At 41.1% G+C, this 144,179-nt stretch overlaps 2 protein-coding genes, 1 long non-coding RNA gene and 2 pseudogenes across 32 annotated transcripts; 2 read left to right on the top strand and 3 right to left on the bottom strand.

Moving 5' to 3' along the window:
- The first annotated feature begins 10,410 nt into the window (after positions 1-10,410).
- Positions 10,411-97,105, top strand: Rbbp8 (RB binding protein 8, endonuclease). Of its 29 annotated transcripts, none has more exons than XM_087592602.1 (19): positions 10,411-10,686; positions 35,375-35,578; positions 45,178-45,220; positions 48,613-48,708; positions 59,568-59,680; positions 62,992-63,058; positions 67,668-67,843; positions 70,904-71,008; positions 73,118-73,215; positions 75,051-75,163; positions 76,179-77,064; positions 77,143-77,269; positions 78,689-78,777; positions 80,712-80,823; positions 85,099-85,239; positions 88,353-88,422; positions 92,507-92,603; positions 95,025-95,166; positions 96,839-97,105. In XM_087592602.1, the coding sequence occupies exons 2-19, from the start codon at positions 35,470-35,472 to the stop codon at positions 96,934-96,936; spliced, it is 2,682 nt and encodes an 893-aa protein (XP_087448728.1). In that variant the 5' UTR covers positions 10,411-10,686; positions 35,375-35,469; the 3' UTR covers positions 96,937-97,105.
- LOC147999649 (uncharacterized) lies at positions 23,681-27,884 on the bottom strand. The gene is made up of 2 exons (XM_087593654.1): positions 26,073-27,884; positions 23,681-25,917 (listed from the first exon to the last, which is right to left on the bottom strand). The coding sequence occupies exons 1-2, from the start codon at positions 26,190-26,192 to the stop codon at positions 25,066-25,068; spliced, it is 972 nt and encodes a 323-aa protein (XP_087449780.1). The 5' UTR covers positions 26,193-27,884; the 3' UTR covers positions 23,681-25,065.
- On the bottom strand, positions 30,226-38,406 carry LOC147999650 (uncharacterized). The gene is made up of 2 exons (XR_015642763.1): positions 38,341-38,406; positions 30,226-32,432 (listed from the first exon to the last, which is right to left on the bottom strand). It is a non-coding gene; the product is annotated as an uncharacterized LOC147999650 (long non-coding RNA).
- LOC147999651 (U6 snRNA-associated Sm-like protein LSm3 pseudogene) lies at positions 55,679-56,137 on the top strand (annotated as a pseudogene).
- A 28,182-nt stretch (positions 97,106-125,287) lies between the features above and the next one.
- LOC147999652 (glyceraldehyde-3-phosphate dehydrogenase pseudogene) lies at positions 125,288-139,996 on the bottom strand (annotated as a pseudogene). Its single transcript, XR_015643102.1, has 2 exons — positions 139,887-139,996; positions 125,288-128,980 (listed from the first exon to the last, which is right to left on the bottom strand). The product of XR_015643102.1 is annotated as a glyceraldehyde-3-phosphate dehydrogenase pseudogene (transcript).
- Between the last annotated feature and the right edge of the window lie 4,183 nt (positions 139,997-144,179).

Genomic DNA, 144,179 nt, shown 5'->3' on the forward strand with positions numbered 1-144,179 from the left:
AACAGTAAAAGATTCTGAAGCTGCAATGAGTGAGAATGAATCCACAGTCACATGTGTAGTGGAGCTCAGGTGTCTCTAGCAGGTGCTTGGCCGTGTAGTCACTGCAGCCTTGTCACTGAACACACAACATACACCTTAACTAATGAGTGCTTCCTGCTCCACCCTGGGGTCATGTTAGAGACGACTCTATGTTATGAACTCTTGTACTTTTTACTGTACATACAAAGTTTTCTTCTTACAGCAATTTATTTCAATTAAAGAACACAAAGACTGGGCTGGAGAGATGGCTCAGTGATTAAGAGCACTGACTGCTCTTCCAGAGGTCCTGAGTTCAAATCCCAGCAACCACATGGTGGCTCACAACCATCTGTAATGGGATCCGATGCCCTCTTCTGGTGTGTCTGAACAGCTACAGTGTATTTACATATAATAAAGAACACAAAGACTTTTCATATTTTCCTACATCATTTCTTAGTATATAGCTACCAAATTATAGCTTTGGATTATACTGTATTAGGATGTTTGATTTTAAAAATCTCAGTTTGAATAGCAATAAAATACTCCTAATGACATATTGTTATACCATACACAGACACTGCACCTTCAACGCTCATCAGAGAAACCTCTTGCAGTAGACAGGAATTAACACAGACCCACCCTGGACAACATGCAGACAGTGAGAGACTTTGGAACACTCAGCCTCAAATAGGATGTCTTCTCCAACCCCCTCCCCACACTCTGCCTCAGGGATCTATGCAGAAGTGGAGGAGGAGGTAGAGGAGGAGGAAGAGGAGGAGGAGGAGAAAAGACTGTAAGAGCCAGAGATGATTGGTGACTTCCCAAAACCAGTGTCTTCCGGACACGACAGAGCTGAGTGCACATATGAACTCAGAGACAATGGCCGCACACCAAGACCTGCACAGGTTCAAGCTAGATGAGACTCCAGCACTGGGGGGTCGGGGGGAGTGGACATGGGGTCCCACTCCTAACTAAGAAGCTATCTGCAATTGACACCCACTGACAAAGGGAAAAATCAGTTTTCTCCAATGGAGTCTCTCTGGGTGCATCAACCACATCCTAGGGCAGGTCTACGCCAAGGAAGAGTTAGCCAACAGAAAATGAACTCCAAGGTTTTTCTGTGGGCTTTTTGTTTCATTTTGGTTTGGCATGGTTTTGGTTGGTTGTTTTGTTGTTGCTGTTTGTTTTTGATTTTTTTCTTTTTTGAAAGAAAGAGAACCAAGTTGTGTAAAGAGAATCTAGGAGGAGTTGGGAAGAGGAAAATAAGAAATTTAAGAAAAATTCACAGGCTATAGAGATAGCCCAGCTATGAAAAGTTAGGCTTACAACCAAAATACCAAAAGTTACTGTTTGAGTTGCTGACCTAAGTTTCATTTTAAAAAAAGAGAGAGATAGAAAGAGAAACATTAAGTTAATTTGGTTTGAGATTAGAACAGAATTTCTGGTAATTTCTGAAATGGCCTAAACTAATTTCAGCCACTCTATACTACGTTCTGTGTATCTGTTGTTTTATTTACAATGTATTTTATGTGAAGCAGTGTTTGCAGCAACTATTATAAAATTAAAACATCAACCAACTATGAAAAACATTATTAATGGTCAATCAACTATACAAAATATTACTAATGTTCGACATCCTGCAGAATGAAATATTTAGCCAAGATTAACTCTCTATGTAAAAATAAACAGAGATAAACTTCCATTAAATTAGATTCTTCTTTAATAAAATTATACATATAATATATAATAAAATTGTACATATAGCAAAAATGATTTTAAAGTGAATTTGTTTTTTATGATTTATTGTAAGTAAATGTTTGGTTGGCATACCTACTCTATATTTCTAGGTACCCAAGCTGGTGTAAATATTTCTCAGTTAAAAGGGTGTTGTGAGTAGACAAAGCTTATGAAACCCAGCTTGGAGCTGAAGGCAGCTCAGTAAGGAAGAGCACTGGCTGTGCAAGCATAAAGAGAATGGTGCAGGTCCCAGCACCCATGCAAAAGGCCAGGCCCAGTGTGCATGTGTCTATAACCTGAGCACTGACCAGGGGAAAGGCAGGAAGGTGAGGTCATCACCTAGGCTTGCTGGCCGCCAGCCTAGCTCCAGGTTCACTGAGAGGTCCCTGTCTCAATGGGGTAAGACAGAAAATGACAAACAGGCAAGGGGCAAGGCACATGACATCCTCCCCTGGCCTACACACACACACACACACAGAGAGAGGGGGGGGTGGGGAGAGAGAGAGAGAGAGAGAGAGAGAGAGAGAGAGAGCGAGCTTTTTGGAAGGACCTGCTCTAAAACAGTCTTCCGTAACACTTTCACTGTTCTCACAGTGGTGCCCGCTCTCTTCCCTAGGATTCCACCTTCCTCTTATAATTATAGACCTTCGGCAGTCGGATTCACAGAATACCTACTCGCAGAGGTTTTCCTGGCATCTAGCATTGCTGTTTTGGAACAGTCACTTACAACATTTACAGCATTTCAAAATGTCAGTCATTGTTCCAGACACATTGGAAAAGTAAAGCAACTTTGTGACTTCACTAATCAGAATGAGAAGAGTACTTGAAGTTAGTCGTGATGGCTCATGGAATCTCAGCACTTGGGAGCTTGAGGCAGGACACGCGTGAGTTCAAGTCTGCATAGTATCAGGGCAGTCTGAGTTATTCAGTGGGGTTTTCACACACACACACACACACATACACACACACACACACACACACACACACACACACACTTTAATTTTTTGCCTGGGAGAGTGGAGCACAGTTATAACCCCCACACTTGGAAATCAGAGGCAAGAGGAACAGGGGCTTAGTCACCCTCCACTACAAAACAAAAAACTGAAGCCAGCCTGGGCTACATGAGACCTGTTTTAAGAAGAGAAGTAGAAGAGTGGGGGATCAGGGAAGAAGAAGGGAGGGAGGGAGGAGAGTAGGCAGAGCATGGAGTCTGAGCCTTCTGGGCTCTTCAACAGCAGTGCTTGGCCACACTGCACCTATCCAAGCACAGTGCCTACGTGAGATCCGGCACTATGATTTTAAGCATCGCCTCAGTTGGATGATGCTTGAGCAGAGAAGATAATCACTGTCTCAGTACAAAACACTGTTTACACATACATGTGTTATGAATAAGAACCTCACTTGATATTGCTAAAAAATGACATAAAATAAAATCTCTATCAAAACGCAGTCCTAAGTGCCCAGTGCCTCCTTGCAAACGTGTACTAGACCTGTTTAACTGAGACTTTGACATCATTCCCATCTCTCCTTAAAACTAGCTCTCCCACCATTACCCTGAAATTGGCGCAGTTCCTGGAACATACAAGATATTAATAATCGGTGTCAAACTGAATATCTGAAGTTAGAAGTTTCTAAATCAACCAGTCCCACAGCTCCCTGCACCCAAATCGGGGAGAGAGCTGAACTCCCAGAAGTGCAGAGAATCCTGAGGTCTCAGGGGAGACTGCCACTTCTGCTCACATTCCTGGCCCAAGAAGAACCTGCATAGTGGCCTCTGGATACAGGAATATAGGAGCTGTCAGCAGCAGGAACCTGGACCTGAACTGAACTGAACTGAACTGAACTGAACTGGTCCCACAGCTCCCTGTACCCAAATCTCGTCGGGGGAAAGAGCTGGACCCTCAGAAGTGCAGACAATCCTGAAAACTCAGAGAAGACAACCACTTTCTGCCCACATTCCTAACCCAAGAGGAATCTGCCTAGTACCATCTGTGCCCTCTGGGTACAGGGATGTAGGAGCAGTGAGGGGCGGGATCCTTCGGGATTCTGCCTGCGCCAAGAGCTGAAAGCCACTTGCCAGGAGCACCTACACACCTGAGAGCAGAAGTAAGAGCAACTCTTCTGGGCCAAGCAACCCACCTGGAGGCTTCAGGTCACACAAACCCAAGAGCAGCTCTCTGTTCCAAGATCCAGCTGAAAGAAAACAGGTCTACAGGAGTGCTGACACAGAGGCTTACAGGAGGATCAAGCCACAGAGACAACAAGACAAGCAGCACCAGAAACAACCTGATGGCAAGAGGCAAGTGCAAGAACCTAAGAAACCAAGACTACGTGGCATCATCAGAGCCCAGTTCTCCCACCAAAGCAAAAATTGGAATATCCAAACACACCAGAAATGCATGATTTGGATTTAAAATCACATCTCAAGATGATGATAGAAGACTTTAAGAAGGACACAAGTAATTCCCTTAAAGAAATACAGGACAACAAAGATAAACAAGTAGAAGCCCTTAAAGAGGAAACACAAAAATCCCTTAAAGAATTACAGGAAAACACAACCAAACAGGGGAAGGAATTGAACAAAACCACCCAGGATTTAAAAATGGAAATAGAAACAATAAAGAAAGCACAAAGGGAGACAACCCTGGAGATAGAAAAGCTAGGGAAGAGACCAGGAATCATAGATGCAAGTATCACTAACAGAATATAAGAGATAGAAGAGAGAATCTCAGGGGCAGAAGATACCATAGAAAACATCAACAAAGTCATCAAAGATAATGTAAAACAAAAAAGCTCCTAGCCCAACACATCCAGGAAATCCAGGACACAATGAGAAGATCAAACCTAAGGATAATAGGTATAGAAGAGAGTGAAGACTCCCAAATAAAACAGCCAGTAAATATATTCAACAAAATTATAGAAGAAAGCTTCCCTAACCAAAAGAAAGAGATGCCCATAAACATACAAAAAGCCTACAGAACTCCAAAGAGATTGGACCAGAAAAGAAATTCCTCTGGTCACATAATAGTCAAAATACCAAACACACAGAACAAAGTGAGAATATTAAAAGCAGTAAGGGACAAAGGTCAAGTAAAGACAGACTTATCAGAATTACACCAGACTTCCCACCAGAGACTATGAAAGCTAGAAGATCCTGGACGGATGGAATATAGACCCTAAGAGAACACAAAACTCTCAATTAACATAGATGAAGAAACTAAGATATTCCATGACAAAACCAAATATACACAGTATCTTTCTACAAATCCAGTCCTGCAAAGGATAAGAGGTAGAAAACTCCAACACAAGGAGGAAAACTACACTGTAGAAAAAGCAAGTAATAGGGTTGGAGATTTAGCTCAGTGGTAGAGCGCTTGCCTAGCAAGTGCAAGGCACTGGGTGTGGTCCCCAGCTCCAAAAAAAAGAAAAAAAAAAAAAGAAAGAAAGAAAAAGCAAGTAAGTAATCTCCTTGCAACAAAACCAAAAGAAGAGAAACACACAAACATACTACCACCTCTAACAACAAAAATAACAGGAAGCAACAATCACTATTCCTTAATATCTCTCAACATCAGTAGACTCAATTCTCTAATAAAAAGACATAGATTAACAGACTGGATACATAAAGAGGACCCAGGATTTTGGTGCATACAGGAAACACACCTCAGAGACAAAGACAGACACTACGTCAGAGTAAAAGGCTGGAAAACAACTTTCCAAGCAAATGGTCTGAAGAAACAATCTGGAGTAGCCATTCTAATACCCAATAAAATCGACTTTCAACCAAAAGTTATCAAAAAAGATAAGGAAGGACACTTCATATTCATCAAAGTTTCCTTTGATGAATCAAAGTTTCACTTTGAGTTCATCATCCACCAAGATGAATTCTCAATCCTAAATATCTATGCTCCAAATGCAAGGGCACCTACATACATAAAAGAAACCTTACTAAAGCTCAAAACACACATTGCAGCTCACACAATAATAGTAGGAGATTTCAACACTCCACTCTTATCAATGGACAAATCGTGGAAACAGAAATTAAACAGAGACATAGAAGTTATCAACCAAATGGACTTAACAGATATTTATAGAACATTTCATCCTAAAACAAAAGAATATATCTTTTTCTCAGCATCTCATGGTACCTTCTCCAAAACTGACCATATAATCAGTCATGAAACAGGCCTCAACAGATACAAGAAGATTGACATAATCCCATGCATCCTATCAGATCACCATGGACTAAAGTTGCTTTTCAATAACAACAGAAACATCAGAAAGCCCACATATACATGGAAGTTGAACAATGCTCTACTCAATGATAACTTGGTCAAGGAGGAAATAAAGAATTTAAAGTCTTTTTGGAATTTAAAGAAAATGAAAGCATAGCATACCCAAAATTATGGAACACGATGAAAGCCGTGCTAAGAGGAAAATTCATAGCTCTGAGTGCCTGCAAAAAGAAACAGGAGAGAGCATATATCAGCAGCTTGACAGTAAACCTAAATGCTCTAGAACAAAAAGAAGCAAATACACCCAGAAGGAGTAAAGGGCAGGAAATAATCAAACTCAGGGCTGAAATCAACCAAGTAGAAACAAAAAGGACTATACAAAGAAGCCACAAAACCAGGAGTTGGTTCTTTGAGAAAATCAACAAAATAGATAAACTCTTAGCCAGACTAACCAGAGGGCACAGAGAGTCTGTCCAAATTAACAAAATCAGATATGGAAAGGAAGACATAACAACAGAATCTGAGGAAATTCAAAAAATCATCAGACCCTACTACAAAAGCCCATATTTAAAAAAAAAAAAAAAACTGGAAAATCTGGGGAAATGGACAATTTTCTAGACAAATACCAGGTACCAAAGTTAAATCAGGATCAGATAAATGACTTAAACAACCCCATAACTCCTAAAGAAATAGAAGCAGTTATTAAACGTCTCCCACCAAAAAGAACCCAGAACCAGATGGGTTTAGTGCAGAATTCTATCGGACCTTCATAGAAAACTTCATACCAATACTGTCCAAACTATTCCACAAAATAGAAACAGAAGAAGCACTACCCAATTCTTTCTATGAACCCACAATTAAGCTTATACCTAAACCACACAAAGACCCAAAAAAGAATGAGAACTTCAGACCAATTTCCTTCATGAACATCAACACAAAAATACTCAATAAAATTCTTGCAAACCGAATCCAAGAACACATTCCAACGATCATCCATCATGATCAAGTAGGCTTCATCCCAGGGTTGCAGAGACGGTTCAATATACAGAAATCAATCAATGTAATCTGCTATATAAACAAACTCAAAGAAAAAAACCACATGATCATTTCATTAGATGCTGAGAAAGTATTTGACAAAATTCAAAACCCCTTCATGATAAAAGTCCTGGAAAGATCAGGAATTCAAGGCCCATACCTAAACATAGTAAAAGCCATATACAGCAAACCAGTAGCTAACATCAAACTAAATGGAGAGAAGCTTGAAGCAATCCCACTAAAATCAGGGACTAGACAAGGCTGCCCACTCTCTCCCTACTTATTCAATATAGTTCTTGAAGTTCTAGCCAGAGCAATCAGACAACAAAAGGAGGTGAAAGGGATACAAATTGGAAAGGAAGAAGTCAAAATATCACTAGTTGCAGATGATATGATAGTATACTTAAGTGTCCTCAAAAGTTCCACCAGAGAAATACTAAGCCTAATAAACAACTTCAGCAAAGTTGCTGGGTATAAAATTAACTCAAACAAATCAGTAGCCTTTCTCTACTCAAAGGATAAACAGGCTGAGAAAGAAATTAGGGAAATGACACCCTTCACAACAGTCCCAAATAATATAAAATACCTCAGTGTGACACTAACCAGCTAGTTCTGTATGACAAGAACTTCAAGTCTCTGAAGAAAGAAATTGAAGACCTCAGAAGATGGAAAGACCTCCCATGCTCATGGATTGGCAAGATTAATATAATAAAAATGGCCATTTTGGCAAAAGCTATCTACAGATTCAATGCAATTCCCATCAAAATTACAACTCAATTCTTCATAGAATTAGAAAGCAATTTGCAAATTCATTTGGAATAACAAAACAATGCAGGATAGTGAAAACTATACTCAACAATAAAAGAACTTCTGGGGGAATCACTATCCTTGACCTCAAGCTGTATTACAGAGCAATAGTGATAAAAACTGTATGATATTGGTACAGAGACAGGCAGGTAGATCAGTGGAACAGAACTGAAGATCCAGAAATGAACCCACATACCTATGGTCACTTGATCTTTGACAAAGGAGCTAAAACCATCCAATGTAAGAAAGACAGCATTTTCAACAAATGGTGCTGGTTAACTGGCAGTCAGCATGTAGAAGAATGCAAATTGATCCATTCTTATCACCCTGTACAAAGCTTAAGTCCAAGTGGATCAAGGACCTCCACATCAAACCAGATACACTCAAACTAATAGAAGAGAAAGTGAGTAAGAATCTCGAACACATGGGCACAGGGAACTTTTCCTGAACAGAACATCAATGGCTTACGCTCTAAGATCAAGAATCAATAAATGGGACCTCATAAAACTGCAAAGCTTCTGTAAGGCAAAGGACACTGTCATTAGGACAAAACACCAACCAACAGATTGTGAAAAGATCTTTACCAATCCTACATCTAATAGAGGGCTAATATCCAAAACATACCAAGAACTCAAGAAGTTATACTCCTGAGAGTCAAATAACCCTATTAAAAAGTGGGGTACAGAGTTAAACACAAAATTCTAAGCTGAGGACTATCAACTGGCTGAGAAACACCTAAAGAAATGTTCAACATGTTTAGTCATCATGGAAATATGAATCAAAACAACCCTGAGATTCCCCCTCACACCAGTCAGAATGGCTAAGAGAAAAAGCTCAGGCCACAGCAGATGCTGACGAGGATGTGGAGAAAGAGGAACACTCCTCCATTGTTGGTGAGATTGCAAACTGGTACAACCATTCTGGAAATCAGTCTGGAGGATCCTCAGAAAATTGCACATTCTACTACCTGAGGACCCAGCTAAACCTCTCTTGGGTATATACCCAAAAGATGCTCCAACATACAACAAAGACACATGCTCCACTATGTTCATAGCAGCCTTATTTATAGTAGCCAGAGGCTGGAAAGAACCCAGATGTCCCTCAACAGAGGAATGGATTCAAAAAATGTGGTACATCTACACAATGGAGTACTACTCAGCTATCAAAAACAATGACTTCATGAAATTCATAGGCAAATGGATTGAACTAGAAAATGTCATCCTGAGTGAGGTAACTCAATCACAGAAAAACACACATGGTATGTACTCACTGATAAGTGAATATTAGCCCAAAAGTTCGAATTACCCAAGATACAATCCACAGTCACATGAAGCTCAAGAAGGATGACCAAAGTGCAGATTCTTCACTCCTTCTTAAAAGGGGGAAACAGAAATATTCATAGGAGGGGATATGGAGACAATGTTTTGAGCAGAGACTGAAGGAACAGCCATTCAGAGACTGCCTACCCTGGGTATACAGCCCATGTATATACAGCCACCAAAACTAGATAAGATGGATGAAGCTAAGCAGTGCATGTCAAATACGGAGATGAATGATCTGAGAATGGGATTCCTGTTGGAGGAGTTAGAGAAAGGATTGAAAGAGCTGAAGGGGCTTGCAACCCTGTAAGAACAACAATACCAACCAACCAGAGCTCCCAGGGACTAAATCACTACACAAAGACCATACATGGACAGACCCAGGGCTCCAGCTGCACATGTAGCAGAGGATGGCCTTGTTGGGCACCAATGGGAGGAGAAGCCCTTGGTCCTGCCAAGGCTGGACCCCCAGTGTAGGGGAATGTCAGGGGTGGGGGGGCTTTGTAAAGGGTGGTTGGGGAGAGGAACACTTCTAGAATAAGGGGAAGGGGTTGGGGTAGGGGGTCTTATGTCTGGGAAACTGGATAAGGGAATAACATTTGAAATGTAAATTAAAAAATCCCCCCCCCCAAAAGAAATGTCTAAATCCTCTTTGGTGTGAGAGCAGGCTTTCTAATTCTAGCCTCTGGAATGCGGTGAAGATCAATTGAGAACAAGGAAGACAACACACCCAGGCAAATGTTTGGTCAACCTACACCTGTTTCTCTCCCTCTGGTGATGTTTCCTTCTGGCTCCTAGGGTAACTACCCTTGTAGGGAATAGTTATCTCATTCCTCAAACCTAAATTAGAAAACATACCTAGATGGATAAGTGGAAAAGGTCAGGCATCATGGATTCTTCTTCATAGTAGATAATCTGTGTAGAGGCCTTAATTGGCATGGAGCCCTAGAATACATTTTGAACAGATTACCCACCTCTGAGGATAACAGACCACCTGCTTACACATCTCTACTGGCAGAAGCGTTTAACAATGGACTCTTGCTGTGCCTGGCACGTAGCTACTCCTCCCACTAGAACTGAATTATTTTGCTGCAGGCTACAACATTCTGAGTAGTTTGTTGGGAGTTGATGGGAGGTGGGGATAACTCACAAGCTTAGCAGAGCTGAGCCGCTGCAGCATGTTGGGCTAGCCTTTGATGCAGACTGGTTGGACAGGTTCTGGATCTACAGAAGAACCAGTTTGACTGGCCTGTTATGCCAACATATTCTGGTTTGATTCCATGTTCCACAGAGCACAGGTAGAAAACCTGCCCGGCGAGTTCAATGAAAGGCATATTAGGTTATCCATCGCACAGGGTATAGCTTAGATGCAGCCGAGCTCTGCCAGCTCTCAGCAGTGTCTAGCAAACTCTGGTGTGCTCCAGAGAGGTGTCGGACTCTGATCTAACATCCAGGTTCATATCTTCAGGTTTAGTGGTGACCCTCTGACCAGGTGCCTCTGACCAGGGACAGACATTGTCTAAATGAATTGAAGGGTAAGTTCATATTTTTTTATATTTTTTAATTTTTAAATGCATCTTTGAAAGATTAAATTAAATGATGTTTAAGACGAGATATACTTTAACACAGCAGCATAAAATACCTGCATTATTATACTTCTCTGGAAGCCTGGTTGAATATTGTTTTATGAAGTTGTATCTATGTTCATTTGATTTATTGAGATAAACTACACATTTTGCCATACTTTTTTTATAAGTTAGTTATAAGTATTGTCATTTTCAAAGCCAAGTCAAATAACTCTGTTAAATATATCTCAGTTATTAATGAATCATCTTCAGCCATCTATTTCTTTGATAATATATACTATTATGTTTTACAGGCTGTTGCTACATGGTAACAATTTCATATGGTAAATCTAATTGTGAATAAAATAATTGTTTCTTTAAGGCAAAAGAGAAAAGGTATTGTCCTGCTTGAGGATCCTAAGTACTTGAGAGGAACAATTACCAGCAAGATTTGAGGAGTGTGAAAAACAAAGATTGTGGAATCTGGTAACTGATTAATGATTGGGTTCTAAAGCACTTGCTGAGCTGAACAGAAAGGAATGAAGACAGGTTGTGTCATGCCTGTTAGGTCTGAAAGCTTTTTATGTTACAGAATCCGTGATCTTCCTTTCACTTACATTCTAAGGTGGTTCTTTCACCTCCTTCATGAATCCAGTTCCCTTCTGTACAGTTTGCCATGTAGACCGTAAGCGGTCCTGTAGATTTACTTTAGTACACCATACAGTCATCCACAGACAGACAGAGTGCACTCATCCTCTGGGGAATTTATTGTAACAGCTGACATTTTAATGTATCAGGGAACTTTTAAAAATTAACAGATTCATATTGACTAACCCGTAGGTTATCTTGACAGGACTTTACCTGGGACTGAGTGGATCTTTTCACTGTTCTTAGTATCCCTAGTTTATGGATATGTCCAAACATAAAAGACTGCAATACTGTAGTATGTTAATAAAGCAGGGGCAGGAGATGCTCAAATGAGATTTCCATTTTTATAGAGAAAACCTTTAGATACTTCTTAGTCCTGCTTCTAGACAGTTCTGCATAACCTTTCTGGTAATTCCGTTAAACTGAAAAGCTAGGCCGCAATAGGAATGTGCTGATTCGGCAACTCAAGATCCATTTTATTCAACATACATACATTTTCCAAGTTGGAGGAGATATGCGTCAAAACTTTTATTTAGTGGAATTTTCTCTTTTCAGTTAGTGTTTAGGTACAATATGCATTCGGAGTGTATCATGCTGTTTCTGCTATTCTGATGCATATTGTAATTAAAACTGTAAACTGCACTGTTTAAAACTCAGGGATTTCTGTTCAGACAAACTTAAAACTCTGAACATTTTTTATGTTAATGGTTTTTGAAGAAAGTCATTAAGGAGCCAAATACATGTTTTACATGGCTAAAATTCCAAGCCTAATTCTACATTTTGGAATAAAATTCTGTAATTTTCATTTAATTGAACTTTTACCCCAACTAACCGATTTGGATAATTGAAGACAGGCAGAGTTGTTATGAGTAAAAAATGAACTAGAATATTAAGAATTTCCCAGTTCGTCGTATTAAAGACAGACAGCCCTAAAAGTAACCAGAAATGATGGAATTTAGACCTTATATATTACTAATAAAAGAGTCCTTCCAACTAAGGCCATGGACACAATCAGAAAAAAATCTCAAAGGCACATGTTCAGTAATAAAGCATCACCATCTTTACAAACAGCTATGTACAACTGGCTTGACTCCCATCTACGCATGCAATCTTGTACGTTTTTCTGAGGTGGAGCCAGGTTTGAGACAGCATCTCTCTAAAGCCTTGGCTCTCCTGGAACTTGCTGTACAGACCAAGCAGATTCTCTGTCCCTGCCTCCCAAGTGCAGAATTAAGGTGTGCCACCATGCATCAACTTCTTAAATGTTTAATACCTTTTCATTGGTGAAGAAATAGTGAAACGAAAATCTCGTGTGTCTCTTACCCCTCAGTCAGTGTCCTCCACAGGAAGTAGGGCCTGCTCTGCTGGTCGGTGTGTAATTCTTTATTTGGGAGGTCATCCCAGAATCAAGACTGAGAGGAGAAGAAGAAACAGGGAACAGCCAAAGCAGACCACACTTTTTTAAAAGATTATTTTAAAATATGTATGCCTGTGTGAATTTATCCCACCTATATTTAGGTGCCCATGGAGACGAGGAACTAAGACATAGGTGGTTGTGAACACGTGATATGAGGAAAGAGAACTGAACAAGTGCTCTTAATCATCTTTCCAGCCCCTAGATTGCACTTTTAAATCCATCTGCAACTTCAAACAAGTAGTACTCAAAGGCCAACATATTCTTAGGAGTCATGAAACAACCTCAGATTTTCCTGTCAGAGAACAGAGGCAAACAGCACATGTGTACCAGCTCTGACTTCCAGCTAAGGGGCCTCGCAGGCTGTTAATTCGTACAATTTCAAGTTGTGTAGAGTCTCCAGTAGTTTCAAAGAAGGCCACAGGCCAAAAGGTCAGGGAAGAGCTTTCAGGTTTCATCTGCCTGGATCTGATTGTCACTTAAACAAGAAAGCCCCCCAAAGTGTCTGATATACTACAGGAAAAACATTAGCAAAGTGGTTTTTCTTTAGTTAATCAATAGAGTTCTTTAAATGTAATATGAATTTTCTGAGCTAATAATACAGCAATTTCAAATGGAAAGTAAGGAATTTTAGCTTTATTTTTTGTTTCATGTATTCAATCCATTCACACAAAACCTGAGATGCACTGAAACCTGACTTTCTGTGAGAAAGGCATTTTCTAATAAAGGACAACTCATTTCCTGAATTTGACTGCAATTTTAAAGGGCCAAGCAGCAGAAGAATGATCAGTTAGTAATCACTCTATTCCCAAGATTGATCCGAAGACTTCATTAAAGTCATTGGTAAAATTCACATAAAAACGAATTGTCTACATTGGACTCTTAAGTAACACCTTTCATTCTGCTGAAGCAGAGGGTTTTGAAGAGTACAAGTTTGTTTGGGAATGTTTCCAAGAGGGTCTGGTTACCAGAAGTAATTAAGTGTAACCTATAACCTGATGCCAGAGCTTGAGCCTGAAGAGTACACATGCAGGTTCTAAGCAAGTAGACTAAAAATGGAAAAACTCACCAGTCGTAGTCATGTGTTCCAACTATATGGATGTCACATGGGTTTACATAATGAGTCGAACTTGGTCAGAGAACCTGAAAGAGATGCCTGGCATGGTAGTTCCCCCCGTAATCCTAGTTCAAGGGAGGTGAGGCAGGACTGAGGCAAGGCGGAGGCCAATCTAAGCTATAGCATGAGACATGGTCTCAGTAAAAATCAGAAAGAAAGCAAAGGAGAGACAGGTGCAGATGAAAGAGAAAGCTGGCAATCTGACAAGGTATATCTTTTCATGTAGCTTGAATTCTACTAGAACAATTATGCTTGAGATTAAAAAGAAACGCGAGTTGTTAAGGTGGCTGATGAACTGAATCAGTTTATTCTGCTTTATTACAAGAAAACCAACCCTAATGCACAGCAAATAAGAAGAGAGGATACGCGTGCTGAGCAGACCCCAATAATAACAGATACACTTTCATAGGGAGAACACAGTCAGGTATTTACGACTACACAGTAGCAAAGGTAAAAATGTACCAATGTCACCTTCCCCTGGTCATTTACCACTGTTATGAAATAATTCCAAACAAGCAATAACTTCTGACGTTTGAAACTGGGATAGATAACATTTTAAATGCTTGTATTAATTTCTTGAAAATTCTATATAATGTATATAGAATTCCATTCCCACCTCCTGCCCATCCATATTACTACTGCTACTGCTACTACTACACAGCCCATCCTGTCTAGTTTGTGCTTCCCAAATATTCGCAGAAGTGAGGCTATACCCTAGATTGTGGTCAACTGAGTGGGCTCATCCCTTTGAAGAAAACTGACGAGCCTCCCTCTTTCAGGAGCTATTAGTTGCCAGTAGCTCCACAGCTGGGAGTGGGGGGTACTTTGTGTTCACCCCCTTCTCTCTGCTTAGACTTCCGTCTGACTTGAGTGTGCTGTTAGAACTGCCGTGAAGTCATATGTGTGAAGGCCCTGTTGTGCCCAGAAAACTGTTTCATTGTAGCCATCCATCACCTTCGGCTCCCACGATCTTTCTACTCCCTCTTCTGGAATGGTCCTTGAGCCTTGGGAAGAGGGTATGACATGGACATCCCACTTAGGGCTGTGCACTCTGCAGTCTCTTATGTTTTTCTTATTTTTTTTTTGTCATTCTTAGAGCAATCTCTTTGGGTATAACAAACACTAACTTGTCTCCTTTCTGTTGGAAAAATAAGAGCAGTCTAGAAAACATGTAGGTAGAGATAGGGCCAGAGCTTGAAGCCTGGTCCTACTTCCAGCTCAGAACTCTTGCTAAGAATAATAGGCATAGGCCATCTTTGATGATGGGATATGATCAGGTTTGGTGGTGGTGGTGGTGGTGGTGGTGGTGGTGGTGGTGGTGGTTGGTTGGTTGGTTGGTTGGTTGGTTTTGGAGCACTTCCTGCTCTGCTCTTTTCTGAAATTCTGAGATAAGGCCCTTGGATCTATGGTTTTGTTGTTCTGATTTGTTGTTGTGGGTTTATTTTGTTTTGGTTTTAGTTTTTGTTGTTTGTCTTTTGAAACAAAGTTCTTCATACATAGCCGAAGCTAGCCTCGAACTTGCAGTCCTCTGCCTTCAACATCATGCATTCTGGGATTACAGATATGAGCCACTATGCCTAGCTCAATGTATTAAATCTTTGGCCTGGTTTTGGTTTTTGAACGAGGTTCTTTATTCGGTAGCCAGACTGGCCTGGAACTCAGGGCAGTCCTCCTGCCTCAGGTTCCTAAGTGCTAGATTATAGGTGTAAGCCACTATGCCTGCTTTGATGATTATACTTAATTTAGTACATGAGGATGTGGAGAGAGATGACTCAGTGGTTGGGGAAGAGCACTTGCTGCTCTCGCAGAGAAGCTGGGCTCAGTGCCCAGCATGGACATGGCGGCTCATAGCCCTTCTAGGTCCAGTACCTCCTCTGGTCTCTGCAGTACCAGGGACATGCGTGGGTCACGGACATACACTCAAGCAGAACACTCCTACACCCCAAAAGTAAATACATCTTCAAATTTAGTACTTGAGAGAATCCACAACAGAGGAATGGAAAAGCCAGTACAAATTATTTTTACTAATTCCATCAGAAGTTGATTTATAGCCATCTTCATCTTTCATGTGTGTGTGTGTGTGTGTGTGTGTGTGTGTGTGTGTGTGTGTGTAGTAAGATGAGTAAAAGTCTATGAATAATAAAATTTCTTAAAAAAGAAATTATTAATGTATAAATGTCTAAAAAATCGACCCCAGTATTGTAGTGTGTACCTGTAACCCCAGCGCTTGGGAGATGATGGCAAGAGGGTCAGGAGTTCAGGTCATTTTCAGCTGCACAGTATAAGTTTAAGGCCAGCCTGGGCTGCATGGGCCCTGGTCTGGATCTAGGGGAGTTAGGGAGAGAAGCCAGGGATGAATATTACATATATATGTATATATACATATATAATATTATATATCCATATTCATATATATGATTATTATATATACGAATTATGAAATTCTCATAGAATAAAATAGGTCTTTTTAGTTAATCGGTTTCAAGACAGGGTGTTCCTATGTAATCCAGGCTGAATTTGAACATGCCATCTTCCAGCCTCAGCTTCCTGGGATTATAGATAATGTGCTACCATGCCTGACCAAAAAGGGCTTATAAATTTGATGTAACGTAGTTAGTTTCACAATTAAGAGGTTCACACATACATAGGCATTTAGCCAATGCTGCACTTAAGAACCTGTTATAAACCACCTCCATTCATTATTATTGAAATTTACTTCACAATTTTTTAGAAATATGAAACGTACCGGGATAAAGTTTTCCCAGTTTATTCTGTTTAAACTTTTAAAATATATGATATTTTATTCTAATTTCATAATTTAGAAAGCTTTCTGAAGTAAGTTGATATATTGGGGCTATAAGTTAACTTCTATGTAATAATTTTTTGTTAAAATTGAGGCACCATTTTTTTCCAAAATATTTTTTAAATTAAAAAGTTGAGGTTGGTGGGTGAATGAATGCCTGTACTTCAGCACTCAAGAAGCTGAGACAGAACTGGAAGTCTGAGGTCAATCTAGAACAAAAATAAACTAGAAAACAGAAAGTGAACAGGATGATTAAATGGATTTTAAAAAAGAAGCAGCTGAAAGCTTTCGTACGGATTCGATCATTAACAACTACACAGCCCCTGAGAAGACTACGGCTGCCAACAAACCCACAAAACTCACAGGGAGCTGAGGCAGGAGTCTTGGGTCTCCCTAGGAGTTATTTAGTCTTCAAACTCTGTAATTGCTTGGTTTGATTTTCTGAGAGCAGGACTTGCTTTGTAGCCCTAACTGGCCTGTTCCTTGTTACCTGCCCAGTTTTTCCTCAGATGTGTTCAGTCCACCAGTCAACCTGCTGAATGTAGGATACATCTCCTTTATTGAACCTTAAAGCAAGTCACCGAAATAAAACAGGTACAAGTTCATCTGTATGTCCTAAACAGTTCACAAAGAAAGTCACTGAGGGTGTGCTAGCTTAAAGCAGGATTTTACTCCAAAATTTCGTAGTCTTGATTACAACTAAGAAAAACTGAAAAAGTACTAACTAAAACTCAGTCTGCTAACTAGCCTGTGATAATGCCAATAAGGCATTGTCTTGATTGCTAATTGATATGCCCTGCCCAGTATGTGCACTTCCACTGCTGGATCCTAACTTCTATAAAGAATGTGGCTGAGCAAGCCGGAGGAAGCAAACCAGAGGAAGCAAGCCAGAGGAAGCAAACCAGTAGCAGCTTCTTCAGTGGTTCCTGCCTCTGCTCCTGCTTGAGTTCTTCCCTTGGCTTCCTTCAATGATGGACTGTGTTTGTGTTGTATACACCAAATAGACTCTTTCCTCCCCAAGATGCATTTGGCCAGTTTTAACACAGTGAAAGAAGCAAACTAAAACAGAGATGAATGTTAAATGTGTTTGTTTTCATAAACCTATCAAGAAATATTTTAACAAACATATTCTAAATGCTGCTGACTTGCTTTTACAGTTAACCCTTCAGAATACGTTCTGTTTCTGTAACTATAGATAAGTATTAAGTATTATTCTCACTTTCTGACATGGTTACAACACACACACACACACACACACACAAACACACACACACACACAAACACACACACATGACAATAAAGTATATTGACTAGATAAAAGAATTGTCTTTCAAGATTGCTAAAATAAACAAACCTTTTCAGTTTTATAGTCTTGGTGATTGTGTTTATGCTTTTTTGGCATCTCTTTGGCAGTTAAGTTCTGAGGTTCTCCTAAGTACCAGTGTTAGAAATGAGACCTAAAAGATAACTACTTAAAATTCTTAGACTTCATAAACCTATAATGTAGTCATAGAGATGAAATATTGCCTAAATGACTACTACATTGTAAGTAGATGTCCAGGGAGAACTATCTGTCCCTGTCCAGGACACGTCATTTTGAAAATAGATTAATAACATTCTTAAACCACCACAACATCTACATCTAGAAATAAACTGTATAAGAACCTTCTTTATCAAGCATTTCTGTATGTTAGTTCCTGAACTGAGAAAACCATATTCCAGTAAAATTTGCCCATTATTGACATGAAATGAAGCTCAGTGAATGATTTTTAAAAACAAACGAGAAGACTGGTTGGATGATTCAGTTGGTAAAGGTGCCTACTGCCAACACTGATCACGAGTTCAATCCCCAGAGGACACACATGGCAGATGGAGAGAACTGACCCCTGCAAGTTAGCTCTGATTCCCACATTTATCCTGTGTCTCCAGATTCAGTAAACAAATAAAAGCAAAAACCACATCATAATGTACTTTCCATCCAAGCATGAGGATCTAAGTTCAAATCCTAGGCACCTGAAAAACTCCAGTGAGTGGAGACAAGTGGATACCTGGGGTTTAGCACCCAGTCAGTCTATCTTAATCAGTTAAGTTCCAGTAAAAAGTTCCAGCGAGAGACCGTGTCTCAAGAGATAAGATGGAGGGACTGGAAAGATGGCTCAGCGGTTAAGAGCACTGACTGTTCTTCTCAGAGGTTCTGAGTTCAATTCCCAGCAACTACATGGTGGCTCACAACCATCTGTAATGGAATCCAATGCCTCTTCTGTCGTGTCTGAAGGCAGCTACAGTGTACTCTTATACATAAAATAAATAAATCTAAAGGAAGGAAGGAAGGAAGGAAGGAAGGAAGGAAGGAAGATAGATCGAGGCCAGGCTTGATGACACATTTTAGTTCCAGTACATTTGAGATAGAGGCAGGTAGAACTCTGTAAGTCCAAAACCAGTGTGATCTACACAGCAAATGTGAGATCCTGTCTCAACAAACAAACAAACTAGCTAACTAGCTAACTAAAAGGAAGCACAGCTGAGGAAGACATATGATACTGACCTGGCCTCCACATGCATATGCACACATATGCATGCATGCCTGTATGTGCACATGCAAGTATCCACACTAACAGGTACACACATTACCTGTTATGTAACAAAAATACACACCAAAATCAAACACGTTAAATTGTATTAAAATAAAAACACATGCCATTAGATCCAGTAGCTCATGCATATGATCCTAGCCATTTGGAAAGCTGAGGTAGGAAGATTGTCTCAACAAGACAGAGTAAGGCCCTGTCTTAAAACATTTAAATAGTTTCTAAAGGAAAACTAAGAAGGACACTTACTCCAGTATAGCTATAGCTTCACATTTAGCCAAACTTAACAAAGCTTCTAGCCAGGTATGATGGTACACGTTTGTAATCCAGGCTGAAGGGGGTGGGAGGGATTAAGGCTAACCTGGACTACATAGGGAGTCAAAGTCTATAAATAAATAATAAAACTTGCTGATCTGGGCTGAAAATTGGCCAGACTAAATGAGGCTATTCTCATTGAAAGTAATGTGTAATAGTTTGTGTTTATGTATACATAGTGCTGGTATGAGGGATCAAACACAGGGCCTTGTGCATGCTAAGTAAATACCAATGAGCTGTATTCCTTAGCTATGGGTAATCCTTTCTGAGAAAGGATTTGTTATTATGTAGCTGAGGCTAGCTGGAACTTTCCACATAGCCAGTCTAATCTGCAACTTTTAGCAATCGTGCCTCAGTCTTCTAAGTACTGGGATTCCAGATTTAACAGTGTAAGCTACCATACCCTCATCACCTTTAATGCCTGCTATAAGTACTTACGTGAACACCAAAGGCACTGTCAACAGAATTACATCTAAGGCACTATCAACATAAAAACATTGATGCTGACATGACCCATGGATGCTAAATATAGCTTTTGAAGTTATTATAAAATCACTAAAACTGACTGGAACTTAAACACTTTTCTTTCTTGCTTTCTTCTTCTTCTTCTTCCTCCTCCTCCTCCTCCTCCTCCTCCTCCTCCTCCCCCCCCCCTCTCCTTTTATCAAAACAGGATCTCACTATGTAACTTTGTTTTTTCTGGAACTCAGGATGTAGACCAGGTTGGCCCTGAACTCACAGAGATGCACCTGCCTCAGCCTTAATCCTGGGATTAATGTTGTGTGCCACTATGCCTGGCTAAACTTCATTTGGAGCAGAATCATTAATAGATGTATTGCCCACCTACAAATACCATTTACCAATAACTATAAACAATTCGTTAAAATTTATCAAGTGCTCATTTAACTTGGCCCAATATTTTTAGTTAATATGCTTCTGTCTTCAAGTCCTATTGCCTTTTGTCTCTCCAATAACTTCTGGACTGATTTTCACATAATATTGACTGCAAGTATGCCAGCTCCCTCTAATTTTCTAGCATTGTGTGTTTATGTTGGAGGTAGTGTTTCGTTTTGTTGTAAATTCCCATAATGGATTTAATCACTGGCTTAACTGTTGAGCCAGGAGATACAGGTTCTCACTAAATGGTATGGAAGAGGACAGTATGAAGGGGAGGAGATTAAAGAAAAATGGGGAATTCCAAACGCAAATAGAGGACAATGAGATTCAGATACTCATTGCCTTACTTCTGGTTCCGTCTTGGGTCTGTATATGAATCAGTTCCTTAAGCACTAATTTGTTCATTATATACAGTAGGCCTATATCCAAAACAGTAATCACTAAACACATGCCTTTGAGCACATGAAATGTGGCTGGGCTGAACTGAGATGAGCCATTTAGGTAATGTCTTAGTCACGGTTTCTATTCCTGCACAAACATCATGACAAGAAGCAAGTTGGGGAGGAAAGGGTTTATTCAGCTTACACTTCCACATTGCTGTTCATCACTAAAGAACTGGAACTCGAGCAGGTCAGGAAGCAGGAGCTGATGCAGAGGCCATGGAGGGATGTTACTTACTGGCTTGCTTCCCCTGGCTTGCTCAGCTTGCTCTCTTATAGAGCCCAAGGGACGGCACCACCCACAGTGGGCTGGGCCCACCCCACTTGATCACTAGTTGAGAAAATGCCTTACAGCTCGATATCATGAAGGCATTTCCACAACTGAGACTCCTTTCTCTGTAATAATTCCAGCTTGTGTCAAGGTGACACACAAAACCAGCCAGTACAGGTAAGAAACACATTAGTCTCAAAAACTTAGTACGAAAGCAGGGTGTCACTTAGTATGAAAGTAGTGTCACTGGCCTATAATCCCAGAATATGGAAGATGGAGGCAGGAGATTTCTAAGAGTTTGAGGCTAGCCTGAGTTAATACGAGATGCTGCCTCAGAAAGTGTGTGTGTGTGTGTGTGTGTGTGTGTGTGTGTGTGTGTGTGTGTGTGTGTGTGTGTAGACATGTGAGCACAAGCACTGGCATGGAGTGAAAAATTAGCTTCAGGAGTTGGCCCTTGCCTTCCTGTCGTGTTTTGCTGCTGTGCTCACCCGGCTAGCAGGTTCTTGAGTTTGTCTCTGCCTCTCATTCTCTTAAGTTCTGGAGTTACAGATGCGTGCTACCACATCCAGATGTTTGCGTGGGTTCTGGGAATCAAATCTAGGTCATCTAGCTTGCAGGACAATTCTTTTTACCCATGAACCATATCCTTGCCTTCTCATAACTTTTTAACTGATTACAAGTTAAGGTAATCATTTTAGACACATGGGGTTAAATAAAATATGTTGCTAATCCTATCTTTTTGTTTGTTTTTGTGTTTTGTTTTGTTTCTAGACAGGGTCTAGCTATGTAGCTCTGGCTAGTCTGGAACTTGCTATAGATCAGGCTACCATCAAACTCAGACATCCACTTGCCTCTACGTACTAAATGCTGAAATTACAAGCATGACTGACCATGCCCAACCACATTTTTGTAATTTTTTTCAATGTGGCTATTAGAAAAATTCATTTTATATCTGTGGTGTTATGAGATGGCGCAATGCTAAGATAAGACTCTCTGGCAAGAACTACGGTAATGGTGACTTGAAGCAAGCATCCTCTGGTATTTAGAAGCTCACAACATTGTTGAAAAAGATAAAAGCTTTATGAAAGTAATTAGAATATAGTAGCATTAGAGTACTGCTGGAGATCAGTGTTGAGACATGGGTGAATGAGGAGGGCCTCTGTGGAAGTCATGGGTGAATGAGGGCCTCTGTGGAAGTCATGGGTGAATGAGGAGGGCCTCTGTGGAAGTCATGGTGAATGAGGGCCTCTGTGGAAGTCATGGTGAATGAGGAGGGCCTCTGTGGAAGTCATGGGTGAATGAGGGCCTCTGTGGAAGTCATGGGTGAATGAGGAGGGCCTCTGTGGAAGTCATGGGTGAATGAGGAGGGCCTCTATGGAAGTCATGGTGAATGAGGGCCTCTGTGGAAGTCATGGTGAATGAGGAGGGCCTCTGTGGAAGTCATGGTAAATGAGGAGGGCCTCTGTGGAAGTCATGGGTGAATGAGGAGGGCCTCTGTGGAAGTCATGGTGAATGAGGAAGGCCTCTGTGGAAGTCATGGGTGAATGAGGAGGGCCTCTGTGGAAGTCATGGTGAATGAGGAGGGCCTCTGTGGAAGTCATGGTGAATGAGGAGGGCCTCTGTGGAAGTCATGGTGAATGAGGAGGGCCTCTGTGGAAGTCATGGTGAATGAGGAGGGCCTCTGTGGAAGTCATGGTGAATGAGGAGGGCCTCTGTGGAAGTCATGGTGAATGAGGAGGGCCTCTGTGGAAGTCATGGTGAATGAGGAGGGCCTCTGTGGAAGTCATGGTGAATGAGGAGGGCCTCTGTGGAAGACAAGGTGAAGAGAAGTGTCAGGTCAGTGGAGTGGAAGCAGCAACACCTAAACTGAGTCTTAATGAAGAAGTAGAAATGGAGGAAACAACTGGGTAAACCAAGTCAAAAGGAAGAAGAGTTCTGTGCTGCCCCTAAAGGAGGTGAAGGTCGAGTGGACGAAAGTCTCTGTGACACTGGGTAAAGGGTCTCATTCTAACCTCCATGCAGCAGAGCAGTCAATGCAGGTTTTAAAACAGTGGTAAAATCAGAAATAATGGTTTTGGAACTTAGGCAAGTATACAGACTCCACTACAGTGGACAGAACAGCAGAGGTAAGAAATGGTCTAAAGTAGGGCCAAAAAAAAAGTATGAGTGAAAGAAAGCAGTAAGCCAATCCTATTTAGGAGAAAACATCGATAGACTTGGGTGTCGGTGACTTGTCCTGACCATGTGGGAAAGTGTTTGGAACTTTTTGGATCTAGGGTGGCAGGAAGAGCCTGGCCTGTTTTGAGGAGGCAAACGCAATCTGAGGCTTTTAAACAACTGTCCCTCCCTGGAAGGAGGGACTAAAGGATATCTGAGGCCAAAGCACTAGTGGAGCCTGGGCTACTGGTCACCTCCATCAAAGTGGATGCAAAGAAGGTCTGAGGAGCAGACCTGGTGGAGCTCACACCTGTCATCCCTGCACTGGGAGATGAGGCAAGAGGCCAGCCTGGACTTTAGTGATTCCAGAACAGCCTGTGTGATAGTGTAAGGTGCTGTGCCCTTAAGAAAGAAAAAAAGGCAGGGAGGGAGGAAGGAAGAAGGGAGGGAGAGAGGGAAAAAAAACTGTCTTACTTAATCTGGACAAGCTTTTAGCTGAAAATGAAAATACTGAACAGAAAAGCTTGAATAATACACTGAGGGTTTGGAAGACAGCAAAGGAAATTGAAGGAGCCAAACAAAGGCGATTTGAAAGATTAACCAGTGCCTCCCATGAGGTTTAAAGCCCTGTAATTTTATTTCATTACTCTAATCTGACATGTGATTTCCCTTCACACTACTGTTATCTAGCTGTGGGAAGTAGGCATACACTGTAGAATCAAGAATTTCATTTTTAAAATGGTGAGAGTTACATGATTTAGAAAGCTACATGAGTCCTAAATTCTAAAAATCCTGTAGTTGTACTGCAGGGTAAGATACAAGAAATTTAAATTGGTTAAATATACACCGCCAAGACAGAATTTACCATTTTAACTATTTTATCACAGAGCTTTTAAACTGAGATCCAAATGGAGCAACTAATGTGTTGAAGGTATTCTGAGACATTGCATTCACAGTCCTGAGACAGCTCTATATGTGGGTGCTAGGAACCCTAACTTTTGACAGAACCAGCCTTATTCTACCACCACAGTACAATATACAAATACAGATGCTCCTGATCTTAAAATAGGACCATGAATTAAAAATATTTTAAGTCACAATTTAACAAAACTGGGAATGTAGTTCAGTGACAGAACACTTGTGCAACATGAATAAGGTTACTCATTCATGCACATTCTCTCTCTCTCTCTCTCTCTCACACACACACACACACACACACACACACACACACACACACACACACACTCACCAAAATAAAAATCAACAAGAAAAAGTTAACATCTGAGCTTGGCCACACAGTACTTCATGTGACTCTGTCTCCTCTAAGACCAAGCAACTGTCTGGGGGCAGCAGCTCTAAGGGGATGTCCAGAATTACAGCAGTATCCTGTTATCACTAGCCTAGGAAAAGGTCAAAGGTCAAAATTCTGAAGTTTGGTTTCCACTGAGCACATATCACTTTCACACCAGAGTGAGGGGAAAAATACATAAATATACAAAATTTCTAAACTACAAGTTATGAGGCAGCAGTATTATAAAGAGTTCGAAGTAACTTTGAACTACTTTGCTAAGTATGCTTTCTCAGAAAATACTTGGAACTTCCTAATTTATTCCCATGGTAGTTTTTCAAATTCCTTCTTGAGGCCAATATCTAGGATTAGGTTCTCCATTTCCACAATTTAAATGAACATTATAAAATCTCAGAAAAACAATGGTGGTATACCCTGGTATTTGTGATGGGATACCCTGGTATGTATATGTGGTGGAATACCCTGGTATGTATATGTGGTGGGATACCCTGGTATGTATATGTGGTGGTATGCCCTGGTATGTATATGTGGTGGTATGCCCTGGTATGTATATGTGGTGGGATACCCTGGTATGTATATGTGGTGGGATGCCCTGGTATGTATATGTGGTGGGATACCCTGGTATGTATATGTGGTGGGATACCCTGGTATGTATATGTGGTGGTATGCCCTGGTATGTATATGTGGTGGTATACCCTGGTATGTATATGTGGTGGTATGCCCTGGTATGTATATGTGGTGGGATACCCTGGTATGTATATGTGGTGGGATACCCTGGTATGTATATGTGGTGGTATGCCCTGGTATGTATATGTGGTGGTATACCCTGGTATGTATATGTGGTGGTATGCCCTGGTATGTATATGTGGTGGTACGCCCTGGTATGTATATGTGGTGGGATACCCTGGTATGTATATGTGGTGGTATGCCCTGGTATGTATATATGGTGGTATGCCCTGGTATGTATATGTGGTGGTATGCCCTGGTATGTATATGTGGTGGTATGCCCTGGTATGTATATGTGGTGGTATACCCTGGTATGTATATGTGGTGGTATACCCTGGTATGTATATGTGGTGGTACACCCTGGTATGTATATGTGGTGGTATACCCTGGTATGTATATGTGGTGGGATACCCTGGTATGTATATGTGGTGGTATACCCTGGTATGTATATGTGGTGGTATACCCTGGTATGTATATGTGGTGGTACACCCTGGTATGTATATGTGGTGGTATACCCTGGTATGTATATGTGGTGGGATACCCTGGTATGTATATGTGGTGGTATACCCTGGTATGTATATGTGGTGGTATACCCTGGTATGTATATGTGGTGGGATACCCTGGTATGTATATGTGGTGGTATACGCTGGTATGTATATGTGGTGGTACACCCTGGTATTTGTGATGGTATATCCTTGAGAGGTAGAAAGCCAGATGACCAAAAGTTCACGGTCATCTTCCAGTATACAATGAATTACAGGCCGGTCTGACCAACAGAGCCTGGACTGCATAGTAAACCTGCTTCAAAAAATAAATGGAAACAAAAAAAGAAAAACAGAGAGACAGAAACAGCACCTTGGGCATCATCTCTTGGATTTCCAACCTTCAAAAAGACAAGAGCTAAGTAGACCTCCTTTTTCCTGTCTAAAGTAAAATGTGGTCCTTTATATCACTGCTCCTGAGCATGTGGCAGACCTTTTGGAGCTGGTTAAGAGGGAAAGGCGGGAGAGTCTAGAGCAGCAGGCTCCTGGAAGATCAGACTGCTGCATAGCCTACAGTCTGGGTGAGGACCCAGAGAACCGGAAGGCCATGCTGATGAGGTTTCTGATAGAAAGGAGAGCTGTCTTGGGAACTGGAGTAAAGGCCATCCTTGTTTCCTTGTGGCCGAGAGTTTGGCTTCCTTGTGTCCTTGTCCAGAGGCATGTTGGAAGACTGAACTTCCAAGGGATCTACCAGTGGACCTAGCAGAGGAGATCTCGAAACAGCAAGGCATCTGGGCTGCAGCATGGCTGCTCTTAATGGCTTACAGTCAAATGAGAGAGAAAGGGATCGTTTTAAGACAAAGCTTACTAAAAAGAAAAGCAGAGTGGCCCAGTGTAGCCAGAGGAGGAGCAGCCGGGATGTAAAGCTGAGAAACAGAGGGTGCTGGTGGTAACTCTTGGCAATAAGGAGGATTCCTTGAAGGGACCCCCGAAGAGAGCCCCAAACTAGACTGGGAACTCTAGTTTGCTGGCAAAGGGATCCTTGACTTCAGCCATGACTCCGAGAGGCCCAGCTGCAGCCTCTACAAGCAGCAGGCCTTGGCAGTATTCGTGCAGTGCAGGGGACTGTAGAGGCCTGAAGAGCAGAGCTATGGAGTCCTGGTGGCTCACCACGGCTGAAGAGGAAACCCAGGAAGACCAGGACGAAAACTGCCTTCAGTTTGGAGTCTCTGTGGAAAGAGTCTGAGGTGATGATGTCTCATGGCTTTGTGATGTCTCAAGCCACAGTGGAAACCCAAGAAGAACCCAGCCCCATGAAGACTGAAGCATGGGCGGAGTCCAGGAAGGCCTCACAGGAGAGAAGGTAACTTTGAGGGCTGGGATTAGATGTTCGCTCCATTGGCTTGGTTTGGCTTCCTTCTTGGGCTCATTAAACATCAGACCATCCCTTTGCCCGTCCACCCTGTATCTTAGAAGGGTGTACCTTGTTTTGTTACTCCAGGCTCACCGCTACACGAGGTTGTCAACTATATCAGATGAGCCTTGTGAACCTACACTGGAATAAATTAAGACTTTGGGATTATTTAATGGGATTTTTGTTTGTGAAAAGGACATGAGTTTTAGGAGCCAGTAAGAGCTAGGAGTTGAATGCTGCAATTTGTTCCCTGAACTCAATGTAGGCATTTCTTCCTCTAAATTTTCACTAATGATAGTAAGAGGGTAGAAACTTTTCAAATGTATGCAAAAGTTTCCACATACAAGAAAAATGGGAGTTGATCAAGGGATGTCCAATTTATCCATCAACCAGAGTCCTGCTTAGGTTAGTTTGGGGAGATTAAAAGTGAATAAGAAGCCAGTGTGGTGGGGCACATCTTTAATCCCAACACTTGGGAGACAGAGGCAGGTGGATCTCTCTGAGTTCAAAGCCAGCCTGGCCTACATAGTTGAGTACACCAGAACACCAAGGGCCATAGAGTGAGACCCTGTTTCAAAAAACCAAAGAGACTGAAAACAAACAAACAAAAACCCAAAAACCAACCAAACAAAGAAAAACAAAACAGCAAACCAAACCAAACAACAACAAAAGTTTAAAAAAGAAAAAAGGAGCTAGACAGATGGGTTAGCATAAAGAATAAAGAATACTTACTGCTCTTACAGAGGACCTAGGTTTGGTTCTCAGCACATATATCAGGGGGCTAACAACCACCTGGAACTCCAGCTCTAGAGGATCCGATGCCCTCTTCGGACCTCCAAGGACACCTGGTGTACACACAGTGCTCATAACATGCACGCGAGCACTCATATAGACACAGTTTTAAAAAGTGAACAAACAAGTCGTGGTTATGGAAAAAACTTAACATGCCTAAAGGTGAGAAAAACTAATTAATTAAAGCTGTATATAAAAAACTAAATTAATTAAAGCTGTATATAAAAAAAGGTGTGATAGGCAGTACATGGTGCTGGAAAAGGAACTAAGTATCTACTGTGATAAAATAAAAAGTGACTATTGAAGAGAAATGGGATTTGGTGAGAAATCCAGGACCAGAGGGACAGCAAGGTCTAGGAGCACCTACAACAGAAGGCTGGCTAGTGCAGACAGAAAATGCAAAGGGGCCTTGACACAGTGACAGGAAGCCCTGAAGGCATTTAAGCAGCAAAATGCCATTATCAGATTTAAATTCACAGCTGCTGTGCAAAAGTCCTCTGGAAGTAAGCATATCTTAAAAGGGAATTTCAATTTACCTTTAAAAATAAAAAAAGCTATGTTTTTAAATTTAACTACTCTGTTGGCCTGCCTATCTCTGCCTCTTGAATTCTGGGATTAAAGGCGTGTGCCACCACACTCAAATTAAACACAAGTTTAATTTTAAAGTATTTACTTTTGTTTTTGGAGACTATACCTTTAATTCCATTATTCAATTTTTTAAAATTAGTTTTGTGTCACAATATTTGAGTCAGGAATACTAATAATAGCTAGTTTGTACTGAGCACATATATATTTGAACACTATTGTAACTGGCTTTCACATACTCATTTAATCCTTTCGCCCAGGAAAGTTTGCACCACTATCTTCATTTTACAGGCAGGGAAAGTATGACAGAAATCAGTCAGTCAGTCAGGTAGTGAGAGCAGGATTCAAATTCAGTTCTGTCTCCAAATTCTCTTACTAATTAGACCATGTATGTTTCTTTACAAAACAAAACAAAACACTTAGCAGCACACTCAAATAGTAAATCTATGCACCAATTGAGAAAAGATGCTCAAGTTTTCCTTCAGAGACTAGGAAGGTCTAGATAGGTGACTGTGTGTGTGGAATGGAGAGTAAACCAGTAGTAGTTTAGGTCAGAGATTGATAGCGTATGACTGTAATCCCACTGCTTTACAGGCAGTGTACAAACTGAGGCCATGACTGCTCCATGGTATGGTCAAGGGGAAGGTTTTTATTGTAGGTATGAGAGAAAACAACTACAGGCACCTTAATAGTCCAGAGCAAAGAGAAGGTAGACTGAACACAGTCAGCAGACTGGACATGGCCGGAGCTATTTGGGACAAAGGGGAGAATAGCAGGGGTTAGACAACAGAGAAAACAAGTGAGAGAAGCAGGAGCAGAGGGGGTGGGGGAAGAAGGTAAGGGAGTGGGTGAGGGAGGGAGGGAGGTTAGGAGGGATGCTAACATGGACTTTGGAATGGGTACTAGGTTACTTAAGACAGTGAAGGAACTGGGGGCCTGCATGACCTTTGATATATAATATGCACCTCACTCAGGTAGCCATATGTCCCTTCTGCCAGAGGCAAGGGAAATGACTCCTTGAGGCAGAGTGGAACCAGCTTCACAAGTTCCTGAGGAATGCTGGTTTTCTCTAACTGCCAGAAATCCTCCTATCCAGGTAGAGCTCACTTCTGGCTATTTGGACTGCCTTTTCCAGTTTATTGGTATTTCATTTGGACCTGACAGATAGGAATGTCAGGAGTTCAAGGCCAACCTCAGCTACATAAAGCCAGTCTAGGTTGCATGTGTCCTGTTTTAGCAACAAACAAAAATAAGAGATCATGGTAGATTATGGGTCAATAAATGAAGATAAAGGGATGGATTTAGGAGATGAGTTATAGGCATGACTGTCAGGATTTGGTGATAGGTTTGATAGGATATTTAAGGGAGAAGCTGCCAAGGATTCTGATTTATATAAGTAGATTACATACAGAGATGTGCTTTATTTTCATTTTGCTTAAGGCAGGGTCTGGCTATTTTGTCTAGGCTTATAGCAATTGTCCTAACTCAGGTTCCTGGACACCCAAGGTCTGGGATCGTAGGTGTGTACCACAATAACCATAGCTTCAGAAATAGCTTTTGAAAAAGATTTATTTTGTATTTATGTGTATGTGTCCTGTGTGAATTTATGTACATGCAGGTACACTCAGAATTCTGAATCCTGGAACTAAGAGTAGCCAGTTGTGAATTGCCTAACATGGGTGCTGAGAACAGAACCCAGGTCCTCCCTAAGAGCATTAAATATTCTCTTAACAACTAAGCCATCATCTCTCCAGGCTCTCAAATACCTCAAATAGCTTTTCTTTAGAAAACCAGTCTTCTTTAGTATTTGATTAAATGACAAACTGATCTTAGGTTCCACCCATCTCTACCCAAACTTGCTATTTCTACTAGAAACTATACAAGTCCTGTTTGCTAGAGGAAAAATATAACCTAATTTTCATTGTCTTATAAAATAGAAAAGGAGCTGGAGAGAGATGGTTCAGTAATTAAGAACACTGCCTGCTTCGCGACCATCTATCACTCCAAGTCTAGAGGACCCAATGCCTTCTTCTGGCCTTTGAACCTTAAAATAATCCACAGAGAATTCTGATTTTTTTTTTAAAAAAATTACATAAGGGCCAAGAATGTAGCTCAGTTGATAGAGTGTTTACCTAGCTAGCATGCATAAAGTCTTGGGTTAGATGCCCAGCACTGTCAAAAAATAAACTGGCCTGGTGTGGTGGCTGCCACTCGTCTATGATTATTATGGTACAATACCAGCACTCAGAAGATGGAAACAGGAGAGTCAGGAGTTCAAGACCATGCACAGTGAATTTGAAGCCCACCTGGGTTACTCAATAGCCTGTTAACAAATAATTCTAGACACTTCAATTTTTTTTCTCAGCACTTGCCAGAAACTCATCATTTAACTTTAGCAGCATCCTTCTGAGTTGTGGCATTCCCACCCAGGCCTCTCAGGTGCCCATTCCTACACTGTAGGCAATGGCTATAAAGCTGAAAACTAAGGATGAGCCTATCCATCCCCACATCCTTCCATCTCATCCCTAAGTTGGTACAGCTCAGGCCCGCCACGAAACGTGCGGGAGTCACAGAACACTCCAGGCTAACTTCGCCCAACCCAGGGGCTCGTGGTCAAGTTCCCAACAGATGGCTTATTTTCCAGACAATTCCACAAACGCTCCTCTCGGAAGCACTTCCCACCCACCAACCAGCTCAGCGGCCGCCCCGCGGCTGGGGGCAAAGGGGCGTGACGCCGCGGGAACTCCCGCGTGACGTCACGGGATGCCGGAGGCCTCCGGGGCCGGGCGGGGCCGGCCGCCCTCCGGCCAGCCTTCGGGAGGTTCTGGCCGTCCTCTCCGTGGGTTCGGCCGCCTGGAGAGGTAGGGCACTCGGCGAGAAGTGGGCAGTAACGAACGGCGGGGCCTTCCCGGCCCGGAGGACGGATCCCGAAGACTCTGAAGGGAGGCTCGGAAGCTGTGAGTAAAAGGACTCTCCTTCCTACCCTGCGTGCAGGGTCCAAGCAGCTACTTCCGGTTGGACGCCGCGCTTTCGCAGTGGCTCAGGCGGCCGAGACGCGTGAAGCACCGGCCGACGTAGTCTGGGCTCGGGCCGGTCCGAAGGACGCGGGCCGGGCTCACGTTCCAAGCAGTCTACCGGGCTCCCGCGCACTTCGAGACGCGCCCCTCAGCGCTGAGCCCGCCCCGCGCATGCGCCAAGTGCGCAGCGCGCTCTTTTCGCGTAGCGTTTGAAGTGTCTTCCGTCTGACCCGGGAAGCGCTGGGAACTCGAGGGGCGTCTGAGGCTGATGGAGACCCGGTGGGAGTGAGGGCCGCGGCGAGTGTGCATTTTGCTTGTGAGAGGGACGCTGAATGTCCTGTGCGTTTCCCTTGTGTGGTGTGACAGTCTAGTTTTACCGAGCGTCTTCGCGTGGAGGTTGTCGATGCTGTGGATACACGGAAAAGGATCGTCACTAGCCTTTGTGTCCACAGAGACCCGGGAGACAAGATGAGTGTTGTGAGAGAGAAGGGCTCAGTGCGCAGCGAATAACGGTTCAGAGCAAAAAGATTGGCTGCAAAGTGCTGAGCGAGCGTACTAGATGGAAAGGATGCTGTGAGCCGAAATTTGCAAACATGGTATTGATAGTTTTTACTGTAGCCGTTTTCAAAAGCACTTGAACAGTCGTGGTGGCTCCGGTAGACGAAAGCGGATTTTTCAGAGTTCCAGCCCAGCTTGGTCTACATAGAGAGTTCCAGGTCAGCCAGGGCTAAGTAGTGAGATCTGTTTCAAAACAACAAAAGCTCTGGATTATTTTAACTACTTTGTCATTGATGCATTTTTCTAAAGGATACTTCGAATGCACTGCTAGTTTTAACTCAGCTTTAAGTTTTCCATTAAAGTAATTAAACCTTTAAACTTTTCTTCCTTTTTTTTTTTTAAATTTTGGGGGTGGGGGGATAGGGGTCAGTAGGGTGATGGGTTTTGTTTCTGAAGACAAGATTGCTCTGTGTAGCCCTAGCTGGCCCTGAACTCGCTTCGTAGACCAGGCTGAGCTCGAACTCAGAGAGTGCGCTACCACTGCCTGGCATACTTTTTTTTTCTTGCTACTCGGAAGTATAGTTTAGGGTTCAAATCCTAGCCCCGAAGTAGCCACGCCCTAGCTGTATTACCTTGAGCAGGTCATTTAATCTGTTATAATGGCATGCCCAACTCTACACTGAAATTAGTAATTGTACCTCTTTCTAGAGTTCTGATATGGCTAATAAAAGTCTATTCCATATGCTGTTGTACATAAAGGCAGTCTCTTGTTGGCCGTAGTGTATCTTTTACACACAGGCTTGTGAAGCAAAACTGTATTAGTTCTCATCTTACTTTTAGGGAGAGACAGCAGTATTGATCCCCTCATATACCCATTCATCACTCAGCTTCAATAATTGTCTAAGTGAGCTGTTCTTGTTTCGTCTTTCCACCCACATCAGTTTTCAAACCAATCCCAGAGAACGGTAGTTTATCTCACAATATTCCTGTAATAGACAAAGCCTTTTTAATGGAAAAAGAAAAATGGGGTTGGAGATATATCCTAGCATGCCTGGATTCTTTTCAGGGTGCATAAGAAATTTTTTTTTAAGTTTAAATAGTCTCATCACTATTGCATCCAAGAGGACTAACAATAACTTGGCGTACCCAAGAAAGTTAATAAGATTATTTTAAAGCTACTTATGCTCGATTTTTGCTGATTCTTTTAGGAGCACCTAACTGCAATTTTTGTAACACTTAGTAAATGTATGTATCATTTCTGTAGTGCTTTACCAAGATCCAAGTAGTTGCATACATTCTTTTCCTTAAAAAGTTAACTTTTAGGCTAGTATACAAAGTAATGGGTTTCAGTTTAGACTTATTTTTATTTTGTGTGTATGAGTGATTTGCCTGCATGTATGTCTTTGCCTGCATATATCTATATCTATATCTATATCTATATCTATATATCATGTATACCTTAGTGCCTATAGAGGTTAGAGAAGAGTGTGTCAGGTCAGTTTCTAGAACTAGAGTTATAGAAGATTGTGGATTCTAAAACTTGAAGTTCAGTCCTTTGAAAAAGCAGCCAATGCTCTTAAACACTAAGCCATTTCTCCAGCCCCAGAAGTTGTTTTGTGTTTTTACAGAGTCTGTGCATCCCAGACTGGCCTCAGACTCTCTGTGTAGCTGGAGAATAGAGCTCCTGATCCTCCTGCCTCTACCTAAGGACTAGGGTTATAGGCATTCACCACTGTGCTCAGTTTGTGGGTGCTGGGGATGGAACCCAGAGCCTTATGAGTGCTAGGTACATGCTTTACCAACTGAGCCAAATCTCCAGGCTCTTTATAAACCCTGCCCTTCTCTCTTCCCTCCTTTCTCTTCTGCTTTCTCCCATCATTTTTCTGTGTAGCCTAGGTTGGCCTTTAGCTTGCAGCAGTCTCTCTCAGCCTCCGTAGTGCTGAGATTCAGGCATGCGTCACCATGCCCAACATTTTACTTTTGTAATGGCTAATTAATGGTTTCAGTTAAGAACACATTTTAAAATGTGTATTAAATCACTTGAGTTTCTTAATAGACTGTTGCTTCTTTTTAGGGGCCACATAATTTTTAAAGTTAATCATTAACTGTTACTATGAAAGAATCACAACATACCTCTACCCTAATAGCTTTGGACCTCTGAATAGACATATGTTCTTAGAGCTTTGCTGCATGTGTATCTTGGTGACTTGTTCTCAGAAATATACATGTGTTGATATGTCAACCATCTACCTGGTTTTAAAGCATGTATATGGGAATGATTGTAAAGTCAGTAATATTTTAGAATGTTTCTAGTTCTGGTTCAGTACAGTGTTGGATTTCACATCACTCCAAAACTTAAGGCAGTAATTTTTAAGTGCTAGGGATTGCACCCAAGGCCTTGGACTTGCTCAGCAAGCACTCCTTTCATGAGCTACATTCTCATGTACATCAGTACATGTATTTATTTACCATGTAAGTGAATATATGTGCCCTTCCCACTGGATCACACGTGGAAGTCAGAAGCCACCTTGTTAGAATCAGTTCGTACCCTTCTTCCCCTTCCAAGGATCAAACTCTAGTTGTCAGGCTTAGTGGGCACTTTTACTTGCAGGTCCTTCCATTCCTTTTTTTTTCCCCCTTTCTTTTTAAAGATAGGGTCTCCTTATATAGCTCAGGCTGACCTTGAACTTGAGATCTCCCACCTCTGGACTGCTGTGATTATACATGTGCCAGCATAGGCTGCCCAGTAAATCTTACGAGAGTAAATGAATTCTGATTGTGGATGACTGTAAACCTTTCAATATTATTAGAGCCCTTTTCACTTTAACATAATTTTGGTAATTTCTCCTTCTTCGGTGGGAAAATTGAGAACCTTCCTGAAAATTTACCTATATGAAGGTCAAATAACTGAAATCATAGTTTTCTCACTGTACACGGTCTCTCTGTGTAGCTCTCACTGGCTGTGAATTCACAGAGACCCACCTGCATCCACCTCCCAGTTCTGAGTAGAGGAGTGTACTGTGCCCTGCTCTGATTGTCATCTTTGCCAGCTTCTGTCAAACTCTCTGAATGATTGTAAACATATAGGAAAACCTGAGAATAGCTGCACTTGTGCTTTCATCCTCATCTCAGGCTTACATAAAGGTGCGTGCAAAAAAATGACATATTGCAATCCATCATTTCAGGTATTTCAACAATCCAAAGACAACGTCACACCTATGTAAGGACACAAAGGTCAGGCGAGCATCAACAAAAAGAAGTGTGGAGCCGGGTAAGCAAGATGAGCATTTCAGGAAGCAGCTGTGGAAGCCCTAATTCCACAGATATATCCAGTGACTTCAAGGAGCTCTGGACAAAACTAAAAGAATATCATGATAAGGAAGTACAAGGTACAGTCTTTGTTTAAATGCTTGAGACTATAATAGTAAAAACTAGGTTTGATTATTTTATATATTTTTACTTAGAAATATTGAGGGGCAAATGTCCCAACTTTAAAGGGCATTTACTGTTATAATGCTTTATGATTTGTTTTATTGATGAATTGTTACATTGTAACTACAAATACTACAGAATATATAGAGGGGGAGTATTGTTTTTTAAATTGGTATATGTGGGAGAGCCTGCATGAGTATTTATGTACAATGTGTGTTCAGGAGGCCATGGAGACCAAAAGAGGATTTCAGATTCCATGGAACCAGAGTTATTGGCAGTGAGCTGAACTTTGGTTCTCTGCAAGAGTATAAATGCTTTTAACTGCTGAATCATCTCTCCTGCCTCTAGAACATAATTCTCATATAACTTGTCAGTAGTTACTTGTGGAACTATGCTTTGTGGTGCTAAAAACAGAATTTATTGACTGCAGACAGATTTCAATTCTAACTTCATCTTCCTGCTGGCTTTGTAATCTTAGCTGTCATATAATCTTTTATCTTTTTCCTATGATTATTTGTAGGATTATTTAGAGCTATAAAAGTGCTATTTAAGGGGTTGAGGATTTAGCTCAGTGGTAGAGAGCTTGCCTAGCAAATGCAAGGCCCTGGGTTCGGTCCTCAGCTCCAGGGGGGGAAAAGTGCTATTTAAGCACTGCGACAAACCATTCAGGAGCTGTTTGCTATTAAACATTCATATACAAAAGTGAATGGCAGTTTGCTTCCAGAGTTTCTATAGGCTGCCAGAGATAGTCATGTACAGTGAAATAAGAGCTGTAAATGATTTATATGAAGTATAGTGAATGCATGGAAGATTAAGTAGTTGTATTTAGAATGCGTATATAAATATTTGTGTTAAAAGATACCTTAGAGACTGGGGATATAGCTCTGCGAACAGAATGGTTGTCTGGCTTGTATGAAGCCTTGGATTTAATTCCCCCAGTACCATATAAACCAGACACTTTGTACTCACCTGTAACCTCAGCTCTTGAAGAGGAGGCAGGAGGATCAGAAGATCAAGGTTTTTCTCAGATCTTTAATGTGTGATAGATTTTGCTCATATATGTTTCCTACTGCAAGTCTGGTTGGTTTTTGTGGTGATGCTGAGGAAGGAAGCCCAGGCCTCACATATATTGACTCCCCACTTTATGAATATGTCTTGATTGCCTATTGCAACCATGTGCTTTATATTATGGTGCCCCACAACTTTAACATTATACCATAATGCCATTACAGTGTGGTCTACCTGAATCAGTTCTAACATTATGGGGGTGTATTGAATCTTTTCCATGGTAAAGTTAGTTTCTTGCAAAACCTTATGATAATAGCCTGAGTAGATTCTGACTGTGACTTCAAAGTACCTTTGCACATCTTAGTGTACATAGAGATACTGAATCACAAGATATATTTTGAGCGTTTGCTGTGACAGAATTCTGATACAGCGTATTATGCGTAGGAAGACTCAGGAAGAACCAGTGTGTGTTTTGATGTTCTTTTGGACCAGGCTTTCTAGTTGGGTGCATCTAGGCAGTACAGGCAGTAGGAGTGTGAGGAAGGCAGAACTTCCTGAGAAAAGAGACTTAGGGAAAAATAGAGATCAAACTTGATTAATTTTTTTCTCCAAAGAGTTATAGACAATTGGATGTATTTCCAAGTGGAAACATGATCTGTTAGGTAAGATGTAAGCAGATAGGTTCAGGTGAGCAGTGTGCGTGCTGAGACAGTTCTCACCAGCAGTGTTCAAAACAGGGTTTCTCTGTGTAGCCCTGGCTGTTCTGAAACTCATTCTGTAGACCAGATTAGCCTTGAACTCAGAGCGTCTCCTCCCTCTGTCCTGAGTGCTGAGATTAAAGGCATGGGGCCAACATGCCTAGCTAGGATTAGCTCTTGAGTGCCAATCCTGTTGGTTGTGGGTGGACTGGCCATAATGAGAAAGAGGCATGAGATACAGCAGCCAAGTCTGTAAGTTATAGAATTAACTACAGGTGCTAAAAAGCTATTCTCTCTATGTGATTTCAATAGAGATGGTAACTGTACACGTTGTTTAACTTTATACTGCTTCAGACACCTCATGATGCGAAGGTATCTATAGTGATTGCACTGTATAACTGAGTGGACTGTTTGGAAGGGTGTCTGCACACAGTAAGCTGTATGTTAGTTATCCCTGTCATTCTGAAGCAGCAACTATATTTTATAAATGCCTGCGGCAGACACCTGATAGTGGGATACTGGAAAAAACTTTCAACCTAAGTCTCATGTACTGATTAATTTTATTTATAAAACTTATTTACTTGTGTAAGAGTGTCTGTTACTGTAGTAAAATTAAAATAAGGCTGCACTAGATCTGGCACTGTAGTGCCCCATGACATCTGTTGGATGTTTTCATCTCAGTCAGCAAAGCCTCTCACCTGCTTAGCTCCATCCCATATCACACTGCCGATGGCTACTCTCTGAGCCTGACAACAGTCTCTCTACCCGCCTGCTTCCCAAGGCAAGTTTCCACCATGCCGTACATACACATCTCAATTCCGCGGCAGCCTAGTGTCTCCAGCTACCACACACTCTCTCGAATTCAATTAAATCACCACATGAAAGAACACACAACACAATAACCTCTGATCCATTTGCTAAGATAAAATTGCCCACTTAGATAAAACATAGTTTGCTCATCTAGATGCCCCAAATCCTGTACACATCCATCCCTTAAGAGTATTCATAGCAACCTGTAAATGTGCAGAGAGGAATCTTAACGTCTGCCTCCATGTTCTCTCTGCTGCTCTTCTCTCCTCTCTTGCTCCTGTCTCCTCCCCTCTCTAAAACTTTTCTCCCACCCATTCTTCCTTCTCGTCCAATGACAGGCCTCATTCTATTCTATACCTGCCTTCACCTGTATAATGACATCATCCTACAGTCTGTGCCATGGTGCTTGTGTGGAGGTAGAAGGCAACTCCATGAACGAGTTCTCTTTTTCACTCTATGGGTCCAGGGGTCCAAACTTAGGTTGTCAGGCTGCAGGCCTGTGCTAGACAGGTGGCTCCTGTTGTCTTGTCTGTCTGCCTGCCTGCCTGCCTGCCTGCCTGCCTGCCTGCCTGCCTGCCTTCCTTCCTTCCTTCCTTTCTTTCTTTAACTGATTTTTTGAGACAGGGTTTCTCTGAGTAGCCTTGGCTGTCCTGGAAATAGCTCTATAGACCAGGCTGTCCTTGAACTCAGAAATCCACCTGCCTCTGTCTCCCGCATATTAGGATTAAAGGCAAGGGTCACCACCACCACTAGGCTTCTATTCTCTTTTTAAAGATGGGATCTAGGCCTGTCCCAAATTCCTATGTAACTCAGGCTGATCATGATCATGAAATATTTTCGCTTTCTGTAATTTTTTTCAGAAAGATTTTATAACTTTTAGTGAACGGGTCCTTTGTCTCTAAAGCATTTTATTTCCATGTTGTATCAGATAGATGGAGCAGGTATTACTTGGTTCAGGCTGGTTTTTGACCTTGCCATGTAGTTGAGGGTAGACTTGACTGCCTAAATCTCCTGAGGTGCTGGCATTACAGGTATGTACAGCCATGCCCTCTAGGCATCAGCCTTCTTCCTTTCCCTGTCTGAATGCTTATGTATAAAGCACCTAGATTAGGTGAGGTCAGAGGACAGCTCTGGAGATTGCTCTCCCCTTCCCTCATGAGAACGTGAGGAACAGACTGGCTGTACCTGTACTTGCTGAGCCATCTCGCTCCATCTAATCTTTGCTCTTTCTAATTTAAATGTTTTATTGTAATGGTGGAAAGTTGACTGACATACCCATTTATAGTATGTTATATATTTAAAGGGAAATATATTTAGACAGGCTTCCTTTTTATGTTCTTCTTATTAAGTAGGATCTTCAGGAGACCTCTATCTTATGATGAAGTAACATTAAGAAAATATATATTTCTTGAGAGCAAAACAATATGTTTGTTATAAAATCTGACAAATACTACATAGTAGATAGCTCACCCTTGTTTTATAGTAAGTAACTCTTTTATATTATGCAATTCTTGTTACTGTTCTTTAATAGGCTTCATGGTCTCAGGAATGCTGGTGTGCTATAAAAAGCATTAAGAAGGTAGGGTATAAGAAGCAGGCTTTTGTTTCCTGCTTATAGATTTTTGAAGGTCTTAAATAATTGTGGTCTTTGTTTATTTGTTTAAGACAGAGTTTCACTATGTAGCCCAGCTGTTCTAAAAATTGATATGTTCTAAAAATTGATTTGCAGGCCTTGGACTCAAGATCTTCATGCCTCAGCCTCATAGTCCTGGGATTACTGGCATATACTGCCATATTTAAACACTATTTGTAGAAACCGATGTTATTTAAAAGTTTGGTTTGGGTCACTGAATATTTCCCAGACAAAAGAGGGCTTTTGTATTATTAGTCCTTTGTCAGTGAGTTTCACATAGTTCCCTATAAAACTAGATCCTCTGACTATGTAATCACATCAAAGACCTGCCTGGAGGGTGATTTTTAAAAAGGTGATGGGGGATCGACCTAGAAAAACCAATACAAGAGACTGTTTGCAAGACATCAAACATAGACTTGTCTGGACAGTGCAGGTTTTGAAGTCTATATAGGAATCAAATTTGACTCATTACTTTGTAAACCTTTGTGTGAGTAAAAAACAAAGGAGAATGTTAGGAAGAGTAAGTAGCACTTGAGGTGCATGATTTTATGTAGACAGCCAAGGAAGTCTACACATAAGAAATTACACACATCTGTAGATCCTACTCTATACAGATAGCATTTGGGGTTTCTTGTTGGCTTCATTTGACCAAAACATAATAAAACAACACCGGTGATCTATAGAACCCTGTGCACACTCATCATGATAGAATAAGCTACATGCATTTCTTCTAAAACTAAGAATAAATGGTTTCCCATCCTAAATTAAAAGTCAGCAATTTTCCAGCTGGGGATAATTGTAGAGAAACTTGTCACTAAGTTTTTAATCTTTTTAGCATAGTCAATTCCGTTCATCATTGTTCATCCTAGTGTCTAAGTTGTCATTGAATAGACAGCTTTCATGCTTTGATTTTAGAATATCAAGTTTTAATAGAAGTTTCAGAATTCTTTAAAATTCAAGTTCCAAGAGTATATTTGGGTAGGATTTTTATTTTTTAAAATCTCAGTATTGGATTTATTATTAAAAGCACAAGTAATGAAGTAGAATTTAGAATATTTTTATACTGTTTTATCATGTTTACTGTCCACACTAGGTTCTACTAACACACTCAGCTAATATAAAATTCTGTGTTTCATAAACCTAAACCATTTTCATAGGAAACTAGGCTTTTGGGGGCAGGGCATAATTGCAACTGCATTAAAGAGATGGACAGTGTGGAGGCTCTAACATGACAGGGTGTTTATACTTCAAGTGTAGGATTGCTTGCTTGCTTGTTTTGGTACAGCTGTTTATTGTCCTACACATTCTCCCATGTTTCATCAGCATTACAGAGAAGCATTTACATAAGCATTATATATATATATATATATATATATATATACATGCATACCTACATATCGTACATACGACTTTAGTACTACAGAATCAACAGTTTTGACTCATAGTACTAGTGCCTATTAAGAACTCTCTAGGGCTGGAGAGATGGCTCAGTGGTTAAGAGCACCCGACTGCTCTTCCAGAGGTCCTGAGTTCAAATCCCAGCAACCACATGGTGACTCACAACCACTTGTAATGAGATCTGATGCCCTCTTCTGGTGTGTCTGAAGACAGCTACAATGTACTTATATATAATAAATAAATAAATCTTAAAAAAAAAACTCCCTAAGTAGTTATCATATATTATTTTATTATTTTATTTATAACTACTTAAACTCAGTGACATTCACAACAATTAATTTATATATTTTGAAATAATTAAATATTAGGCAAAGAGCAGATAAAGTATAGCTGATTTTATAAATATAGTTTTTAGTTTAGAATAGAAATAATTTATTGTATAGTTAGAGAGATAGGATTGTTTTTGGTAAAACCAAATTACTTGATCATTAGATGAAGCTCTGCTTCTGTGGGTTTTATCTAATAAGGAACTAAAACAAGAATTCATAGCATGGGTTATTGTTTATACATCATAAATTGAACTAACTCTTGCCTCCTTTATGAACTTTTAAACTTGTTTAGTGTAATGTAACAGCATGTAGTTGCCCGGATTTTCTCCAAAATTCATAGAATGAATAGGTGTGTGATTAATTAACATCCTCTAGTGCTTTTGAGTCTTTTGAGCACTGTTTCCTCAGTAGGTTCCTGGGTTGCCGGTGTTGTGATCCCAAACACTTTGTTGCACAGACTGCCTGTTCATACAGGAGCTCCATTGTTGTACAGCCTCATTCCTTCCGATGGGTGTGGAGCAGGATTAAAGCACACTTTATAGGGGTTCTAATTGTACATTCCTAATTGGCTTGATGAATAGCAAATGCTAAAATTTAAACACACGCATACACACATACAAGCCTGTTTCAGACTGACGTACGTGACAGAACAGATGCCTCACAGGTGTTGAATGCTTGTAAGATAAAAGAGTAGTCTTTCCACATTTCTCAAGAATCCTCTTTTGAAGTTCATATGGATTTTCCACTTCATTGTTTCTTTTCTAAAAAAATAAAGAATCTTTATTTCATGGCCAGAATCCATTTCATCATTGGCTACTTTTCACTTGCAGAAGCAGACCTGAGTTTTAGACGTTAGCCAAAATTAAAAACAAGAAAATCTGTCATCAATTAAAAATTCCCCACAATTGGGAAGAAGAGACAGAAATTGCTGACTGTAGTCTTCATTCTAATGGGGGTCATAGTTCTTGTTCTGCAGGAGGGCTGCTTTGCTGAGGGCTTCCAAGGTCTCTTGAGTTTGTCACCCTTACCCAACGACAAGGAAGCTCTCTTCAGCTCAGCAACTTGGCAGCTGGGAAGGCTTTTTTTAACCAAAGCATTTTTTAACCAGTTTACTCTTGCCAATTATAGCACAGTCTTTCCTTTTTATTATCTCACAAATATTTTAAAAGTAAATCACTTTTTCTTATTATTGCCTTTTATTTCAGGCTAATCATGGACTCACATGTAATTATAACAGAGAATGCAAAGGCATCTCATGTACTCTTTCCACAGGTTTTCCTACTGGCAGTGCATTGACTGTTTTTTTGTTTGTTTGTTTGTTTGCTTGTTTTTGAGCTAAGAGCTCACTCTGTACCCCAGCTTGGCCTTAAACTCATGGCAAACCTCTTGCCTAACCTCCTAAGGATGAGATTATGAGTGTGAACCACCATACCTGGCTATACTTTATCTTAGACACATATGTTATCACAACCAAGACATTTGTATTGTTATAATTTACTACTTTTATTCAGATCACGTCCATTCTGTATGCATACTTATGTGTGTGTGAAACTTAGACTTGTGTGTTTGGTTCTGTACAATTTGGTAATATATACATTGTGTCTACTTCTCAAGATTCCATGCCACTTATCTAGATCTGTAGCCTCCTTTCTCCCATTCTTCTCCAATCTCTTGCCATTAGTAATCTTTTCTTTATCTAATTTTATTTCAAGAATGTTAAGTAAATAGAGTCATACAAAAAGAACCCCTTTGAATTTGGCAAATTTTACTCAACACAGTCCCCTTTAAGATCTATCCAAATTTTGCTTGTTAATAGTTAATTGTTTAAGATTTTCTTGTTTGAAGCCAACCTGGCCTACATAGTTGTGTTTGAGGTCAATCTGAGCAACTTAAGCTACTTTGTCTTAAAATTTTTTAAGTATATGTTATTTTATGTATTTTATGATTGTTTTTGCATTAATGTACCTATGCCTGGTCCCCATAGAAGACAGAAGAGCATATCAGATCCCTTAAGACTGGAGTTACAGGCAATTATAAGCAGCCATGTGGGTGCTAGGAATTGAACCTGGTTCTCAGGAAGAGCAGCCAGTGCTCTTAAACACCAGCCATCTCTTCAGACCCATTTTTTTTAAAGATTTATTTTATGTGCATGAGTATTTTGCCTGCATGTATGCATATGTGTCATGTGCATGCCTGATGTCCATGAAGATCAAAAGAGAACATCAAATTCCTTGGAACTGGGGTTGTAGTGGTTGTGAGCCACCATGTCGATACTGGGACTCAAACCCTGTTCCTCTGAAGAACAGTCAGTATTCTTAACTGCCTTAACCATTTCTCCAATCTGGGAGATCCAACTTTTAAAAAAACAAAGGAAATGAAACTCTTAGAGAATGTTAACAATTTCTAGGCAATTTATTTTTAAATTAATTTTAATAGTTGTAGTTGAAAAAATTACAGAATGTTATAATATGAACTTAATTAGGAATCAAAGTCCTTTTATTCTCCTTATATTAATCAGATTTGCAGAGGATGAAAAGAAAAGCTATATTCAACTAGAAAACTTCAACTAATTTGACACTATTTTTTTTAAGATAGCTCAATTATGTATCCCAGGATGATCTCAAATTTGCGAGCATCCCTCTTTAGCCTTCTAAGTGCTGATATTACAGGCATGTGCCACAGGGTCCAGTTCAGTGTGTGTTTCAAGAGTTTTTTGAATATTGTAAAGATTGTTTAATATACTTAAGATAGTTTGGTTTATTAAACAGATTATTATTCCAGACTATTATTATATATATTTTATGTAGACATCTCTACTTTATTGCTTAACATTGAATTTTTTATTATGTGTTTCTACATAGGTTAAAACCCAAGAAATCAGATACTAATGAGAACAACTTTTGATATATTGCTAAGTTGTTTTCCAAAGACTATACTAGTTTCTTATATCTTCAGGAAAGTATGGTTTTATAGTTTTATAACCCCTTCATTTTTGTAATTAGTAATTAACTATTTGGTTTGCATTTATATTTAGTTGCTAGTAGTGTTGTAGGCCGTGTGTGTTGTTTTAGCAAGTGTTTCATGCTCATTTACTGGTTATTTTTCTATTAGTTACTACCATGAAAATTAGAAATGCCCTATTACTTTTATCCATATTTTCCCTTGCCATTTTTAATCAGACTTAATTAAAATTGGAAAGTACATATGTCTAGAGTTAAAAATTCTAGTGTCCTTTCTTAAGTACTTTTCTATAAGCAACTTTGCTTCTAATCCAGAACTTCCTGCCACAATCTAGCTTAATCCCCAGAGACTTGAGCCTACATAGGCACTATTACTGTTAGCAAATATGTAGGCTATGTCAGAACACAGACCCAAGTTTATAGTGAACTGATAATTATATGTTTGCTCTCACTATTAGAAAGGAAATAACTCACTTTTAATCTACTTGGCTGTCATATAATAGACTAAAAGCAATAATGTTGCAGATTTATTTTCCTAGCCTGAGGGTACAAGTAAGGGGAATACACTGTACATCAAATGGGACTGGGTTCAGTATTCAGAAGCTAGTCTAAATTGGCTTAATAGTGTAGCATTTGCCTCATAAAGGAACTTAAAACTGCTTTAGAATTGGTACAATGTGTAACAAAATACTGTGCTTTTTTTCTTTTGTTACTTTGCAGGTTTACAAATCAAAGTAACCAAACTGAAAAAGGAAAGAATTTTGTAAGTATCAGTATGTAATGCCAATGTCTTATTTATTAATTAATTGATACTAATAGCCAGTCTCATTTAAAAAAAGCAAAAAACAAAGAAAAGCCTTATGTCTTACTTAAAAATAAATTAGCTTTGAGCTAATTAATTGTGAAAGTGGGTGTGTTACTCTTGTTTATTTTAAACTATGTCACCTTGACTGACTTTGAAATCTATGTAGACTCTGCTGGACTTGAATTCTGAGTGCTAGTAGGATTAAATGGTGGCTCATAACTGTCAACTCCAGTCTTGGGATCTGAGGCTTTCTTTGCCTCAGAACACCAGGCACACGGGTGGTGAACAGACATATATGTAGGCAGAATCCTCAAACACGTGAAATAAGTAAGTAAATACATAGTTTTAAGGAACCTATGTCTTTGGAGAAATAGTGATAGCCATGTGAGGTTTATAGCATTCAAGATGAGCTATAATGGTTTGTGGTGCCAGAAAAAGAAAGTCATAGTGAGAATGGCGGTATGCTAACCGTTACTCAATGATCGATCCTGCAGCTCAGCGGTAGACTGCTTGCTTGGCATGAGCAGAGCCCTGCATTGATTCTTCGTACCAAATGAAAACCAAGCATGTCAGACATGTCTGTAGTACCAGCACTCGGGAGGGCGAGAAGAGAGGTGGTAATCCCTGGTCAGACATGTCTGTAGCACCAGCACTTAGGAGGGCGAGAAGAGAGGTGGTAATCCTTGGCTCCACAGTAGGAGCCATGTAACCTGGGCTCCATGAGACCTTGTCACAAACAGTAAAAACAAAGAAAGTGAAAAACCTCACAGTAGTTAAGTGTAAGACAACTGGAAATAGTGATCAGTTACAGACCTCTAAAACAAAGTGATGACTCTTGATTAGCGGGATTTCAGTAAGTGTAGAAAGAATTGTAGACACAGAAAAATCATTGTATAGCAAGCTTTACAGCAATTGTTAAAGGCAACAACCATCCATTAAACCTAAAATAAGTACGATAAGTAGGAGAAGAATCGGTGCTTGTGGGGAGAGAGAGACGTCTCAGCGGTGAAGAGCACTGCCTGCTCTCCATAGAACAGGGTCAGTTCCAGCACCCATGTGCCTGTTAACAATAGCCTGCAACTCTAGTTCCAAGGGACCTGGCGCTCTCTTCTGACCTCTTCAGGGATCAGGCATACACATAACATACTTACATGCAAAACAGTCTTTATCTATAAAATATGTGAAGTTTGAAAAGAAATCATATTCATACATTTTACAAATTCCTCAAAGTGTCTCTTTACATGATACTAGCTACAAAGGCAGGGGTGTCATTGCAACCGAGAAACCCAGCAGACTTCACAAGTCAAGATCAAGTTAACATCACTAATAAGGAGATGTGTCTGCCTAACGTATTTCTTGATGTGGCCTATTAAGAATAGCACCGTGTTGCTTTTCTCATATTCTTAGCAAAACTGTTTTATGAAACATAATCAACAAAATAACTATGCAGTGTTTGCAGTGATGTGACAGAGATGTTTCCAGGTTGAAGGAAACATGAAAGAGAAGTCATAGTAAAGGAACAGCTGGCAAAATTTAATCAGGCTTTCTTAATTAGTTTCCATTTAACATTGTCGTTATTGGTGTTAATTTTTTATGTTGATGCTTTACTTGTTCGTAAGTCTGAAATTGTTTCCAAAATGAAATATTAGAAAATATCAACTTCTTTCCTCCAAACTACTAAACAGTGACAAAATGAAGATTAATCTTAGCAAGAAGTAAGCTGGCACAGTGGCCGTCGAATGGGGAGCTGAAGATGTTGCCACAGTCTGACTGCCACCTCGCAAAGGAGCCAGGAGAAAGTCATTACTAGTGCAGCTCCTGGAGCGTAATGTTCCTTACAGGACACAAATGTTATGTTTCATAAACTGACCCCCTGCTCTCCCAAAGCCTGATGGTGGTGGCACACACCTTTAATTCCAGCACTTGGGAAACAGAGGCAGGAGGATCTCTGAGTTGGAGGCCAGCCTAGATTGCAGAGTGAGTTCTAAGACAGCCAGAGCTCCTCAGAGAAACCCTGTCTTGACCCCTCCCCTTCCCCCTCAAAAAAGAAGTTTGCAAACTGTCCAGCCTTTTAATGGCCTTTAATACTAATGGTATTGCCTTATATTTATGAATCATGTGTGTGTATTATGTGAATATAATGAATTGTATTTGTGACCTCAGAAAAATTTTATGTTTAAGTTCTCCCTATGGTGTACATTATTCCAAAGCTAGTACATTTTATTGGATGAGACAAAAAATAGGATTATTTTATTAATATGTAAAATTTATTTTCCTATCCACTTGAAATATAATGGGAATATGTTTTACTTAGGAATAAACTTTTCTTTGCTGCTAAATTTTTTTGAGCTGATTGCATTTTAAAATTCTGAACTGCACTTGAATGCTGTAATTTTCAGCTTTATTTTTTGTCTGTTTTAATGTCCTTTATAAATGTTGTCACTGTTACTTCTTTGTTTGTCTTTTTTTTTTTTTTTTTTTTTTTCTTTTTTCAAACAGGGTTTCTCTGTGGAGCCCTGGCTGTCCTGGAACTCACTTTGTAAACTAGGTTCATCTGAAACTCACAGAAATCCTCCTGTCTCTGTCTTCCAAATACTGGGATTAAAGGAATGCACCACCACGGCCCAGCTTACTTTTTCTTCTTAAAAAGGAGTTTTATTTTTGTTGTCTTTATTTGTATGTGTATGGTTGTTTGCCTGCATATATCGCGGTGCACCATGTGTGTGCCTGATGCATGTGGAGGCCAGAAAAGGTCTTTGATCTTGGAACTGCAGTTCCAGATGGTTGTGCTAGGATTCAAACCTGAGTCCTCTAGGAGAGCAGTGTTCTCCAGCACCAGTGGTTGGCTTTTCCTAATTGGGTCAATGTTTCAGAATTGATTAATAAAAACAGGATGAAATCTTTTATATGGTTCCTTGGGTCAGTGAGTGTTACAGTTACTAATGTCGTAAATCCTGAAATACAGCCACTAATTCAGATGCCATCCTTAAAGTGAAAGTGAAGATCATTTTTAAGAAGTACTAAAACTCAGAAATTACTGTGCTTACCATTTGATTATACATTTTAAATTACTTTCACTACATGTTTTTGAAGGACTGTAGTTTTATTAAGATGGATCTTTCCTGTCAACCTATTGATTGTACTTTCTGAAATATTACAATTTTTTAAAACATTTATTTATTTATTATATACACTCTTCTGCCTGCATAACAGAAGAGGATGCCAGATCCTATTACACATGGTTATGAGCCACCATGTAGTTGCTGGGACTTTTTGTTTTTTAGGTCAAATTTAGGAGTTATAATATCAGAACTGTCTTTATAATTTTCTGTAAATTTTCCTAACTTTAGAGATGCACAGAGACTAGAAGAATTCTTCACCAAAAATCAACAGCTGAGAGACCAGCAAAAAGTTCTTCAGGAAACCATTAAAATTTTAGAAGATAGGTAAGTTTGATACTTGAATGAGAAAGTATTTCCTCCTCAGTGGAGTCCATTGGGTTTACTTTTAATCATTTCTGGGGTTGGGAGTGATTTTTCTCCCGTAGCCTTGTGCCATCGTTGAGTAAGTTCTTTATAGACTGACAATATACTCCCAGGTTTTATATGTGGTTTCCGACCATGTTTAGCAGTCATAGCTTAGCCTATAAATGTTGTTTTTAATGTTAGATATAAGGGGAGCTGCAAGGTGGAATGTCCTAATCCAGAGCTTATATTTCCTTTAATTTCTAAGTATATGGAAACTAATAAATTGTATTTTTGCTATCTTTTCTTACTCTGATTTCTTTTCTTTTATAGTTTTTCACTTCCCTTCAATATAGGAATTTTTCTCTGTATATTCCTGAGATAACACAGTCAGCCCTTGTACATAGACCTTTTTCCCCCACTCAGATGAGATCTATAACCAAGAATTAAAAATACTTTTAGAATTAAGTACGTTTTATTTTCAAATGTGTTACCTACCAAAAGGCTAACTGATTTGAACTAGGATTTTTTTTTCTTTAGTGGTGAGATAATTTCTTGTTTTACTTATTTTGTGTGCACGTGTTGTATGCCTGGATGTACATGGGGAGGTCGGAGAACACTGTGGGGTTCCAGGAATGTTATCATACTTGACAGAAAGAGCCTTTACCTGCTATATGATCGTAAAATAGTCTAGTATTCTGCATATTCACAAACTGAAGGTGAATGCCATCTATATGGTGGCTTTGAGAATATCAGTTTACTTGAACATGCAGTATTTTGTAAAAAATTTTGTGGAAAAGATCTACGTGCTTTCGGATCACATATATATTCTAACTTTCCACTGTATCTTTAACTAAGATTTAATAACAAATATTTCTGTCCTTGTTTTATCCTATGTATTGCTCTAGGGACTTGGAGGATTATTCTCCTTAGTATTTTATGGACCTTATATTTAATTGTCAAATTCTGGAAATACTCAAATAACTAGCAATAAGAAGATTTCATATATGAAGTGCTATGAAGAAAATGTAGTTAAATGATATATTTGAGTGACTATAGAAAGGTTGCTTATAGATGGTCAAAGGGTGACCTTTCTGAGGCAGTGCTATTGAGATAAAACCTGAATAAAAGGGATGTGAGGAGATAGTTAGCTGAGAAAGCAAGAGACTAAAGGAGATAGGATATAAAATTTTAAGGTAGGCCAGGCATGATGGCACATGCCCTCAATTCCAGCACTTGGGAGGCAAAGGCAGGTAGATCTCTGAATTTGAAGTCAGCATAGACTGTACAGTGAGTTCCAGGCCAATCAGAGCTACGTATTGAGACCTTGTCCCAAAACAAAACTTAGTTTAAGGTAGAAATAAATTTCAAGTATTCAAACATAAAATCTCCCATAGTTCTGATTTACAGAACAAACGTGGTGAGGGAAGGGAGATAAGACTGCAGATCTTCAGTACGTTGTGTGTGGACATGGGCAACAAGTTTAGATTCTCATTGTGATGGAAGCCATTGGAGAGTTAGCAAGGGAGTGACAAGGGGTGGGTGACTGGGAGCCAGTAGCATCCACGTGGAGATGCCAAGTAGAATACCGTGTGTATTTTCTGAGCTGAGCTCCATAGGTCTCAGAGGACCAAAAAAAAAAAAAAAAAAAAAAAAGAGGAAAAGCAGGCTATTTAAGTAAAGGAAAGTTAGACCTATAGGGCATGCTGTGAAGAATAATTTCCTTGAAGGAGCAGTTTGAAAATTAAATGAGATAATAAAACCAATTTATAGCAAGTTGAGTAAGGTTTCTGTACTATATCAGTTGGTGACTGTAAGTCTAACCTTCGGCACTCTAGTACACTATATAGTGCACCCAGATTTAAGCCGTCTCCAGCCGCGCTGTCAGAGCTAGAAAGTCCTCTATCCCTCAGTTCCCCAGCCCAGCAATGAAAAAGAAGTCCTGAATTGCTCTTCTGTTAGTATGAACAGAGCACTCCATCGTGGTTATGTGCTGGAGGACTTGGGAAGAATGCTGAGCACAGGCTCTGCCTTCTTCCTCTTCCTCCTCTTTCTTCTTTACATTTCCCCTCCCCTCCTTTCCTCCTCCCACCCCACTTTCCTTTCCTTCCGTCCTCCATGCCACTTCCCATAACTAATGTTTTTTCTTTTTCTGTAACAAAGGAAATAATGGCAAGAGCTTATCTCTCCCCTCTCGTGATTCCTATATAAAAACTTAGGGCTTGCATTAGTAAGTGTATCTGCTGCCCTGGATTCTCTGAGAGGCACACGTCAGAGTGGGTTTGGGAAGTAAAGAAATGGAGTGGGAGCCTGGGTGGATGAAGCGTGAGCTGCAGGAGTGGAGAAGAGCTGTCAGATGTCCACGGGTAACGAACGGTAAGGAAGGCAGGGCCTAGTGTGCTTTGCTTAGTGGGCTAACGTTATCGAGCCACCGTATCTGTTCTGTTCACACTTGGAATCTTACCTTCTGCCGTCTTACATGTTCACCTGTGGGACCAGGTAAAGGATCTCAGCTTATACAAGATGGGGCCAGTGATTTTACTCCTCATGGTAAGAGATAAATAATTTAATGGCCGCCATGCTCCAAAGCTGATAGTATTAGCTACAAGTGCTACCTCACATCTATAATGAGGCTGAGGCAGGAGAATTACCATATGTGGGAGGCCAATTTGTGCCATATGATGAGTGAGTTTCAGCCCTACTTGGGCTACAGTGTAAGTTGTTGCAAAAAAAAAAAAAAAAAAAAGAGCCTTGATTATATGGATTTGCCATATCTTTCCTGTGTAGTTAGTCATTAGCTAGTTATTTAGGACCCAAAGTGTAGAAATAAATTTCAAGATGTTTTTTGTTTGTTTTGTTTTGCTTGAACTGACTTCATACAATTGATTTTCAATTTCTTCCCTTGAAGATCCACCTTTTCCAGAGTCTACAAAAGTGTTTCACTATGTAGTTTATTTGGTCTTCCAGTTTAGTTAGCTTCTGTATCGTGCACATTCATGTATGTATGTATGTATGTATGTATGTATGTATGTATGTGTGTGTGTGTATGTTTGTATGTATGTATGTTTGTTTGTATATATTTGGGGGTGGTTTTGAAACAGGGTCTCACTATGTAGCTCTGGCTGTCTTGGTGTATGTAGACCATGCTGGCCTTGAACTCACATCAGTCTGCCCACCTCTGCCTCCCAAAGGCTGTACTAGAAGTGTGCACCGCTTCACCAGCTTGGACTTCTTTGTTGTTTTTAAATGTTAAATGTTATTTAATGTATATAAGTACACTCTCCAGCCCTTGTACTTCTTTCTTACGTGAGTTTTCTATCCTACATTCTTTCTGAGAAGTGTCAGTATATCTATTTCCCATGGAAATGTTTTCTAAATTATTTTCCTTACACAATTAAGATGACTAGTTTTAATTATGTCATTTCTTTAAAACTAGATTACTTTCTTGTGACCTGACCAGCAGTCATCTGTAATGGGATCCGATGCCCTCTTCTGGTGTGTCTGAAAACAGTGACAGTTTACTCACATGTATTAAATAAATAAATAAATCTTTAAAAAACAAACAAAAAAGAATGGTTCATAGAGTAAGGTTTTAATTTTTCTTTTTTACTTTATGTTTTCATTTATGTGCACATGTATATCTGTGTGTGTGTATGTGTGTGTGCACATGTATAAGGGTACCTGTGAAGTCCAGAAAGGATGTCAGATCACCTGGAGAGGGAAACAGGCAGATGTGAGATGTCTGGTCTGGCTGCTGGGAACCACACCCATCTTTCCAGCTTCCTAGAACGAGCTTGAAGCTATAAAATCTGATACTTTGTTGAGAATGTTAAAAAATAACATCTATTTTGTGAAAATGTGTTTTCTTTTTCCTCTTTAGACAAGGTCTCATATATTACAGGCTGGGCTGTAGAGCTAAGGATGGCTTTGAATCTGAGTCTCCCATCCCTGCCTCCCTCCCAGGTGCTGAGTTACAGTGTGCGGTGCCACTGCACCCAGTCTCTGTGGTGCTGGGCGCTGGCCCAGGTTCTGCAGTGAGTATCCTACCAACTGTGCTACTTCCAGCCCAGCTTTATCAAAAATTCCAGGCATTCGTTTCGATGCTTGCTGCATCTTCTTAAAAGGAGGGATTTTCCTTCTTTTTAAAAATTACATGAAGCAGTTCATTAGTGCAGTGCCTTCCATACCGACCCCTGTTCAGTGGCACCTGCATTACTGCTCATATTGTGGAGACTACCATAGTGGGAAGCACATAGGCTGTGAGCACCATGTTAAACCTATGATGCTGTCTTCCCTGTAGTGCATTTCACTTTCATAACCTCTCTGAATGCTCCAGCAGAGCCTGCGGGAGTGAAATCAAGCATCAGTACCCACGTTTAACTTTTATGAGTTTTTCTTCATTGGTACAAGGGATGCTTTCTTGCTAGGACCACAGATGCAAGTGAGCACAAGGGCAGCTTGAAAGGGAGCCCTTGATTCTCATTTCTTAATGCTTATGTAAAACAAATGGTGTTTGCTTTTTAGGAACTGCCCCGTACATAAAGCAAATGAGATGGTGAGGAGTTGTAATTTTTAAAGCACTAGCCATCTGGGCTACAGAAGCCAAGTCCTGCTGCTCCTGTTTTTAAACACCCAAAGCCCCCACTGCATCCACCATTCCTTCTCCTTAGTGCCGCAGCCTCCCTTCTCTCCTCTCCACCTCTTATCCTAAAGGTGGGCTTGGACTCAGTCCTTTTAACCAGTATTGGAGGTGATTTACAGAAGTTGCACCACTGAAGAAATTAGGAGAAAATAAATGAGCCTAGAAATTGGTGGAGTAAAAGCTTCCTTTAGAATAATTCAGAACATAATAAAAATTGACAAATGAGAGCGCATGAAATGAGAAAGTTTCTACACAGCAGAAGGAATAATGAATGAAGAGACAGCCTGCAGGAGAGAAAATATTTGCCAGCTATTCATCTGACGTTGGATTAATCTCCATAATATATGGGGTACTCAAATGCCAGGAGAGCAGAAAATCAATTAACAGGCAAGAAAATTGAATGGATGGTTTTGAAAGATATAAAATAGCTAATACAGAAGTGGAAGGAAAAAAAGTATTCAACATGTTTTATCCATCAAGGAAATGCAAACCAGAGCTACATTGAGATTTTATTTAAAATCCAGCCAGAATGGTTATCATCAAGAAAACGTCAAATCTAGCAAGGATTTTGAAGGCAAAGAACCTTTTAACACTGTTCAATGAGAAGGGAATTAATCTAGTCCAAATGAAGGCCAGCATGGAGGTTCCTTGAAAGTGGAGAATGGGACTGCCACATAACCAGTCATGCTTTTCCTGGGTGTGTGCAGAATATTCAGGAGATATACCTACACCTCCACACCTACCGTGAGACTATTTACAATAGCCAGGTTAGGTCTTGGAAATAGCTTGGCTAAAGCTTCCCTTCACATGCTAGAGTGAGTTCAGGATCCTCAGAGCAGGCCAGCTAGGGACATTAGCCATAACGTTGTGATCTGGATTGGTTGAGAGGCCCTACCTCAATAAAGATGGGAGAGCTATTGAGATGGTCCCTGACATCTGACTGAGGACTCATGTGCACCTGCACCCCACACCTGACAGTGCACACATACAAACATACGAGCACACTTCCCACAGGAAACAGGGAAAAGGCAATTTTAAAAAGCCAAGTTATGGGATTAACTTATGTACCCTTTAACAAATTCTTTGTTAAAAAACAAATATACACAGTGGATTTTTACTCAGCCAAAAGAATGAAATTATATCTTTGCAAGAGAATACATGGAATTGTAGAACATCATGTAAAGTGAAATAGCTATACTTAGAAAAACAACTACATGTTTTCGTTTGTGGAATCCTTTTTCCAATGGAGAGCAGACACTTTTCGGACAGGAGAAAAGAAACAATAGGAGATGAAATCAAGAGTATGAATGTTATCATGTTACAGTATATATAGAAAGTGTCATAATGAAATTCATTGTGCCCAGTGCCAATAAAATATTCTAATTTTAAGGCCATGCTTGGTGGTTCATTACCATTAATCCAAGAACTCAGGAAGCAAAGGCAGGCAGGCAGCTCTCTGTGAATTGACTACATATAAGATATTGTCTCAAAAAAAGTTCATAATTTCATAAACTATAAACAAGCTATAGTGCCTTTATGTTTTCCTATTACACATATAGAATTTTAGGAATCCATAATTTTTCACTAAATCTAACAGCTATTGTAGTAGAAAAGCAAATAGAATACATTAAAAGGTGTTTCATTATTGTGAATACATGATTTGTGTGTATATGTGGTGGGTTCACCACTAGAGATCAAAAGACAACTTTCAAGAGTCAGTTCTGTCCTACCATAAATTCTGGAGGTCCAATTCAGGTCATCGTGTAGGCAGAGCAAGGACTTTTTACCTGCTGTGCTGTCTTGCCAGCCCTAGAATTTACTTTTAGAAATACCATTGAGACTGGGGACTGGGTTGACAGTAGATAAACACATTTGCTCTTGTAAGCATGAAGATCTGAGTTTGAATCCCCACTATGTACTCAAAAGTCATGTATAGTGCTCATTGCTGTAACCCCAGCTCATTGTTGGAGGTGGATCCTGAGAAATCTGTCACCAACCAACTTAGCCAAAATGGAGAGCTTCAGTATAGTGACCTTGTTTCAGGACTCAACTCACTATCCTCCCCACCACTGACGAACTAGAAGATTTATGATTTTACAACTGTTCTCTAACTTCAGAACCTAGATTGTCTTTATGCTTTTCTGTATTTCTACTGTCAAAATGTGACCCAGATTACTTTTCTGTATACTATTGTATCACCTGCCTTTCTCTAGTAGACTATGAGTTATGCAAAAGAAATGATATATTGGTTACTGAATACACTATAGTAGTATTCATTGAAACCTTATTGAATAAAATTAATAAATTTAAATCATTGGGCAGGGGTAAAACAATTGAGCATGTTTGTTACTGTGGTGAAGATATCTCAGGGAAAGGGCACAGCATTTGAAACATGGTGGGCGAGGTAGATCAGCAGCAGCACCACCAATACCACAGAGGAGCCCCTCGAGCTTATCAGGCTCAGCTTGGATGAGTGAATTTATGTGAAAATGAGAAATAACCAAGAGCTTTGAGGCAGATTACATGCCTATGATCAACACTTAAATATGATCCTGGGAGATGTAGAAGAAGCTGATGACAATGGAGATTGATGAGGAGACGTATGAAGAGATAGATAAATCCACACAACGGAACATCCCCATGCTCTTTGTCCGGGGAGATGGTGTTGTTCTAGTCGCCCTCTATTGAGAGTTGGCTGTGACAAAAAAAATGGAGCCTGTGTAGGAAAGTGGAGACTGCCTCTTGAGATGTATAGGTCACCCCCAGAGAGAGAAGCTCACACACATCTGAGAGTCAGGAATGACCTGAGGATCCCTCTACCCTCAAAGAAGTTCATTTGCAAGTAACTCACACGCTGTCCAGTGAAATGCCCTGTTCCTTTCTCCAGCCAGTGTGACTGCCTTGCTCTTTTCAAGAGTTGGTTTGCCCATTGTTCTTGTAGTTACTTTCAGGATGTTTTTCTGTTTCCTTTTTAAAAAAAAAATTTCAATATATCAACTTAAATATAAGTATAAACTAAAATTTATAAACAATCAAGAGTTGACTCCTTTTCTTAAGAGTGGCAGTTGCTGAGAAAAACTAGCAATAATAGACAAACTAGAGGATATTGCTTTCTCTTACACTAAACAGTGACAGTTTATACTCCTTTCATGTTTTAAAGAGTTCCTTTAGCTTTTCTATTTTACTGTAGATCATACTCCATATTTTCACATCTGTGCTTTCTTCTCCTTCTCCTTCATGAGGCTGACTCACTGGTGTGTTACAAGAGGACACTAAGGTTTCACCTTGCTTTTACTCTTCCTGGAGTCAGTGGTGTCTACTCGCTGCTTCAGTTAACTTACCCTTAAAACATAAATGTTGTTACATTGTTACCAGATTGCACTCTGGAATTTTGTTGATAAATAGATTGTTTCTTTCATGCCCCTTTTCTTTTAGAGCATATGTTATGTGATGTTCTAGGTTCATCCCCTAGGCTTTTTTCTTTGCATTTTTATACGACTTTGGTGGCGGATTTCTCTCAAGTTGTTGGGTTTTGTTGTTATTGTTTGATTGGGATTTTTCCCTACTGATATTTTTAATTTCCAAGATCTCTTATAAATGTTTGTTATTTTGAGGAAAGGACTCATTGTGTAACTGGGCTGGCCTGGAACTGTAATGTAGATCAGGTTGTCTTAGAACTCACTCCTGCCTAACAAGGGCTATATATTCTATGTGTGTCATGATTTCAAAGCCCCGGGTACCTCAAGGACTATCTACAGAATATATTTCATCTAAGAGACCAATTGGCAAGAGACCAATTCTTTGTTTTTTTTATCTGTAAGCTATAACTCTATTAATGAATCCTCTTCATTCAAGTCAGTATTGTTGATAGGACCATAACTTTCAGATAAAATATCTAGGTTTTTGTTTATTAAATTATATAGCTTTTAGTTTTTCTTTTTTCACTTACCTTAAAATTATGGCATATACTACTGTGCTACAATTTCCATAGACATTTGAATGCTTACTCTGTAAAGTGTTGAGGTAAAGTTACCTAAAATGATTGATATATAGGATATTTCATTTTAACTACATTTCTGATTATGTAAGTGGTAAGGTTGGAGAAAGTTTGATATTGTGTGTCTGTGTGTGTGTGTGTGTGTGTGTGTGTGTAAAACTAAAAGAATTCTCATATCATTGCCTACAAGGTAACAAATAACATTTTAGAATATATTTTCTATCCCCTGCACATACTTTTATTATATATACACTTTTCTCTTCAGTACTTACAAGTTTACTAAAAGATACTCTATGATCTTTTTATGTAATAATATGTTGTCATTGTTTTCTCATAATACTGCTTTCTTTGAAAGAAATATAACTTTTTCTTCCTTTGTATTCACTGATCTGTCATATTTATAGAACAAAAACATTGTCAAACATTTAGATGTGTCTTGTGTTTTACTGAGCAAAACAGATGCAGAGCTACCTAAAATATCATGACTACTCTGTACTAGGTAGGACTTACTTTTTACTATAATGGTTAAAAATCAAATCTTTAGCTTTCTTTAGAAAAGTATCTTGGGGCTCATAAGATGTCCAGTGAGTAAAGCATTTGGGCTGGAATTTGGGTCCCCAGAACTCATATACATAGTCTTCCCATAATCCCAGAGCAAGCTGATTAGCCAAAAGTGAGCTCCAGGTTCAATGAGGGACTGTACCTCAATATGTAAGAGGGAGAGCAATTAAGGAAGGCCCCATTGTCGACCTTGGGCTTCCATATCACCTACCTGCATGCACATGTGTACCCACATGCACAAATATACAACACACATAAACATACCAATACACACCCAGCTCTCCCAAAATAGAGAACTCAGTTCAAAATAGTTCCCTCAGTTTTGGAGGCTAAGGGAAGGGGATTACAAGATCATGATCAAGGTCCACTTTTTAGGCTGTGCCATCACAGCCTTTAATTGTAGCACTTGGGAGTCTGAGGCAGGATGTTGATGAGTTCAAGATCAACCTGCTCTACATTGAGTGTTCAGACTAGCCAGGGCTACATGGTGAAACGCTGTCTCAAAATAAAAAGTACATACATTCATACATACGTACGTACGTACGTACATACATACATACATACTTAGAAAAATGTAAAGGTTCCAAGGAAGGGAAAAAAGAAAAAGAGATTTTGGATAATATTTAAAATGATAATATCACCCAGAACTGCAGTATTTAAGGAATGATGCTATAGCATGGTTTCAGTTTAGGTACGATTGTACTAAAGGGTTAATGTTAAGTAGTTTGTGGTCATTGTAGTTGCCAAGTCAAGTTTTTAGATCTTTAAAAATATAAAACTCTTTCAATATTGTTACGTAGTTTAGTCATCCATAATCCAAAATTTGTAGCTGAAGAGATGGCTTCACCATTAAGAGCACATAGTACTCTTTAAATTTTGTTTATGTATTTTTTAAATGTGGAGTGCTCTCCACATGTGAGAAGGGGATGTCAGATCCCTTTACAGAGGGTAGTGAGCCACCATGTGGCTGCTGACATTGAAGTAAGGACTTTGGAAGAGCAGTCAGCGCTCTTGCCTGCTAAGCCACCCCTCCAGCCTGAGAGAGAGCACAGGCTGCTGCTATCAGAGGACCTGAGTCTGACCCCAGCACCCATGTCACAGCAGCTCAAACTTCTTGCAGCTTTAACTCCAGGGAGATTTGGGATCTCACCTGCAGCGCCTGTACTCACATGCACACATGCACACATCTGTATACATAATTTAAAAATCTATCTTCCTGGGTGGTGGTGCCAGTGCATGCCTTTAATCCTAGCACTTGGGAGTTAGAAGCAGGTGGATCTTGGTGAATTTGAAGTCAGCCGGGTCTACAGAGTAAGTTCCAGGACAGCCTTGAAAATAAACCTGAATGAATGAAAGAATGGACGGATGAATACGTGAATGAATGAATAACCTGAAATCTTTTCCAAAATTCAGAATTCTCTGAAATCCCAGAACTTTTCACGTCCCCATTCCAAAAATTTTAGATTTAAGCATTTCAATTTTTAGACTTTAGGAAAAAAATTTTAGAGTTTTGGCTTGTTATCTGCAAATACTATGAACACCAAGAAACTAAAATCTGAAGTGATAGAGTCACAAGTATGTGAGAAGAAGGATGCTCACTCTATATCAGGAAATGTGCTTTGTTTTGTTTCTGTTCCCCAGGTTAAGAGCAGGACTGTGTGATCGCTGTGCAGTAACTGAAGAGCATATGCACAAAAAGCAGCAGGAGTTTGAAAACATCCGACAGCAGAACCTTAGGCTTATCACAGAGCTCAGTGAGTTCCCTGTCGAGGTCACCATGTGCTTGAAGCATGATGTCTGCTGATAACATTTGCTTTTTAAACTTTAGGTGTCTTTTATAGATTTAATCTTAGTAGAAAATTGGACACAAAGGTGTTAAATATTATTTACTTTATCCTTTAAATTTTTACCAAGTCTAAGATAATAAGCCTATTTCTGAGCACATCTTATTTGTGTCTTTTATCTTGATTGCAAGATCAGTGCTATTGTGCAAAATCAACTTGCTCTTAGGTAATGATTACTGTTTTTCATATTGTGCGAATTCTATGTAACTGATTAACTGATAATTTTATATAATGCTTGTAGACAAAAGAATATTAAAGAGTGTAGTCTAATTATTCATACTGAGAATAAGAAAAAATTCCACCTGGGTTATTTAGTCCAATTCTCAAATATTATATTAGATACTTACCTTGAAATAAATATAATTATAAAAATAGTATTTTCTAGTGTTCCCAAGGCTCTGGGTTCAGTGGCCAGCACTACAAATAATAACGCTGAAAATTAAAAACATACATATAAGCACATTTGTAAAATCAATCTTTCTTCTTTATCATAACTGTTAATGAATAATTTAAATATGTCCCACTGTAAGTGTACCTGTTGGAATCTGTCTTTACTACATCTTCCTGTCCTTATTTAATTTTTATAAAGCAGAAAAGTTAACTATAGGATGCAGTCTCCACTGGAGGCATCCCCAGGTTCCTGTCAGTGAGTTTGTATGTTACTATGGGTAAGCATTACTAAACTAAGAGAACGAGATCTCAGAAGATATCATAGCAAAATAGCCTCTTCCAATAAAAGTTAATCATATTCTAGAAGTTTGTTAAGTGAGTAGCACCTTATAAACCTGAGTAAACTACCTTCTGAGCAGAATCTGGAACTTAACAAAAAAAAAAGAAATATATGGGCATGAACCTAAAAAATAAATTGGGAAATGTAGTACATGTGGTAAATTTACACAGTGAAGTATCACTCAGCCATTAAAAACATAAAATCATGAAATCCACAAGGAAATAAATGGGACAACAAAATCATCCTGAATGAGGTGTTCCAGGCAGAAAAACAAATCCAGTGTATTCACTTGTATGTGTGTATTAGCTGTTAGATCCATAAGAGCTAAGCTACCATCCATAGACCCACAGGATTTAGATACACAGTAAGGGACGGATAGATCTCCCTGGGAAGCAGATAGTTATAGATGGATTGGGGGTGGGGCTAGAACAGGAGGATCAAGTGGAGAGGGGAAGGGAATAAAGGAAGAGGCAGCTAAAATTAAGGGCCATTTGAGGGATACTACGGAAACCTACTTTAGTAGAAGTTTCCTAAAATATAAATATATGAAGGTGATCCAAATGAAATAGTCAAATAATACAGCCCCAACTGGATATCTCGTTACCAAGTGAAGCTTCCACTGTCAGACTTTGGTTACATCTAATTAATTTGTTGATTAATGGACACCCCCAACAACCCAGGCTTTTTGTGAAGACAGTAGGTTGTTCTCCATAAATAGAAAGGCCCCATTCCTGAATACAGTACCTACACAACTCACTGAACATGGAGAAGTTTAGCATCTTTGGAACAGAACGGTATTCTGTACACTAACAAAGGAGAAATAGAAAAACCAACCCAGCCATAAACCTTTGGTGCCCTGCCTCATGCTATGCTGATGTAATGGTGGCACAAAGCTTGTGGGAGTGGCCAGCCAATAACTGACCTGACATAAGGTCCACTCCACCACGTGGAGCCCATACCCAGTACTGCTTGGGTGACCAAGAAACTGACAGCCTAGAGATCAAGGGTATAAAACCAGATACAACTTTTCTAAAAAAAAAAAAAAACAAAAACAAAAATAAACAAAATCTATAGCAGTAAAATGGCTCCTACTGGCAGTCTGCCATTCTCACAGATCGGCTGGCAACAGAAAAGGTCCTCCTGCAGCAGATGGATGGATGGAGAGGCCTACAACCTCTATGCAGAGTGAAAAACCTTGGAAGACTTAGCCCTAAGTGGTTTGTCTCCATCAGATCAGGGCTCAGAGCACCCCATGGAGGAGGGGCAGCAAGAGTATAGAACCAGAGGGGACGGAGGACACCAGGAAAACAGTGCCCTGTAAATCAACAGGATCCATGCACATAAGCGCTCACCGAGACCAAGGCCTGCCTGGGTGTGCAGGAAACAAGAGTTTAGGGCTGAAAGAAGTGACGCCCCTTCACCCCAGCCCTGGGAATCTCACTTAAAAGAACCAGACTTAAAGTATGGGCTGCTTAGACAGCCAACAGGAAGTGATTCACTGGCCCCTTTGGAGGCTCCTGTCTCACAGGGCTATGCCAGGGCTCTCCCCACCCCTGTATTTTTTTTAATGTTTTTTTCTTCCCTCTTTTCATCCTACAGATCCTTTGCATATATATTACGACTTCCAGTTTAGTTTTTGTGGGATTCTGAGGGTGAGATAAGTAGACCTCTGTTTCTTGTGCCTGCTCTTGCACTCCTTTCCTTCTGGTTTGTCCTAAAGAAGTCTGCTTATCCCACAGAAGGCTGTTTTCTAATGAGAGACAGAAAGGAGTTGATCAGGATGGGGGAGGGCTGTAGAGGATATGGGAGAAAGAGAGGGGAGAGAAACTGCTGTCAGGGTATATTATGTGGGGAAAAAATCTATTTTCAATTTTTAAAGAAAGGAAAATAATCTCATTTTACCTGAAGCCAGAGTTATCCCAACACATGTGAAGTCATTCTGCAGAATGACTTTTTTTTTTCATATGCACTAGCAATTTACAGAGGGGAGTCATGGGACAAATGTATAAAATTCAGCCTGAGCTGGACAGATAGCTCAGGGTTGTTTGCTGTACAAACAAGAGACTCTGAAATCATGTGCCCAGAATCCTCTCTATGGCACATGTCTGCAGCCTTAGTACTGGGGATGTGCATGGAGGGGACAGAGACTAAGCTATCTTACGCCCACTGGCGTTTATTCTCGTTCTGTTGCATGTTTCTGGGTTGGGGTGCTTCCCCATACGCTGGTTTAAGTTGGGAGGCCAGGTGTCCAGGCTCACATCCCAACACTGCCTTTCAAGGGGTTGAGACAGGAAGATTTCTGTGGTTGCTGAGCCTGCTCTGGCCTGTGTACTGAGTTCCAAATCAGCCTGAAGGACAGAGTGGTACCTTGTCTCAAAAACACAACAAAAAAGAAAAGAAAAGAAACCAAATCCTAATTTCTTGATAAACGTTGGCATTTGAAGAGCCTGACATAATGTTAATATGCTTTTTCCTCCATGCTACTCTGAAGTGAATGAAAAGAGCGCTCTTCAGGAAGAAAACAAAAAGCTTTCTGAGCAACTGCAACAGAAAATGGAGTAAGTATTTCCTCTTAACTGCACAGAAACTCTCCTACTTTTCCTGCTTTTATCGTACTTAGTTGTACAAGCTGAAAGTGTAGTCACAAGTTTCATTTTTTAAAACTATGCAGTGCATTACAGTCACATACAAAATAAGTCATGCAGTTTTGTCTTTTCTATTGTCTATTGTAAGCATCTTAAAATAAGTTAAGTTTTATAATCACATAAGCAGTTGAAAATTATTTAAATGCTTCATATTTACTTAAGATGTTTTGCTTCTTTTTCCAGTGTTCTAGAAGCTTTATAATAAATACTTCCTCTTGCAGAATTCTTTGGCATATGAACAACTTCCCTTCCCTCTTCTTTTTTCTTTCCCTCTCTGTAGAAATAAAAGTAACTTTTTTTCCTGCATTCTCTTTCCTGGTCTTCTGTTCTGTATCATTCCTAATCTACAGAGTATCCCTAATTCTGCCAAGTAGTTTATTATCTAGACTTTACAGATGAGAGAACCAAAGCTCGACAAGGCAAATGACATCTGTATGGTTTCATCACTGGTAAACAGCACGAGCTTTAATCAAACCTAATCTTCTGACTTACTGTACAGCACTGTCTCAAGATGCAAAAAAAAAAAAAAGTTGTTTGTTTGTTTGTTTTCTCTAATGTGGTCTGACAGATTTCAGAGTAGAAATAGGGCTTACTTCATAGTTCCCAATTGTGCTGGCTACTTACACGTCAACTTAACACAGGCTGAGTCATGTGGAAAGCAGAACCCTTGGTTGAAAATGCCCCCAACAGGCCTGAGGGACTTTTTCCTGATTAATGATTGATGTGGGCTCAGCCTATTGCAGGGGATGCCACACTTATGCAGGTAGTCCTCAATCGATCGATCGTAAAAGACAGCAGGCTAAGCAAGCCATAAACAGCAAGCCCAGAAGCAGCATTTACATGGTCTCTGCTTCAGTTCTCACATTCAAGTTCATGCCTCTGGTCCCTGCTTTGACTTCTGTTCATGGTGTGTGACTAGGCTATGTAAGCTGAAATAAACCCTTTCTTCCCCGAGGAAATCATGATGGGTTTTTTGTTTGTGTTGTTGTTGTTGTTGTTGTTGTTGTTGTTGTTGTTGTTTGAGACGATTTCTTTGTGTAGTCCTGGCTGTCCTGGAACTAGCTCTGTAACCCAGGCTGACTTCAAACTCAGAGATCCACCTGCCTCTGCCTCCCAATTGCTGGGATTAAAGGCCTGGGCCTCCACGCCTGACCTTCATCTTGTTGCTTTATCACAGCAGTAGAAGCCTAAGTAAGAAACCACTTATGTAGTTATGTTGCTTTTATTTAGAGTTTTTGTTGGCTTTGCTTGGTTAGTATTTAAGTTTTAAAGTGGAGACTTGGGCCTTACTACATTTGTTAGCTAAGTGGCTTTGAAATTGTGATCTCAACCATTTGTGTTACTTACCAGTTAACAAGGACAACGGTCACACTGAATGACGGCTTCCTGTAATTTTTTAAACTTTTGGATTCAGGACTGTACTCATAGTATTACAGATTTTTTTTTATTGGATAGTTTATTTATTTACATTTCAAATGTTGTTCCCTTTCCCGGTTTCCCCTCTAGAAACCCCCTATCCCATCTTCCCTCTCCTTACTTCTATAAGTGTGCTCCCCCACCCACCTACCCATTCCCACCTCCTCACTCTGGCATTTCCCTACTATGAAGTCTCGAGCCTTCCCAGGACCATGGGCCTCTTCTCCCATTGATGTCCAACAAGGCCATCCTCTGCTACATATATGGCTGAAGCCGTGGGTCCCTCCATGTGTACTCTTTTTTTTTTTAATTGTTTTTTTTATTTGTATTTCAAATGTTATTTCCTTTTCTAGTTTCCTGGACATAGGCCATCTCCCTCCCCTTCTTCTATAAGGGTGTGCCCCTCCCCAACTACCCTCCTTCCCACCCCCACCCCCGACATTCCCCTACACTGGGGGGTCCAGCCTTGGCAGGACCAAGGGCTTCTCCTTCCATTGGTGCCCAACAAGGCCATCCTCTGCTACCTATGCAGCTGGAGCCCTGGGTCAGTCCATGTATGGTCTTTGGATGGTGGTTTAGTCCCTGGGAGCTCTGGTTGGTTAGTATTGTTGTTCTTATGGGGTTGCAAGCCCCTTCAGCTCTTTCAATCCTTTCTCTAATTCCTCCAACAGGGGTCCCGTTCTCAGTTCAGTGGTTTGCTGCTAGCATTCACCTCTGTATTTGACATGCTGTGACTGTGCCTCTCAGGAGACAGCTATATCAGGCTCCTGTCAGCATGAACTTCTTGGCTTCATCCATCTTGTCTAGTTTTGGTGGCTGTATATACGTACATATATGTATATGGGCTGTATACCCATGTGGAACAGGCTCTGAGTGGCCGTTCCTTCAGTCTCTGCTCCAAACTTTGCCTCCATATCCCTCCTATGAATATTTTTTTGTTCCCCCTTTTAAGAAGGAGTGAAGCATTCGCACATTGGTTGTCCTTCTTCTTGAGCTTCATGTGGTTCGTGGATTGTATCTTGGGTAATTCAAGATTTTGGGCTAATATCTACTTATCAGTGAGTGCATACCATGTGTGTTTTTCTGTAATTGGGTTGCCTCACTCAGGATGATATTTTCTAGTTCAATCTATTTACCTATGAATTTCATAAGGTCATTGTTTTGATAGCTAAGTAGTATTCCATTGTGTAGATGTACCAGGTTTTCTGTATCCATTCCTCTGTTGAAGGGCATCTGGGTTCTCTCCAGCTTCTGGCTATTATAAGTAAGGCTGCTATGAACACAGTGGAGCATGTGTCCTTGATGTATGTTGGAGCATTTTTTGGCTATATGCCCAGGAGTGGTATAGCTGGGTCCTCAGGTAGTACTATGTCCAATTTTCTGAGGAACTGCCAGATTGATTGCCAGAGTGGTTGTACCAGCTCGCAATCCCACCAACAATGGAGGAAGGTTCCTCTTTCTCAACATCCTGATCAGCACCTGTTGTCACCTGAGAAAACAGGTCTACAGAAATGCTGACACACAGGCCTACAGGAGGATCAAGCCACTGTCAGAGACAGCAAGACAAGCTAACACCAGAGAGAACCTGATGAAAACAGGTCTACAGAAATGCTGACACACAGGCCTACAGGAGGGTCAGGCCACTATCAGAGACAGCAAGACAAGCTAACACCAGAGGCAAGCTCAGGAACCTAAGTAACAGAAACCAACACTACCTGGTGTCATCAAAGCCCAGTTCTCCCACCAAAGCAAATACTGAATATCTAAACACACCGGAAAAACAAGATTTGGATTTAAAAATCACATTTTATGATGACTTTAGAGGACTTTAAGAAGGACATAAATAACTCCCTTAAAGAAATACAGGACAACACAGGTAAACAAGTAGAAGCCCTTAAAGAGGAAACACAAAACTCCCTTAAAGAATTACAGGAAAACACAACCAAACAGGTGAAGGAATTGAACAAAACCATGCAAAATTTAAAAATGGAAATAGAAACAATAAAGAAAGCACAAAGGGAGATAACTCTAGAGATAGAAAAACTAAGGAAAAGATCAGGAGTCATTGATATGAGCATCTCCAACAGAGTACAAGAGAAAATAAAAAAGAATCTCAGAGGCAGGAGATCCCATAGAGTCAAAGATAATGTAAAACTCAAAAAGCTCCTAACCCAAAACATGCAGGAAATCCAGGACTCAATGAGAAGATCAAACCTAAGGATAATAGGTATAGAAGAGAGTGAGGACTCCCAACTCAAAGGCTAATAAATATCTTCAACAAAATCATAGAAGAAAACTTCTGGGCTGTATTCTTAAGGATGTGGAAAGATGTGGCAGGGTTTCAATCAGATTCAGTGGCTATGGCTTCAGGTTTAATGGAACTGTTGTAAACTGCAGGGTTGAGAGAAGATGGTAAGCAGAGCTTAACAGAAGCTGGGACAGAATCCTCATGCGTTGGTCTTAGACTCAGGACCTTATACTGTAACTTGTCCAGAGTCTATGCTAAATTCCAATCCTAGTTCTTTCACTATGGAAATAAGTTACTTTACTTCTATCTATTTCCCAATTGCAATATGGGAGTAATAGTATAGTATTTCATCTAGCTGTAATAATTAAAGTCATGCACTTAGCATTTTGAATAATTCCTGGAGATGTAAACACACAACAGAAGTTGGTAGTTGGACTGTCAGCATTATCATCCTTGTGTCATTTGCCAAGTCTTATTGGTTCTACTACAACAGTCACGTGAGGATTACAGTTCAAACCACAGGATCTGGCCTGTTCTTTTACAGTGACTGTCTGATTGACATCCCCTTCTTCCTGTTCCAGGCAGTCTTGTATGCTCCTGTTACCTTTCCCGTTTCTCTTATGCTCTGACATTCCAAACATTTCAAGTAATTTGGGTCAAGAATTCTACTAATATTCCCCACTTTATACTAACTTATTTTCATACATCTCTATTCCCTGAGTTTAGGGCATTACATAGGAATAACATTTCTGATATTTTTGTATTTATGTTCTATTGTAGTTACTACATGCTATTTAATAGACATTTTAATAAATATTTACAGAATTCATTTTCTTTTTATCTGTCATTTTGCACTAGAAGTGGTCAACAGGATCAAGTAGCTGAGCTTGAATGTGAGGAAAACATTATTCCAGACTCACCGATAACTTCCTTTTCCTTTTCTGGCATTAACCGCCTACGAAGAAAGGAGAATCTCCATGTCCGATACGTTGAACAAACGCACACTAAATTGGAGCACTCTGCATGTACAAGTGGTAAGGGTCAGAGCTGGGTTTTATAAAGTATTCACTTACTGTTTTTATGTAACCTAGTTTGATGGAAGGAAAATGGACAGTGTTCAGATAATTAAGGATACACTGTGAATTAACCTCTATTCATAAAATGACTAATAAGGTATTTTTGCTAGCATTATATACAGACGTGAGCAATAGTTAGTCTGAGTATGTGTATGTACCTGAGTATGTATATATGTATGTGTTTGGAACCCATAGAGGTCCAAATAGAGGGTTGAACTCTCTGAACCTGGAATTATAGGAGGTCGTGAGCTGCCTGCCATGTGGGTGCTGGTGGCCTAACCCAGGAACTCTGTAAAAGCAGAAAATGCCTTACTGCTGAGCTATCTCTCCAGCCCTCTGCATAGACTTTCTAATGTATATACTTTATGGAATCTATTTCTTTCCTAGTACCCTTGGCTATCCTAGAACTCACTGTGTAGTCAGGCTAGATTTGAGCTCATAGAAGTCCACCTACCTCCGCCACAGGGCTTGAAGGCTTATGCCATTATGCCAGGCTTAATGCACCCCTTTTGTTTGTTTTATTTTTGCTTTTGTTTTTCTCAAAGATTTTCTGTAGAGCCCAGGTTGTCCTGGAACTTGCTCTATAGACAAGGCTGAACTTGAACTCAGATCTACCTGCCTGTGCCACCTGAGTGCTGGTATTAAAGGCACACCTCACCATGCCTGCTTGTAGAACCTATTTCTAATTCCATTCCAGTTTGCTGTTTTGCCTAAATACTTCAAAAGCTACATTTTCAAATGGTCTTGTACTTGTAGTTTATGTGGCATGATAATGTGATTATTTCTTTTATTGTTCCTTTAAAGTAAATGACAAAGACTTAATTCTTAACCCAAAATATTTGAAACATTTGAGAAAAGGTGGTTTGCTAAATTAGCTCTTTAAAAGTTAGTAGATCTATATAGCTGGAGCGATGGCTTAGCAATTAAAAGCACTGCTGCCCTTTCAGAGAACCCAGGTTCAATTCCCAATATATACACATGGCCTCACACAACCATCTTTAACTCCAGAAAATCCAGTGCCCTTTCCTGGTCTCCATAGACACCGGGCACATACATAGCACAGACACATGTGCAGACAAAACACCTCTGTGTGTGTGTGTGTGTGTGTGTGTGTGTGTGTGTGTGTGTGTGTGTAAAGTAAAAGATCAACCCTCACAAACATCACAGACTATTTACAGGGCTGTTGGTTATTCTCCATAATCTGATGGTAAGGTCCTATTTCTGAACGTATAACTTACTTCTTAGGCCACTATCAAAAAGAAATCAAGATGGTGCCCAGCTAGAAACTTCATCCCTATTGACTAGTGTTCATGGTTCTGGAAGGTTTTGCATACTAACAGAGGAGAGAAATGATTGATTTGGCCCTTCTACAACCCTGTGACGTATAACAGACACTTGCCTGCAAAATATACTAATAGTTGCTACAAAGTGTTATTGGAGCAACCAGCCACTTTTTGAGTGGATTTAAGGCCTACTTCATGAGACAGATGCTGTTAAGGTGGCCGAGAGCCTGAAACTAGATGGGTCGTGGGCCTAGGAGAAAACCTACTACTGTTCTGCTAAAGGAACACAGCAATAAAGACTCCTAATGACATGCTGCTAAACCCACAGAACAGAGAGCGCTGTTCCGTCCTCGTCAGAGAAGCTCTTGTAGTAGACGGCACCCAGCCCTAAATGGAATGTCCCCATCACGCCAGCCCGTGGAGGCTCTGGGGTATGAGCAAAAGAGGAGGCAGAGATATTGTAGGAGGTAGGGGTGGGAGATGAATGACTCCAGGAAACAAGCAGCTTCCTCCAGACACACACAACAGGATCGACACATAGGAACTCACAGTCTGACAGTGTGCTCAAGACCTGCACAGGTTTAAACCAGACAGCCCAGGAGTAGACAAAACAAAAAGCTGTGTGTGTGTGCTTTTTTTGTGTTTTCAGTTTTGATTTGGAAGTTAAATATGTTCTTGGTCTTGTCTTTGAGAGTGAGAACATGAGGCTGAATTGGTAGTAAGGATCTGGGAGAAAGTATATGACCAGAGTATATTGTATAAAAATATTAATAAAAATTAATTACTTCTTTATCTGAAAATGTAAAGTTGGCAGTTTCCTTCATTTTATGTGTTTTTATCACCATCTAGTGGAGAACAGCAGAAATGTTTTTAAATCCTTTAATTTGGAACTAAATTAAAATATGTGCTAGTCTTTAAGGTACAGATAGATAGCTATGTGTATAATTTATATCATGGTTAAATTCATCCTTATGAACATCCAGAGAACAACTGCTGTGGTTTTATTAGTAGCTATTTGTATCCATAAAGGCTTATTTTCTAATTGTAAAAAACAAGCATATGACTTTAAAACTTGATTTTAATTTTATTCTTTTTTTTACTTAGAAAGTGAAATACCTAAAAAAAATTTTAAATGACCTAATGACTTAACTAGTGGTAATTTCTTTACCATAGTTACTTATCTTAAAAGTGTCAAGCACTTTTTAATCTTCATGTTATAATTAAAGTATAATTCTGTTCCTTTACCTTATCCTTTGGTTGTCTTTGAACTAAGTATTTAAGCTGTAGAGATTTCCAGTAAAACACATTTTGGTTTTCTTTCAGGACAGATTTTAGAGAAACAGGAGGGGTTGGGGATTTAGCTCAGCGGTAGAGCACTTGCCTAGCAAGCGCAAGGCCCTGGGTTCGGTCCCCAGCTCCGAAAAAAAAAAGAGAGAGAGAAACAGGAGCCAGTAACATTTTTAGTAAACTTAGTGCCTTGTCCCCAATGAGAAGTGACCGAGCTGTCACTACTGAGGTAACTCAGGTCATAGCAACCAAGCTGTTTCCAGGCCTCTCTCCCACTGTCCTAGCCTATAGCTGGGTTTCTCAGTAGAACTAAAGAATTATGCAAATTATGTCTATAAAATAATGGTGGTTATGCGTTAAAGACAAATTTACATTGACTTACCAGAATAAAGCTAGATAGCATTTTTTATCATTATTTACTGTTTATCCTCTTTCTCCCCCACCTTAGAATTAAGAAAGTTTTCCAAGGGTTCAGCTCCTGCACCAGTTAACTCTGAGGAACATGAAATTCTAGTAGCCGACACTTGTGATCAGAGTCATTCTCCACTGTCTAGTAAGTAAACACTGTGGTTATAAGTGTACGGTCGCGGTTATTGCTAGGCAACAAGACCTACAGTCAGAGTTAGCCAGTGTTTTAGAGATATGTTTAATATGAGAAAGTAATGTTAAGGCCAATATTAATTCATGTTAATATCTAAACTTATGTGAAATGTTGATGATTAAGTAAGAAAGACTTTTGATTTTTTTCTTTTATCCCTTCATTAAACAAGTATTTAAGGTTCTGCTATGTCAGGCACTGAACAAAGGAAGTATTTGTTCTTTTGGAACTTTTAGTCTGATTATGGGAGGAAGAAAACAAATTTATGTTTGTTTGTATGTATGTTGTAGAGTCAAGTACCTGAAGTCAACAGATGGCAAGGACACACAGTCTTACTAAAGTGACCCTAGAACAGAGGCTAAAAGGAGTGGGTGGCGTCCAGGAGCTGTGTCCGTCCTAGGGAACTCCAGTGTCAGTTGGTCTGTTTGGGGAGCACTATGGAAGTCTGTGAGAGCAGGATGGGTGACAGCAGAGATTTGGGCAGTAGGGATAATAGAACTGCCCCTTGACAGATGGAAGGGACTCGGAGAAGCTAAAATTCAGAAGTTTGGCTTTGAAAATATTGTCTGAAATTCAAAACAAATGTTCAGATAAAGTTCTTCTTTAGAAGGAAAGGTTTGCGTACTGAGATACGTGTGGAGGTTGTTAACATACTACCTAACACCGTGAGGTAACCAAGCAAGTCAGTGTAGGTGGACAAATCAGTGTAGGTGCACAGGTTTCAGGTACCGAGGCCAGCCTACTTCTGTCATTGTTAAGCAGTGATTTTTTTTCGTTATCTCCGTTTTCAGAGATATTTATTGTCTCTTTCCAGAAATCATTTCACACATTTTCTACCCTAGTTATTGCCCCCATGGAGTTAGTACTATAGAAACACTGTATCTGTTTGTGTACTCTATGTTATTTGTACTTTATATAAAAGGGGAAAGACATGTTAGTCCCCTAAAGCCCCCGCCCCATACACACACAGACATACGCATACACACTGACAGTGTTGCAGCTGTATCTGTTGTGATTTAGAGGTTATTAAAAGGAAGTAGATCTAAGTAGCCAGAAGAAGAACTTCCAGTAGGAAAGGAGGACTAACAATAATGGCCAGCAGGAGACAGGTTACTCCCTCCTCAGCCTCGAGTCATCTGAGGTCTTGCTCCTCATTTCAAACGTCCTCCAGTCTACTAATCCACTGCCTCCTGACTCCCCTACGTGTTCTCTGTGCCCTCTGTACTGTTCTAGCCACCAGCATCTTCAAGACTGCTTTAGGACTTTGTTTCATTCCTTGCCTGTTAGATTTGTTCTTGGCTATGAGGCTGTCAGAGTCAGAATTATCCTTTTACCCAAGTATTTATGTCTGGCCTTTCAAAACTCTTGTCCCTTTTCCTTGGTCCCAGGAGAAATTCTGAACTCTTCAGCATAATCTGACCCCTGACCCCTAGTTAACAGGCGTGAGCTCATATTATGCTTTCATCTTCCACAAGTCGGTGCCTAGCTATTAAATCATACGCAGTTCTCTGAAAAGCCATTTTGTCCCATCTATCTGGGTCCTTAAAGATACCTAAAACCTTGCTTTCTGCCCCCCGGTCCTTAAATGGTGGCTTCCCTTTCCCTTCAGCATCGTCATGTTAGGCATCCAGTTGTATAGTTTGTCTTGATTTCCCCGAGCAGATTTAGGGTCCTTATGTATTTAAACCTTTATTATGTTTTTTTTTTTACATGCTTCTGCAAATTCTGTTTGGTTTTTCCCTTAGAAAACAAAAGTTCTGTTTTTTACCTTTTACTATAGCAACGTATAACTGAAGTGTTGTACTAAGTTACTTAAGGAAAAGTAGAAAACTTAGATGAATGAAAAAGTCTCATAATTTGTCTGCTAAAATATCTTAACACATGGCTATTTATAAGAAAGCATTTTGGACCTTTTGAACAGTTTAAAATGTGTCCACTGTCATCTTAAAAATGGTACCTTGATTTTTTTCCCAATCTTTGTGATTTTCATGCATTGATTCTTCTTCTATGTGATTTTTTTATATCTTTTTTAAATTGTCTGTGTTTTTTTTTTTTCTTCTTTAGAAATATGTGGAACAAGCAGTTACCCCGCTGACAAGTTATCTTCTAACTTAGATGCTGTTGTTGCTGAGACGCTTGGACTTGATGGTCAAGAAGAATCTGTAAGCACTCACTCAGTTTGATAATTATGAATTGTTAATAATTCACATGTCCACTTAAATCTGTTCTTAAAGAGTTGAGGAGGAGCTGGTTATGATGGCACAGGCTGGTGGGATGTGCTGAAGACCCAGGGCTCCCTCTTCGTGAGAATGAGCAGGAAAGAAGTCATTTGAGCCCATCATCATTGGACAAAGGCCTAAAGCAAAACTGTCACTCTCTTTTCAGTTCAGTCAGAGCGACAGACCCTTAGGGTATGAGCTGCTTGAAGCTTAGACAATTTATTTTGCCAGTTCATTTATGCCCCTTCTCCAAAACATGTTTCCTTCCCATATTTATTGTAAGAAAACATCTTTAAGATTGAATTTTCTGGGGTTGGGGATTTAGCTCAGTGGTAGAGTGCTTGCCTAGGAAGCGCAAGGCCCTGGGTTCGGTCCCCAGCTCCGAAAAAAAGAAAAAAAAAAAAGATTGAATTTTCTGACAGCCATTAAATTTTCATTTGGTTCGAAAAATGACCTGAATTTTAAGAACCTACCAATTCAGCTAACCATAATCTTTAAAAGTTGGGTCAGAGACTGACTTTCCAATTGTTTTAGTTACTTTAATACTTTCCTATGTCTGTCTTTCCCCTTAATCTTACAACATAAAACATTTGCAGTTCCCAGTCTTAGGTTCTTGGTGTTTGGGGGTTTTGTTCTGTTGTTTGTTTGTTTGTTTGTTTGTTTGTTTGTTTGTTTTAGATATACATCTACCTGCTGGTTTGTATATGTTCTGGTCAGATGCCTGTGGAGGCTAGAAGAGGTCCTGAGACCTCCCTGAAGCTGGAGCTAGAAGCAGTTGGAGCTGCTTGATATGAGTGCTGGTAGTCAAACTCCAGTCCTCTGCAAGAGCGGCAAGAGCTGCTCAGCCACTAAGTCGTTTCCGGAGGGCAAAATTAGAGAGTTTTCATCTGTTTGTAGTTCTGAGTATTAGAACCCAAGGCTCCACAAATGCTAGGTTAAGTTCTGTTTTGATACAGTTTAAGGACTGGGGATTTAAATTGGTTCAGTGATCAAGCATTTGCATAATGTATGTAAGGCCCTAAGTTTGACCACTGACAGTACGAAAATAAACAAACAAGTGACAGATTTAAAATAGTCTTCCTTTGCTTTTCTCTTAGAAAACTGTCTCACTGTTGAGTTTCTTAAACTTGAGTTAGTTTTTCGTTACATTTTGATTTTACACTTTTAAAATTCATCCTGAAGTTATAGTGGGTAATTCTTAGCTTGTGAACATTTGTGTGTGTTTTATAGTCTCTAGTTCCTTACTAGCCATAGATCTAACAAGTTTAGATATGAAATCTATTAGAGGAGAAGCTATCAAAGGATTCTTCTTACAGTCTGATTCACGGTCAACAGCGTCTTTACCGTTCTTGAATGTATCACAGGCACAGGATTTCAGATTTATTGAGCTTGTGCTTTTATGATCGATTCCCAGGTGACTTGTGTGCAATCCTAAGAATTTCCTCTAAAGTTTCCTTTTACATTCGCCTGTGTTTTCTACCCTTCATTTTAACGTATTTTGGTATTGAACTATTTCTATGCAGTAGTAAGTTATATAAAGTATTAAAACATTAGCACTTTCTTCTCTTCATATTTTTTTATTGTGATAAAATTTAGATAACAAAATTAGTGGCTTTAAAGCCTACAGTACAGTGATATTTATATACTCACAATATTGTGCAGCTCCATTCTCTGTCTGATTACATAGCTCTTCATTCTGATTCCTTTCACTTCATATATTTTGGGGATTTATTTGCATTGTAGCATTTATCCACTTTAAGCATGCTTTACTATTGAAGGAACCCCAAGGTCCTGTGAGCCCTCTTGGAAATGAGCTCTACCACTGTCTCAAAGAAGATCACAAAAAACAGCCTTTTATGGAATCTGCAATAAGGAACGAAGATAACGTAAGGTAATTTTGAGCATGGATATTTTTGTTTGTTTTATTTTGTTTTGTTTTGTTAGTGTAGCTCCATAAAGCTTACAAGGCTGAGTGTCTCAGCACTGCACTCCCCCAAAGTGGCTGCTGGTGCCCTGTCCATATTCTCCTCCCGCATCATCAAGCATCGTCAAGACCTCCCAGCTTTGCTTTATCCCAGTAAATAAAGTCTTTACACTGTGTCTCCAAACACTAAATGGTGCGAAAGACCCAGCTTATGTAACATTTGTGTGTGGGCCTCTGTGTGTGTGTGTGTGTGTGTGCGTACCATGTATTCCCAGGAGGTCATGGCTCAGAAGCTCTCGAGCTGGAGTTGTAAATGTCTGTGAGCCACTGTGTGGGTGCCGGGACTCAACCTGGATGCCCTGCAGCAGTTGTCAGTGCTTCTGACCAGTGAGCTGCCTTCTTCTTGTCGTTTTTCTCAAATATCATAATATTTACTAACAGTACTTATGTTGATAAGGCATGCTTAGGATATGAATTGATCGAAGCTTAGAGGATTTATTTTGCTGTCTTGTTCCTGCCCCTTCTCTCATGCTTTCTCCCCACATCCTGCTTAGTTTAGGTTCATCTGTTAATAACTCATCAAGTAAGTTTTATTCCCATTTCTCTTTTATTTAAATGGACAACAGAAATGTGGCTCCAAGGGTTGAATATCTTGTCTAAGATCGTATAGCTATTGAGAGCGTTTACATTCAGTTCTGCGATGTAGGAATTTTTTCTTGGGATTTCTCATAAGTTTAATAATAGCAAAAGACTCGGAGTCCTCAGTGGGCTCTGGAGTCCTCAGTGGCTCATTTCTACTTTCATCTGCTCTGCTAAATAAGGAGAAAACAACACTGCTTCTTACATTTGTGTTAATCATCTGCCTCTAATGGGTGGATAGCACCTTACTATTCTGTATCAAGAAATGTTTTAATGTACTGTTTTTTAAATTTTTACCCCATTTTCAGTTTTAAGAAATCTTATATATTCTTTGTTTATTTAGGTTTTCAGACTCTGCTTCAAAGGCCCCTCCCCGAGAACTCACTACTCGGGGGTCATCTCCCGTGTTTGGACCTACCTCTACCGTGAAAACTCATTTGGGTTTGAAAACAAGTTTCTCCCCTTCACTCTTAGACAGTGGGAAAAAAAACCTTCTGAGCACAGCTCCCTTTAGCAGCATTTCTGTTTCTAGATCAGAGAAAGTTAGATCCAAATCAGAGGATAATGCCCTTTTCACACAACAAAGTGCTGGGTCTGAGGTAAAGGTCATCAGCCAGTCATTTCCTAGTAAGCAGATTCTTACAAGTAAAAACGTTAGTGACTCTGTCGACGAGCAGGGTGGTGCTGATCACATGAAAGATGCTGTTAGTGATAAACACCTGGTGCCTTTGAAATCACTGGGAGGCAAAGCGTCCAAAAGGAAGAGGACTGAGGAAGAGGGTGAGCACGCAGTACACTGCCCGCAGACCTGTTTTGATAAGGAAAATGCCCTTCCTTTTCCAATGGAGAATCAGTTCCCTGTGAATGGAGACCATGTGATGGATAAACCTCTGGACCTGTCAGATCGGTTTGCAGCTAATCAGCGTCAAGAGAAGAACCACGGGGATGAAACTTGCAAACACAAACTTAAGCAAGTGACTATTTATGAGGCTCTGAAGCCCGTTCCCAAGGGCTCCTCCTCAGGCCGCAAGGCCTTGAGTGGGGCCTGCACACTAGCCCAAGACTCTGCAGAGACATACTGCTTACAGCAGCGCACCCTCCAGTGCTCTAGTAAATTCTCTCCAGACCATAACACTCAATTACAGATAAAAGAAGAAAATCCTGTTTTCAAAACACCTCCACGTTCACAGGAAAGTTTGGAGACAGAGAATCTTTTTGGTGATGTGAAGGTTTGTGTTAAATGTTCAGACATTTTGATTAACACTGTTTGTGATTTCATTTAGGTGCTAATAATTATCTCTATTTAGGGTATTGGGTCTCTTGTGCCAATAAAAGTAAAAGGCAGATCAGCCCATGGAGGATGTGAGCTTGCATCAGTTCTTCAGTTAAACCCCTGCAGAGTTGCTAAGACAAAGTCTCTGCCCAGCAACCACGGTGCGTGCATTGCGAACAGCATCTCTCCTCTTTAGCTGGGTGCAGTTACAGTCTCTTTGCACACATCTGTGTTTATCCTCACAGGTTTCATCTCACCTTGGAGGTTTCTGCTCTTACGCTTTTTCAAAAATCATTTTAAATACATTGATATATATTTTTAGATGGTTGTGGACTTACTTATGTAGTTATTTCTTACTTCCTTTGCAAAAGCTTTTAAAAAATATTTTAACTATTCATTTGGGATTTTTGTTTGTTTTTCGTGTTTTAGTTTTCAGAGGGAGTTTAGTTTGTTTTTTAGAGGGAGACAATATTAGGGATTGAGCCCAGGGCTTCACCCATGCTAGTTAAGCCACTTGCCACTAAGCTGCACCGCAGTCCTAAACTGCGCGATGTTTAAAGTGGTTCTTCGTTCAGAACTTGCTCTTCGCCCCTTACATAGCCTTCCCTTTCTTTGCATTGAAATGTTTATCTGTAAGCCTATACAAGTTAATAAGTTTCTAACTTGTTTAACTCTTATAATTGCATGTATGTGCACACACCCCATTGCTGTGCATGTGTACATATGTGTGTGTGTGCACATCTGTACAGGTACACATGAAGGTGTGTGTGCCTGGAGCTCTCTGTGGACTAACTGCCAGCAGGCCCCAGGGATTCGTTTGTCCTCTGTCTCTACTGTGCCTGGACTTTTTGACTACATGGACTGCACTGTCCGCTTGCGGTTAGCATCATCTTGCTTCATGTTCTTAATCTACAGTTCATGGTTGTCGAGTGTTTTCTACTATAGTACATTACAATCCAAACACTTCTACAGTTCTAACTTCTAAACACTCACTTTACTGAAATACAGGTCACTTGCTCTCGTGTTCAGCCCAGCGGTTTGGTATACTCACCGAGCTGTACAGCAGTCTGAAACAGTCTCGAGTTTATCATCTTCAGTGCTTTTTTCTTCCTTTGCAACACTAGCTATCTCTGGTCTCATAATGATCATTGGCCACTTGAGCTGTCTGGTGACAGTAGGTCTGCCTACTCTGACCTGGGTATTTATTTATTTTATTTTTTGAGGTTTTTAAAATATTATGTATATGACTGTTGCACCGTGTGAGTGCCAGATGCAGAAGTGAGTGTCAGGTCCCCTGGAACTGAAGGTATAGATAGTTGTGAGGCACCATATAGATGCTAGGAAACAAAGCCAAGGCCTCTACAGAGCAGCGGGTGCTTCTGCAGCTGAGCCTCTCTCTGCTCCTGGGGACATCCATATTTTAGTTTGTGCTCTGGGAATTCTTTATATATCCTAGATGTCCTGCATCAGATAGGTGATTTGCAGAACATCTTCCATTCTGTGGGTCCCCTAACGTTTTAAAGCAAAAAATGGGTTTTTAATTTGTGCTTCTTTCCCTACCCCACCCTCCTTTTCCCAAGATATGTCATTTGAAAATATCCAGTGGAGTGTAGATCCGGGAGCAGACCTTTCTCAATATAAAATGGATGTTACTGTGATAGATACAAAGGTAAGTCTGAAAACTAGAACTAAAGCCCATCTGTTTCTTAGTCTAGTGAATTATCAGGCTCTCCTTGTAATACTTTTTTACACATTTCATTTATTGTGCATGTGATTGCGTGTATACATTAGTGCGTACCATGTGCATCATACATGTAGATGTCAGACCATAACCCTCAGGTTCTCTCCTCTACCATGTGAGTCCCGAGGAGCAAACCCAGGTTGCCAAGCTCATTGACAGGTACATTTATCCAGAGTTATCTTGTTAGCTCAGGATAGGGACTTCTTAGCACTTGCATGTATTCTCTCAGGAAACAGAAATAATAATACCTTTTCTTCTAGCACAATGCTAATCTTGAAAGACTAATAATACTTTCTGATTTTTAAAGGCCGTTGATATAAAACATTAGTTGTCTTTTTTTCCAAAGATTTCTTTACTTTATGCATGTGAGTACACTGTTGCTGTCTTTAGACACACCAGAAGAGGGCATCATATCTCATTACAGATGGCTGCGAGCCACCATGTGGTTGCTGGGAGTTGAACTCAGGACCTCTGGAAAGAGCAGTCAGTGCTCTTAACCTCTGAGCCATCTCTCCCACTCCCAATGTTGTCTTTTTAAATAACAAAAATATTAGTTGTGTATTCCAACTGATTTTATTTTTATCGGAAAGCATCCGTCAGATGTCCTCAGTTATTTCTGATAGGATCTCATTGTACAACCCAGACTCCTGCTTCAGCCCCAGCCCTGGAATTATAGGTGTGTACCACCATTCATTCCATCATATGTCTTGATTACCTTTCATTTTTTTAGATTTCGAATTTATCTATTTTTTTATATGTATGAGTTTTGCCCGATAGTGAAAAGGTCAGAAGAGTCATATCCCTGGAATCAGAGTTACAAATTGTTGTGAGTGACCATATGAGTGCTGGGAATTGAACCTGGGTCTTCTGCAAAAGCAGCTAGGACTTTCAACTACTAATCCATCCCTCCAGCCACCTTGATTAGCTTTTAAAGAAGAAGAAAAAGTGCTATCAAGACATTTATTTTTTTTCCAGTTGACTTTTTAAAAATGCAGTGTGTGTGTGTGTGTGTGTGTGTGTGTGTGTGTGTGTGTGTGTATCTGTCTGTCTGTGTTTGAGATAGGGTCTCACTATGTAGTTCTGCTATCCTGGAATTCAATATGTAGACCAGGCTGACCTTGAACTCATGAAACCCACCTCTGCTTCATGAGTACTGGGATTGAAGGTGTGTATCGTTACTCCCAGCTATGGTAGAGGGGCGTGGGGAGGGGTTATTTGGTTTGTTGTTGTTTGTTTGATTGTTTGTTTTTACTTTAAATTGTATTAGAAATGTGTTTGCTCTATGTTCAGGTTCCATATAGTTTGTGAAATTCTCCTACTCTATTAGGAAATAATATAGTTTATTAAAGTTACACATAGCTGTGGAAAAATCAAATTTGATTTTCAAGTTACTTTTCTTGAGCATTAAAGTTCATTACTGCCAGGCAGACTAGAGAAGGTAGGTGAAGCATGAAGGACTTGAGTGGTGACTAAGTCTCATTTCCTTGGCCTTGCTTCTTCTCTGATTGACACAAACTGTTTATGTACTGAGGCTAAAATGTTCTCCTGGCAAGAAAACCTGAATCTCTGTTCCTGAGATACAAAGTAGCTTAATGCTTTAAAGTAGTAAGGTGCTGGGCGGTGGCTCACACTTTTAACTCCCGCACTCAGGAGACAGAGGCAGGCAGAGCTCTGCGAGTTTGAGGCCAGCCTGGTCTACAGAGTGAGTTCCAGGACAGCCAGGGTTACACAGAGAATCCCTGTCTTGAAAAAATAAAACAGTGAAACTTTTTAAGAGTTTTTAACCCTTTTTGTTGTCAGAAGCAGACATAAGACTTATGAGGAATGAATAATTGCTAAACTTGGATTTTTAAAATACTTAGGACAGCAGTCACTCACGACTGGGAGGAGAGACAGTGGACATGGACTGTACATTGGTCAGTGAAACCATGCTTTTAAAAATGAAGAAACAAGAACAAAGAGAGAAAAGTCCAAGTAAGATTTGCTTTGATTTTGGTCACTTTAATCAAATGTGGAATGAGATGTATAGTTACATCATTACAGTGATAAGTGCAATAACTTTCTAAACTAGATGTGGGGCTTTTTCCTCCATATAGTATATTCTACTCACACTTTCCCTCCCCAACTCATCCCAGGTCCTCCCCACCTCCTTACCACCCAATTTAGTGCCTTCTCTTTCTATCTAAAAAACAAACGAAGAAACCACAAAAAACAAAATATACAAGCAATAGACCAATAAGACAAAAATTGCCCAAACAAAGTTATATGAGATTTAAAAAAAGTCTACAAAAATGCCATTGGTTTTTTTTTTTTTTTATGTTGACTGACTACAACTGGGCATGGGGACTACCCCAAGATGTGGTTTATGTACCCAGTGAGACTCCAGTAGAGAAAACTAGTTTTTCCTTTGCAAGTGGTTGTCAATTGCAGATAGCTTCTTGGTTATGTATGGGAGCCTTTGTGCACCTTCCCTTCAGTGCTGAGACCTCATCTGGCTTGAACCTGTGCAGGCAGCTTCTATACCTGCTGCAACTGCCTCTGTAGGTCATATGTGCATTGGTCCCGGAGTGTCTGAGAGACTCTTTTTGGAGTCATCCATTGACTCTGGCTTTTATAATCTTTCTACCTCCTCCTCCACATAGATCTCTGATCGCTGAGGAGAGGGTTTGATGGTGATGTCTCACTTAGGACTGAGTGTTCCAAAGCCTCTGTACTCTGCACATTGTCTACTGTAGGCCTCTGTGTTAACTCCCATCTACTGCAAGAGGGAGCTGCTGTGATGATGGGTAGACAAGGCCAGACGTGAACATAGCAAAACGTAGTGAAGAGCCATTTTATTGCTTACAACTTCAGTATTGGTTTCTCCTTAGGCACATGGCCTATCCAGACTCTCGATTACCCTAGCAGTGTTGGGCCTGGGTTCCATCTCATGGACGGGCCTTACGTCTTATCAGAACAGGGATGGTTCTACCCACAATGTTTATGGCAGCATATCTTGAAGGTCACAGGGTTTGTAGCTGGGTTGATGATTGCCTTTTTCCTCTGATAGCTTGCAGACTACCTTCCATTACCATGAACTGGTAGGGGTGAAGCCTCTAGTTAAGTGCCTGCTAGGCTTCCCCATGTGTGTTGACATACATAAGTATCATATTTTTTTACTTACAGCCATAGGGCCTTACCATCAGTTTGTGGAGAGCCACCAATAGCCTTGGCAACAGCCTGAGATATTTGGGGATTTCCATGGAGCCTCTTTGTCCAACAACTCAACTGGATGTAATCCATTCTTGGCACTGGAGATTTCATTTAAAATGTCTATTTGGGCAGTGTCTCTCCCATTATTTGGTGACTCCATTTAGATACTTTTCGTGTATTATAAATTTTAAAAACTTTACAGTAACAAGTTTCCATACAATCCCTTAGCCATAATAATTTTTATCTCAGGATTTATTTCACTTCAGGGGTCCACAAGATCTACCCAGTAGCCAGTTGGTAAACAAAGTTTTATTGGAACATGGCTTTGTTTGTTGAATGCATTACCTGTGATTGCTCTGTGCAAGACTACCGTTGGCTAAGTGGTAGAGAATTTATGGCTCCATGAACCTAAAATATTTCCTGTCTAATTTTTTTAGAAAAATGTTTACTTATCTCTGGTTTAGACTATTTTTAGTATATAGTGCAAAGGTGAATCTCAAGAGCCTTTTTAGAATTATAATTATTTTCTGATGCAATTTGATAAGATGGGAATCGGTAGAGAATAATAGATTTATAAATTATAACTAAGAAAAGAAGTTAATCTGTTACATTCTGTCTCTACCAAAAACAGGACTTAGTCAAATCAGGAGCATCTACCCCTTAGTCAGAATTCGTTAATTCTTTGCTAAAACCTTGATTTTTTTAAAAGACAAGGCGACTAGGCCTGGTGGGCACTAACCCTAGCAGCATGTCTACATACAGAGGCACGTAACATGAAGAGTTGTCACACTTCACTAGGCCTGCCTGTGAAGACAGGCAGTACTAAAATCAAAGGGAAGTGTGAGGACGTCCATCCGGGTTTACATTTTACATAGTTGTCTACAGCCTGTCCCCCTCAGGCTAAAAAATCTAAAACGTCCATTCATGTTTTCCTTAAGTTTTTTTTTTTTTTGTTTTTTTTTGTTTTTTTTTTTTTGTTTTTTTTTTGGTTCTTTTTTTTTGGAGCTGGGGACCGAACCCAGGGCCTTGCGCTTCCTAGGCAAGCGCTCTACCACTGAGCTAAATCCCCAACCCCAAGTTTATTTTTTTAATATGTGTTTTACCTGCACATGTGTATGTGTATCACATGTGTGCGTGGTCTCTATGAAGATCAGATTGTATTAGCTCCCCTGAAAGAGGAATTACAAATGGTTATGAACTGCCATGTGGTGCTGGGAAACGAGCCTGGATCTGCTGCAGGAGTAGCCATGGCTTCTTTGAATGAAATTCTGTCTTACTACCCTAAATGCAGTGAGAACATTTCAATAGTCTTTTAAGTTATTGGTCTTTAATAACCAATAGCAAATCATACGACCAAGCAGATGGCTGTCATCAACATCAGATTGCAAGAACAATATTTGTAATGCTATAGCATTTGAAGCCATATTTGAAGTAGAAAAAAATGGGGAGGAGGCCTCTGCATAATTAAAGTAAACCTCTTTAATCCAGAAGCGAGATCCACCGACTCTCAACTACTGCTAATATCTTTGTACCCCTACTGCATTAGACCTACGAGGTGCAATGATAGAAATATCAGAAAGTGTGTGTATCTTTGTACAAGTACTTCACACTCGGAAGTTAGACCAACCACAAGTAAGTTAGCACCTTAGCCCTCTGGTTCACTAACGGCTGTGCAAAGTATTTTGGAGAGTGTATGTATTATATCACCCGCCATATCACTAAAAGGCCTTTGTACCTTGGCAAAAAAAGAAAAAAAGAAAAAGAAAAAGAACACAATTATGTAGCCATCCAGTAAATGTCAAAGAAAAATGACATCGTAGGTAATGCTCTAGAACTGGAATAAATGGAACAGGAACACCTGCTCCATGGGGTTTACATTTTAGTGGGAAAGAATGAGTGAATATATAATTTGATAATGATGAATGTAAATATTGAAATAAATCAAGATAAGAGTGATAGAGATTTCTGGATTGAGAATTAAGGGCAGGTTACACTAAGCAGTCTTTGTTGGCTCTGGTCTATCATATTTGATAGGCAATTTTCTTAAATTGGAACTTTTTAAATTGACTGTATAATGGGTAATGTAGTTAATATGTGAAATTCAGCATTTTGATGTAGTAAATAGTATGTGAATTCTTTATTTCTATCCATTTTAAATCACCAAAACAGCAATTTTTTTCAAAGGAGTAAATTTTTGCTGCTTCATTAGAAAAATAGTAAAATTTTATAGAGTTTAATGTCTGCTATTTATACACTTGTTTTATTTAGCATTTTCATCATATATTATAGTATATCTTCCAGTCCTCACAGTTTCCTTGATAAGAATTCTTTTGATCTCTGTGAATTATATATGATGAGAGCTGATAAAATAGGAAAGACGTCAGCATTTGTAAGAGATCCACTTATATGAAGTAACAAAAACTAGGTTTCTTGTCATAGGACAACACTTGAGTCATCACATAAACCTCTGTAAATGAACGGTAACTACTAGGACTTAGGAGCTTATTATTACCTCGTGTGCCTCTTGTGAGAATTAAGCCCCATTGAAAGAATCTTGACTTAAAGGTCTCTAAATACTTAGTTATATGTTTTATAGTATGTTACCCAATTTGAGTCACTAAGTTTTACTCTTCTAACTTTACATCTTAGAATCATCTTTTTAGCATGTCCATGGCTGCCTCCAGCTCACTCCATGCTCAGTAAAACACTCTTTACACCTAGATCTGGTCTATACTGTAGTGTGTGTGTGTGTGTGTGTGTGTGTGTGTGTGTGTGTGTGTGTGTGTGTGTGTTTTAAGTATCTTTAAACACTCCATTACACGTATTAAGGTGTGTCGTCCATTCTTGGCAAAGTGTCATAACACTAATGATCTTAGAATTAGAATCACTCTGACATGTGTATCTATAAGCATCTCAACTCTCTTGGAGGTATAATCTACACTTCACATGTAAAAGCCTCTCTCGTTGTTTTACGGTGGTTACTGTTAATGCATTTCATACTGGACTATGTAGAAGGCCAATGCTTGCTTGCTGCTTAGCTGATGCTCTTTCGTGTAGATGGAGACATAAAAATGAATGATAGCTTGGAAGATATGTTTGATCGGACAACACATGAAGAATATGAATCCTGCTTGGCAGATAACTTCTCCCAGGTACCAGATGAGGAAGAATTGTCTGATACCACAAAGAAACCTAACAGTAAGTCTTTTCTCTCTTTAATTGTATATTTTCTGTTAGACCAAGTTCACTAAATCATCAGACAAGTTAATAGAGGATTGATTAGAAATATTACAAAAGTTTCATATTTCTTATATAAATTCCTTTTTTGGTTATTAAAAAGAATTATGTGTATGTATGTTTTGCCTCTGTGTGTGTGTGTACACCATGCATGTTGCTTGTGCCCATGGATGCCAGAAGATAGCATTGGACCTCCTGAGACTGGAATTACAGGAGGTTGTGAGTCACCATGTGGGTGCTGGGAATCAAACCCGGTCCTCTGGAAAAGCAGCCAGTGCTTTGAAATAATTTCAGACTAATGGAAGAAGTTTAAAAAAAGTTCAGAGTATTCACCTATACCTCTTTATGATCACCTCTTCATGCAGACATTTTACACAACTGAAATATTTATTAGAACTAAGAAATTAATCTTGGTTTGGTGGTATAAATTTATGTATAAAGAAGTTTACAGAGGTTGGGGATTTAGCTCAGCGGTAGAGCGCTTGCCTACCGAGGGCAAGGCCCTGGGTCTGTCCCCAGCTTTGAAAAAAAAAAAAAAAAGTTTACATATTGTCTTAGGGTTTTACTACTGTGAACAGACACCATGACCAATGCAACTCTTATAAAGAACAGCATTTAATTGGGGCTGGCTTACAGGTTCAGAGGTTCACTCCATTATTGTCAAGGCAGGAGCCTGGCAGCATCTAGACAGGCATGGTACAGGAAGAGCTAAGAGTTCTACATCTTCATCTGAAGGCTGCTAGCAGAATACTGACTGCCAGGCAGCTAGGACAAGGGTATTAAAGCTTACACCTATAGTGATGCACCTACCCCAACAAGGCCACACCTCCCAACAGTGCCACTCCTCAGCTAAGCATATACAAACCATCACACACACACAAGTGTGAGAAAGTTTAATTTTATGACTGTACTATGGTAGGAAAAAGGTTCATAGAAAGTTTAGATCCATGTACTGCTCTGAGCACTTTGCTAGTGTTCTGTGGGCAGCATGGCAAACTCCACCCAATTAGACCTCTTAGCGAGATCTGTTCATCTCATAATTTCTTCTCATTAACTTTTTTCCCTTTTTGGTCTCTAGAACTTCTACTTCCCAGAGTGTCCCCTCACATGGCATTCTTTTTGCTCATTGCCTTCACAGTCATTACTGAAAATAAGTCCAAATCTGTATTCCTGTGTTTGACTTCTGCTGAATCCCAGTTCTGCATTTGTAGGTAATTGTTAGATAACTTTGTGTCTCAGCAGTTTAAACTATAAATGGCTGAGCCATATTTCACTTATTTTTTTCCATTTATTTCTTACCAAGTAATTTCTTATTTTTTCAACCATAGGGATAAATTAAGTTATAAGGTTTAAATTCTCATTTTCACAACTTGCATGCCAAAGTTCTAACTGATTTTCCTTCATAGGAAAAAGAAAATTTAGGGAACACTATCAAAAGCTCATTCTGACAGATTTTTATTTGGTAGACATTTGATTGGATCTATTAGTCAGTGTATGTAGACTTTGAGCAAGAAATCGAGAGTAAGAAGATCGTTTGAGGACAGGAAGTTTACAGAAAGTAGGCATTCCATGAAGCCATGACACTGAGTGAGATACCAAGGTGTTGAAAAGGCAGAAAAGCACGTGAGGCTTCTAACCTCTGGAATATAGCAACTGCAGGTTTGTGAGCGTCCCCTTAGTGGCAGTCATCTCTCTAGCCCAAAGGGGACGGCTACATAAAGGAAGCAGAGCTAAAGCAATTCAGTGGCTCATCCTTGGGATCTTCATGTAGAAGGAGGGAATCAACTCCAGGATTTGTTCTGTGACCTCCACGGCCATTGTGGCACCACAGACATGTACACACACACAATAAACGCATTGCAATATGAAGCACAGGAGACAGAGCACACAGAGATCAACAGAAGCAGCAAGAGGAATTGAGGTGACACTCTGGGCATGAGGAGAAGGGGACAGTTGTTCTGGGCATGAGGAAAGATGTTTTGTATGCTCTCTGTTCTCTTCTCCCCTGACCCCAGACTAGACTCCTTCCTCCATGGCAGCTCTAAAAGCATCAGACCTAGTAAAATCAACTTACAAATTTTTGTTTTCTTTTTCTTTCTTTCTGTTTGTTTGGTTGGTTGGTTTTGATTTGGGTTTGGGTTTTGGTTTTGTGAGACAGGGTTTCTCTGTGTGGCCCCGGCTATCCTGGAACTCACTAGGTAGACCAGGCTGGCCTGGATCTCAGATCTGCCTGCCTCTGCGTCCTAAGTGCTGGGATTAAAGGCATGCACCTAGTGGTTCCCAGTACATTTTTGTTTACCTGCCCCATATTTTATGTCCTCCTGACTTTCCAGGTTTCATTATCTGTCCAATATCCAGAAGCTAAAATTAGAAATGTGAGAATCATTTTTACATAGTTCATCTTTTAGTATGTAATTCAAAACAAGCTGTAAGGTAAAGAAATGAATTAGTATTGAGGGGAAGGTGAAAAAGAAACCCAGGAGGACATTCCTAAATATCAGAAACAAAGGAATAACAGGAAAATCAGAAGTGAAAGAAATTTTATTTCATCATCAATTTTTGATAAAATTCTTTAATCTCTTAGTTTTTCAAATCATGATCTATCTTAAAGATGCATTACACAAACTAATAGAGCACATAAGTGCAATACACTAAAAGATGGCTATTGATATCTCCCGCCTTATAAAAACAGACATCTAGATAGCTCTAATGTAAAGTGCTCCGTGCCCAGGTGTGGTAGGTAGACACGCCTTTGATCCCAGCCTTAGATCCCAGCCCTGGGGAGGCAGAGATGGGTGGGTCTCTGAGTTTGAGGCCAGCCAAGGCCATATAGTAGGCACTGTCTCAAAATGTCAACCAATTAAATATTTCTGAAATACATAAGGTAAGGTAATCATCACACTTATGTAGATGTTTATGTAGATGTTATGCAGAAAATGTAAATGAATTGCCCCCCAGGACTCAAGTGTGAAAATCACTACCAAGGGAAGTTGGTATGGGCAGTAGGTTTTTCAAAGCAAACTAATCATTTCTCATCAAGCTCTGTATGTGTGAAACTCTTGTTTTGTTTACAGTACACGGTGATAAACAAGATGGAATCAAGCAGAAAGCATTTGTGGAGCCATATTTTAAAGATAAGGAGAGGTAAGTGGGTCTCATTTAACATTACCAATGTGATTGGAAATACATCTGAGCTGTTTCTTCAGTCTGTAAGCTATTTCATTGTTGCATTGATTAAAACAAATAATTTATAAGGATACTCAAAGCTACATAGTAAAAACAAAAACAAAAAAAGACCTTTGTCAAAACAAAAAAGAAAAAAGAATCCTTTGGAGTCAGGCTCACATCTCTAGCCCCAGTCCTGGGAGACTGAGGCAGAGCAACTGCATGTGTGAGACCAGCTCGGCTACACAGTGAGTCTATCTCAAAGGGAAAAATCAGGTATGGGGCATGGGGCTGAGAAGGAGGCCAGCGAGAAAGTGCTCACCTACAGGTATGAGGGGCTGGGTTCAGACCCCTTCGCCTGTATAAAGCCAGGCATGCCGGGGTGGCTCAGCTCAGTAGCCCAGCACAGGCCTGTTTAACAGAGAAAGCAATTGTTGAGGTTCAGTTAGAGAATCTGTCTCAAAAGACAGGGACACTGTTGGGTGAGTAGGGAAGAGGGCCACTTGGATGTCAATACACGGTGTGAAATTCTCAGAGAACTAATAAAGAGTGGGGGAGCATCTGAGGGCTTCCTGATGTCCTTCCACCTCTGACCTCCACGTGTGCCCTTGTGGGTGGGCAGGCACGCACACTCACTGCCTTCTACTCTGACTGTAAACAGAGACTCAGGCTGAGGCAGACTTGGCATGAAGGCGAGTCTTCCCAGCACCACTTCTCTTCCGCAGAAGTGGCGCTTTCTCTGCTTCATGGTGACAAATGCACTTTCATTTTGTTTTGTTTTATTTTGAACTTTGGGAATTTGTTGAACTTTGTTCTCGTAACTGTCACATGTGCAATGCCTGGTCATGAGCCTTAGGTTGCCAGGCCTCGGTTTGGAGGATTTTTGAATCCTTGGAACAATAAATTTCAACTTAGTTTTGATCATCAATGCTACTTTCTACCTTTTTCATGAAGATTGTAAATTTTATTACTTTCAGTTATATTCTGTAAGTTTTTAAAGTAAATTTAAGACATAATACTCACTCCAAAAAACAAATGCTTTTTTTTTCTTTATGAAGTTCTCAAAATGAATCACTTAGTCAGTTATTCATTTTTAATTACACTTATTTGTATATCACTGGGGAGGACATCTTGGACGAGCAGGCTCCCTTTCTTCCTGCCTTAGGTCCTACAGGTCACACTGTACATCAGGTCTGAAAGCCAGTGCCCTCATCTGCTGGACATCTCATCACCCAGAGTAGACTTACGTTTCTGTTGAGAATTTTTATAACCTAAAAAAAAAATGTAATTATATTTTAAAGACAGGATCTCTGTGTAATTGTATAATTCTGACTCACAGAGACCTGTCTGCCTCTGTCTTCTGAGTGTTTGAATTAAAGGCCCAACCATCACACTGAGCCCAAAATGAGTTTTTATTGATTCTTATGAGTCTCTAAAAGAAATAAGTTTACATTTCGTCATTAAATGTTTAATTCTTTTTCTTTGTCACTTTTCCAAAGAAATGGCGGCCTAGAATCCCAAGTGAAAATAGGCAGTTTTTATTTGTTTCATAAGCTCATGAGTTTGAACACCTGGCGTGTTTTTGCCTCCATTGTTATGTTTGGCATTCTTACAGTGGCAGTCCTCTTGCCAGCATAATATATTTAAGGCCCGTCCTGCTACTTGAGACCACAAATAGTGCTGAATCCTGTATGTGCAACATTCTTTTCTTTACGTATTTATGAAAAGTTTTTACCCCATTTAGAAGATGCATTTTACAGCACTTTTTCTCACACATCCAAATTGTCAGCCCTACTGTTTTTGTATTTGAGGGGCATTGTGAAGTAAAATAAGGATGATGTGAGCGCAGGCATTTCCATGGCCAGTCTAATCCCCCATGTGACTGAGTGGGTAGCATATACAAGTCAGAACCTGGATAAAGGGCAAGATGGAGCATGGCGAAGCAGGCCTTCTTCATACTACATACAGAGAACTTACATACATACTACATACAGAGAACTTGATACACTTAAAACTCTTAGGTTGTTTAGTCCTGAAAGTGTCTATGTAACAGTTTAACAAACAGCAGAAAATGAAGCTACAAAGAGGAACTACCATAGTTGTGTTGTTATTCTAAGTTCAGTTGCTGGTCCACCCCTGTTCCAACTCCCCTGGGACAAACAGTTCCCTATACATCTTCCTCAGCTCCCTTGTGTCTGAGAGAGATGTTCTTGGCTGGGTTAGGGAATTAATTGGCTTAGCAGACTTGAGTTTGGTTCCCAGCAACCACATCAGATGGCTCACAATCGCTTGTAACTACAGCTCCAGGGGATCAGCTCCCCGCGCCCAGCGGCCTGTGAGGAGCACCCGGAAGCATGTGGTTGTGTGAGGTACCTTCAGCAAGTGATGCAGTGGTACAGGCCTTTTCCACCTCATGAGTCTCCATCTGATTGTGTATCCTGCACGTTAGTTAGGTTGTAATAATGATAGTTTTTTAGGTGTGTCATATAACTGTACTATGATTTGTTCTCTAGCAGTAAACACATGTTCTATTCACCATGATGCTAGTACACTTAATGATGCAGTGAATAGCTTTGCTCCGCATCTTTAGACAGAGTCGTAGGTTAACGTGACGTTACAGAGCAATACCTTCTCTTTTAAATGTTTCTTAGCAGAGTTTCACTAAGTTTTAAAACATGAGTAGTTTTATTTCTGAAGCCAATGGATAGCTAAGGAAACAGGAAGTAGATGAGGGTAGAATGATGGTAAAAGGTCTCATTACCTTGACTGCTTTCTTCTCCTACTGAAAGTTCTAGAAAACCCTGAGGTACTAGTTACTTAGCTCACAGAAGTAACATGAAGAAAGAAAGGGTTTCCTTTGGCTCACAGTTCTAAGATACAGTTCATCATGGTGGGGAAGTCACAGTAGCAGGAGTGGAAGGCAGCTTGCTGTATGGCATCCCCAGTCAGGAAACAGAGAGTGACGGATACTAACACTAAGCTCCCTCTCCTTTGACACTGTCTGGGCCCTGTAGAGTAGGCTCACCCACAGCTAAGGTGGGTCTCTCATCTAACCTGATCAGTACGCATAGGCATGCCCAGAGCCTAACCACAGCATAGGTAGTCTCTCATAGATGTCCTGAGTGATTCTAGATTCTGTCAGGTTGACAACATCATACATCAAACAGTAACCTGTTTTTGTGTTGTCAGGGGCGAAGCTTACTAACCTTTTAAGTGAGGCTTCCTTTGAGGTTTTCTATGAATGCTAGTCTTCTAGTGAATTCCTTGCAGCATATATTATACTCGGGGGAAGGATATGGCAGAAATGGGCTCGACATAAACCTAGATTTCATCAACTAGGAAAAAGTACTATATAGCAATATGTTTTATCTGTCCATTCATGCCCTCCTTTTTAAATTCATACATTACTCTGAAGTTGGAGTGCCTAAAAGTTAAAATACAGAAGGGACCTACAACTCAGTATAGTTGGAAATAGAGTATTTAAAATTTGTTTAGAAGAAAAATGCTTTCCAATAAAAGGGACATGATATTCAAATACTCTGAAGAGTAGATGTGCCCCCAAGGAAAATCATTTTAGAAGTTATCCTCTATGTTTCCAAGTATTTAGACTGTGTCATATAGTTATCTTCTAAAAACTTAGATTTAAATTTGTATGTACATACAAATCATTAAACTAAGAAGGGAACCATAAGAGAAGACGAATGTTAAGGGAAGGAATGGGACAGAGAAAGCAAATCACCTGACAGGAGAGCAGGAGGAGCAGGGAACAAAGGGACAGAGAGAGCAAGAGCGGAAGGGAACAAATAAGCAGTCATGCCTGCAAGGGCACAGTGAAACCTGTTCCTGCGTGTGCTGAATTAAATAGCCACCTGATATAATATTTGTCATACAGTGAAATACTTGAATCACTTGTTATCCTAATATGCAGAAGAACCTCTCAAATAAAATGAGTGTTTTAAGGGATTATTTCTCTTTTAAATTCTTACAGTTTTGATCCATATTTTAAACCAAACATCTTTCTAGCAACAAATAGGTTAACTTTTAATTCCTTTTTTCCCTCCAGAGAAACTAGCATACAGAATTTTCCTCATATTGAGGTAGTTCGGAAAAAAGAAGAAAGAAGGAAATTGCTTGGGCACACATGTAAAGAATGTGAAATTGTAAGTATTAATGTACACACTTCCTTTGAAGTGTGATTTTATAGTTCATAAGTGCCTGATTTAAAAATCACAGCTACCGATCCTGTTTATATTCAGAACCTTTGTTCACTCAAGTAATGAAAGAAAGAACAAGGAGGGGACCAGCTAGGACCAGCTAGGACCAGCATCTATAAACAGATAGACAAACTGAGAAGGAGAGACCCGGCTTGTCCTAGAGCCTGAGGCCTAACCCTAATTCTCTTTAAGTTGCAGGTCCTTACTTGAGTATGGAGTTGGGTGCATGTGTACCACAGAGAGGGCGTGGGCTCGGAGTCACTTGTGGGAGTTGGGTTTCTCTTCTTGTCATGTCCGACTTGGTTGGCAGCAATAACTTGTTAGGCCATTTTGCAGGTGCCTACATCCTAATTCTTAGGGCTCTCTTAGAACATTATGTGCCATTTTCCTTTGCTGTCATCACTTGGGAATGCTGATAAACGTGTACCATTTAGGGGGAAATGATACTTCAGCAGGAAACTAACAATTACTCCTTTCACTATCTGGACATAGGTGTACTCATAACTTTTTAAAGAATCAGTACCACTATAAGCCCCATTTTTCTCTGAGATACTTTTCATCACAAAATGTTAAAATAAGTTTTCCTTCTTCCTTAGGACACTTATTACATTTTTGCATTGGCTGTGTTACACTGAAAAAGTCAATACTAATTATCCTATTAATATGCTGTCCCAGACAGGTTCTTTAATATCTTAAAATGTGCTGTTTTTATTTTCTGTCTCACTATCAGCTGTCAGATGCCTTCCTCAACATCTGCCTTCCTCATTTAGACTTTCTTATTATCTGCAATCTTGAAAATTTAATAATGAAAACGTATTAAAAGAAGGTGTCAGAGTATGACTTGACTATAGTAAGGACTTGGTGAAAATATGCTCTTACAGCAGGGATATAGACTGAAGCCCTGTTTTGAAAGACAATTTGACAACTGTCATATTGCTTTCTATGGCAGAGCATTATGATTTACATCATGTATTGCTTTCTATTGTAAAGCATTATGTTTTACATCATGTATTGCTTTCTATTGTAAAGTATCATGAAAAGCAGCTTGCGGAGGAAAGGGTTGGTTGGCTCATACTTCTGTGCAGCAGTCAGCAAGGAAAGAAGTGAGGGCAAAACTCAAGGCAGCTTCCTGGAGGCAGAGGCCGTGGAGGGTGCTGCTCAAGGCTTGCTGCTCAAGGCTTACAGACCCCGGGGTGACCCCACCCACAACGAGCTGGGACCTCCCCTCTCAGTCACTAATGAAGAAAATCCCCACACAGTTGCCTACAGGCAGTGTGATGGAGACATTTCCTCAGTTGAGGCTCCTCTTCCCATATGACTTTAGCTTGCATAGAGTTGATTTTAAAAAATAAGCAGCACATCAGTGTAAATGAAGCCACTTATATCTTGAATTTTATAGCACAAATGCTGTTCCTGTTTTCCTTTTCATGATGAGTTCCTTTCTTGCTTCCAGTCATTGAAATGGCAAAAAAAATGATTAAAGTACAAATTTCATGTACTTAAATGTCATCTGTAGCTTAGTGTCTGTAAATTTATCCAATTTCTATTCTATACATTGTGAAAGTGTAAGGCAAGGACCACAAATGTCACATGTGTAAAACTAATGTGTTTCCTACATTTAATTCCTTTGCCTCTTTATAAGTCTGGGTTGGTTTTTTGAGGGGTTTTTGTTTGTTTGTTTTTTGTTTTCCTAATTTTCCTTTGAAGGAAAGATCCTAGTTATTCACTGTGTCTTCGCATATATCCTTAATTTATCTCTCAGCGACCCGCTGGGTTGCCTTCAGAGCACCCCCTCACATTCACTCAGTGGCTCTGTCACACCACAGGTGCACACCAGGACACCAGGCTCCGTCTCAGAGGTCTGTTGAAGGTCTCTCTGCCTTCCTTAGCACACTGTAGCGTTTAGAACTCGAGCAGAAGGACAGTCCTCAGAAATGCTCACCTCCATATTCTCCCTTTCTTTTGGGTCTGATCTCTTATTAAACACCATTTCAGCCTTTTGTATTTTTTCCTAGTGATCTTATAGAAAAAAGCAGTGTCTTCTCAGGTTACTAAGTAGAGCCCAGACCCAGAGGTAGCTCAGTGCTAGCCATGCCAGGCAGGGTTGGCAGTTGCCAGTGCAACTCTATGGATAAAGGAAACTGTCGATTGATTCAGCTTGTGATACGAGCTGCTTCTCATGAAGGGGAAGCATTGCAGACTCAACACTGACTGTGTTCCTACTACTATTGCCGCCCTATATCAGTAAGTATTATCTCCTCAGAAGGTTTCATTGAAATAGGTTCTTAGCTGCTAGTTTAGACTCAATAAACATGCCGCTCTGGTTGTTATTCCTAAGTGGAGAAACTTACCTGTTGTTATTGTTAGTATTACGCAGATTTGCCAGCAGAAGAAAGAGAAAAGAAGTTGGCTTCCTGCTCAAGACACCGATTTCGCTACATTCCAACCAACACACCAGAGAATTTCTGGGAAGTTGGTTTTCCTTCTACTCAGACGTGTCTGGAAAGGGGTAGGAATATAGATTTCAGTATCTTAGAATTTTTTTTTAAAATACTGTATAGATTTAAATCTGAATATTAACCTTTTCTCTATAACTCTTTTTCCTGTGCTTTGAGTTAAGTTTCTGCAACAGACAAGTGAACTCCTGAGTGGGAAAGGCTTTCCTTTAGCTATTGTTATTTGACTTGGGACTAGACATTGCTTACAGTCATGTTGATGTGACTGTGTCTGTAGTAGCCTGGCTTGTCTTTCAGACTTCAGAGAGCAGTTCTATCCTGTCAGGACGACTCCTAAGTAAACGACTTAACAGAGATTAGGATGTTGGCATGCAGCCAGTGCCTTCAAACTGGGCGTTTTCACTTAAGGGTCATAAAAGCTAGTTCTTGGAGCAGTGACGTTTGTTCCTCACTGTCACCAGCAACATGGGTGGTAAAACAAATGGTAACTCTGAGTTTGCTTGAGGACTGGCAAATATAACAGTGTTCATACTGTAATTTGACTATGAGGTCTATGGCACTTAACTTATTTGTAACCTTTTGGTCGTAAGCCAGGCTTTAAAACTTTTACACAAAGAAAGATAAAACAAGGAATAAATATCAAGTGATAAGATGACCAGTTAGACTCTCAGTTCAGCTTCACACTCAGAGTATTTTCAAACTCACAAAGGTCTACTTGTGACTCACTCCTGGAAGTGTCTTCCTCGCTGTGGAGACGCTCCATGTCTGTATCTGTAGGAAATACAAAGGCACTGACATCATCTCTCCTCCTGGTCATGCCCAGAATCAGATGAGCTGGCTACAGCCAGTGCCCTACTATCCTGGCCCAGAGCACAGACCTCCTCTGCAAATTATGGCTGGAGATCCCTTAGAATCTGAGTGTGGAGAATGCAGAGACTTCCTATCCTATGAAATAGCTACTACAGAAGACTTCGGGGTGAATCACTCTACTGTAATAACAGTAGAGTTTAGAGTTAATATGTCCCCATGTACAGACGGGGGGGGGGGGGGCAGGCAAAAGAGAGACACCTGAGAACTCTGGTACTGGGTTATAGTGTGGGAAAGATTCTCATACTCTTCCAGTTCTGTGAACTTGAACACGTGATGTGTGAACTCTGCAGGTCTCCATCTCTCAGTATAGCAGAAACTACTTAGAAGGAATATGAGAGCTATCTGAGATCCTGGATACTGACCATTTTATACATTTTGTGCTTCTTTTTTTTTTTTTTTTCCTCTTGGTATAAATGAGGAAACTCTGTTTCTAGCTAGTAAAATCATTCGCCAGTATCACACAGCTACAATCAGAAGTATCATGAAATCTAGACATTACACAGGTTATATGTGTAGTGGATATATACTGAAAGTCAGAAGTGTCATGAAATCTAGACATTACACAGGTTAAATGTGTAATGGACATATACTGAAAAATCAGAAGTATCATGAAATCTAGACATTACACAGGTTAAATGTGTACTGGATATATACTGAAGGAAGTGCTGTTGTTCTGGTACTTGGATGGAGATTGTGTTTGGTTGTAAGGTGGGGCTCATACCTGGGCTGGCCTAGGACTCCTGATCCTCCACGTCTTAAGCATTGGGATCACAGACATGAGCCACCATGCTCACCCGTGCAGAAAGAAGTGTATGTTCATAATATACTGTTCTAAAGTCATAATTTGTTTTTCAGGTTATATCAAGGAAGATCTCGATCCTTGTCCTCGTCCCAAAAGACGGCAGCCTTACAACGCAGTCTTTTCTCCAAAGGGCAAAGAACAGAGGACCTAGACACTGCAGTGAGGGCAGGGGAGCAGGCCTTTTTGTGTTTCATTTAGTTATTTATAGTTAAAGTTGGAACAAACATTGATCTTTGATTTTTCTTCTATAAATTGATTTATAAATGTTTTCTATTAAAAATGTTCTAAATGGCAAATACTAAACATACAAATAACTAAAATGTGGCTGTGTTTGTTGTTTCTTTTGTACCTTTAACAAGAAGGTGCTTTATTTTGCACTCTGACTTTAGGGTTTTATTCATTTACTTTATTTGGTAATTACAGCTTTTGAAATACAGCTGTGGTAGCCTATAATTTTCTCTGTATGGATCTTCTTGTTGTTTATCTGCAGAAGGGCCCTCACGGTAATCTTCAGGGGTTTTCAGCTTATTTATTCATTGACCTGGAGAGCATACCAGTTTTTGACATGCAGGTATTTTTTAGATGGGCGGGAGCTAACTTTTCAATATAATCCAGCATCTTTTGTTGAATTGAGTGCAGTGCCAGTCTGCAGTAAATTCTTCTCAGAGACCACAAATACCAACAGACTCTAAGTTAAGCATGCCCTCTGACCTGATCACGGCAGACTCTAAGTTAAGCGTGTTGCGTGTAGTTTTTATAACATACTTGGCTCTTTCTCAAGAGCTCATTCTGAGCTCCCTCAACTACCGCCCTGGCTGTGCCCTTTCTCCTGCTCACCTTAGTCACCGCGATGGAAGATAGCAGACAGACCAGACAGCCTTGACATTTCAAAACTAGCCAGATAACTCAATGGCTGGCGAAGAATATCCTGCCCCCTTCCTTGGGCTCTGCCCCCTGCAGAGGCTATAAACTATAGGTGCCCTTGAGATCTACATGTCTGCCCTTCCTCTGCTCCACCGCCTTCTGCCTTCTGCCTCCTCCCTCTCATTCCCTTCTCTTCCTCCTGGGACCCGGAAGTCCCACCTTTTCCTTTCGCCTAGTGATTAGCTTCTGACGTCTTCATTGACACAATCAAGAACCAATTAGGGAATGGATACCTACCCTACGTAAGCTTGCCCTCTGACCTGATCACAGCAGACTTAAGTGCACCCTCTGTCCTGATCACAGTATTCCAGTTCATCATTTGTTCTTTTCACCGTGTTTTCTAATAAACCAGAATAGAAACAGGGTGCCACACACCTGTAGTGTCTGCCTCCAGGAAATTCTGCTTTTTAAAAAGCAGCCTAAGCAAAGGAAGGTTGTCTGTGATGATTGTGAGACAGTAGTCTAGTAATTCTTTAAATTTTTTCTTGTCACCCCATGTAAGGTTGGGCAAACTGATGCCACTGTACCTTCTAGATACTATCAACAAGCCAGCCGTCTTGAAGTAATAAACTAAAGACTTTTTAAAGCCATTTGAGCTAAAAGGCATTTACACACAAGTGGAAGTTTATGATACAGTGCACTCTGGCCTTTTAAAAGATGGTGTGTGGGAGCTAGAGCTATGGCTGGGTGCACTCAGACCTTTTAAAAGATGGTGTGTGGGAGCTAGAGTTATGGCTGGGTGCACTTGCAGCTCTCGCTGAAGACCTAGGTTTGGTTTCCAGTGCTCATGTGGCATCCATAATTCTAGTGCACACCTTTAATCCCAGCACCCAGGAGGCAGAGGCAGGTAGCTATCTGAATTCTAGAACAACCAAGACTACAAAGAGAAACCCTGTCTCAAAAACCAAACAAAAAGAATACACGGCTTCCCCACCACCACCATAAAAACAAGCTTTTAAGAAACACGTGCCTGAACATCCTAGTCCACTACCCCTGGTACCTGCACCAGCATAAATTAAACTTGGAAAAATGTCACTTGCAAGCTAAATACGTGAGCTGTAGCTCATATCTACCATCCAGCTGTGTCTTTTACATTTCTTTATTTTGTGTGCATTGGTGTTTTGCCTTCATGTATGTCTGTGTGAGGGTGTTGAGTCCTGGAGTTACAGACAGTTGCGAGCTGCCACGTGGGTGCTGGGAATTGAACGAGGTCCACGAGAAGAGCAGCCAGTGCTCTTAATTGATGAGCCATCTCTCCAAAAGCTCTTTGTTGTTAGTTGGTTTTGGGTTTTTTCCTAGACAGGGTTTTTCTGTCATAGGCCTGGCTGTCCTGCAAGTAACTTCGTAGACCAGACAGGCCTTGAACTCACAGAGTTCTGCCTCCTGAGTGCTGGGATTAAAGGTGTGAGCCACCACTCCCCGTTCAGCTATTTTTTCAACATACCTACCAATTTAAAGACTCTCAGTGTCTTTACGATAACTAGAATAATCAAACTTTTTTTAACATGAAGTCTAACAGAATCCATGAAGTTGTTACCTGTTATTACACCAGCAGAGGGCAGAAGAGAGCCGTTTCTAAAGAAACACGTTAGCAAGCTGGGTAACTTCAAAAGAAACTGGGTAAACAGTAACAGATTTCTCAGTGACAACTTACTGGATCGAAGAGAGTTCAATATAGTTACTAGTATAATAGAGCAAATGACAGAAATCAAGGTTTATGGTTTTGAGAATATGTCATCAAATGTTTGCTTTGAGTTTGAGATACAAAGAAATGCAAGAGGTCCAAATACTCCATGAAAAAACACAGACATACCTTAGAGTCCAAAGAAATTCAGACTGAGTGCCTAAAAATTGGAAAATAATCAGAACTCAGATTGTCTTGTTAGTCAGCCTGGAGAAGCAGGAAAGAGCAGTACAGTCTGTTAGGAGGTGAAATGCTAAACCTCTTAAGAGCCTTAGCAACAACTTAGTTACAGCCTCACACCGTAGCTGGATTAACAGTAGCCTAAAGTTTTAGCAATTCTGAAAAGCTAAAACTAGAATGTTTTCTTCATCAGAGTAGCTAAGAGAAGGCTCCAAACATCCTTGTTGTTTTACAGTATGTAATGGTTCTGGTGTGCAGCCAAACTTGAAAACGTCCCTAAGACATTCAGTGGTATTCAGGCTTTAGCCTAGAATCACCTAAAAGGTGTCTTAAACTCAACATTGCCATACCCAACCTCAAAGTTTCAGATTCTATCAGGTATGGATTTGAGCCCTAACATTCGTATAACAATAAGTGTAAATTATTTATATTTCTAACTGATGTTGCTAGTGTGAGGGCCACAAGTCTAATCATAAAAATGACTGAGAAGCTCGGTAAGTATAGATTCTCAGCCCCGCCCCCATGGGAATTCTGACTCAGGTATAGCCTGAGCACATACATGTTTAGGTGTGTGTGTACGTATACATGCATATTTGTACATATGTATACATACGTATATACATAGGTACATTATGTATATATGTTACACGCTTCTTGGTATCGCCCCAATGTTCTGGATGCCCAAAAGAAAGACACACATACATACAACCTTATATTTTAAATACCTTGCACAGCCTAATGGCTGGGCCACTCTTAACTCCATGTGACTAACACACACTCCCCTCCGAGATTCCTAAGTTAATACTAACTAAATCTATATTTTATCTTTGTTGTCCTGGTCCCTGCTGGCTGCCCTTCTGGGGCCACTTTCTCCCTACACCTATTATATCAGCTGCCTCACCCTCCTGCACTTTCCTGAAGTGATCCGTCCTCTATGCCCTCATCTTGGTGAATTCCCTCTTCTTCCTTCCTTGGTCCCTTCCCAGGAATCCTAAAAGTCCCACCTCTGTTTCCCTGCCCTGCCATTGGCAGCTGGCAACTTTACCAATTAGAATCAACTGGGGGCAGAGACTGGCAGTGTCCCGTGTGATTCGGGGAGCCAAAATAACACAAATAGCATTAAAGTCAATCCCCAACCTATGTATATGTACATACACGTGTGAAGATATACACATTGCTTTAGGTATCTTTGCCTGTGTGTGTGTCTGTCTGTGTGTGTGTGTGTGTGTGTCTGTGTGTGTGTGTCTGTGTGTGTGTGTCTGTGTGTGTGTGTGTCTGTGTGTGTGTGTACCTGTGTGTGTGTGTGCCTGTGTGTGTGTCTGTGTGTGTGTGTGTGTCTGTGTGTGTGTCTGTGTGTGTGTGTCTGTGTGTGTGTCTGTGTGTCTGTGTGTGTGTGTGTCTGTGTGTGTGTCTGTGTGTGTGTCTGTGTGTGTGTATGTCTGTGTGTGTGTCTGTGTGTGTGTCTGTGTGTGTGTCTGTGTGTGTGTGTCTGTGTGTGTGAGTGTGTGTGTGTGTGTCTGTGTGTGTGTCTGTCTGTCTGTGTGTGTGTGTCTGTGTGTGTGTTGTGTGTGTGTGTGTCTGTGTGTGTGTGTCTGTGTGTGTGTCTGTGTGTGTGTGTGTTGTGTGTGTGTGTGTCTGTGTGTGTGTGTCTGTGTGTGTCTGTGTGTGTATGTCTGTGTGTGTGTCTGTGTGTGTGTCTGTGTGTGTGTCTGTGTCTGTGTGTGTGTCTGTGTGTGTGTCTGTGTGTGTGTGTGTGTCTGTGTGTGTGTGTGTATCTTGAAGGGCTTTTGTTTTTGTGATACAGGGTTTCTCTGTGTTGTCCTGGCTGTCCTTGAACTCATTCTGTAGACCAGGCTGGCCTCAAATTCAGAGATGCCAGGATAAAGGTGGGCTCCACCACCACCCAGCAAATATTTTTTTTAATAAGTTCACAAATCATTAGTATGAAGCAAGCTTAGAAATATTTCTGTGACAACAGGAAATGGCAAGAAAATAAATATCTAATGAATCAAAGACCGACAAAGATGGAAGACTGTCAGTGAGATCCTGAGTGATAGACAACTGATTAGATACATGAAGATAAATTAGTAAATTGAGATGGAAGTCAATAGCAAGTACCTGGAATGAAGCACACAGTTCCGAGGAAGGAAATAGAACATAACACACCGGAAAAGTTTTCTATAATTGGATTCGGTCTTAGAAAATGGACAGAGGTAATATTGGAAGTTATATGGAAAATTTTTCAAAACAAAATATATCAACCTGCAAATTCAAGAACTACTTCAAACCCCAAGCAGCAGAAATGAAAAGCAAATAATTCTAAACACTTAATACTAAGACGGTGAAAAGTGGAGCAAAGTATTTAAGCCTCTGAAGGGCAGTGTCTGCCAGCCCATACTGCCTTACCTACATCACTGAAGAAAACACAGGATAAAACAAAGGAATTCAAGCCAGCACTACAGAAAGAAAATACCTATAGCAAGCTTACACGCTGAAGAGAAACTATCCATGAGACCACAGAGAAAATAAACCTCACCGATGGTAAATACACAAAATTAGGAAAGCTTCAAACATTATCGAAAACAACAAAGAAAACAGCCTTTATTAGTAAGTCTGAACATTAATGTTTCAGCTCTCCAATCGAAGGACACAGTCAGAGCTGGGCATGGTGGCCCAGGAGACAAGCAGCCGGGTCTACATAGCCAATTCCAGGAGACCCAGGGCTGCATAGAAAAATCCTGTCTCAAAAAAAACACAACAAAACAAATAAAGAAAATAGCAACTGTGTGGTATTGGTACAGAGACAGGCAGGTAGATCAATGCACTAGAATTGAAGATCCAGAAATGAACCCACACATCTATGGTCACTTGATCTTTGACAAAGGAACTAAAACCATCCAATGTAAGAAAGACAGCATTTTCAACAAATGGTGCTGGTTCAACTGGCAGTCAGCATGTAGAAGAATGCAAATTGATCCATTCTTATCTCCTTGTACAAAGCTCAAGTCCAAGTGGATCAAGGACCTTCACATAAAACCAGATACACTCAACTAATAGAAGAGAAAGTGAGTAAGAGTCTGGAACATATGGGCACAGGGAACTTTTCCTGAACAGAAAACCAATGGCTTATGCTGAAAGATCAAGAATCCACAAATGGGATCTCATAAAATTGCAAAGCTTCTGTAAGGCAAAGAATACTGTCATTAGGACAAAACAGCAACCAACAGATTAGGAAAAGATCTTTACCAATCCTAAACTGACAGAGAGCTAATATTTAATATATACAAAGAACTCAAGAAGTTCAACTCCAGAGAGCCAAATAGCCCTATTAAAAAATGGATACAGAGCTAAACAAAGAATTCTCAGCTGAGGAATCTTGAATGGCTGAGAATCGCCTAAAGAAATGTTCAACATCCTTAGTTGTCAAGGAAATGTAAATCAAAACAACCCTGAGATTTTACCTCACACCAGTCAGAATAGCTAAGATAAAAAACTCAGGTGACAGCAGATGCTGGCCAGGATGTGGAGGTGGAGTACTACTCAGCTATTAAAAACAATGACTTCATGAAATCCATAGGCAAATGGACGGAACTAGAAGACATCATCCTGAGTGAGGTCACCCAGTCACAAAAGAACACATATGGTATGCACTCACTGATAAGTGGATAGTAGCCCAAAAGCTTGGAATACCCAATAAAATTCACAGACCACATGAAGCCCAAAAAGAAGGAAGACCAAAGTGTGGATGCTTCATTCCTTCTTAGAAGGGAGAACACAATACTCACAGGAAGAAATACAGGGACAAACAGAGCAAAACAAGGGCCATCCAGAAACTGCCCCACATGGGGATCCATCCCGTATGTTAAACCCAGTCATTATTGCTGATGCCAAGAAGTGCTTGCTGACAGGAGTCTGATATGAGTGTCTCCTGAGAGGCTGTGCCAGAGCCTTACTGATTCAGATGAGGATGCTTGCAGCTAACCATCAATCTGAGCATGGGGACCCTAATGGAGGAGTTAGAGAAAGGACTGAAGGAGCTGAAGGGGTTTGCAACCTCATATAAAGAACAACAATATCAACCAACCAGATCCCCCAGAGCTCCCAGGGACTAAACCACCAAACAGAGTACACATGGAGGGACCCATGGCTTCAGCCGCATATGTAACAGAGGATGGCATCGTCTGGCATCAATAGGAGGAGAAGCCCTCGGTCCTGTGAAGGCTCATTTCCTCGGTGTGGGGGAATGCCAGAGTGTTGAGGTGGGAGTGGATGTTGAGGTGGGGGTGGGGTGGGGGGATGGGAGGGAGGGAGGGAGAGTATCCTCATAGAAGCAGGGGGAGGGGGTATGGGAGAGGGGTCAACTGGGAAAGGAGATAACATTTGACATGTAAATACATAAAATATCTAATTAAAAAAAAAGTAGCACATGAGATTAAAAAAAAAATTTGTTGACTATACAAAACACACTTCACAGAAACAACCTGAGAGTAAAGGGACGGAAAAAGATATTCCAGGCAAATGTAATTGGAAAGTAAACCAGTGTATTACTGCCGACATAATTAGCCTTAAAACAAATTAGTATAGAACTAATTTCATGTTAATTAAACAACCAATTCATCAAGAATTCTAATCATTCAGATCCCAAACATCAGCAAAACTATTTTTCATAAATACTGTGGCTATAAAAGCACAGATTGATCCCAGTACATTCTCACCAGCAGATAGGTAATCAGAACAACAACAAAATCAAATGAAGCTATAGATCTGTGCTGGCTGGTTTTATGTCAATTTGACACACAAGCTAGAGTTATCAACAAAGAGGGAGCCTCAGTCAAGAAAATTCCTCTATAAGATTGAGCTGTAGGCCAACTCTAAGACATTTTCTTTTCTTTTTTTTTCTTTTCTTTTCTTTTCTTTTTTTTCCCGGAGCTGGGGACCAAACCCAGGGCCTTGCGCTTGCTAGGCAAGCGCTCTACCACTGAGCTAAATCCCCAACCCCGACATTTTCTTAATTAGTGATTAATAGGGGAAGCCCCAGCCTATTGTTGGTGGGGCCATCCTCAGGCTGGTGGTCCTGGGTTCTATAAGAAAGCAAGCTGAGCAAGCCATAAGGAACAAGCCAGTAAGCAGCACCCTGCATAGCCTCTGCATCAGCTCCTGCCTTCAAGTTCCTGCCCTGAGGGAGTTGCTGTCCTGACTTCCTTCTGTGAGGAACAGTGAAGCCAAAAGCCAAAGCCAAATAAACTCTGCTCCCCAAGTTGCTTTTGATCATGGTGTTTCCTCACAGCAATAGTAAGCCTAACTAAAGCAAGATCCAGTGAACCAACTAGACATCAATGGACTATTGCACAGCCACTGCAAAATTCACATTCTTCTCAGAAGTCCATGGAACCTTAAAATAAAAAGCAAATCTTAATACAAGGAAATTTAAATCATTTCTAGTATTCCACTTGATGATGTCAGACAAAACCAGCAGCAGGTGAAACTACAGAGCATACCCAAAGTTGAGTGTAAACAAATTATGAAATTTAAAAATTCCTAAAATGAGGGGTTGGGGATTTAGCTCAGTGGTAGAGCGCTTGGGCCCTGGGTTCAGTCCCCAACTCCGAAAAAAAGAAAAAAGAAAAAAAAAATTCCTAAAATGAAATGGACATAGGACCCGTGGGATACAATGAAAGTGATTCTGTTTATAATTATGTCTACATTTAAAAAATTAAGGGGGAGGGGGATTTTTGCCCGGAAACCGGGAAAAGGAATAACACTCGAAATGTATATAAGAAATACTCAAGTTAATAAAAAAAAAATTAAGAGGAATCTCAAATAGTATAACTCAAGATCTTGCTTAGAAAAATAAATCAAATTGTGGTGGAAACTCCCCAGTGCAGAGACCATTCTGCTCCATTCGTGGTATCTTCAGGCATTCCAGAGTTGAGGAGATAGGGTAGCTGAATTTTAATTTTTTTTCTTTTTTTCCGGAGCTGAGGACCGAACCCAGGGCCTTGCGCTTGCTAGGCAAGTGCTCTACCACTGAGCTAAATCCCCAATCCCTGGTAGCTGAATTTTAATCCTGCCCAGCAACCACCCTGTACTGCAATTTACACGCTTCTGCCCTTGTTCTTGCTTGTTCTGTTCTCCCATCAATAAAAGGGAACTGAACCTGAGGGCCAATGCCACTATGGAGTTATGCAGGCATTGGCATCATAAACTTTCCTCTCCCAACTGAAAATGGCTTGATGACTTAGTTTCCCAGAAATTCCCATAACAAAGTTCCTCAGTCAATAGGACAGAAATAATAAAGTTTAGGGCAGAAATTAATAAAATGAAAACAGAGTTGATTGTTTAAAGAAGATTGACAAATCCCTTAGCCAAATTAACCAAAAGAAAAGACCCAATTTAAAATTAGAAATGAAAATAAGACCTCACAGTACGCAGAAGTGAAATTCAAAAGATCATTCGGGCATACTTTTGAAAGCTTGTATTACAAAACAATGAAAAAAATCTAATCAAGGGGGCTAGAGAGATGGCCAAGTTGTTAAGAGCAGTTGTTGCTCTTCCAGAAGACCCAGGTTCAATTCCCAGCACCCACATGGCAGCTCACAGCTGTGTGTAACTCCAGTTCCTGAGGATCCAGACATACATGAAGGCAAAATACCCATACTTATAAAATAATAAAATAAAAATATTTTTAAAATCTAATTGGATAAATCTCTAGACACATATAACCTATCAAAATTAAACTAAGTGAATATTTAAATAAATTTGTAACAAGCAATGAAATTAAAATAACCATCAAACGTGTACACCTTTAATCTCAGCACTTGGGAGGCAGAGGCAGGAAGATCTCTAAGTTTGAGGTCAACCTGATTTACAAAGGACAGTCAAGGCTACTAAAACAAACAAACAAACAAACAAACAAACAAAACACTGTCTACAAACAACAATAATAATAATTTAACAAAACACAAAAGCTCATGTCTGGACGGTTCCCTGCTGAATTTTATCAGACCATTAAAGAACACCAATTCTCCTCAAACTATTCCATAAAATAGAAAGTGAAGGAAAACCAAACTATTTTGCAGAACTACTCACCCTGACATCAAAATCATATAAGGACACAGCAACAAAGAAATCACCCACATTTTTTCAAAAACTTTCAGTAAAATACTTGAAAATCAAATTCATCGTCAAAAAGACCGTTACCATAGCAGTGTCCTTGCACTGATGCAGAGTTCAACACAACCCAATAGACGTAATACATACAGAAAGCACATAAACAGATGCAAATACAGGCATTGCGTGATCATCTCAGCCCAAAACAACTAAACAAAAGGTCTCCTCTCCCCACCCTCCCACCCTTAACCCCATCCCCACCGTCCCCAACCATGCCCACTTGGAAAGGTGCCAAACAGCCCAGTTCCAGTTCCAAATTCCAAACCTTCCAAACAGTGGTCCCAACTCCCCTCACCTGAAGTCAACAGCCACCTAAGCCTCAAACCCCACCCTATCTTTGGTGGGTGGTGGTTTAGAAGGGAGGTTCAAGGACCATCATTAAAAATGGCTTAAAAAATTAAAGTTATAGGAGAAATGGACCTGTTTAGAAATGGTTCTTTAGAAACACTCTCATCTATGTTGTCTAGAAATCACCAGTTCAGCTCACAAGTCCAGGGCAACAACTAGATCTGCTCACAAACACTCATGGATGACCAATAGTCAATTGAAAAGTGTGGAGATATAACACAGCACAACTTAATAAGAACAGCCAGACAGGAAAGACTTGGACCAATAGGGACGTCAAGAGCAGTTCTCAGTTATGCCTCTCTCAGCAAAGCAAAGATCAGTGAAGCCCTGAGACTAAGGTTACACACTAGCTGTACCAACAAGCCAAGTTCTGCCTCCCACTGCCCATCAAGTCCTGTTTATACTCCCTCCAAGCATCACTTGTCCTCCACAGGTCTTATCTCAACACATGTCATGCCTTAACAAATGTCTCTCAGCTGACATCATTTGGCCAATCAGTCTGAATCCAAAAAAGCAAAAAACAGTGACACATCACCAAAAGTTTTGGGGTATGTTTCTCTCTATAGAGTCCCAACAAATAGAGCTCAGCCACACAACGTAAGGCATACCAATACATGTATGTCATTACTGAAAAATCCTTCATCACATGTCCTTTTATGTGTTTCCTTTATCAGAACACCCTTTCACCTATGTCTATTTCAATAAAACATTCTTACATGAGTTTGTCTTAACCTTTCATCTGTGTCTACTTTAATGAAAGGTTTCTTTACAAAAGAGCCACAAAACACCATCTAAAACAACTGACTTTCCAAAGAACCCTTAAGTCTCCACTTCAGGAAAGCACAGGGAGTGATGTAGCCAACGCACAGAATATACTTGAAAATAAATTGACGTTAGGAAACTCATTATTACATACCATTATACAAAATAAATAATCTTTTTTTTTTCTTTTCTTTTTTTCGGAGCTGGGGACCGAACCCAGGGCCTTGTGCTTGCTAGGCAAGCGCTCTACCACTGAGCTAAATCCCCAACCCCGAAATAAATAATCTTTACATCAACTAGAAAAGGAAACGATTATTCTCAAATAATTGTTAATAACAACAAGATACTTGGTTTCTTAGAGTAACATTGTAGTAATACCTTTTAATTACTGGAAGAAACAGAGACAGCTCACGGTCAAAGCACTTTCTGTGCAAGCATATGGGCCTGAGCTCAGATGGACAGTGGTCACATATGAGTAGGGCACAGGGATTAGTGCACATCTACAGCTCCAGTACTGGGGAAGGACAACTCACTGGCCAGTCTAGTAGAACCGAGGTTCAGTGAGAGATCCTATCTCAAAAAAAAATCAGGGGAGCCTGGCAGAGAAAGGACATGTTTCATCAGCCTGTGCACATGTACACACATGCACATACACAACATATGCAAAATATTCCCATTAATTTATACAATAAATATAGGCTAGTAAACGAAAAGAAAAAGATAGTTATTCCAAACAAAAATGCACAGTTACAAAAGAGAAAAGGAGAACAAGGAAACAGTAAATATTGTCAGAAATTTTAGAGTGGAATTTATAGTGTTAGACTCAGGCTCAAGGAAGGCACACATGATAGCTAAGTATCGGCTCTGGGAAAACATCCTGCTAACACGCATTTGATTGACAGATTCACAGTATCAAAGATTAAAGACTTTAATGCTAGAACTAACATAATACATAATAAATAAACTGTTCAGGAGTGCAGGAGCGATTGTCTTTTCTTTCATTTACTCTGGTAAATTAGAAATTTGCAACTGCAAATGGCAGACACAGAGTTATGTCAACTTCAGTTCCCATTTCGGTATGTTGCTCACTTAGCATCAAGAGTACTTTGATCCATTCAGGTAAGTTATTGGCAGTTGGGTTGGTCATTTGCTTTTGTTTTAATCTGTCTTGTATCACAAAATCATTTTCTATAAAAATACATCAAAATATTGAAGAAAAGCAAGAGCAATTTCAAAACCTAGCTGAATCATTTGCAATATGCAATGGTAAAGGATGGTAAAGGATCTTACATGGTAAAGGATCACAGGAGAAAAGCCTCAGGCCCCAGGAGGGGTGCCACACGTGGTGGGGGGCGGGGGCTGTAGGATCCCAGTCGTCCTAGGCAGGAGAAGCCAGAAGGGCACTAGCATATCCTTAGGAGACACAGACACAGATAAGCAAAGCTGTCCATTACACAAAGCAACTCTCTTACATCAAGACCCTGGGTCCTCCCTACTCTCTGAAGGGAAGAAGGGAAAGAACAAAGAGCATTTATTTGCATTCCTAAGAGTAATTTTAAATGCTGTCACTTTTGAAGAGTACATTTTACTCCATATTAACTGATCACATCTTATTTACTCACAACAAAGTAGACAAATAATAGAGACAGGTGTGGAAATCTTGGGTCTGTGTCTTTGTTAGGGTTTCCACTGCTGTGAAGGGACCATGACCAGGGCAACTCTTATACAGGACAACATTTAATTGAGACTGGCTTACAGGTTCAGAGGTTCAGTCCATTGTCATCATAGCAGGAATCATGGCAGCATGAAGGCAGGCCTGGTGCTGGAGAAGTGGGGAGTTCTACATCTTGATCTGAAGGAACTCAGAAGACTGACTTCCAGGAATTGAGGAGGAAGGTCTCAAAGTACACAGTGACACACCTACACCAGCAAGGCCACACCTACTCCAACAAGGTCACACCTCTAAATAATGCCACTCCCTGGGCCAAGCATATTCAAAGCACCACAGTCCGTATGAAAACTGAAAGACCGAATGAACACTTTTAGAACAATAACTACACACAAATACAGGCATGTATCGTGTCTCTGGGTATCTGATACCTTGTGCCACTCAGGACCCTGCCAGTGAAAGGGGAACCTTCAGAGGAGCTCTCTAGACCTTGCAGTTCTAGAACCATGAGCCAAAATAAGCCTGTCTGAAACAAACAAACAAAAAACAATTAGCGAGGGGGAATGTTCTAGAATGTGCAGAGCCCTGTTTCATAATTCAGAGCTTGAAAGGAAAGCTTCTTCGACCTTCTGCAGATGCAGCACCACTGAATAGCTGGTCGGCAGGTGTGCATTTCAGGTACAGGGCGTCCACCCGGCCATCCACTCGGCAGTACTACCTGTTCTCTTAAGTGTACCTTCCTGTTGCAACCATTTGTTCCAGATAGGGTGAAGGAGACGCCGGTTAAATGACACAGCTGCTGAATTATATATGGGTGCTCCCCATCAAGTGCCGCTCCCTGTCGCATGCTTCCCTTCGTCTTTGCACAGCCCATGGAGAAAACTTCATCAGAAAAACAGCATGTTGGGGAGCTGTGGGGACCTGTCCCTCAAATGTTAAATATACCCTACATAGTAATGTCCAAACATCACAAGGAAGAATAACATAGAAGTATTAAAAACATGGCTGTCTATGAAATCAGCTGTATAACCGGAGACAGATAACATGATTCTAGTTGTCCTTTGACAATGTATATTTTTTATTTATGAGAAACTAAGGGGTTGGAGATTTAGCTCAGTGGTAGAGCGCTTGCCTAGCAAGCACAAGGCCCTGGGTTCGGTCCCCAGCTCCGAAAAAAGAAAAAAGAAAAAAAAAAGAGAGAGAGAAACTAAAATGTTTTTTTTTTTTTTGGTTCTTTTTTTTCGGAGCTGGGGACCGAACCCAGGGCCTTGCGCTTCCTAGGTAAGCGCTCTACCACTGAGCTAAATCCCCAGCCCCTAATGTTTTAAACTCACAACTTTCATCTCACAAGGAAATGAATTACTGTCATAACGACTTTGTCTCTTTCCTCTAATCATCTAATCATTTACTTCCTCAGACTTGCCTGGGCTCAGTAGGCCCTTGCTGCAAGTTCAGTGGTTCCAGGATCAGCCATTTGCCACTAAGCCTCACCTGAAATGTTCCCTTACAGACGGTTTCTTTTTAATTCATTTTATTTGTAAGAGTCTCTTATGGAAACATAAGCTCTCGCACATAATTTTTTACATGTGAATGTGTTCATGGGGGGGTGTATGTGTGGTGGGGGAGTGTAGTGTGTGTATGGTGTGTGTGGTATGTGTGTAGTGTGTATGTGTTCATGGTGTGTGTACATGTGATATGTGTGTATAGTGTGGTGTGTATATACACATGGTGTGCATGTGTGCATGTGTGGTGTGTATGTATATAGTGTGGTGTGTGTATGCATGATGTGCATGTGTGTGTGGTATTTGCATGCTGTTCATGTGTGTAGTGTGTTATGTGTAGTGTGGTATGTATTTAGTGTGGTGTGTGTGTGTGTGTGTGTGTGTGTGTGTGTGTGTGTGTGTGTGTAGCTCAAAGGACAGTTTGAGATGTGGTTCTCTCCTATAATATGGGTCCTAGGGATTAAACCTGAGTAGGCCAGGCTTTTGTAATAAGCTCCTTCACCTGATGACTCAGCTCACTTTTCAACAGATAGCCTCACTCAGGTACCACGAAGAAGAGAATTTCAAGAAAGGGTTTTCTTGGGGTGCAATGTTGGAAAGAAGAGGAAAATGTCTGACATCTGAGTCACAAACTCCTTCCCTTGTGGCCAGAGGTCAGACTGACCGAGCATTGCTCAGACAGCCTGAAGTCACTTACAGTTTGTTCCTTAGCATCTGTGACTGTGCTGTGGCTGAGCACTGCATTACTGGTCACAGCGTTACAGCTGCTCTGCACAACGGGGCTCTACTGTGTGAGGCCTCAGGCAGCAGGGAACATGGGCATCTGGCATTGGTGGGAAGGCGCCAAAGAAAAGCTTCCCAGGGAAATGCCATGGCTGAGCCTGGTTCTGGTTCCTCCAGATAGAAACTGTGCTCATCCACAAGGAGCTTTGAGCAGCTGTGCCTGATGCCTCTGAGGCTGCACAGAGCCTTAACAGACCTGATACTGTCAAGCAAATCTGAGCAGAACTACCCAGGCTAGGAATTACCTTGTGTCCCTCCAGCTGCACGGAAGCCCTGTGTTCTGTAGGACGATCCTTGTGGGCAATGTTTAATAACTAACACTGCACTGCCTTTCTGATATGCCAACACTTCCACAGACAGCACAAAAGCGACACCAGGTAATTTCTGTACTTAGATCAAAACGTGACCAGTACATTCTCCACCACTGACCACTGCCAAGATGAGAAAGGCTTTTTTTTTCCTTAAGAATATAATTAATGGAGGTTGGGGATTTAGCTCAGTGGTAGAGCACTTGCCTAGCAAGCACAAGGCCCTGGGTTCGGTCCCCAACTCCGGAAAAAAAAAAAAAAGAAAAAATAAGAATATAATTAATGAAATTATTATAGAATAAAAGAAGCTGAGGAGAAGTAGCAACCCCACGGCAAGTGAGATCCTGGATCCACCATTGTCTGGAAATTTACACTAGCAGGAAACCGTGAAATTTGAACAATTACGGTTCTGCTGTCTTGTTAATGGTGTTTTATACTGCTAAAGGTCTGGTTTTCCCAAATGATCAAAGTAAAATGTTAAATAATTATGCTTATGACTAGAAAGTTGGCTCAGCTGTTAAGCTGTTGCTCTTGAAGAGGACCTAGGTTCAGTTCCCAGCACCCAGCTCACAACCTTCAGGACTCCAGTTTCGGGATCTCTAAGAGCTAAGCTGTCATCTTCTGGCCTCCCTCTAGATGGAGCACACATATGGTGCAAACACGCACAGCAGGCACTTGTGCACATAAATACTTTACAAACCTTTTAAAAACCTTTATTATTATGCATTTGGATTCTACATTGTAACTAGCCTTTTAAAAAAACTATACTTGTTGAACATTTGCTTATATTTAAGTAAAAATTGGATCACTTTTATCAATAAGAATCTCATCTGCATTCTTGCAAATGTTATTCTTTTTCAAAAGGATTTATGCATTCATTAAGTATACAGTATTCTGCCTGCATGTATACCTACATACCAGAATAGAGCACCAGATCTCATTACAGATGGTTGTGAGCCACCACATGGGTGCTGGGAATTGAACTCAGGACCTCTGGAAGAGTAGCTAGTGCTCTTGACCTGAGCCAGCTCTCCAACCTGCAAATGTTATTCTTGAAATCACTATGAGAAAAACTTAGCCATATTCCACAGCCACGTCAGAGTGGTAAGGATTGAGTCTACTCACCTAAAGAGACCTCTTTCGCTGCGTGCGTGCGTGCGTGCGTACATGCATGCGTGCACACCTATAACATGAATCCTTAAGTCTTTGTAATTTGGGAAATAGATACAAGAGTATCTTCCTGTGACCAGAAAGAACAAGGCAAAATTGGGGGTTGGATCGGTCAGCCTCAGAACTCACCCAAAGTCCAGTTCTGATGAGAGGAGACAAAGATTGGATTAATTATCTGTAACCAATGCTTTGATCGACCATGCCTACATGATAATCCCTCACAGAAGCTCTTAAACAAAGCTCTGAACTACCCCACAGGCAAGAGGGGCAGAAACTCCTGTGCTCACGATCCTTCTGGACCTCACTCATGTGAGATGCCACTAGCCACTTATTTGTGTCCTTTAAAGTCTTTCATAGTAAACTGGCAAAAATAAACAAAACGTTTCCCTGTGCTCTATAAACTTAGAGAAAATCATCAAGTCTGAGAAATTTGGAAACGTCTGATTGTTTTAGTCGAGTAAATATTTGGGCATCCGGAACAGCCAAGTTGCAGCTGGCCTCAGTAGGGAGCAAAGCTATCTGAGTCACGGGCACACTTTACACGCAACATCCAAAGCACGCTGCCGCTTTCCACAGGCATCAGAATTTACTGAACAGCAATCAACGGCAGCTTTAATGACAGCAGTTTTTAATAAATTCGTAATAAATCTACCAACTTGGTAGCCCGGCCAAGTCAGATGCATTTATTACTATCTTACAACTATTAACTCTCATATCACCCAGCACATAGTAAATATATAAAATCTATATGCATACATGTGGGTTACAGAATGAGTACAAGTTAGAGGTGGCCACAGAGTTCAAGAAGTTTCAGAAGGGGACTGAGTCTGTATTGACGAGCTAGTGAACCAGACAGATGCAGGAAGAGAGTCACTTTTTAAGTGCGGTGTGACTCCAGAGGTCAGTCGTAAGGTAAAAGGCCAAGTAGATCCAGTGTAGGAAGTCATTCAGGAGCAGGAAACAGCCAGTCACATCAGGTCCAAGTAAACATACAGCTGAGCAGGCAGGCTACATTGAGCCGGAGCTACGGGAGTGCTCAGTCCTGGTGTAGACCAGAGGTGTCAGATGACAGGTTGTCAGTGGGGTCATATCATCACTGTCCCTGGTTCCTCGATTCATGGGGTCCAGCAAACCAGTGCAGCTCCATTCTGGTATGTATCACCACTGAACTAAGTTATGAGCACAGGCTGATAATCATAGAGAACTGGAAAATCTGAGTATTTGCAAGTGGCTTCCCTTTACCGCTTCGTTGGGGGCTAAGATTCTGAGGCCTTGTTGGTTCATATCCATTACACTGAATATTGGCATGAGATACAGGTAGGAGCCGCCCTGGATGAAGATCTGGACTGAGCTGAATATTTCCACCCAGAGCAACTGTTTGTGTTCCATAGTGACAGATTTGGCAGTGGAACGGGCACAACCGAGAACATTGCTCAAGGCTCATTACTGACTCCGTGATCGCTGTGTCCAGCATATACTCAGATTTGGGATCTTCCAGAAATGCCCCGTGACCAGGAAATGTAGGCAGGGATTAGGGAGCAGAATTCTGAATGTCTGTCGTCTGAGGTCTTGCTAAGAAGACATTACAGAGGGCGGTGCGGAGGTGGCTGCAGCTTAAGCTTTTTGCAACCTAGGCAATCTTAATGTCTCAGCCCCTGTCCTTACCTTATCAAAGTTCTCACCGTATCAGCAGAGGCCAGCACTTGCTGACTTAAAGCTAGCTTTTCTAAGCCTGACAGAAGATTTAGAAGTAATTATGAAAGTGTTCTTCATCTCAGGGTCTTTGATTCCATTCCAAGCTTTGATGTCACCTAAAAAACATTTGTTACAGTGACCTTGCCCTGCTCTACCATTTGCTCAAAAGAACCACAATGTCTATTTTTTCTCCTTCAGGAAAACACACACACATGCACACATACACATAAAACTTTTCTCATGATCTATTTTATTTTTAGCTGTTTTAGGGGTCAAAAAAAATCTGACAAAGAAACGTGGTGATAGGCATGTTTTTTTTTAAACATTTTTTTAATAGTAAATAGTTTTTTCTATCTGGGAAAGACTAATCGCTTTTTCAGCAACTAGGCACACATCTGAATAATTTATTTCTAGCAATTAAAAATAGGTGTATTTAGATCCGAATCACTGTAGCCTTTTGGTTACAGGCATTTCCTGGCCCTGGTGGCTAAACCCTTGGCTGCTTCCTTCATCCCCTGGGATCACAAACTCCCATTATCAAAGACCCTTGGCTCACCAGACACTGCCCCCTGCGGATCTGTCACCCTGTTGCAGGAGGGTATTATAGTGTGTAGTATGGAGTCCAGACTACGTCCATCAGCGAAGCATCATTCAGTGTCATCTCTCAACAGCTTGGCTGTCCTGGGTCCTGTTCCCACAACTCACAACCTCTTGTTTAAAAAGAAAGAGGAGGAGTCAGGCAAGGTAGCTATCTGATGAGAAGTGTAGTTCTGACAAGAACAAGGTCAATACTTTTCTAAAATGAGAGAGGTGTGGAAGAGCAAACGCACTTGCTGAGATATCAATTCCTCAATGATGCGTGTGATCTCTCCACGTATTAAATACTTGCTTTTGAACAACAGGTTTCCCGTTTCCTGGATCATCCACAGTATAATGGTTATGGGCACAACACAAAGTTTAGCCTGCATTATGGATAATTTCATCACTGTGTTGTTATATTTAGATAATTAACCAACTACCCTAAGCCCTGACTCATATCATTTGCTGATTTACATGTGAAATACTCCCACTTTAGCCAACTCCAGCCCATCAGTGGGGATCTACTGTCTTTGTGAGGGTTTTATTGCTATGGAAGAGACCCCATGACTAAGGCAACTCTTACAAAGGCAAGCATTTAATTGGAGCTGGCTTATAGTTTCAGAGGTTAAGTCCACTCTCATCATGGTAGGAAGCATGGCAGTATCCAGGCAGTCTTGATCAGAAGGCAGCCAGGAAGCTGTCATCTGCAGGCAGCCAAGTGGAGGCTCTCTTCTATATTGGGTGGAGTTCGAGCATAGAAGACCTCAAAGCCGGACTACACAATGACCTTTCTCCAACAGGACCACACCTCCCATAAAGCCACACTTCCTAAAAGTGCCACTCCGTAAGGCCAAGCATTCAAACTCGTGAATCTATGGAGACAAACCTATTCAAACCACCACTCCGGTCACTCGCACCCATCAGTGTGGACCCACAGAGACAGGGTTAGGAATGAATGTGTAATTACATATCAGTTGTAGTTTGCTTTCAAATGCTGTGATAAAGCACCATAACTAAAAGCAACTGGGGAGGGTGTATTTTAACTTACAGTTTATAGTCCATCATGAAGGCAAATCAGGGCAGGAACTCAAAGCATGCAACCAGAGGCCATGGACGAGGTCCATTTACTTGACTTGCTCTGTTTGCTTCCTTATACATCCAATGACAACCTACCCAGAGAAGACACCGCCTACAATGGGTTGGGCCCTTCCATATCAATCATTTGTCAAGACAAATGTAAGGTTTCCTACAGGCCAATCTGATGGGGGATTTTCTCAATTGAGGGTCTCTCTTCCCAGAATACCCTAAATTGTATCAAGTTGACAAAAAAAAAAACAAAACTGACATGCATGTCTTAATCAGTGTTTTATTGCTGTGAAGAGATACCACGACTTTGGCAACTGTGATGGTTTGAATATGCTTGGCCTAGGGAGTGGCACTATTAGGACATGTGACCTTGTTGGAAGATGTATGTCATTGTGGGTGTGGGCTTTAAGACCTTCAAACTGGCTCCCTGGAAGCCAGTTTTCTGTTGTCTTCAGAACAGGATGTAGAACCCAGCTCCTCCTGCACCATGCCTGCCTGGATGCTGCCGTGCTCCCACCTTGATGATAATGGACTGAACCTCTGAACCTGTAAGCCAGCCCCAATTAAATGTCCCTTTCAAGAGTTGCTTTTGTCATGGTGTCTGCTCCCAACAATGAAACCCTAAGACAGCACCTCTTTTAAAGAGTTCTGTATCTGGATACACAGGCAGCAGGAAGAGAAAGATACTGACTGGGTTTGTCTTGGGCCCTCACACCTCAAAGCCCACCCCCCAGTGACACACCTACTCCAACAAGATCACACCTCCTAATCCCTGTCAGGTAGCTCCACTCCTTACGGCCAAACATTCAAATATATGAGCATAAGCCATTCCTATTCAAACCACCTTGTATTCATACATCCTTGTAAGGAGTTCCTTCCTAGAGATGTGACCAACCTACTGTGGCTCAGTTAGAGACATGAGCAACGTGATTACAATGGCCTTTTATGCCCTGGTTTGACGCTAGATTATATAAATCTTTGGCTTTTCACAAAATGATGTTTCAAGTACTGTTTTTAATATTTGTCGCTTTAAGTTTATGTAATTTAATTTTTAAAGTAACTATGTCCAACAACTTGCTTACAAAATTTCTAAGACGCCCTATTTTTCATGGGAATTAGAGGGTCTTGGAGAAGCTCCCCATGACAATCCCACAAAGCACTGAAATTGGGAGCTTTCTGTCATGTAGGCCTCACAATGGTGCTCTCGGCTCTTCTGTCTTTATTGTCTCAGTCCTTCCATGGACTTAGTTGTCACAGAAACAACCCTCTGAGCAGCGCCTCTCACAGGTTCTGCTTTCCTCCCTGTCTTGCCTCCCTGTGCTATCTCTGTAGGTCTCTGCGGTCCCGCCATTTGTGAGTTCCTTCTTTCTACTCTCCATTCTCATTGAGCTCTGGCTCTCCTCCAGTTTTTCATGCTCCCATTTCTCATCAACTAGCACAGCTTTTCTGTTGGTACTTTCCACGGGTTTCTCCAAGCCTCCCTCTCTTCTTTTGGCACAAACGTTTACAGGGAAACTATGCCTACCAGAGGATCAAGAAGAAATCTACAGCAAACTCAGCTTCGGGACATTTTCTTCTGTTTTCGACCGTCAGTGCCAAACTTGTTTTTTTAATTCAGCAATCAGGAGAGATTGCTTGATTGGTTGGTTGGTTGGTTATTTGGTTGGTTGGTTGGTTGGTTGGTTGGTTGGTTGGTTGGTTGGGTAGTGTTGGGAATTGAACCCAAGGCCTCGTGCATGAGAGGCAGATGCTGTCTTCCAGGATGCATCTTGAGATGGGTCCTTATAGTAGCCTCGAAGTGGTTAACTAATAAATGGGCTTTTATAAAGAAGGAAAACATAATATAGAGGAATTGGTAGAAATTTTAGCAAGCCCTATAACATAATGAAGCATTAAAAGCAACAAATCTCTGAAAGACTGATTATGAAATTATCTCACTTTAAAGCCTGGGTGATGAATGGTTATCAAATATTAAGTAATTCATGAATCCTTTTAAAGCAAAATATTATAGAGTCTCTCTAAAGAAAAATTATTCTCATGAACAAGTGGTGTAGAATTATTGTTTTTATTATGTTCTTAATGACTACAAATATAAAGGAAACATAAATATAACCTCATATAATATAAAAACAAATGTAAAAAAATCAATAACATTTTAATGAGAAATATTAATTCTACCTGATGAATGTTGTTTTCAAAAGTAAGTTGCCATTGTTAAAGTAGTTTATTGAAAGTTTATTAATTGATTAAGCAATGAATTAGTAAATCTCATCCTTATTCACTGATGCCCATAAATGGCAATATGATATCTCTGTTGCCACCATCCACACAATATTGCCCCAGGAGCACCTTCCTTGTCACACAGACATTCGGAAATAATGTTGCTCCTGTCCTAGATTCTCTCATACCACCACTGTCAATAAATAATCAAAAGAAAAAAATCCAACAAAGCACACTTTCCAGATAGTTCATAGATGTCAGAAGTATTCAATTTATAGTTGCCTGGAGGAATTTTTAACTTTCCCTTCCATTAACTGGTTTTACCTCGGAAGCCATCATTTCTACGTAACTACTGAGGGAGGGGAATCTAGTGACCAATGTCAACTGTGCAGCAAGATGCCCTCACTAAGCACAATGGTATGCCCCTCCACTTTTGCAGATGTTCCAGACTTAATCACAGAGTCTTGAAGAGAAGGACACCCTAACGTTCCTCTGTCTGGCTCTCTAGCTATCAGTCACTGGGGGGGGGGGGGGGTTGGGGGCAGAAGACATGACTGTGATGCTCATCCCTTATCCCCAGCCACTTCCTAATGACTTCGAAGAAATCATTTACAGTGGAGCAGTGGTTCTCAACCTCCCCGACGCTGTGACCTTTTACTACAGTTCCTCGTGTTGTGGTGTGCCCCAACCAGAAAGTTATTTCGTTGCTACTTCATAACTGTAAATTTGCTGCCGCTATGAATCATAACGTAAATGTCTGACATGCAGTCCCTGGCTTTCACATGTTGAGAACCACTGCAGTAGAACTTCTGGAAACACTAAGATGGTGGAAAGAGAATAAGCTAAAGCTAAAGCTCGAGCCGCAGCTGCCACGCCAGAGCTGCGGAGGCAGGAGCAGGCCGTCATCACGAGAGCTGGAGGAGCACCTGCTTATGGCCATTGTGCTCAGGTTAGCTGGTGTGGTGGGAGCTGAAAATAGCAACTGCCAGCCCCTGGGATCTGCTATTGCTATCAAGGTAAAGAATCACTACAAATGACAAAATGGCAGCAAGCAACACCCATGGGGTAGGAAGCTAGTCGATCCTCCACAAGTGTCCCTCTAGAATCCTCTATAGACAAACCCAACTGAATCCAGTTGGAGAGGAGGAAATACATGCATTCCCGACTTGCGTGCGCTGTATTAGAACATCCCTTGTCTTCACTCCGTTTCCCAGTGGATGACTGAAACAGGAGAAGTCTCAGCCACATGTGACATTTACTGCACCTTTCTCTTGTACACAAATACAGATGATAAAACTTGATTTATAAATTATGCACACTAAAAGATTGACACAAGCTGATAATAACACAGAATAATTATGTCAACAAGCTGAACTAAAGGTTATATGACAAGCCGTTTTTCTCAAAATACTGTATTGTGTGCTCATACTCTGCATGATTGCAAGTAACTGAAAATCTTGAACATAAAGGTTTAAGTCAGGGTTTAAGTTAGTGTCAAGGACTGGTACAAAACAACAATCATTTTAAGACTGTCTCCACACAGGAACAGTTCCAAGAATGACTCCAACTGTCGCTTTCCATCAAGCCAAGCACAGCAACCTCTCCTCCCCCAGGGTACCTGGAACATCTTCAAGCCCTCCTACACACAGACACCACTGACTAGTCTAAAAGGCACAGGTACAGGCAGGATCCTCCTACTGCCGCTGTTTCCAGAAGCAGTGTCAGGTAGTAAGGAAGTGAATGCAAACCTGGATGCAGCCATGGAAATCATGGGTAGGCATGGAATTACTTTTAAAATTTTACACTCTTTGCAGTTCTTTTTTCTTTTCCTCTAGCTCATTGGGGAACGTGTAACAAAGAAAAATGCAGAAAAAGAGAATTACCAATAACTTTTTACTCAAAGTATATAGTGTTTCCAGCCTAAGAGCTAAGAGAATTTGTCAGTCAATTAGTATCTTCAAGTGTCCTGGTGTCTGACCTCCATGCAAACAGTTCTTCATCTACAACCCCAAAGCCATGTGCACACTTCCTAGGCCAGACTTCATCTTGGGCACAGCTGGTGACATATACCTCATGAAATATGTCAAAGAGGAAAGTCAAGTTAAACACAAAACTCTTCTGTTTTTACAGACTAAATGTTGACATTTCATAGACTAAATGTAATTATATCTAGTATTTTTTTAAATAAATCTGTGGTGATGGCTAATCTCGGTTGTCAACTTGAAAACACTAGGAATCAACAAAAACCCAAACAGCTGGACAAGCCAATGAGAAATTCTCTTGATTGGATACTTTGAGGTGGGAATATCTACCCTAAATCTGGGTCACACCTTCTGGTGGCAGTTCACATAAAATGACACGGAAAACAAAAGCTTGCTTTTTGCCTGTTTGCCCTCACTCTCTTGGGCAAGTTTATCTATTCTGCTCCTGAGGCCTCCCTCCTGTGGTATTAAAACCTACTTCTTCAATATTCCACCACAGACTGAAGAACTGATTCCTGGGAAGTCCAGCACTTAAGACTCCTGAATCATGCAGTCTCTGTACTGAACAACTATCAGATTCTTGACTTCTCCATTGGGAAACAGTCATTGTTAGACTACTTGGACCACATCCTGTAAACCACATATATAACCTCAATATCTGTCTCTTCTCTCTCTCTCTCTCCCTCCCTCTCTCTCTCTCTCTCTCTCTCTCTCTCTCTCTCTCTCTCTCTCTCTCTCCCACACACACACACACACACACACCCCAAAAAAACCCCAAAATTAAAAAAAAAAGTTGGGGAGGAAAAGGTTTATTCAGCAGACACTTTCACATCACTGTTCATCACCAAAGGAAGTCAGGACAGGAACTCACACATGGCAGGAACATAGAGGCAGGAGCTGATGCAGAGGCCATGGATGGGTGCTGCTCACTGGCTTGCTGCTCATGGTTTGCTCAGCCTGCTCTCTTAGAGAACCAGCCCAGAGGTGGCAACAACCACCATGACCTGGGCCCTCCCCCATTGATCACTAATTGTGAAAATGCCTTATGGCTGGGTCTCATGGAAACATTTCCTCAACTGAGACTCCGTCCTCTCTAGCTTGTGACAAGTTGACACAAAACAAGTCAGTACACGTTTCTGTAGGAAACCCTGACTAATCCATCTGTGTATAAAGCAAAATTTGTACATTAAGGCTGACGAGGCCCAAAACTGCCCTTTTCTGCCCTGGAGATGCTAGATAAACTGTCTGGTGCTGTCCTGCGTTTGCCACCATTCTTCATCAAAGGTGCAGAATGTCTATTTCTGTCTAGTGTCAATGCTCACAGAGGTTGGGATCTTGGAGCATTTTAGACTTTAGAACATTTGGACTGAGGTGGAAACCTATAATTACCATTTTGTAATTTTCCTAGAGAACCAGCTTGTGTAAAGAATTCTGGGTATCTAGGTCAGGAAACAATAGCCCTGGGTCAGAATGAGTCTTTTCACACCAGGCATCCCTTGTTGACTCTTAAAGTTCTCTAACTTAAATGTGGCCCTTTGAACAAAGGTTTCAGAGTATTGCTGTCCAGTGTTTTAGTCCTATTTCACTCCGTCACCTCTGAGAAAGCTGGTCTGAGACCTAAATGTTATACCACAGACATTTATTTTCCACCTTCTTTTTTGAAAATAGTCCTTTGTTGAGAGCTTCCCCACTGTTATTCTTAAACTCGACAGCGAGGTTACCAGGCTGAGCTGTGATTTCCCATGAGACTTTTCTCTTCCCCACACAAGCTTCGGGCCTTCTCGACATCCATCTGCACATCCCACTTAGCCGTGGTTCTGGGTTCACTGCCTCGCATTTAAGTCTCTGGAACTGTCTTTAAGAAGGGTCATCCTGTGTTTATTAAGAAGAATTCGGCGGTATTTTCCAGGCACCCATACAATGAACCCATCCCTTGGTTTTGCTTTTTCAATTCTTTGATGTTCCCAAAGCTTCTGGGACATTTTTTTTTATGAGTCATTTTAAGCAGTCATTTTTATTCTTCCTTAGAAATGGGAAGTTGACAAAAAGTCACAAATATTTGTTTTAGTCCCTCATAGTGGGATAGTAGAAGTCAGATGGATCTCGAAGAGAGTAAGCAGCCCTAACACTAGGTGCACACTTCACAAAAGCCCACAGACTTTAACTGAGGATGGGCTTTGCTCAAAACTCATTTGGCTAAGTTTGGAGGAATCTTTATACGTACTAATATTCTTGCTTTATTTTTCTTCGTGAAAAGAATGATAACAGTAAACATCTACGGCTAAGAATGTCCCACTCCTCCAGAGTCTCGCTTCAGTTCCGGTCTCCAGTTTCCTGCGTTGGTTCCCTGCCTTAGCTCCCCCCAGTGATGGTCAGTCATATAGATGAGGAAGCCGAATAAACCCCTTTCTCCTCAACTTGTGCCTGGTCATGTGCTTATCTCAGCATGTGTATCTGCCTAACCGGGATGTGTATCTGCTCGTCTCTTGTTGGACCCTGAGCTATCACGGTGCCGCAATGATGTGAAGTGTGCATCCGTAATTCCCCTTTCCCGCTCCTCCTGCCAGTCTTGCCCATGCTGGCCCACTCCATACTCCCTCCCAAATGTATGGGCTCTTTTCCTTAATTGAGATGTGTGTGCACAGATATATAACTATACCTCGCCGGTTCACTGATATTCCCTGTGCTTATGATTGATTATAGGACTGACCACTTGGTGTTGGACAATCAGCGTGGGACTCATCACTGGAGAGGACTTCTCCTCTCAGCACCCCTTAGCTGCCTGTAGCTCTGTTTGTGGGTATGTCCTGGGAGATTTCCTTCCCCCATGTTAGTATGTCTATTGATGCTGCGCTTGTTCGGGTCCTGTTTAGGTGGCCATAATTTTGAGGCATCGTAATTTTTTCCGAAGGCCGTTGTTCCTTTGCAGTTGTCTTCAGTTGCTCACATGGTTCTATAAAGGAGCTCGCAAAGTTCTCAGTCGCTCAAAACTCCTGAACGTTCATATATTTACATGGTTTTAATTCTCTCAGAGGCAATGGGGAGGGGAGATGGATGAAGAAGTCTTGGAGGGGGTGACCAGGAAGAGGGGCAACATTTGAATGTAAATAAATGAATCAATTAAAAACAAACAAACAGGGTTGGAGAGATGGCTCAGCGGTTTAGAGCCCCGACTGCTCTTCCAGAGGTCCTGAGTTCAATTCCCAGCAACCACATGGTGGCTCACAACCATCTGTAAAGAGATCCGATGCCCTCTTCTGGTGTATCTGAAGACAGCTACAATGTACTTATATATAATAAATGAATAAATCTTTAAAAAACGACAAAAAAAGAAACCAAACATATACATGAACTGACCCAGGGTTCCAACTGCATATGTAGCAGAGAATAGCCATGTTAGGGTACCAGGGAAAGGAGAAGCCCTTGGTCCTGCCAAGGTTGGACCCCCAGTGCAACAAGGGGGGCATGGGGGGGCAACAAGGGGGGTGTATAGAGGGAATACCTGTATGGGGGAGGGGAAGGGAGGGGAGGGGAGGGGAGGGGAGGGGAGGGAAGGGGAGGGGAGGGGAGGGGGGCTTATGCACAGGAAACCGGGAAGGGGAATAACGTTTGAAATGTAAGTAAAAAAATATATCTAATAAAAAAATATAAAAATAGGAAAAACAAACAAAAAAGAAAATACACACAGAACAGATTTTCATCTTATTGTCAGCCCTATAACTCTAATTTAAAAAATCTAAATGTCTCTTCCAAAACAAACACATTTTTCATATGATAGGTTGCTTTTAGGCTGGCAGTGTTTGTAGGTTTAAAGCATTTCAGACAAACTGAGAATATCCGAAATGGTCTTTTTATGGATAGAAAAATACCTTTTACTATATGTTTCATTATCTGTGCTATAAATTAGGAAAAGTTTGTTTTAGTCCATCTGTCTTATTTACTGAGTTCTATTCTTCCAGAGGTGTACCCTGTATGGCCCTCTATATTTAAACTAAATATAGAGACCTCTAAGCCTTAAGAGAGACCTTAAATCTGGAACCTGTTCTCCGGACCAGGCAGAGTCTGCCAATTGTCTCTGTTTACCCTGCACCAGTTACACAGTTTGAGTTTGCTCAGGGGCAGATACCCTAAGAAAATTCCTGGCGTGATAGCCTTATCTAGCTATGTGCTTTTATGTGATCAATAATCTCCAGGGCAAAAGGAAGGCTTCCAAACAGTGGGCAGGTAAAGTTAAGTTTGTGATTTTCTGCTGAGGTTTGCTCTGTTGCAATGTATTGTAGTGTTCCAGCTCCTTGCGGGACACTGCCTCACGTGATGCTGTTCCCAGAGACTTGCTTCCAGAACAACTTCAGAAAGGCCTCATCCAGACTTTCAGACCCTTCCCCTCAGGACTTCAGTTAAGCCTTGAACTTTCTCAATACATAAAGACTGGGCAACAAATAATGCCAATTAGCTTTATTGAGACTATCCATTTTTCTAATTTTCTTAGGTCCCACATAAAGGAATTCTTTGTCCCAAATCAGCAGAAAGCAATTATAAGAAGACTGTCATCCCAGTCCTTTAAGTTGGGGTAGAGGTTTTGATCATCTTATAGGTATATGGTCATTTTAAGGAATGATTACAAATAATTATAGTTTTGGATAGGGAAGAAACAAAATAGGGAGCTTAGACTTAGAGATTTCTACCTTTCTATCCTGACAGGGCTCAGGAGGTTCCTAGTGAAGGAAAAGGGGGTTAAAAAGAAAAAGGGGGGATATAGAAATATTATAAGAAATTAGACAAATAAGGATAGATTATCAATCTACTCTTAAAACAAAAGCATTTTATAGCTATAATCTTACATTGGTGCAGAATTTGTATATTGATAAAAATAACATTATAATTTGTTACACTGGTACAGATTTGTGTATATTGATATAGGTATAAGGTTTTCATTGGTATAAATATTTGTATATTGAGAAAAAATTTAAGATTAATTTTGTTACAACATAATATATGTGTGCTTCAACTCTTCAATAAGCATTGTGCCTATGCAAGTCATTTAAAAGTACAAGGTTTAATCCATGTCCTATTAACAGCTGCTGTTGGAGACCATTTAGGATAACTAAGTTACTAGCCAGTCGGTCAAACTCATGAATTCTAGTCTGGATTACCACAGAAATATATGCCTGGGTGGTCCAGATAATAGGTAGCTGGAGACAAGCAATATCTGCTTGTTCAGATATGCTATGAAGAGAGAGATGGTCTTCACACCCTCAGAGACTCACAAATACAGCATTTCAAATGTTTTTATTCATTTAAGGCTTTTTTGAATTGAGACACATCAGCTCCTGGCAGCACCCCATTAGACCTGGAAGAAGATGATGAGAATCAAAAGGCCTCCATATGGAGTTGTTTCAATTGTGGCAAGCTAGCGACTGTGCAAGAAAATGCCCTAACTTCATCTGTAGACAGAATGCTGCTGTCCAGAATGGACAAAGTGCGGCTCTGCCCATACAGGGTAAGCTAGTCCTTCATATTTCCTGCTTCACAAAAGGTCTGTCAGATATTCTGGGTCAGAAGTCCGAAAATAAATGCTCCAGTGTTGTAGAGAATATTGGGGACTGTTCAGGCAGTCAGCTGTCTCTGTCATTTCTACGATTTTTGGAAGCTGCATCCTTGCACTTCATATATACTCAGGTAATATTTATTTCCTTCTCAGGCCTCTAATGAGGTTGAAGAATAAATAGTTATAGTCTTGCTATAAGCTTAAGTTGGTTAGGATTTAAAAGGATGTTCTATGTCTAAGAAGGTAATTTTAGGAGTGTAATACAAATTTGGATAGAAATCGATTTAGATACAGAACTCTGAACTCACCAAGCTAGGATAGATAATAGAATACTTTCTCCTGAGTTGCCAAATTTGAATAGACTGGATTTTTTTAATGTAACTTTTACTTAATAATTTTCATAATTGTTCTTAGGGTATGTTGTTTATGGTCATATGAAAAAGAACAGTTTTATTTAGACCAAAAAGGGGGAATTGTTGAGATTTGGTCTGTTGCTATGTATTGTATACTAAAGTGACTTCTCATGTATACAACCTTTGGTTGGGCAAACTTTGTTCCTTGATTTAAAACTATTGGTTAGGTAAAATTGGCTACAGCCAATTTACTGGAGAGATCAGAGGTAGGTGGGTTAGGATGACCTGGATGGAGGAGAAAGTCAGGAAGAAGAAGGTAAAGGAAAAGGAGGAGACTCCATGAGTCAAGGGCTGGCCAACTGAGTTAAGAGTAGGCCAGATAAAACATAATAAGTAATAAGACAGGGTAATCGATAGGAAATAGATTTTAATACCAAAGAGGGTAGATATCTGCCCGGCTCTAGTGCTGACTAAGGCTTATTGTAAATAATAAAAGTTGTTACCCAGGACTGAACGATCAAACGCAGGGTAAAAACTCCGAATTGGGATTAAAAGAATGTCAACAACGTTTTCCTAAAAAGGCTCAGACATAATTTTTCTCAGGAAAAGACATAAAATAAATAATAATGAAGAAGGTCCCCAGTAATGCAGCATGCAGAGACCAAAACCCAAAACTTACAGATAGACAGACAGTGATCGTAGCAATTGGTGCAGCTTTGCTGAAGTCATGAATCTCGATGTCTCCAGTGGGTATGGCTGTGCCACTATACCTTTCTCGCCACTGTGGTCCATGTCTGTTCCTTTCCTTGTCTACCCCCTGACTCTTCTATGTATGCTTTCTTCTCCCAGCATATCTCTCTCTCTCTCTCTCTCTCTCTCTCTCTCTCTCTCTCTCTCTCCCTCTCTCTCTCTCTCCCTCTCTCTCTCTCTCCCTCTCTCTCTCTCTCTCTCTCTCTCTCTCTCTCTCTCTCTCTCTCAAGTTCCGCCTCCTACTTCTTTCCCAGCTTTATTGCAACCAGTCAGCAGTGAGACACCCTCTTATATAATTGTAGATTGCCTGTAGCCATGGAGGAATACTTGGCCTTCAAGTATCTGATCAGATGTAGAAGGACAAATATTTACAAATATAAGACCTGAGGTGGTGAGTGTAAGGCTGACAAACACCCCTAGGGTCCTTCACAGGAACCCCATAACCTACTACTTTCTGCCAGGCCAAGCTTCTTAATAGCTCTTACACAGCAGTAAGAACTAGGGTCCTTCATTAATGAGCTTTACAAAGTTGTCATTGAGAGCAATGCCAGCCCCAGCATTAAAGGTGGAAAAGTGGAAGTTGCTGTTAAAGTCTCAGGAGACAACCTGGTCCTCAGTGTAGCCCAGGATGCCCTTTAGTGGGCCTGCTTCGACACCTTCTTGATGTCATCATATTTGGCCTGTTTCTCCAGGCAGCATGTCAGAACCACAACAGATACACTGGGGGGTAGGAACACAGAAGACCATGCCAGTTAGCTTCCTGTTCAGCTCTAGGATGACCTTGTCCACAGCCTTGGCAGCACCAGTGGATGCAGGAATGATGTTTTGGTCTGTCCCATGACCATCACACCACAGCTTTCCAGAGGGACCATCCACAGTCTTCTGAGTGTCAGTGATGGCATGAACTGTGGTCATGACCCCTTCCAGGATGCCAACATTGTCATGGATGACCTTGGCCAAGGGGGCTAAGCAGTTGGTGGTGCAGGATGCATTGCTGACAATCTTGAGTGAATTGTCATATTTCTCATGGTTCACACCCATTACAAACATGGGGGCATCAACCAGAGGGACAGAGATGATGACGCTTTTGGCTCCACCCTTCAAATGAGCCCCAGCCTTCACCATGGTGGTGAAGATACCAGTAGACTCCATGACATACTCAGCACCAGCGTCACCCCATTCGATGTTAGCGGGATCTCGCTCCTGGAAGATGGTGATGGGCTCCCCATTGATGACAAGCTTCCCATTCTCAGCCTTGACTGTGCCATTGAATTTGCCATGGGTAGAGTCATACTGGAACATGTAGACCATGTAGTTGAGGTCAATGAAGGGGTCGTTGATGGCAACAGTCTCCACTTTGCCAGATGCAGAGAAGGCAACCCTGGTAACCAGGCACCCAATACAGCCAAATCCATTCACACTGAACTTCACCATCTTCTTTATGGGACGAGGCTGGCACTGCATGAGAAAATGCAGCTGTCTCTGTAACAGGGAGGAGCAGAGAGCCCCAAATGATCCTTAACACTACTGTCTTCCAAGCTGCAATCAGGACAGCCCACTAAACCCTGCTTACAGCGTTCACTGATTTTCTAGTCCAAAGGCCCAATGTCTTCCATATCACCCCCCAGTTACCTGTGAGGTCCGAATTGACCCCTGTCCGGGACCCCTTGAGTGAGACTCATGGAGGCGGCAATCGATACAATTGCAAAAGAAACTTTATTCTAACGAGTTAGGGTTGACTCCCTTTTTTTGGTGGGGGTACCTGGAGCAGACTCTAACAGGGAGTTATGTACCTTGCAAACAATTGGGGCAAAATGCAAATAATTGGTAACTTAAATGATTGGTAACCAGGCAGGGAACTTAGGCAGGGTACTAACGGTGGGGCAAAGCAACCTTCAAACTGACTCATAGTCAGAGGACCATTCTGGACTCTCTGGGGTTGGGGACGGTTGGGAGTCAAGGGGAGGTTGGGAGTCACAGGTAGCTTTGTTTGACAGTTTGGTTTGCAGTTGCTCCAGGAACTAACTACTCCCTGGAAGGGAGGGGGCTTTGTGCTTAGAGGTTTGTGATGGAACGTTCCTGACCTTAGACTGACCACCAACTCTGCCTCTTTCAACCCAGGACAAGTGACTGAGGTGTCTATTTAATATAACAAAGCAGACCTGGTCTCCAGGTTTTCCCAGCATCCCTCAGTCCTACCTGTTACAGGGTATGACTGGCATACCCCACCCTCTACCCTGAACTCTCCAGCTCAAAAAAGTTCTTCCTTATATAATCCAGATACTTTGGTTACCTACCCTCTTTTTGTGCCTTTGACTTTCTGGCTGCTGTACTTGGCTCTCCCCTCTCTCCCCCTCTCCTTCCCCACACATGAGTCAGGCTCATGACCACTTAGCACTGTCCCAGCTGTGTGGGCCTGTGGCTATGCTCTTCTATATATCTATAATAAACTTTCTCCTCCACCATACCTAGGACCAGTTATGTTCCTTTCCTTCTCTTTTTATTTCTTTTTTTTCCCCATTAACCTTACCATCCCCCCCCCAAAAAAAAACCTCAAGCATGGTCATGTAATTATGCACCCCATTGCCAGCTTCTGCCTTAGTTACTTTTCTATTGCTGTGACAAAGCACCAAAATCAAGGAAACTTCAAACATTAAGTGTTTAATTGAGGGTTCATGATTCTGCAAGGTTAAAGCCCATGACCACTGTACTGGCAGACAGGCAGGTAGGTGGATGGGCGGGCAGGCATGGTGCTGGAACAGTAGCTGAGACCTTATATCTGACCCACAAGCAGGAGGCAGTGAGAGAACTAGCTGGGGATAATATGAGCTTTCCAAACCTCAAGCTTACCCCAAGTAACACACTTCCTCCAACAGTGTCACGCCTAGTCCTTCCCAAACAGTTCCATTGAATGAAGACCAAGCATTCAAATATGCAAACCTATAGGGTCCATTCTCATTCAAACCACCACAACAAGAAATTGTGAAGAGTAGAAAAATGTATTCACGCTGGTTTTCTGTTGTACAGAAGTTAGATGGTCATTTGTATGTGGTAAATGCTTGACTTATGATGAAAAACAGACTGAGTGTTTTTATGTAAGTAATGGTGAGAGAACTGAGACAGGTTGACTCCATGACAGGCTTCAAACCGGCAGTTCAGGAGACTAGGCCTAGTTCTCCGTTTCCCAGAACTGGGCAAGTCAGTTACTGGGCAGGGGTGGGGTGGGGGGGTGGGGGGAGACACACCACAGGTCTCCTGCAGCCAATCAGAAGCTGCCCCACCACCTGGCCTGGGGCAAGAGCAGTGAATCAGCAACAGTTTCCAGCCCCCCACCTCCACCCCAGCAGTGGTTCTGGAATGTCCTCAGAGCCCTAGCCAATCCCAAAGACCTCACACCCCTAGAGATCCAGCCAACCAATCAAGATAAAGGTTACCTACCCCTCCCAGGAATTCCCCCTAATCTGCTTTAAATTGGACCTACAAACTCACTTGGGTATCTCCGTCTTGGTAAATGGTAGACCCCTGAATGTTGGACTTCTGCAAGATAAAACACTGTACTTTTGCTTACTATTTGAGTCTAGGGCGCCATTCTTCGGCGAACCACAAACGCTGACAGTGGGGTGAAAGGAACAAACTCTGTATAGAGTTTGGTACCTATCTGCAGTTTCGGGCACTCATGAGGAGATTGGGAATGTATTACCTGTGGTGAGAATTTTGGAATTTAATGTTTTTGCTCTAATCCCAGGTGTGAGCTATGGGACTGCTTCAGGCTGTCCACAGCAGCTGACTGTGATTTGACGTGTGCTCTAGGAGGAGTGTAGATAGTTCTGCAATGGTATGATGTCTGGGATCCTGGGAACTTTTTAAAGGGTATAAAGTGCCAGGGCCCTGAGAGGTGTGGTGGGTTACCGGCTGCTGTTCATGGAGGTCTGTAACGTGGTTGTGCACAACAAAGAAACAACAAGAAGAAATTAGATATTCTGATTGTGAAAATCAAGCTTGCCTCAAGGGCCTCAACATCCCCAATCAGCAGGAAGTAGCCCAGTGATGACATCACCCCTTTCCTTCCTATCCTTTTTCTCTCCTATCTAATGATCGGGGTTGAAAGGGTGAAAAGGGGGTTGGAGAAGGGTGGAAGAAGGAAGAAACCACAAAGTAGTCAACCACAGCTACAATTACCTACCAATAGGAAAGAACTAATTGTGTAGAGCAGTCTGCCATGGAGTTACAGCTGCACTCCACGCTGGAAACTGGCGCTCTCTACTCACGGTCTGCTGCCTGCGGCTCCATAAAGCCAAATAACTGAGCGTCCATGAGCGCCTGACCCATCCACACAGGTGAAAAGGCAGTCAGCAGAGCAAACCCAGCTTAGTGAATATTTTCAACCCAGAGAGGGGAAACATGCATCTCTAGAACACACCGTGGCTTGTGCAAAGGTGAGCTTGGCAGACTTGTAGTATGAGGAGACACCCACAGACTGACATCGCCAGAGCACAACTTCTTCCCACCCTGGAGGATGTGCGACCCTGGGTGAGACGCAGCCCATGCTCAGAGCACTGGTTTTACAGAGCAGAAGGCAGACATCTGCATTTTATTCTAGACAAAACATAACACTTCAGATAACTTGCTAGTCTGCCTTATTCTGTTTTCCACTGTGCCAGCATTGAGTGCTTTGCCAAAAAAAAAAGCTCCAGGGGGCAAATAAATGTAGAGGAATAAAAGATTCCCCTAGCCTCTGGTAAGGGAGAGAGCACTGGAGCTGTTAAGGGTGGTATGCAGAAGTCAGGTGCATTCCCCCTCCTTACAGGTTTGCCTCAGATCACCTTACTGAAGACAATGTCTTTGCTCCCGGACTTCCTGGATTATCCCAGCAACCATGTGCTCTCTTCTTTTACTCAGAGTCATTCTTTATAATCATTTTAGATGACAGCCATTTATGGGGGTGGGTGCTACAATGCATTGGTGTGGGTCAGATTGCAACTTTTGGGTGTCGGTTCTCCCCTCCCACCAGACAGGCTCCAGGGTGGAACTCGGTTCCGTAGGCTCAGGGGCCAGTGCCTGTACCGGATGGTCCATCTTATCGGCCCGTAAACATCATCTGGATATAATTTTTTCATAAGTTACCATTCAATTCTCTCAATTCTAGAGGCCCCAAAGGTTTTTGAAGTCTTTGCTATTCTAACCCTTTCCCATAAGTCCTGCTTCCTTACACCCACAACCCAGGGCCCTGCTCCTTCTTCCCAGGTCTGCTCCACCAGGGAAACCTTGGCTCACCTCTAGACCCCACTCACAGTCCCGTCCAGACAAAGCCTTCCCTATCTCAACAAAGCCAGGGCCAGCACAGGAAGCGGAAGTCTGCCTGCCAACTCGATCTGACTGCTGTTTTGTCCTTTGCTTTTTGGGTTGGCAAAGAAAGCTCTTTTGAAACTAAATCTCAGCAGATTTTATTTCCAAGTAGAATTAAAACAGGAAGTGAAAGTTGAAAGTATGCCCGGCTGTGACAAATGTCACATTGCAAAACCGAAGCCTCTTCACCCCTGAGGACACTCAGTTCTACTCTGGGGCAGAGGGCAGCTTCCATCTGGGATACTGCAGAAGCCCTCTCAAGAGGCTCTGAAGCAGAGACAAATGCTCTGTGGCTTTCAAAGGGCCCGCAGTGTCAGTCTGAGAGAGAGAAAGGCCTTACAGGGAGCCAGGCAGAGGGCCAGTGGGAGCCTAGCAGGGACACAAGCATTTCCTTTATTCAAGAAAAAACCCGCTTTGTGGAGGAAGTCCCGGGTCTCCAAGCAAGTGCTAACTTGGTTAAAAATACTGAGCCAAGCTGTGCCAACCAGTTCAATGCTCTTTCAGGACTGAGAAGACAGGTGGCTGTCTACTCTGCTCTTGGTCTGAGGGAGTTAACGATGAATTCGTTCGTCTTGTCCCATAAGCCAACGGGACGCACATTTGTCCGCTTTATCCACTAAGGCCAAGTGGTGCCTCACAGCTCCCCAAAGCTCCTGCAGTTGTTAGTGTTCTTATTGTGTTGTCACCGGCTGAGTTCTTCACACAACTGTCAGTAAACCAGTCAACAGACACCAGGAACTGGCAAGCCATCTGAGAGCAGAAGGTAGCTTACACCTACAGGGGAATTCCTGCCAACATCTCAGGTTCTCCTTTTGTAATTCACTCATTGACTCACTGTAACTATTGAGCAGTGTGGGAGGCCTTGTATTGATTTGTTGTTCTCATCCTCATTCTTGTTTTGAGACAGGGTTTCCTGAAGACCAGGCTGGCCTAGAACTTAGAGGTATACTGGCCTCCACCTCCCTCTTGTTGGGATTAGAAAGGCATGCGCCACAGCTGCTGGGCTGAGACATTATATTGAAAATCATCTCTTAGTACAGCTTAAAAAATGACAAACTGTAATGCACTCAGTTACCCCAATAACTTGTTTTTAAAAAGTCCCCACCGTTCTACAGATGCTGCTCTCTGGACTCTGACTCTCAGAGTGTGTCTGATGACTTGGCCCCCAGGGTACTGTGCTGGCAGGTCCTGCAGGGAGAGGACACATCGGGTCACCTGCTCCTTTACACCGAGCTCCCTTGTGTAACTGTGGGATAAAATAAACTTTTTCTCTTTATAATTTGTGTGACAAACAGTAGCCGCGGGTGAGGAATTTACACTTCCAGTAAATTTTCCAGTAAATTCGGCTTACTGCTGCACATCTACTGTTCCACCCCGGGGAGTGGAAGCAGGGTATCAGATGTTCAAGGTCATCTTTGACTGCATAGATTCAAGCAAGACTGGCGTGGGCTATATAAACCTCTCTCTCTCTCTCTCTCTCTCTCTCTCTCTCTCTCTCTCTCTCTCTCTCTCTCCCTGGAAAAAAGGAAGGAAGAAAGAAAGAAAGAAAAAGAGAGAGAAAGAAAGAAAGAGAAAAAAAAGAATTGCAGGTAATACAAACGTACCAGCCCTGTGCTCCCACTCTAAGAACCACTGTATCAATACACCCACTGCCAAATCCCTAGAATGCCTGGAATTGAGAAGAGAATAAATATTCATTACATCGAACGAAAGCAGATTTGAGAAAATTCTGTCATCACAGATAACAGATCAGCTTGTACAAATATTTACACTTTTCTCTCACTGAGACGGCAATCCAAGACTGCAAGGACAACTTCATAGAGCAGGGCAGGCCGCTCTCTGCATTCGGTATGAGAGTGAGCACAGGGTTTGCAGCTGACTTGGTCAGTGAGCTGACACTGTGTGGGTGATGGGGGGAAAGCATGGAAACTAAGCACAACGGAGCCTGTGCTCAGACTCCAGGAGGCTCTGACTGAAGACCCAGCACCAGATGGGTGGGGCAGGGGAAGGGAGCCATGAAGAAAAGTTCATCTTTACTACCTTCCTGTTACCTCCTTCATCATTTTTCCTTCTCTTCCACCTTCTCTCCCCACTTATACTCCTCCACCATGATATATATTACAAATATATATGAAATACATAATATATATGTAATATATTTATACACATATTTTGAAGGACAGAATTGTTGCCAAATGAGATCTCCCTGTGCGTGTGCGTGTGCGTGTGCGTGTGCGTGTGCGTGTGTGTGTGAACAGGGGTACGAGATGCTGGCAAGATGCTCAGCAGTTATGAGCGCTGGCTGCTCTGGCAGAGGACCAGGATTTCACAGCCATCACTCATGGGGCAGCTCCCAAGAGTCTGACCCCCTGTTCTTGGAAACTGGATATCCTGTTGTGGCCTCTGCAGACACTGTGTACAAATCGTGCCCATACGTACATCAGGCAAAACACCCATGTGCAAAACAATAACATAATAAAAAATACGGGACAGAACCCCAAAGCGTCTTTTAAAACCAGCTGACATTTGTGGAACACTTGTCACATGCCAGCACTGGCCTAACTATGGGAAGGAAACTTTGAGAATGCATATAATGACTCACAGATATAAAATCTGCTCTTCTAAAGTGTACATACAGTTCAGTGGCTTGAACATATTCATACATGATACAGTCAACACCGCTGTCTAAATATGCAGTATTTCCACCTCATTCCAGAGAGATGCCAATCCACCAGCAGATGCCAGACAGAGATACTTAAAATTAACTCTCTAAATACCGACCTGGTAACTCAACTTCTTTTCTTTGCTATGAGAATTATTTCTAGGGAGAATCTTTCTTTGGATGCTGTTCTGTCTGGTTTTTGTCAGCTTGACAGAAGACAGAGTGATCTGGGAAGAGGAGCCTCAGTGGAGAACTCCATCAGACTGTGTGTCTCAGTTATACAGGTAACAACTGTGGAGAATGCCATCAGACTGTGTGTTTCAGTTATACAGATAAGAACTGTGGAGAACTCCATCAGACTATGTGTTTCAGTTATACAGATAAGAACTGTGGAGAATGCCATCAGACTGTGTGTTTCAGTTATGCAGGTAACAACTGTGGAGAGCTCCATCAGACTGCGTGTTTAGTTATACAGATAACAACTTGCTTTCCAATGTTTGTACCAGTTATAGTTTCAACACTTTTCAGTCCCCATAGTTCCATGCTATCTCCAGTATTTGTAATCCTTTCCTAAGTTCCCCTTTTCTGCTTCGAGGTGGGATTGGGTGATGGACAGGAACTTGTCTGTGACTTCGGGTCTCTTCTCTGCATTCTTCTCAGAGTCTCATGACAGTCCAGTGGTGCTATATGTCCCTGTTGACATATAGGAACCCTTAGTGTACGTTGAATTAGGAGTTTGTTTGGAGCTCCTGCACAGTGTCTTCTGCTCTGTGTTGGATTACTTTATTTTTCCTATGTCCCTTATTAGACAAAATATATGTTAAAACCTTTAAATTTCGTTATATATAAGAACATTTTCAATAAACAGAAAGGTAACTGTAATCTTCTTCAGAAGAAAGCCAAGGACTGCTTACTCCAAGTTACTTAAATTGAGACAGTAAGACAGGCCTGATTTCTACTGTCTTCTGCTCTAGTGAGAGTCAGGTTTTTGCATCCTGCGGTCATGATCTTTAAGCAGACTGCTTCCTTTAGAGCTTGCAAAGTTGTTTTCCTGAAGCCTTTGCCCAGGTGATTCAAACTTCTCGGAGTGGACATTGTACAAATCTCTGTCATCTTTCGCATCTACAAAAATGAACCAGCGCCCAGAGCGGATCCCTGAGCTACGCTGAGAGTGTGCTGGGAGCCAAAGTCCAGTGAGTTGCAGTAGCTGTCAGGAGCTCTGTCTGCCTCACTCCTTGCTTCTGCGCTGGAAGCCAGGATGGGCTCATCTGTGCACTGTGCTCCCCATGCTGGGCCTGAACACTAATAACAACTCACTCTGTTAATGTTGCTGGACTATGATTTCTTTCTTGAACGAAGCCGAAGAACTCCAGGCTAAGCTAGTATCAAGGTTCTATTCAGTTCCAGCGGGCTGATCACTCGATTTAAGCTGTTTTACAACCTTTTATTTGCAGATATTGTAGATAGCGGTGCAAAATAATTCTTGTCTCTAGATTTGAAAATAAAGCCTGACCAGTGGTAATTGCAGAATTGACTCCTTTTGTCTGAACATTTTCATTTCAACCCCATCCCTCCCCAGTTCCATTCCTACTTGTGAATTTATTTCCACATTTCTTCATTCCCCCATGTATATGTGTAGATCCCCACTGTCTCCTCATAAGGACTGTACCAGCTGCCTGCTCTGGGTAGAAAGTATCCACTCCAAGCTCAGGTGGCCCTAACACTGAACTACTAAAAGGTGGTACTGCAAGAGCAGAGAGGCCACAGGGTGCCACCCACTGGAGTGGGATTGAGTACTTTGAGGAAAAGAGCTTGTCTAGGCGGCTTTTTGTTTTTCCGTGTGGGAATGTGGGTCTTGAAGTACCATCTTGGAAGAACTCAGCCCTCAGAAGACAACACACAAGCAGGCTGCCAGTGCCTTGATCTTGGGCTTTCTAGTCTCCAGAACTGAGAAATACGTTTTCATCCTTTATAAATGACCTCAGTTGGAAGGCTTTGTTTTAGCAGTACAAATGGACTATAATATCTTACATACAGTCCGTTAACAGCTAACCTTATGTTTAAACCTTTGAAAACTCCGTGTTTAAGAGAACTAAAAAGCACAATTATACCTCCAAATGTTAAGAACTGTTGAGGCTTAATTTTTCCCTGCGGTTTCTGCTTCTGTAGCCACGTTTGTTTTGCACAGAGGACCTTCTGCCTTCAGCAGAACAAATTGTAACTTTGTATTCTTTGCCTTTAAAAAAACACTGACCGAAATGGCTGCCGGCTGCACTCTAGAGTGCCAGGTTTGAATAATAACCTCCTCTTTGTTAAACTGTATTAATGATCAGATTGGTGAGTCTCTGAAAACCCCAGACCCATAACAATTGGGAGGCGGTAAATAAAATCTTTAACTCATTAATTTTATATTTGTGTGAGAGTAGTGAGTTTAAGTTTTATGAAATCGTTCTTTAACAAATTTGTCAATATTGTCCATTGCTTGTGCTCTTAAGAAATAATGTCATGGGACTGGAGAAATGGCTGAGCGGTTAAGAGCACTGACTGCTCTTCCAGAGGTCCTGAGTTCAATTCCCAGCAACCGCGTGATGGCTCACAACCATCTGTAATGGGGTCTGGTGCTCTCTTCTGGTGTGTCTGAAGACAGCTACAGTGTTCTCATATAAGTAAAAAAATAAATAAATCTTTTTTAAAAAAAAGAAAAGAAATAATTTCATTTTCCTACTGCAAGATCCAGAGGCTGTGCTCATGTACATCTTTTCGGTTCTTTTCCAATTTCACTTTTATTATATAAAGCTCTCTGGAATGTACATTTGTTTATGATGTGATGTAGTAGGGGTGAAATGTACTGATTTTGCTTTAACCATGGAGAACCTGTTTGCCAGTATCAGTTACTAGAGGTCACTGACCAAGGGGCTCCTGCATGCATTGGGTCTTTCAGGAGTCCCAGGGTCTCTAGGATTAGATCCTCCAGGGTCTGTTTTTCCCTGCCTGGGCCAGGACCACACTGCCTGAATTCCTGCATTTGTATCCTAGTATCTGGGCCAGCCTCCTGTCGCCAGCTCTGTGTTATTATTGGTCACTTACTTCTCTGTATGAGATTTTGAAGAAGGTAAGGAAGAGCCTTGAAATACCCAGTAGGATTTTACCTGCGTTTTATCCCGTTTATAAATTATTTTGGAAAGTAACTTATTTAAGATTTCATTTTTCTCTGCAGTGAGTGGCATCAAACCCAGGGCTTGTATATGTCAGGTATTCCAGCATCGAGCCCTGCCCTCAGTCCGTTTCCTTACAACTCTGAGTCTTCCGGTCCACAAGCACTCCAGGCGGCCCTGTGTAGGTTTCTGTTTTCTCTTGAGCTTTGCGAGTCTTACTCACCTTTCAGCCCTCCGTAGTCTGTTAATTTAATTCCCAAGTACCTTGGAGTTTACAGTTGTAGATGGTATTTTTCAGATATTTACTGCTAATTTATAGTAATACAATTAACTTTCCTAAAAACAAACTGATTGGTTGTGATCCCCTGCACAAGCTGGGAAATCCTGTCCGCCTTCCTTCCACCAACAGCCCGCCCCCAACAAAGGAATTCAGAACAAAGGAATGGCGGAAAGCTCAGCTCTGCATTTCCGGAAGCCTACCAACCTGTCATTCTGACATGGCCAGCCTACTCAAGGGCCTGCCCATGCTCAGCTTTTGGCCATACCTGGGCCCTGTCCCAGTTCCTGGCTTACACCTCACCTAAGATCTATAAAACTCCCTTGGCTAGGCCCAGGCCCTTGATGTCCTTAGCCCTGTTCTTTGGTGTTGGTAAACCCATCTGGGAGTAGCACCTAATAAACCTGCCTTTACCTACTTTTAATCTGGTCTGATCTAACCTATATTTGGTCTCTCTCTCTCTCTCTCTCTCTCTCTCTCTCTCTCTCTCGGGAGGGTGATATTAATTTCTGTTTTAAAGCCTAAAGCCTACCTTTGGAAACTTTTGTTGTTGGGAGACAATGTCATGTAGCCAAAGATGGCCTTGAATTCCTGGTTCTCCTGCTTCTGCATCCCGGATCCTAGTACCCCTGGAAAAGTTCTGATACAGTGCTTTGCTAACTCTCAAGCCTGTTGTAGACACCCTGTGAATAGCTACTAAATAATTACGACTAAGAGAACTAGGTGAGGTGGTGCATGACTTTAATCCCAGCACTTGGGAGGCAGGATTCAAAGCTAGCCTGGTCTACAAAGTGATAGCCAAAGCTAAAAGAAAGACTCTGTCTCAACCCCCTACTCCCAGAAGGACAAAAATAAAACAGAACCCAAGACCAAAAACAAAAGCTGTGAAGAGACACCGTGACCACAGCAACTTTTATAAAGGAAAATATTTAATTGGGCCTGGCTTACCGTTTCAGAAGCATGATGGCATGCAGGCAGGCCTGGTGCTTGTGAAGAAGCTGAGAGTTCTACACCACAGGCAGCAGGAAAAGGCAGCCGGCTACACCAAGCTTCACTTGAGCATCCAAGACCTCAAATCCCACCCCCACAGTGACACACCTCCTCCAACGAAGCCACACCTATTCTAACAAGGCCATACCTTCTCATAGTGCCACTCCCTATGGCCCAAACATTCAAACACAACTCTATGAGGCCATTCTTATTCAAATCACCTCAGTAACTGCATTTTAAAAACTCTATACTTCTACAGAGTGTGCAAATTCCATGTTTCACTGTGTTAGTATAGGAAGAATATCACCTATGCTTTGTCTGCCTTGTGATTGTTTGTAGGTAACATCTAGTTAAAATGGACACTTAGAATAGCACTATAAGAAGGCCGGGAGGAACAGAACATCACAAATTGATATCTGGAGGGCAGTGATAAGAGGGGCATGTTGCTAAGCAACCAACTTCATTCCTAGCAGTTCCTGGCCCCAGCTGTAAGGGTCTCGGTCTCTTTTGCTTCTCTCCTAGCTGAGACAGTAAACAAAAGGATCGACCCTGGACACCAGGAAGTGGAGGCTGAGAGTAAGGGATTTGCCCACCAATTTCGATGTCTAGGGCAAAGCTGTGATGCTATTTGTAAGACACCCACATTACAGAACCTGATTCATTTTCTTCCGGAGAGGACACGGTCCCATTAAGCCTGCTCAGGTTCCTATATGAGATTTGTTCTATAATCATGCACTGGGTTACTGAGAGCTGTAAGGAACCCCAAAGGCACTGTGATCCTATTTATTAAACATACTGTCTTGAAATGAGGAATTCATAGCAGACTTTTGTAAAACTTTTCAGTGTGGGGATGATTTTTGTAAAAAAAAAAAATGTCTGGGTGCCTGAGTATAGGGATGGGGGTTCTGTTTTGGTGTTTGAATGACTGGGAGTAGCCAGGTACAAAGCTGGGAACTCCAGGGCTGGAGGCAGCTGGACCCCCTTACGTGCAGATGGCAGTGCATGGAGACAGAGTGTATGTGACTCATTACACAGCAGTCTGTGATATAAGACAAACCAGGGTTCTCAGCCACTGCATGTAATGCTCTCTTGGGGGTGTTTTGGATTGTGTTTGCTTGGCGTTAGTTGTCATACGCATCCCAAGGCCTTAGCTCAATCCAACACTCACTGAAGTTGGACTCTGAAAATGAGCCGAGGCTTTATTCATTTTAAAAGTTGTCTAGGTAATTAGAGCTGTAGACACATTAAGGAACCCTAAGTCCCAGTTTGCAAAATCCAGCAAATTACCTGAACGGCCTGTCTCTCCCAGATTCCTGAGTTTAAGAATGTGCATTCCTAGCTAAGCCAAGCTTGTAGACCATGCTTGTAATTCTAGCATTTGGGAGGCAGAGGGAGGAGGATTGTGAGTTTGAGGCCAATTTAGGCGATGTATCAATAGCCAATCCCCAAATAAAACAAATAGCAGGAGGAGGACATAGCTCAGTAGGAGAGATTTGCAGACCCTACCAGTCTCTGGATTATGAGAGAGAGAGAGAGAGAGAGAGAGAGAGAGAGAGAGAGAGAGAGAGAGAGATATGCATGCACTCACGTACAAATCTGCATGTCTAATAACTTACTGCCAACATGAGAATGAGAATCAGAAAAACCTCTGATCTAAAACTGCGGCTGACTGTCCTGGAACTCACAGACACCCACTTGCCTCTGCCCCCCTGAGTGCTGGATTAAAGCATGAACCACCACACCTGCCGATCTCAACTTATTTCTAACAAGCCACACCCAAATTCTTGACTTTAATGAGAGGCTTCCTGTGTCTTTTTACTCAATGCTTCTGGTCCGAAGGCTTCTCCTTACACAGACTCACTCACACAAATGAACATGAGACTATGGGAACCAAATGGACTCTGAAAGCCCGAAGGCATGAGAGGCATGATGGGACAGGAGAAGGTTGTACTCCGAGAAGAGAGTATGGTCTAATCTCTTTGGAATTCACTCAAAGGAAGAGATTGGCCAAAGTGATTTCTGCAAAGTATGCCTCTAAGAAGCAGCCAGAGAGGTGGGGGTGGGGATGTGGGGGAGGGGGTGTCCACCGAAGGAGCTGCTGACAATGGGCTGTTAATCATGAATGGCTCTGACAAAGGGAGGCTATGCTCAGAGATGAGTCAGTTCCTGGGTTTCCTCAAGGCCCCACTAACATAGCAGCCAATCAGAAACTGACGCCTGTAACCCCCCTGGCACCCACCTAACCCTAGCTAAAAATCCCCCTAGTATCCTATAAAAGGCTTGCTTGCCCTTGTCTGGGGTTGCCATTTTGATGAATGGTAGACCCCCCACATGCTGGCAATTTCTTCAGAATAAATGCTCTCTGCCTTTGTCTAGGGTCTTTCTTCAATGATTCTTGGACCATACCATTAGTGGATGGAGAAAGGAGATACAGATGCTTTGAGGAAGAACTAGGAGTCACATATCAGAATCTCTGTGGTCCTGGAAGAGTCAAGAAGGGGCATCCGTGTACACTCACTTGTCACAGCGCCCACAGAGAGACAGTAAGTCCTTCTCTGAATCCTTTACCTTTGCCTCAGACGTCTCTAGGGTGATAAAACCTTGGTCTGGGCTGGTCTGCTTAAGCCTCTCAACATCTATAATCTACAGACGATAACCTCTTTAAGGATTGTTCTACCCAATGTGGAAAATTGAATTTCTTTCTTCCAGCCTTTCTTAGGTTCTTTGACCAGGGCCCAGTAAACCAAACGGACAAAGATAGATTGACACTTGACAGACACCAGGTACCTAGCAGGAGAAACTGTAAGGTGGCTTTTTTGTTTGTTTGTTGGTTTGTTAAACTGAAGTTTTGGTTTAGTTCAGCTGACCTGGAACTCACTGTCAATTCTGAGCGCCCTTGGCCTTGAGATCCTCCTGCCTCAGCATCCAACCTGTTATGGATGTGCATGCTGATGAAGAGACACAAGGTGACCCACCCTCATCTCTGCACCAGCCCTTGGCGCTCACACTCCCTAGTCACTGCACCTAGTTAAACAGCCAGAACTCCCCCACTCGGTGCAGATGCCCCCTGCCTTTGAAGGAGGCAGAAAATTAATGTCCTGGAAGTGATAAGGCCCCAACTCTTGAGCTATGGGGAAAAGACAACCAGTGTCCCCAGACAGCTGGCGCAAGCTTGTAAATATACACTAGTCTCTGATAACAGAATGAGTTATTTCTTCCCAGGTCAAAAAGGTCCTTTTCCAGATGTGTGGTCCCACCTTGCTGTCTGAACAAAAGTTATTGGTTCTGAAGGACAGCATTCCTTTACCCCCTACCCAATCACCTAAACCCCAGCTTAGGCATCTCCCAGATAGATAGAAGATAGATAGATAGATAGATAGATAGATAGATAGATAGATAGATAGATCCATAGATAGATCCATAGATAGATAGATGGATCTCGAAGCCCCAGATCTAAGCGTAGCATTCCTAACCTGAGGAGCTGGGGAGGTTGCGGCCAAGTCCCAACTCCTAATAAAGACCCTTGCGTATATTTACATCGGGTATTGTGATCTCTGGGGGTCTCCTAGGGTTCCTGAGAACTGAGCATAACACTGATAGTAATGTTTTAAAGAAGGAACAAGACAGAGGGAAGTGGGGCTGGGGATTTAGCTCAGTGGTAGAGCACTTACCTAGGAAGCGCAAGGCCCTGGGTTCGGTCCCCAGCTCCGAAAAAAAGAACCAAAAAAAAAAAAAAAAAAAAAAAAAAAGACAGAGGGAAGTGACTTTGAGCTTTGGTGAGTTGTGGGAAACAGAGGGGACTGGCTACAGTCAGGGCTCGATCAGCAAGGGTCTTCTACAGATTCCTCAGATTGACTGTGCAGCTGCTTAAGGAGGAAAATCGCCATCACTTTGCTGGTAGGAAGAGGCCAAAGGTTTCTTTGTTGCTTTTTAATTGCCTTCAACTCAGAATAACCCTTATGTCAAAATGGAACATTTGGGGCTGGTATGTTCTACCTTTCCTAAGAATTGCCTAAAAATTTGCTCAGCCCTCTGCTGACACCTTAAATTTTTATTAATTGTTCTCATATATGACCAAGGAAGGTCAGAGGACAATTTGTGGAATTGGGTCTCTCCTTCCAGGGACTGAATTCAGGTCACCAGGCTTGTGCAGCAAACACCTTTACCTATACTGAGCCAGTTTGTTAACCCCTGATTATGTTTCTCAATAAGCCTTAGTTCCTTTCCTTTCCATCCCTCACCCAGATTACC

Source organism: Rattus norvegicus, chromosome 18, assembly GCF_021556685.1.
Source record: "Rattus norvegicus strain SHRSP/BbbUtx chromosome 18, alternate assembly SHRSP_T2T, whole genome shotgun sequence".
NCBI lineage: Eukaryota > Metazoa > Chordata > Mammalia > Rodentia > Muridae > Rattus > Rattus norvegicus.

Bases quoted from the DNA above. Each gene is read 5' to 3' on its own strand.
- LOC147999649 (XM_087593654.1), bottom strand. From the start codon at position 26,192: ATGCAGTCCAGGCTCTGTTGGTCAGACCGGCCTGTAATTCATTGTATA. The intron at 25,918-26,072 runs GTGTACCACCAC...TATACATACCAG, and splicing joins ATACCATCACAAATACCAGG to GGTATACCACCACATATACA.
- Rbbp8 (XM_087592599.1), top strand. The intron at 77,270-78,688 runs GTGCGTGCATTG...CCTTTTCCCAAG, and splicing joins GTCTCTGCCCAGCAACCACG to ATATGTCATTTGAAAATATC. The intron at 80,824-85,098 runs GTAAGATTTGCT...TCTTTCGTGTAG, and splicing joins ACAAAGAGAGAAAAGTCCAA to ATGGAGACATAAAAATGAAT.